Raw genomic sequence first — 121,896 nt, 5'->3', positions numbered from 1 at the left:
TCCATTGGCTAGTTACACAGGAGTTTGGGGGCAGGCTTCTACAAGGAGGAGTAGGTGAGTACTGCTGCGTCCTGAGTGCAGCGGGAAACACACAGCGCTGCCGATCCCTGGAGCCATCGCATAGTTTTATTAGCTGTCACAACTCTAATTGAATTGAACATTTATAGTACCGTGTACACAGAAATTAATTACCCAATCAATTTAGTCTACAGTATTTAGTGATCTATTCATGAAGCAGTGCAAAGTGTGGAGAAGTGAGCCAGCTGCTACGTATACTATTATAGAATGCACTTTATTGATGTTATTTAAACACTGGTTGCCGTGGGCAACTTTTCCACTTTTTTCACTGCTTCATGAATAGTCCTCTCAGTGACTGATTTCAGGGTTGTCCCCCTTCGCCCTGTGGGCCACTGGATATTTGCCTGTCTAGCCAACCTCCCAGCTGATCCAGTTGGTTAGGCAAGTCTGACTTTGTAACTTTGACAGGGAAGGTGGGCCTCTCTCAGCCCCGCAATACCTGCACCTATGGTAGCTATGTCCTTACTTCACATTCATTACACCATTTATATCATACCAGCAAACCAAAAAAGTAAGTGTTATAGTTCATTTATGTATGTCACAGCATGGGTGCTTACTCCTTCCACTTTATTTACCATGCATTGTTTTTTTATTATAGTTACTTTGCATACAACTGTGTCCTATCCTAGGGCTGTGAAAGCAAAATATCTCTGCCTAATTATACACCTACACACACAGCTAACATGCATAGAACAATGCTAGGTGGAACTGTATTACAGGAAAGCACATACAAGACAAATTCAACAAAAGGAAGAATCCTCTAGTAAGTGGTATTTACAGATTTGCTTATGTAACTGAATTGTTTAATGCAACCCTGTTCTCATTGGTCTAGCAGAGGTGTTTGTGTTACAGAAGCTATCTTGTCTATGACTCGTGTCCCAGTAAAATACCTCTGCCTTATTATACACATACATAGTGTAGCTAACAAGCACAGGACAAAGCTACAAATAATTGTGCTAAGTAAAAGTAGTAGGAGAGCCAAGCAGAGGGCGTATAGTTGCAAAAAAACAAAATTAACATTAAGGGGGAGATGTACTAAGCAGTGAAGAGAGTGGAGAAATTGCCCATGGCAACCAATCAGCTGTTTTGTATAATCCAGAGGACTGGAAAAGAGTGAATGTAGTCCCACTGCACGAAAGTGGAAGCAAGGAAGAGGCAAACAATTACAGACCAGTGAGTCTTACATCAATAGTAGGAAAATTGATGAAAACACTCTTAAAAGAAAGAGTTGAAGATTATCTCAAATCCAGCAATTTACAGGATCCCAAACAGCATGGATTCACCAGGGGGAGATCATATCAAACAAATCTTACTGACTTTTTAGACTGTGTGACTAAAGTGATGGATAAAGGTGGAGCCATGGATATAGCTTATCTAGACTTTAGTAAGGCTTTTGACACTGTTCCACATCACAGACTGCTAAATAAACTTGGAATTTTGGGATTAGATGCTAGGATTATTGAATGGATAAGATCTTGGTTGCAGGATAGAAAACAGAGAGTTGTGGTAAATGGAGTGCATTCACAGGAGGGAAATGGTACCAGTGGAGTACCCCAGGGATCTGTACTTGGACCAGTGCTTTTTAATATCTTTATTGGTGACATTGCAAATGGAATTAAAGGGAAAGTATGCCTTTTTGCAGATGACACAAAGGTATGCAACAGGGTAGACACATCGGGTGGGGTAAAACAAATGATTGAGGATCTAGGTAGACTAGAGGATTGGTCAAGAGTGTGGCAATTACATTTTAATGCAAAATCATGCACTTGGGTCTCAAAAATTCAAAGGCTAAATATACAGTTGCAAGAAAAAGTATATGAACCCTTTGGAATTTCCTGGATTTGTGCATAAATTGGTCATAAAAGTGTTCGGATCTTCATCTATGTCACAACAATAGACAAACACAGTCTGCTGAAACTAATACCACACAAACAATTATATGTTCTCATGTTTTTATTGAACACACCGTGTAAACATTCACAGTGCAGGGTGGACATGTATGTGAACCCTTGGATTTAATAACTGGTTGACCCTCCTTTGGCAGCAATAACCTCAACCAAACGTTTCCTATAGTTGCATATCAGACCTGCACAACGATCAGGGGGAATTTTGGACCATTCCTCTTTGCAAAACTATTTCAGTTCAGCAATATTCTTGGGTTGTCTGGTGTGAATCGCTCTCTTGAGGTCATACCACAGCATCTCAATCGCGTTGAGGTCAGGACTCTGACTGGGCCACTCCAGAAGGTGTATTTTCTTCTGTAGAAGCCATTCTGTTGTTGATCTACTTCTGTGCTTTGGGTCATTGTCCTATTGCATCACCCATCTTCTGTTGAACTTCAATTGGTGGACAGATGGCCTTAAGTTCTCCTGCAAAATGTCTTGATAAACTTGGGTATTCTTTTTTCCATCGATAATAGCAATCTGTCCAGGCCCTGAGGCAGCAAAGCAGCCCTAAACCATGATGCCCCCTCCACCATACTTCACAGTTGGGATGCGGTTTTGATGTTGGTGTGCTGTGCCTTTTTTTCTCCACACATAGTGTTGTGTGTTCCTTCCAAACAACTCAACTTTGGTTTCATCTGTCCACAGAATATTTTGCCAGTAGTGCTGTGGAACATTCAGGTGCTCTTTTGCAAACTTCAAACGTGCAGCAATGTGTTTTTTGGACAGCAGTGGCTTCCTCTGTGTTATCATCCCATGAACTCCAATCTTGTTCAGTGTTTTACGTATGGTAGATTAGTCAACAGAGATGTTAGCATGTGCCAGAGATTTCTGTAAGTCTTTAGCTGACACTCTAGGATTCTTCTTCACCTCATTGAGCATTCTGCGCTGTGCTCTTGTAGTCATCTTTACAGGATGCCCACTCCTAGGGAGAGTAGCAACAGTGCTGAACTTTCTCCATTTATAGACAATTTGTCTTACCGTGGACTTGTGAACATCAAGGCTTTTAGAGATACTTTTGTAACCCTTTCCAGCTTTTATGCAAGTCAACAATTCTTAATCGTAGGTCTTCTGAGAGCTCTTTTCTGCGAGGCATGGTTCACATCAGGCCATGCTTCTTGAGAATTGCAAACTCAAAACTGGTGTGTATTTTTTATAGGGCAGGGCAGCTTTAACTAACACCTCCAATCTCGTCTCATTGATTGGACTGCAGGATGGCTGACTCCTGAATCAGATTAGGTCTTGGAGAAGTCATGAGCCTAGGGGTTCACATACTTTGTCCACCCTGCGCTGTGAATGTTACATGGTGTGTTCAATAAAAACATAAGAACATATAATTGTTTGTGTGGTATTAGTTTAAGCAGACTGTGTTTGTCTATTGCTGTGACTTAGATGAAGATCAGAACCCATTTTATGACCAATTTATGCACAAATCCAGAAAATTCCAAAGGGTTCACATACTTTTTCTTGCAACTGTAGTATTAATGGCACTATACTGGAAACTACTGAGGAGGAAAGGGATCTAGGAGTCATTATTTCAGGTGACTTAAAGACAGGTAAGCAATGTAACAAAGCAATGAGGAAGGCAAGTCAGATGCTTGGCTGCATTGGGAGAGGAATCAGCAGCAGAAAGAAAGAAGTAATAATGCCACTGTATAGGTCATTGGTACGGCCTCATCTAGAATACTGTGTTCAATGCTGGAGGCCATATCTTCAAAAGGATATTAATACATTAGAGACTGTATAAAGAAGGGCAACTAAAATGGTACATGGCCTACATCACAAAACATACCCAGAAAGACTGAAAAAATCTCAATATATTGTTTGGAGCAGAGAAGGGGGGGGGGGGGGCACATGATAGAAACTTTCGAATATATCAAGTGTTTTAACAAAGTCCAGGAGAGAAACATTCTCCAAATGAAAAGAAGCAATAGGACACAAGGACATGCACTGAGACTGGAGGGGGGGAGGTTCAGGAGAAATTTGAGGAATAATTACTTCACAGAAAGGGTAGTGGACAAGTGGAATAGCCTTCCATCAGAGGTGGTAGAGGCTAGGACAGTAGATAAATGTAAACATGCATGGGATAGACATAAGGATATCCTTACAAAGAAATAAGGATCAAATAAGGTTTGAGATAAAAAAAATTGGTAAAAAAGGGGGCAGACTAGATGGGCCAAGTGGTTCTTATCTGCCGTCAAATTCTATGTTTCTATAATTTTAAAAGTATTCAATTCATCAGCTTAATCATAGAACAAAAATAGTGGGTTTTCTTTTATAATAGCGGGTAATTATCAAAGAATGATCTGTTACACGGGTGCTGGGCTTCTTGAAATAGCCAAGTGGTTCTTATCTGCCGTCAAATTCTATGTTTCTATAATTTTAAAAGTATTCAATTCATCAGCTTAATCATAGAACAAAAATAGTGGGTTTTCTTTTATAATAGCGGGTAATTATCAAAGAATGATCTGTTACACGGGTGCTGGGCTTCTTGAAATAGTCATATCTTATTTCACATAAATCCATAAACCCTTAAAATGGAACTTAGGGAGAAATGTAGTAAGCCGTGAAAAGAGTGGAGAAGTGATCCAATGGAGAAGTTGCCCATGGCAACCAATCAGCTGTTCTGTATAATTTTAAAATATGCAAATTATAAATGTTACGTCAATGCTGATTACTTGCCATGGGCAACTTCTCCCTTGCTCACATCTCCACTCTTTTTACTGCTTAGCCCATCTCCCACTATGGGGGTCATTCCGAGTTGTTCGCTCGCAAGCTGCTTTTAGTAGCTTTGCACACGCTAAGCCGCCGCCTACTGGGAGTGAATCTTAGCTTCTTAAAATTGCGACCGAAAGATTCGCAATATTGCGATAAGACATCTCTGTGCAGTTTCTGAGTAACTCGAGACTTACTCGGCATCTGCGATCAGTTCAGTGCTTGTCGTTCCTGGTTTGACGTCACAAACACACCCAGCGTTCGCCCAGACACTCCTCCGTTTCTCCAGCCACTCCTCCGTTTCTCCAGCCACTCCCGCATTTTTCCCAGAAACGGTAGCGTTTTTTCACACGCTCCCATAAAACGGCCAGTTTCCGCCCAGAAACACCCACTTCCTGTCAATCACATTACGATCACCAGAACGAGGAAAAAACCGTGAGTAAAATTCCTAACTACATAGCAAATTTACTTGGCGCAGTCGCAGTGCGAACATTGCGCATGCGCACTAAGCGGAAAATCGCTGCGATGCGAAGAAATTTACTGAGCGAACAACTCGGAATGACCCCCTATATGAGAACAAATGTGATTACTACTAATGATTCTCTAATGCTTTACCAGGACAATCTGTGTTATATTGGGTACACACTTAAACGATGGATCTGCCAACCGAGCTGCCTATTGGTAAAGCTGTTCACACGTCATACTTGCCTACTCTCCCGCAGCCCTGGAAGAGTGGGCACCCCTCCCGCACTCAGCCTACTTCCTATTATAGTGGGCAGAATGCGGAGATAAATGCAGTGTGCTGGTAGGGAGTGGAGCCTAATGTGATTTTATGGTAATTGCATCAATTTAGCCCCTCCATTTAAATATGCGCAAATTCCTTCCCCCAACACAGCCTACCTACTTCACCTCTCCTGGCTTCTTCTGGAGAGGCACTTTACAAAGTCTGTAAGTATGGCACACTTACCAATCTCCTGCTCAATATTTCTGGCCAGACATCGCATCAGCTGTTTGTTTCTGGAATGTACCTCTATTGGTGATATCATTCTTTACAGTTATATATACTAAATAAGTGACGGCTATGATTTTTACATGTTACACATACTGACATCTTGGTATGGATTTCATACCTTCCTTTCATTTGTACATGATACAATACAGTGCAACTGACGTTTGGATGCGGTCAGGATCCTACTGGTCAGAATGGTGACAAATTCAAAAGGTAAGTACTGGGGTAAGGGTTAAATTTAGGGTTAGGATTAAGCACTAGGGAAGTGGTTCTCAAACTGTGTGCCTAGTCACCTTGGGATGTCTTTGGGTACTTTCAGGGGTACCCTGCGGTGGTCCAGGACCAATTCAAATTTTCTCTAACGTCCTAGTGGATGCTGGGGACTCCGTCAGGACCATGGGGAATAGCGGGCTCCGCAGGAGACAGGGCACATCTAAAAAGCTTTTTAGGTCACATGGTGTGTACTGGCTCCTCCCCCCATGACCCTCCTCCAAGCCTCAGTTAGGTTTTTGTGCCCGTCCGAGAAGGGTGCAAACTGGATGGCTCTCTTAAGGAGCTGTTTAGTAAAGTTTTTTTTTAGGTTTCTAATCAGTGATTCCTGCTGGCGACAGGATCACTGCAACGAGGGACTTAGGGGAGAGACTTGCAACTCACCTGCGTGCAGGAGGATTGAAGTTTTAGGCTACTGGACACTGAGCTCCAGAGGGAGTCGGAACACAGGTCAGCCTGGGGTTCGTCCCGGAGCCGCGCCGCCGATCCCCCTTACAGACGCTGAAGAAAGACGGCGGAACGGAGGTCCGGAAACAGGCGGCAGAAGACTTCACAGTCTTCAGAGAGGTAGCGCACAGCACTGCAGCTGTGCGCCATTGTTGCTACACGGCTCACTGACACGGTCACGGAGGGTGCAGGGCGCTGCTGGGGGCGCCCTGGGCAGCAATATAAATACCTATTTGGCAAATAAATACATCACATATAGCCATTAAGGCTATATGTATGTATTTAACCCAGGCCAGTTTTCCTAATAACCGGGAGAAAAGCCCGCCGTGAAAGGGGCGGAGCTTATTCTCCTCAGCACTCAGCGCCATTTTCCTGACCAGCTCCGCTGGTGAGGAAGGCTCCCACTTTCCCCTGCACTACAGAAACAGGGTTAAAGAGAAGGGGGGCATAAATTGGCGATATAATTATATATTAAGAGCCCATATATAGAAACAACACCTTCTAGGGTTGTTATATACATTATGGCGCTTTTGGTGTGTGCTGGCAAACTCTCCCTCTGTCTCCCCAAAGGGCTAGTGGGTCCTGTCCTCTATCAGAGCATTCCCTGTATGTGTGTGCTGTAGGTCGGTACGTGTGTGTCGACATGTATGAGGAAAATGTTGGTGAGGAGACGGAGAAAATTGCCTGTAATGGTGATGTCACTCTCTAGGGAGTCGACACCAGAATGGATGGCTTACTTATGGAATTACGTGATAATGTCAACACGCTGCAAGCCGGTTGACGACATGAGACAGCCGGCGGACAAATTAGTATCGGTCCAGGCGTCTCAGACACCGTCAGGGGCTTGTAAAAACGCCCATTTACCTCAGTCGGTCGACAGACACTGACACGGACACTGACCCCAGGGTCGACGGTGAAGAAACAAACGTATTTTTCCTTTAGGGCCACAAGTTACATGTTAAGGGCAATGAAGGAGGTGTTACGTATTTCTGATACCACAAGTACCACAAATAAGGGTATTTTGTAGGGTGGGAATAAACTACTTGTAGTTTTGCCTGAATCAGATAAATTAAATGAAGTGTGTGATGATACGTGGGATTCCTCCGACAGAAAGTTATGGGCGGTATACCCTTTTTCCCGCCAGTAGTAAGGGCGAGTGGGAAAACACACCTTAGGGTGGACAAGGCGCTCACACGCTTATAAAAAACATGGCGTTACCGTTTCCAGATACGGCCGCCCTCAAGGAGCCAGCTGATAGGAAGCTGGAAAATATCATAACAGTATATACACACATACTGGTGTTATACTACGACCAGCAATCGCCTCAGCCTGGATGTGCAGCGCTGAGGGGGCTTGGTCGGATTTCCTGACTGAAAATTTTGATACCCTTGACAGGGACAGGATTTTATTGTCTATAGAGCATTTTAAGGATGCATTTCTATATATGTGTGATGCGCAGAGGCATATTTGCATTCTGGCATCAAGAGTAAATGTGATGTACATATCTGCCAGACGAAGACACGACAGTGGTCAGGTGAGGCAGATTCCAGACGGCATATGGAAGTATTGCCGTATAAAGGGGCGGTCCATTGGACCTGGTGGCCATGGCAACAGCTGAAAAATCCACCTTTTGTTACCCCGAGTCACATATTGGCAGAAAAGGACACAGTCTTTTCAGTCTCAGTCCTTTCGTCCCCATACGGGCAGGCGGGCGAAGGCCAGTCATATCTGCCCAGGGGGAGAGGAAAGGGAAGAAGACTGCAGCAAGCAGCTCATTCCCAGGAACAGAAGCTCCTCACGGCTTCTGCCAAGTCCGCAGCATAACGCTGGGGCCGTACAAGCGGACTCAGGTGCGGTAGGGGGTCATCTCAAGAGTTTCAGCAACACTCGCAAGGGAACTCCGGGATCCTACATGTAATATCCCAGGTGTACATTGGAAATTCGAGACGTCTCCCCCTCACACAATTCACAGGCTGTATTCCCAGCAGGTGATAATCAAAGTACCCTTCTTACAACAAGGAAGGGGGTAGTATTCCACACTATATTGTGGTACTGAAGCCAACCGGCTCGGTGAGATCTGAAATATTTGAACACTTACATACAAGCGTTCAAATCAAGATGGAGTCACTCGGAGCAGTGATAGCGAACCAGGAAGAAGGGGACGATATGATGTCACTGGATATCAGGGACGTTTACCTACAGGTCCAAATTTGCCCTTCTCACCAAGGGTACTTCAGGTTCCTGGTACAGAACTGTCACTATCAGTTCAGACGCTGCCGTTTGGATTGTCCACGGCGCCCCGGGTCTTTACCAAGGTAATGGCCGGAATGAGGATTTTTCTTAAAAGAAACATGGACGCTTTCCTGATAAGGGCAAGGTCCAGAGAACAGTTGGAGGTCGGAGTAGCACTATCTTAAGTAGTTCTACGACAGCACGAGTGGATTCTAAATATTCCAAAATCGCAGCTTTTTCCGACGACACGTCTACTGTTCCTAGGGAAGATTCTGGACACAGTCCAGAAAAACGTGTTTCTCCCAGTGGAGAAAACCAGGGAGTTATCCGAGCTAATCGGGATCCTCCTAAAACCAGGAAAAGTGTCAGTGCATCATTGCACAAGAGTCCTGGTAAAAATGGTGGCTTATTACGAAGCAATTCCATTCGGCAGATTTCCCGCAAGAACTCTTCAGTGGGATCTGCTGGACAAATGGTCCGGATCGCATCCTCAGATGCATCAGCGGATAACCCTATATCCAAGGAAAAGGGTGTCTCTCCTGTGGTGATTACAGAGTGCTCATCTTCTAGAGGGCCGCAGATTCGGCATTCAGGATTGGATGCCGGTGACCACGGAGGCCAGCCTGAGAGGCTGGGGAACAGTCACACAGGGAAAAAATTTCCAGGGAAGTGTGATTAAGTCTGGAGAATTTTCTCCGCATAAATAAGCTTAGAGCAAATTTATAATGCTCTAAACTTAGCTAGACCTCTGCTTCAAGGTCAGCCGGTATTGATCCAGTGGGATAACATCACGGCAGTCGCCCACGTAAACAGAAGGGCGGCACAAGAAGCAGGAGGGCAGTGAAAACTGCAAGGATTTTTCGCTAGGCGGAAAATCATGTGATAGCACTGTCAGCAGTGTTCTTTCCGGGAGTGGACGACTGGGAAGCAGACTTCCTCAGCAGGCATGACCTCCACCCGGGAGAGTGGAAACTTCATAGGGAAGTTTTTCAACATGATTGTGGACCGTTGGCAAAGACCAAAGGTGGACATGATGGCGTCCCGCCCGAACAAAAAACGGGACAGGTATTCCGCCAGGTCATGAGACCTTCAGGCGATAGCTGTGGATGTTCTGGTAACACCGTGGGTGTACCAGTCTGTGTATGTGTTCCCTCCTCTGTTTCTCATAACCAGGGTATTGAGAATTATAAGACATAGAGGAGTATGAACTATACTAGTGGCTCCGGATTGGCCAAGAGGGACTTGGTACCCGGAACTTCAAGAAATGCTCACAGAGGACTAAGGGCCTGGGGAGCTAAGAAGGGACTTGATTCAGCAAGTACCATGTCTATTCCAAGACTTACCGCGGCTGCGTTTGACGGCATGGCGGTTGAATGCCGGATCCTGAGGGGAAAAGGCATTCCATAAGAGGTCATACCTACCTTGGTCAAAGCCAGGAAGGAGGTGACCGCACAACGTCATCACCACATGTGGTGAAAATATGTTGCGTGGGTGAGGCCAGGAAGGCTCCACGACGGAAATTCAACTAGGTCGATTTCTACACTTCCTGAAAACAGGAGTGTTTTGGACCTCAAATTGGGGTTCATTAACATTTAAATTTCGGCCCTGTAGATTTTCTTCCAGAAAGAATTGACTTCAGTTCCTGAAGTCCAGATTGTAAAGGATGTATTGCATATACAGCTTTTTTGTGCCCCTAGGGGCACCGTGAGATCTCAACATAGTGTTGGGATTTCTTAAAATCATATTGGTTTGAACCGCTCAAATCTGTGGATTTGAAATATCTCACATGGAAAGTGACCATGCTGTTGACAAATATCTCACATGGGAAGTGACCATGTTGTTAGCCCTGGCCTCGGCCAGGCGATTGTCAGAATGGGCGGTTTTGTCTTACAAAAGCCCATATTAAAATTTTCCATTTGAACAGGACAGAACTGGGACTCGTCTCCAGTTTCTTCATAAAGGGGTGTCAGCGTTTTCACCTGAAACAACCTCTTGTGGTGCCTGCGGCTACTTGGGACTTGGAGGACTCCAAGTTACTAGACGTGGTCAGGGCCCTAAAAATATATATATATATATATAGTTAGGACGGCTGGAGTCAGAAAGTCTGACTTGCTGTTTATACTGTATACACCCAACAAGCTGGGTGCTCATGCTTCAAAGCAGTCTATTGCACGCTGGATTTGTAGTACAATTCAGCTTGCACATTCTGTGGCAGGCCTGCCACAGACGAAATATGTAGATGCCCATTCCACAAGGAAGGTGGGCTCATCCTGGGCGGCTGCCCGAGGAGTCTCGGCATTACAACTTTGCCGAGCAGCTACGTGGTCAGGGGAAAACACGTTTGTAAAATTTTACAAATTTTGATACTCTGGCTAAGGAGGACCTGGAGTTCTCTCATTCGGTGCTGCAGAGTCATCCGCACTCTCCCGCCCGTTTGGGAGCTTTGGTATAATCCCCATGGTCCTGACGGAGTCCCCAGCATCCACTAGGACGTTAGAGAAAATAAGAATTTACTTACCGATAATTCTATTTCTCGTAGTCCGTAGTGGATGCTGGGCGCCCATCCCAAGTGCGGATTGTCTGCAATGCTTGTACATAGTTATTGTTACAAAAATCGGGTTATTACTATTGTTGTGAGCCATCTTTTCGGAGGCTACTTCGTTTTGTTATCATACTGTTAACTGGGTTCAGATCACAAGTTGTACGGTGTGATTGGTGTGGCTGGTATGAGTCTTACCCGGGATTCAAGATCCTTCCTTATTGTGTACGCTCGTCCGGGCACAGTACCTAACTGAGGCTTGGAGGAGGGTCATGGGGGGAGGAGCCAGTACACACCATGTGACCTAAAAAGCTTTTTAGATGTGCCCTGTCTCCTGCGGAGCCCGCTATTCCCCATGGTCCTGACGGAGTCCCCAGCATCCACTACGGACTACGAGAAATAGAATTATCGGTAAGTAAATTCTTATTATTTACGGTCAATGTTGACTGTCTTGTGGCTTCCAACCATAATATATGTGGAAAAACAAGTGAATCCTGTTCCTCACCACATAATAACCTAGGGATGACATGAAGACACAATTGACTAAATATTTGTTTCTGAATTTCTCAGAAACTTTTGGCCTGCCGTGAAAAAAACTGTGATGCTCTAGGGCACTGACTCAAAAAAGTTTGGGAACCACTGCACTAGGGGAAGGCACTAGCACACACAGGGAGTTTCTGAGTAACCAGAAACCCCTCCTGACAGACCAATTTTTATTTTTCATCTAAAGGAGCTGCGGCCTGCAATTTATGCCCTGCCCCTCTGATGTTTGGCTCCACCCCCTTTCAAAGGGTTGTGTACTTATCATTGCTGTGTAACTGTCTTCGCAGCTACTGTAATCTACTCTGCCTCAGTCCCCTACACTCTCTGCTTCCTATCGCTCAGATCATTGTCTGATCCTCTTCCTGGAGGCACTTGTAAGTGCTTAATAGACTTAGGTACGTATATCTAGTTCCTCATGCAGTATAATGACTTTCCATTAAGCTTTAGTTTATGCTACTACTACATTACATATAGCTGAAGTCTCTCACACACATTTTATATGGGTAAAAAGATAATTCTGCAGGGATTTGTGTTCTGACATTACATGTCCTTGTGTATGAATAAACCAGTCCTCCATGTGTAAAGAACGGGATACACTGTGCAGTAATCGAGCCGGAACAGCCAATCATCAGCTGCCTGGTCTGATTATTGCAGTGTGTGCATGGAACCCGAACCCAATGATCATCCCAAACCAATCAGATTTGCTCTCGACATCTGTTCTCATGCGCATCATTCTTTGGTCCATATGAGCCATTATCAGGCTGCACATGTAGTGTGTACATGACTGTATGACCTCCTTGTTAGTTATAGAATCCCATCCCTCCTAACATGCTGCAGAGGAGGACGGTGGACATATTACTTATAATGCCGCAAGTTATTCTATGTATAGTATTCAGTCAGTAACATATAACAATTTTCCATATGGCTTTACCACACCACCAACAATGAAAAATTTGGGATCTGGACTTGTTCATGCTACAGTGGAGGTTAACTATATCCTCCATGGCTGTGCCTAGGATCTGTGAAAAACCTGGTGCTGCCATACGCAACAGTGACAGAGCAGCGATGCGTGGCTATACCACACAACATTGCAGAAGTCAGGACAAACAGCTTGCAGGACAGTCCATCAGACTTGTTACTTGCTTATTAAGTTGCAACTGCAAACCTTTATATATGGTATAGTCTTTTAGTTTGCTGAGACTAAAGGAAGCAGTGTTGCATTTAATTTCTTGGTATGTCAGCCTTTATAACAAATACATGCAGATTATGGGTGCCCAACATGCATAGTTTTATATGGCCATATTATTTTCTGCCACAAGGGGTCGCACCATATTCTATAAAGGTTATTCTTTATGACCTGAAATGTTGAATTAACAGCTAGAGGCCCTGATTCAGCTTCATACTTTGAAGTGGGAAAATCGCTGAACTCCGCATGCGCAAGGACTTAAATTGCGATGGCAGTCTAAGTGACGGGACGGGGGGGGGGGGGGGGGGCGATGTCAGGTCGGCATTGTGGCATTTTGTGGACGTCGATGCAGCGTTGGGGGGGAGGGCAGTCCAATACAATGGAGTCGTGTCCTGACCAATTGTGGGGCGGGCCACGGCGGTTGCATAATGTCACACTCAGCCGCTGTGACCCAAAGCATGTCGGCCTTGTGACTGCTTTCGCAGCTAGGCTGCGTAGGCAGCGGGCTACCCTAAAGATGCGAGCGCTTCACTGTTTAGCAAACCTTTTGCATTTTAGCTTGAGGGAAGGACCCGGCCTGCGGTTCGGCCTTGCCCTGTGCTGTGCGGCCCCCACATTCTAGTGGAAAGAGTTGTAGTTTAGTGAATTTTTTCGCAAAACTATAGCTCATGATGAATTAGGCCCAGAGTTCACTATTATACAGTATTCCACAGATACCAAACACAGATGACTGCTGCCTTCATATAAAATGCTACAATCGGTTAAACGTTTTAACTATGATACTTTTCCATTTAAATATGTAGATGTGAAAGAACGCATACCTTAACATATTTTCTCTTACGTCCTAGAGGATGCTGGGGACTCCGTAAGGACCATGGGGATAGACGGGCTCCGCAGGAGACATGGGCACTTTAAGAAAGACTTTAGGTCTGGGTGTGCACTGGCTCCTCCCTCTATGCCCCTCCTCCAGACCTCAGTTTACTACTGTGCCCAGAGGAGACTGGGTGCATTTCAGGGAGCTCTCCTGAGCTTCCTGACAGAAAGTATATTTGTCAGGTTTTTTATTTTCAGGGAGCCTGCTGGCAACAGACTCCCTGCATCGAGGGACTGAGGGGAGAGAAGCAGACCTACTTCTGTGAGTTGAAAGGCTCTGCTTCTTAGGCTCCTGGACACCATTAGCTCCAGAGGGATCGGTACGCAGGTCTCACCCTCGCCGTCCGTCCCAGAGCCGCGCCGCCGTCCTCCTCGCAGAGCCGGAAGATAGAAGCCGGGTGAGTATGAGAAGAAAAGAAGACTTCAGAGGTGGCAGAAGACTTCATGATCTTCACTGAGGTAACACACAGCAGTAACGCTGTGCGCCATTGCTCCCATACACCTCACACACGGCAGTCACTGTAAGGGTGCAGGGCGCAGGGGGGGCACCCTGGGCAGCATATGAACCTCTCTTTGGCAAAAATATATATGTATACAGCTGCCCACTCTATATATATATATATATATATATATATATATATATATATATATATGAGCCCCCGCCAATTTTTAGTGTATTTGAGCGGGACAGAAGCCCGCCGCCGAGGGGGCGGGGCTTCTCCCTCAGCACTCACCAGCGCCATTTTCTCCACAGCACAGCTGAGAGGAAGCTCCCCGGACTCTCCCCTGCTTATACCACAGTGAAATAGGGTTTTAAAGAAGAGGGGGGCACATAATTAGGCGCATATATACACAGCGCTACTGGGTAAACATATATTTATTGTGTTTTATCCTGGGTCATATAGCGCTGGGGTGTGTGCTGGCATACTCTGTCTCTCCAAAGGGCCTTGTGGGGGAACTGTCTTCAGATAAGAGGATTCCCTGAGTGTGTGGTATGTCGGTACGCGTGTGTCGACATGTCTGAGGTAGAAGGCTCTCCTAGAGAGGACGGGAAGCAAATGAATGTGGTGTCTCCGTCGACAACGCCGACACCTTACTGGATGGATATGTGGAATGTTTTAAGTGCTAATGTACATTTATTGCACAAAAGATTAGAGGTACAGTTAGGGAGTCAACCCATGTCTGTCCCTATGTCGCAGGGACCTTCGGGGTCTCAAAAGCGCCCACTATCCGAAATAATAGACACAGATACCGACACGGATTCTGACTTCAGTGTCGACTACGATGATGCAAAATTACAGCCAAAATTGGCTAAATGTATTCGATATATGATTATTGCAATAAAAGATGTTTTGCATATCACAGAGGAACCCCCTGTCCCTGACACGAGGGTACACATGTATAAGGGAAAGAAACCTGAGGCAACCTTTCCCCCTCACATGAGTTGAACGAATTATGTGAAGAAGCTTGGGCATCTCCAGACAAAAAACTGCAGATTCCCAAAAGGATTCTTATGGCGTATCCTTTCCCGCCAACGGACAGGATACGGTGGGAATCCTCCCCTAGGGTGGACAAAGCATTGACACGCTTATCCAAAAAGGTAGCGTTGCCATCCCAAGATACGGCTACCCTCAGGGATCCTGCTGACCGCAAGCAGGAGGTTACCTTGAAGTCCATTTGCACACATTCTGGTACCTTACTCAGACCGGCAATTGCATCGGCCTGGGTTTGTAGCGCTGTAGCAGCATGGACAGATACCTTATCAGCGGAAATTGAGACCCTAGATAAGGATATCATTTTATTGACCCTAGGGCATATAAAAGATGCTGTCTTATATATGAAAGATGCTCAAAGACGCTATGTCAATTTCTGTTAGACGAGTCCTATGGACCCGGCAATGGACAGGTGATGCCGACTCAAAGAGGCATATGGAGGTTTTACCTTACAGGGGTGAGGAATTGTTTGGGGAAGGTCTCTCGGACCTGGTCTCCACAGCTACAGCTGGTAAATTAAAAATTTTGCCTTATATTCCCTCACAGCCTAAGAAAGCACCACATTACCAAATGCAGTCCTTTTGATCACAAAGAAACAAGAAAGTACGAGGTGCGTCCTTTCTTGCCAGTGGTAAGGGCAGAGGGAAAAAGCTGCACAACACAGCTAGTTCCCAGGAACAGAAGTCCTCCCCGACCTCTGCAAAATCCACTACATGACGCGGGGGCTCCGTTAAAGGAGTCCGCCCCAGTGGGGGCACGTCTTCGAATTTTCAGCCACATCTGGGTTCACTCGCAGGTGGAACCCTGGGCAATAAAAATTGTTTCTCAGGGTTACAAGCTGGAATTCGAAGAGGTGCCTCCTCGCCGGTTTTTCAAATCGGCCCTGCCAGCTTCTCCCCAGGAAGGGGAGATAGTGTTAAATGCAATTCACAAATTGTATCTTCAACCGTTTGTAGTCCCGAAACCGGACGGTTCGGTCAGGCCCATATTAAATTTAAAATCCCTGAACCTATAATTGAAAAGGTTCAAGTTCAAGATGGAATCGCTAAGAGCGGTCATCGCCAGCCTGGAAGGGGGGGATTTTATGGTATCTCTGGACATAAAGGATGCATACCTTCATGTTCCCATTTATCCACCTCATCAGGCGTACCTGAGATTTGCGGTACAGGATGGTCATTACCAATTTCAGACGTTGCCGTTTGGGCTTTCCACGGCCCCGAGGATTTTCACCAAGGTAATGGCGGAAATGATGGTGCTCCTGCGCAAGCAAGGTGTCACAATTGTCCCGTACTTGGACGATCTCCTCATAAAAGCGAGATCAAGAGAGCAGTTACTGAACAGCGTATCACTTTCACTGAAGGTGTTATAGCAACACGGCTGGATTCTCAATATCCCGAAGTCGCAGTTGGTTCCTACGACTCGTCTGACTTTCTTGGGCATGATTCTGGATACAGACCAGAAAAGGGTTTATCTTCCGATAGAAAAAGCTCAGGAACTCATGACTCTAGTCAGGAACCTATTGAAACCAAAACAGGTGTCAGTGCATCACTGCACTCGAGTCCTGGGAAAGATGGTGGCATCATACGAGGCCATTCCCTTCGGCAGACTCCATGCGAGGACTTTCCAGTGGGACCTACTGGACAAGTGGTCCGGGTCACATCTAAAGATTCATCAGTTGATCTCCCTGTTCCCCAGAGCCAGGGTATCTCTCCTGTGGTGGCTGCAGAGTGCTCACCTTCTAGAAGGCCGCAGGTTCGGCATTCAGGACTGGATCCTGGTGACCACGGACGCGAGCCTCCGAGGTTGGGGAGCAGTCACACAGGGAAGAAACTTCCAAGGTCTTTGGTCAAGTCAAGAGACTTGTCTTCACATCAACATCCTGGAACTGAGGGCCATATACAACGCCCTACGTCAAGCGGAGACCTTACTGCGCGACCAACTAGTTCTGATCCAGTCAGACAACATCAACGCAGTGGCTCATGTAAACCGCCAAGGCGGAACAAGGAGCAGAGTAGCAATGGCGGAAGCCACCAGAATTCTTCGCTGGGCGGAAATTCATGTAAGCGCACTGGCAGCAGTGTTCATTCCGGGAGTGGACAACTGGGAAGCAGACTTCCTCAGCAGACATGACCTGCATCCAGGAGAGTGGGGACTTCATCCGGAAGTCTTCGCACAGATTGCAAGTCAGTGGGGACTACCCCAGATAGACATGATGGTGTCCCGCCTCAACAAAAAGCTACAGAGGTATTGCGCCAGATCAAAAGATCCTCAGGCGGTAGCTGTAGACGCCCTAGTGACACCGTGTGTGTTCCAGTCGGTCTATGTATTTTCTCCTCTTCCTCTCATACCCAAGGTGTTGAAAATAATAAAGAGAGGAGTGAGAACAATTCTCATTGTTCCAGATTGGCAACGAAGGACCTGGTATCCGGATCTGCAGGAAATGCTCACAGAAGATCCGTGGCCTCTTCCTGTAAGACAGGACCTGTTGCAACAGGGGCCCTGTCTGTTCCAAGACTTAATAATAATAATAATTTTATTTATATAGCGCTCTTTCTCCAACAGGAATCAAGGCGCTTTACAGACATCAAAAACAATACACATGATACAGAGGATTTAAGTAATACAGCAATAGATAAGCCACACAGACATAAAAGAAAACCTTAAGCACACAGAAAGCATAATGCAGGATTGGTGTAGGCATTTTGGGTAATAACTTCCAAGGGTTGTGTATACCACCCTCACAGGTACCAAGTGCGACAGCCATCTTGGGCGCTCAGCGTAGGATTACCCAGGGTGGAATAGTCTACCCCTAGAAGAGATGACACAAAATGGGGGTGATTTCAGAGTCCTACAGTTTAGAGTAGGGTTCCAACAAAACCACAAGGTCCATGTATTTTTCATCCCATCCACAAGTGTACCATATGAGGCAGCCATGTTGGGTGCACTTTGAAGGTTACACTGTGGGTGGTGAGCCATACAAGGGCCAAGTTCATATATGGGAAAACTGATGCTTATGTCGTAGTATGTACCCTGCATGTAGGGCACAATGGAAAGGTGTGCAATCAGTGGAGGTTAACATTACAGGAAAAACACATGGTGGGGTGGAAGCGAGCTATTGAAGGAAGAAAAAAAAAACCACACAATAGCAGGTAACTAGTGGCAGAAGTTTGACGGCTGCGTTTGACGGCATGGCGGTTGAACGCCGGATCCTAGCGGAAAAAGGTATTCCGGATGAGGTCATTCCTACGCTGATGAAGGCTAGGAAGGACGAGACTTCTAAACATTATCACTGTATATGGCGAAAATATGTTTATTGGTGTGAGGCCAGGAATGCTCCTACGGGAGAATTCCATCTGGGCCGTTTCCTTCACTTCCTACAAACTGGAGTGAATTTGGGCCTAAAATTAGGCTCCATTAAGGTTCAGATTTCGGCCTTATCCATTTTCTTTCAAAAAGAATTGGCTTCTCTCCCAGAAGTACAGACTTTTGTGAAGGGAGTGCTGCATATTCAGCCTCCTTTTGTACCTCCGGTGGCGCCTTGGGACCTTAACGTGGTGTTGAGTTTCCTTAAGTCGCATTGGTTTGAACCACTTAAAACGGTGGAGTTAAAATATCTCACTTGGAAGGTGGTCATGTTATTAGCCTTGGCTTCGGCTAGGCGAGTGTCGGAATTGGCGGCTTTGTCTCATAAAAGCCCCTATCTGGTTTTCCATATGGATAGAGCGGAATTGCGAACTCGTCCTCAATTCTTGCCTAAGGTGGTGTCATCTTTTCATATGAACCAACCTATTGTGGTGCCTGTGGCTTCACGTGACTTGGAGGATTCCGAGTCCCTTGATGTGGTCAGGGCTTTGAAAATTTACGTGGCCAGAACGTCTAGAGTCAGACAAACAGAAGCACTGTTTGTCCTGTATGCAGCCAACAAGGTTGGTGCCCTGCTTCAAAGCAGACTATTGCTCGCTGGATCTGTAACACGATTCAGCAGGCACATTCTACGGCAGGATTGCCGTTACCAAGATCGGTCAAGGCCCATTCCACTAGGAAGGTGGGCTCATCTTGGGCGGCTGCCCGAGGGGTCTCGGCACTACAGCTGTGCCGAGCTGCTACTTGGTCGGGTTCAAACACCTTTGCAAAGTTCTATAAGTTTGAGACCCTGGCTGAGGAGGACCTCCTGTTTGCTCAATCGGTGCTGCAGAGTCATCCGCACTCTCCCGCCCGTTTGGGAGCTTTTGTATAATCCCCATGGTCGTTACGGAGTCCCCAGCATCCTCTAGGACGTAAGAGAAAATAAGATTTTAAACCTACCGGTAAATCTTTTTCTCGTAATCCGTAGAGGATGCTGGGCGCCCGTCCCAAGTGCGGACTACTTCTGCAAGACTTGTATATAGTTTTGCTTACATAAGGGTTATGTTATAGTTTTCATCGGTCTTGGACTGATGCTATGTTGGTTTCATACTGTTAACTGGTTAGTATATCACAAGTTCTACGGTGTGATTGGGGTGGCTGGTATGAATCTTGCCCTTGGATTAACAAAAATCCTTTCTTCGTACTGTCCGTCTCCTCTTGGCACAGTTTATCTAACTGAGGTCTGGAGGAGGGGCATAGAGGGAGGAGCCAGTGCACACCCAGACCTAAAGTCTTTCTTAAAGTGCCCATGTCTCCTGCGGAGCCGGTCTATCCCCATGGTCCTTACGGAGTCCACAGCATCCTCTACGACAGGGGTGAGCAATTATTTCAGCTGGGGGGCCACTTGACACATTCCATCGAATATTCGAGGGCCGCACACAAAATATCCCCTCCCTCCCTGAGCACGCACAGGTACAAGGTATAACAAAAACACACACAGGTGTAGGTGGGTACAGGGGCCCTCATTCCGAGTTGGTCGTTCGCTGGCTAGTTTTAGCAGCCGTGCAAATGCATAGTCGCCGCCCACGGGGGAGTGTATTAAAATAGCATCCTGTGCAGCCGAGCGGCAGCAAACACATTTTGTGCAGAACAAGACCAGCCCTGTAGTTACTTATTCTGTGCGATGTTTGCTGCGACGAGTGACACAGTAATGACGTCAGACACCCGCCCTGCAAACGCCTGGCCACGCCTGCATTTTCCCAAACACTCGCAGAAAACGGTCAGTTGCCACCCAGAAACTCCCACTTCCTGTCAATCTTCTTGCGTCCGCCAGTGCGACGGAAAGCGTTGCTAGATCCTGTGCAAAAGCACGCCGGCCATTGTACCCGTACGGTACGACGCGAATGCGCATTGCGGTGCATGCACAGTTTAGCCCCGTTTTGCCTTGATCGCTGCGCTGCGAAAATCCGTAACTCGGACCCCCAGGGGTGTGTCACAAAGCGTCAGGGGGTGTTCACTGTCAAAAACGTCTGGAAGGTAGGGGTACAGGGTGCCATATACACTGAGGTAGGGGTACAGGGTGTCATATATATAGAGGCAGGGGGTACTGGGTATCAAACACGGGGGGGTACAAGGTGTGGAACACATACACAGGGGTAGGAGGGTACTGGGACACACACCAGGGGTGAGGGTGAGGGTGGTAGTGGGGGTCACTCTCACAGAGGTATTAGGTACAGTGAGTCACACACACGGGGGGGGGGGGGGGTTAGGTGGGTACAGGGCTCCCAGGGTGCTCACCTCTCTGCACCAATCCACTGAGTTGCAGGACGTCACATGCGGTAACCAGGTACAGGCCAGAAGATCAAGTGCTGTGCAGTCCATGGAGCCGCACCACCAGTAATTTTGGGTGTGATGCGGAACAGTGACTGAGAGGCCAAGGTCTGCTTCCTCCTCCCTGGAGGATGGAGGGTGTGGGGGACGCTGCCGCTGTTCCTCCATGATGCTCCATGATGCAGAGCCGGCCGAGGTGGTTAGCCAGGGTGCAGGAGACAGCCGGGCATCCAGCTGCCCAGATGATCCGCTGGCCGCATCCGCTTCTGCCCCTGCTTTGGCTCTGCCCCCGCACCGCCCAGCGCCTGACGTCGGAAAGGAAATCCCGGTCAGCAGCCCCTGTGACGTGACCGGGATTTCCTCAGCGGCGCCGGGGTCTTTGAGCTGCTGTAGCGCAATGACCAGCGGCTCAGCTAGTCGGGCCGCTTGTCATTGCGCACTGCTGGGGGACAGCGGGCCAGGCAGGATCGGTTCGCAGGCCGCATGTTGCCCACCCCTACTCTACGGACTACGATAAAAAGATTTACCGGTAGGTTTAAAATCTTATTTTAAGCTTTGTATGATCTATTGAATTTGCTATATCAAGGAACTTAAACTTTAATATGGACTTTAATAGCTGTGATCTTGTTACTATAGATAAGGAATAATAATAATTCTCTGACTGAACAAATTAGAGAATATAAAAATAGTTTTCGAATGAAGCAAAACCATTCAGCTTTTTGCTCAGGGATTACTTATGGGACCTTGAGGTCTATATAAGAGAATAAAGAGTGGCACAGAAAGTGATAGTCTAATGTGTTACATACCATGTCATTATTATAACAGTTATTCTTTATACAGAGTTAACATATTACACAGCACTTTGCAATAAGAGAATGTTAATTCACTTACACGTGTCTATATATATATATATATATATATATATATATTTTAGTTAAAGAGAAAAGCCTTTATCTCACGCTAGTAGTAGGTTGTAGAAAAGCTGCACCTCTCAGTTCTTCTGCTAGTAGGAACCGCACCAAATACACAGTAATGTAGATTACTGTACAAATTCAATCGTCTTAATTTACTAAAATGGGAGTTCTATTTAAGATGGGATGTTGCCCATAGCAACAAATCACATTCCAGGTATTATCTTCTAGAAGGTGCTAGATAAATGAGAAGTAGAATCTGATTGGTGGCTATGGGCAACATCCCATCTTAAATAGAACTCCCATCTTAGTAAATTTACCCCAGTATGTCCATACTGAGAAAAGAAAAAAAATAAACTGTGAATGTGAACTTATGTTGTCTGTGTGGTAAGTTAGTGCTTTCCTCTTCAGCCACAAAGGGTATTCAGTATGACGAATGGAGTGTCCAATGTGATCTTGAATTATACCCTCTCACTAGAAATCACCAAAAAAGAAGGCCCAACGGCCACTTGTTAGTAGATATCAGATTAGTTTTATTCTTGATAAAAATGTATACAATTATAAAATGGCTTACATTGCATTAAAGAGGTGTCATATTATCCATTGCCAATACAGGAGAGATGTTGGCGCTTCCTACCAGCACCTTTTCAGGGTGTGAGCTTAAATAACAGGGACCTCGTAAATGGTGAATGAATATGGCATTGGACACCCTACGCGTTTTGTCCCTTAAATGGAACTTCTTCAGGGTAATATCAAAATCACGTATGCAAAATAGATGGAGACAATATTTCACAGAAAATTCATAGGGTAGGAGTATAACGTTCTTTGGACCACTTGTATCTTCTGGTAAAATCACAATGTGGTCTGGGCAGAAAATAACATTGCCTGCACTGACTGCACACCCCTTGTATCGGTACAATAATTTCACAAGGTCTGGTCTGTCTCTTGAATGCACGCGGTCAAAGCCAGTTGCACAGGCCCTAATGGTTCCCACTGCTCTAGGGAGGCAAGACAGCCCTAGAAAAGGAGGACAGACTGCCGGGAACAGGGTGAGTATGGAGAGGGAAAATCAGCAGGGTGCAGTGTGGGACAGAGTATGGGGGGGGGGGGCAAACTAAGTTGACCTGGTATATGTGTGTGTATAGTGTACATACATACCTTTTTATATAATACAGTATATGTGGTTTGTAGGGATGTACTATAAAATCTGCTGTTACATTATAACGGAAATGACCTCTTGTACTCATTATTGGTGTTAATAACCACTGGCTTATGCGTGGAGATTTCCCAGATCCTGTATGCCATTTATATGAGGAAGTCGTGGATAGACAATGGTTTCCCGGAAGTACTGATTGCAGGAAGACCAATAAGATGCCATCTGATCAGATTGTCTGTCTGCTTGCTACTTTCCTCATTGGCTTTCTTGGAGCTGTGAGGACTTGTGCCCCATCTGCTGCTGAAGGTACAGCTGCATGCGACACGGAGGCAGCGCTGGCGTCCTACAGGGGAATAGAGAAATAGAGAGACTGTGATACACTAAGGGGCATATTTATCAAACCCGCTTTCCATGATTATTTTCACCACAATGTAGACTGATAATTATTGCGGCACTGCTGCCATTATTAATACACAGGCCATAATGCTCATAATGTGAAACGCTCCGTTAAGTACTGTATATGATGCCTCATTGATGTCTTGCAGAAAACTTAAGGTTATATTGATCACGGCATCCTCGTTTATCTGCAGCACAAAAAGGTGTCTACCAGGCGTAATACTAAAAGAGTTCCAGTATTTACAGCTATGTGTAAGATGATTGTAGCCACTTAAAGGGGGTGTACACGGTATGTACAGTGTCCCTTGAAACACTGATTGCTCCTTTTGACATGAGTTTGGCAGCAAAGGTCTGAAAAGTGGAGGCAGCTTCCAGTGCAGTAAAGAGCAGAATATAATTGCCTGTCAGTATCTGCTGGGACTGGATTCTTCCTCCCCTTCTCAGCTATCTCCCGCTGATTGCTGACAGAACCATTGATCGATGTTTCAAGCAAATTGTACTGTAAACCCCTTTCAGACAGGGGCCCAAAATGTATAAAACCTTAAAAAGTGATGCAGTGCAGACGGATAAAAAGTGATAAATGTCCAGCCAATCAGCTTCCTCGCTGCCACGTCACAGGCTGTGTTTGAAAAATGCCAGTTAGGAGCTGTTTTGCTGGTTATACAGTATATCACTCTTTATCCGTCCGTCTCCGTTTTATCACTTTTTAAGGCTTAACACATTTGGGCCAGGGTATTTTATATTTACAAGATCAGATTTAAAGTTAAATTGCAAGATTACAGCTATTAACATAAAGAAAAAAACATAACTTCACATATTTCAATATTTACTCATCAAAGACTCTTCTCTAGCAGTTATATTTGAGTATACTACAATTGTTTCACGTCATCACTATTGTATTGTGATATATTTTCTGTATCCAGTACTAGGCTGCGTGTATCACCAGACTTTTGACAAAATGGGCTAACGGCAGGATGTATCGTGTATCGCATGTTTTATACAATATATCACGCCCCTTATTGCATGTAACTTAGAATTGGTATCCGGACTCTAGGTCGACACCCAATGGTCGACACTAAAAATAGGTTGACACGGCCATAAGGTCGGCATGAACAAGGTTGACATGAAAAAAGGTTGACATAAGTTTTTCACTTTTTTTGGGGGGGGGGGGGGGGGGGCTTTTTCATACTTTACGGTGGACTACGAATGGGAATGGTAACCTGCCTGAAGCATCGCGAGGGGACACGGTGCACTAATTGGGGTTCCCGGTCACTTGACGGTGAAAACGACACCAAAAAATCATAAGACCTATCCACTGTCGACCAATGGGTGTTGACCTAATGGGTGTCAACCTAATTGGTGTCGACCTAGAGTCCCATACCCCTTAGTAACATAGTAACATAGTTAATGAGGTTGAAAAGAAGACAAGTTGTCCATCAAGTTTAACCTTTATTTTTGATCCTATACTCTTCTCTATTGCAGCATTTATCAATGCCATGCTTTATGCATGAACAATTCTAAATAATTACACTCGGGACACCTCTTCTAATAAGACCTGTACCTTGTGTTGTGAGGACTTCCTGGTTTATGACCCAGGAGACCTATTACATATACACGGCCTTTGGCTAGAGCATGCACAAGATGCATGGGGGATGGAGAGGGATCTTTCGGATCCCTCTCCATAGACCTTTGCAAAATAAGCCCACAGGCTTCTATAGACAACATCATCTATAGATAGCGTTGCCTTTCATACATAAGCTCCATGAAGTTTCGCCTTTCCGGAACTTGATAAATATGGGGAATGCGGCTGTTTATGAAGGTTTGGCTGCATTTTTGAGGATGGCAGGATGTAATGACGTCCGAGTTTGGTGGCTGTGCAGGATGCCGGTTAAACTCTGACTTTTTTTTTTTAAAGGGACAATCATGTACAAGGCATGGTTTAGCCTTGTACGTGACTGCCCCTTTAAAATAACATCCGAGATCAGCTGGCATACTGCACGGCCACCGAACTTGGTTTTCATTACCTCCCAGCCCAAATGTCTTAACATACTGTATGCATGTGATCTGTGAACTATATTCTAATTTATAATTAAAAGAACCAAAAAAGGCTCCATTTGTTTTTTTACATAGAGTACATTCCCTTGTCATGAAATCATTTATATAATGGGGCTTGTGTGTTCTCAGGTGTCACAACATAAGGCTGGAAGCTACCAGGGTTCAAAGGGGTTGATAGTGATTTCTTTTTCATCCACTAGGGGTCACTGGAGTACTCTTGGGATATGGACGGCTTTAGCAGAACAAAAGGCACTGAATATTTAAATTTAGTAACTCTCCTCCCCTCCATATTCCCAGAGTACCTCAGTGTTTTTTTCTGTGCTCACAGCAGCAACATGTGTTGTGTGGACCTCCCACACTTACTTTGAATATTTTATTTTTATTTTTGATTTTATCTAAACTTTATACACATCCCTTCCCCCCTTCCAAAAGGCGTGGGTCCGGGATAGTGGAAGCTGCTACAAGCAGCTGCTGGCGTGTCGGTCCTCACTACAGATCACCCTCACAGCCAAGAGCAGAACTACCTGCAGGAAAGGCTGGTCGGAGCTTGCAGAAGAAGCTCCGTCATAGCCCCTCACCACAGGCGTCCAGGTATGTTGGGGGACGGGGCGGTCAGCTCACGCCGCCGCCCCGCTGTGTGGGGAACAAGTTGCTGTGCGCACCAATGCTCCCTGATCACTGCCGCCCGCCGCCTCTGGTTTGTGTAATACAGCGTCCCGATCACAGAGCCGGCCGGCGCCGCTACAGCTCACAGAGCCGCCCGCCGCCGCTACAGCTCACAGCGCCGCCCGCTCCGGCTCCCCGGCACCTGCTCCCCGGCAACCGCTACGAGGTTCCACAGCGCCGCGTCCCGCCGCTATACACATCGCTCCCCGGCTCCCTGCACCAGATCTCCGGAATAACGGTACACGGAGCACAGGGGGGGAGGGGGGGACGAGTCTCCTCACAGCAGCGCGGCTGCAAAGGGGGGGAGATACCATAGGAAGGCTGCTGGCTTGTGGTAGAATTGCATAGGCTATTAAGGCTATGTTAACAGGGTTGTTTTGTTTTTAACGTGTTGGTTACAAGTTATAGACTATATATATGGCTTTTAACCTGAACTGTGATTTTTAGTGGAAGCATGCCATGGCGGCCATTTTTAACCATGCTTCCTGTTCAATCCTGTTTCTCTTTCAGTTTGGAAGATCCTGCCCTACAACACTACTCCACCGGATGGCGCAGGGGTGTTAGTGGGAATTTGGGATCAGATTTCATATAGTACTGGCCACGTGCACTGCACTTCGGCCATATATATATATTACACACCTTACTAACAATTTTACTGAGTCGTGCAAGTGTCTGTCTTTGTATATTGTATTGTCTGTCTGCATAATGAGTAAGGCACCAGCTAAAACTAAAAAGCAGTTTCACTGCAAGGTCTGTAACAGTGTTACCGGATGGATCTACCACATGTACAGTATGTTTTGTGAATTCAGCTACGAATACAATTTCTGCTCCGGTTTCAAAGCCGGTTTCATCCCCGGACCCTCCATGGGCTATGCTAACAAATGTAATGGCTGGGTTGCAATCAGAATTGTCCGCCGCTCGACAAGAGCAGGAAGCGGCAAGATCTGAGTCTCGGGTGAGACCTCCAGAACTACCGGAGGGTCTCAGCCTTTCCAAAGGTCCAAGTCCACTTTGGGTAGAAGGGATAAATTTCATTTGTCTTATGATTTACCAGTTTCTGCTATGCGGCTTTCTGACGATTCTATGCCAGGCCTCACTGCGCAAGATGAAGGTGAGGAGGGCGAATTAGACCAGCAGTCAGATAGTGAAGATTTTGACAGCCCAGGCATTGATAATCTCATGAGAGCGGTGCGTCAGTCTCTGAAGTTTACAGAAACTGAGGAGCCTCTGACAAATGAGGAAGTCGTATTTACTAAACGACAGAGATCTCCAATGTGTTTTCCTGTTTCGGAATCTCTTAATAAAATGTTAGTAGAAACACGGAAGAATCCGGATAAACGGTTTTCTATACCGCGCAGATTTAAGTCTAGTTACCCATTTCCAGAGTCTGTGACATCTACATGGGAGAATCCGCCAATGGTGTATTTGTCTGTGTCAAAACTTACAAAGAAATTAACCATACCAGTACCAACTGCTACTACGCTTAAAGACCCTTCAGACCGTAAAATAGAAGCTATGCTAAAGTCCATGTATATAGCAGCAGGAGTGTTGCTTAGACCTGGGTTGGTTGGCATTTGGGTTACTAAGGCGCTAATGGTATGGATAACAGAACTCAAGTCTGCCCTACATGACGATCACCTTATGCTTCTCGCTGATCAAATCTGTGAAGCTGCTGATTATCTCTGTACAGCTTTTACTGACGTTCGTCAGCTCAGTTCTCGCCTTTCATCGTCACTAGTTACAGCATGACGAGCACTCTGGCTGCGTTCTTGGCAAGCGGAGGCAGAGGACAAAAGAGGTATAGAGAAGTTGTTTGGTCCTGAATTGGACAAATGGATTTCTGAGGCCACGGGAGGAAAATCTGTTTTCCTACCATTGCCTCCAACGGTACCTAAACGGAAATACTGTGGGCCGGCGTTCAAATCCTTTAGACCTCAGCCCTTTCGAGGCCGTGGTAGAGGAACAGCCACGCCTGGTAGACGAGGTCGAGGACGTGGTTTCCAACAAACCAACACCAGTCGTCAAGACGCTAAGGTCACCAACAAGCCAGTGGCATGACGGGCTCCCAGCCCATCTCGGATCTCCAATTGTGGGAGCACGCCTTCAGACGTTCCATTTGGCGTGGTTCCAGACATCCACAGATGGGTGGATCCGCAATTTAGTGTTAAAAGGTTACAAAATAGAGTTCGACTGTCTCCCGCCACTATGGTTTTTCAAGACAGGACTGCCTGTGTCGGACGACAAGAGGGCGGTTCTGCAAATTGCCATTCAGTCTCTGCTGGATTCCGCAGTTTTGATTCCGGTCCCTGTACACCAACAAGGTCAGGGTTATTATTCCAGTCTGTTTGTGGTACCAAAGCCGGATGGCTCGGTCAGGCCAATATTGAACTTAAAGGGCATCAATCAGTAAATCACTTACTACAGATTCAAGATGGAATCTCTGTGGTCAGTAATTGCAGGTTTAGAGCCACAGGAATTCATGATTGCGCTGGATCTCAAGGATGCGTACTTACACATTCCGATTTGGCCACCTCATCAGAGGTTCTTGCGTTTTGCGATACGGCAGAACCATTACCAGTTTCAGGCTCTTCCATTTGGCCTCTCGTCAGCGCCTCGGGTATTCACCAAAGTGATGTCTGTGATGATAGCTCATCTCAGATCCCAGGGAGTGATAATAGTTCCGTACTTGGACAATCTGCTCATCAAAGCTCCGTCTCAACAGATGCTCCTCCAACATGCGTTGCTAACGTACAATGTACTAGTTCAGCAGGGTTGGATTGTCAACTTCAAGTAATCACATCTAATTCCGTTTCAACGACTTCAATTCCTAGGTATGATTCTCGATACGGTAAGTCAAAGAATTTACTTACCAGAACAGAAAGTACAGATTATTCGTCATCTGGTACAATTAGTGCTCAAGCCACGCACAGTCTCTGTACATTTGTGCATTCGCCTCTTAGGCACAATGGTGGTGGCTTTCGAAGCGCTTCAGTTCGGAAGATTTCACTCACGTCCTTTTCAACTGGATGTGCTCGCACAGTGGTCGGGCTCACATCTGCAGATTCACCAGAGGGTGAGGTTGTCTCCACGGGCCAGAGTATCTCTACTCTGGTGGCTCAAAGTACACAATCTAACCGCAGGAAAACGGTTCGGCGTCGGAAGTTGGATAATTCTAATGACAGATGCGAGTCTCAGAGGTTGGGGAGCTGTAGTTCAAAATTTGCAGCTCCAGGGTCTCTGGGCGGATCACGAAAGTTTGCTGTCTATAAATGTCCTGGAACTCCTGGCAATTTACAATGCACTACGACAAGCAGTGCACATGCTCCGGTCTCAGACTGTCCAGGTGCAGTCAGACAACGCGACGCCAGTCGCGTGCATCAACAAACAAAGAGGAACGAGAAGCCGCATGGCCATGCGGGAAGTAGCTCGAATCCTCAATTGGGCCGAGCATCACCAAGTGATATTGTCGGCAGTGTTCATTCCAGGAGTGGACAACTGGGAGGCAGATTATCTCAGCCGCTGGGATTTTCATCCAGGAGAATGGGCATTAAATCCAGAAGTGTTTCACATGTTGGTCCAGAGGTGGGGTTACCCACAAGTGGATCTGATGGCATCGTGCCACAATCCCCAAACGCCCCCAGTATGTGTCCAGAATGCGAGATCCAAAGGCAGTGGCGGTGGATGCTCTCACAATCGCGTGGCCGTACAGCCTCGTGTATCTGTTTCCACCGTTTCCGCTGCTCCCTCTGTTGCTAAAACGAATCAAGCGAGAGTCCGCCACAGTCATACTAGTGGCGCCTCATTGGCCTCGGAGAGCTTGGTTCTCGGATCTCCGCGGACTACTCGCAGACGATCCTTGGCCGCTCCCGCTACGTCCGGACCTGTTACAACAGGGTCCGTTCCTTTACCCCGATTTAGCGCGGCTGCGTTTGACGGGGTGGCTGTTGAGACCGCCCTCTTAAGAAGAGAGGGCATTCCAGAATCGGTTATACCAACCATGTTATGTGCTAGGAAGCCAGTTACGGCAGCTCATTATTACAGAATTTGGCATGCCTATATCGGTTGGTGTGAAGCTCGGAAGTTTCCGACATCATCTTTCAAGTTATCCCGTCTTTTGTTATTTCTACAGACAGGGTTAGATGGAGGACTGCGTTTATCTACACTAAAGGTGCAGGTATCTGCTTTGTCCATTTACTTTCAAAGATGATTGGCTCTATTGCTGTCTGTACACACCTTTCTGCAAGGTGTCCTCAGAGTACAGCCTCCATTCATTCCATCTACAGCGCCATGGGACTTGAATCTGGTTTTAGATTTCTTACAGTCTTCATATTTTGAACCCTTACAACAAGTGGATATTAAGTATCTCACTTGGAAAACGATTTTTCTCCTAGCCTTAGCTTCGGCAAGCATGTTTCAGATTTGGGTGCCTTGTCATACAAGTCAGCGTATTTGGTGTTTTTATGATGACAGAGCGGAACTTTGGACGAATCCCGATTTTCTGCCAAAGGTAGTGTCATCTTTTCACATCAATCAACCAATAGTAGTTCCGGTGTTAACAGAAGATTCTGGAACTTTGGATGTGGTATGCGCACTACGCGTTTATGTATCCCGAACGTCTACAGTTCGTAAGACGGATACGTTGTTTGTTCTCTATGATGCTACCAAGATGGGTTGGCCAGCTTCTAAGCAGACCTTATCCAGATGGATTAAACTGACCATATGTCAAAAAATATTGGAAAATAGGTGTTGCGCTGATTCACCGGTGGAGAAACTGCTATTAATACAATTCCTTTTCAGAAATATTTTAGTAGTAAAGCTGCTGCTGCTGCCCACATTAAGGGATGTTTTGCAACCCCCGTGATTATGATAGAAACAAAAAACAGACAGAGTGGGAGCGCTGCTAGGATTACTACAAATTTAGACTTACTTTAATCATATAATTGATACTCATTTAGCGGTATAGATAATCAATATACTTTTAATTGATGACATAAAAAACAAAAATAAGAAAAAAGAAAAAGAGGAAAAAATAAAATAAAGATAAAGAAAAAAATAATAAATACCAATAAATAAAACAATTAATAACACCAATATTAAAACTGATACTGAGATGGAATACCAGAGAAAAATATATACCAATGATAATTTAATCTAATTGGCTTGAAACATTTGTAAAACCTGTGCAAGCTAAATTAATATCGCACAATGTCCTCGCTTGGTAGTAAGATCCCTTGGAATAGTTCAGATGGTTAATAGTTGCTGGCCAGAAGGAAACATAGTTTCATTTTTCATGAAGATTTTAAAGATTGATATAATGTCATCCACATATGCCACAATGTGACAGTACGGATCCAGCTGAATGAAATAGCCTTTGAAAAGGATTCCTTAATACACAGTCTCTTATGTTAGAGTTACCTGGGTCCCACGGCACTGGTGCTGTACCTCTGTGATCCTCCTACTGGACCTGCCAGCGTGTTACAACAATGGAGGAGGGTGATTTTTCCGGTGTGGTCCGTGGTCCCGTTCTCTTCGCTGACGTCAGAACTGTGTACAGGTAATTCGGGTATTGTGCTCAGCGGCACTCCGGGGCTCCTTGGTTACGCGTTTCTCCGCCTTTAGACTCGGCGGCTTCCTCAGACCTCGTAGGAGCTGTCGGTATCATACATTTATGAAATGTACTACTTTACACACATTTATCTACAAAAGAAATTCTTTATCATGTTAGTAGTGATTGCTTAGTTGATTATAAATTCTTTGGGAAGTTGAAAATATAGCATTAGCGGTGTTTGTTCTATTAACATTTCATAAATGTATTTTTATCTTAATAAATCATTTTTATGTTTATTTTTATATTTATATATTATTTAACTTTTTATTCATTATGATTCAATTTTTTTCTATTTATTTTTCTATTTATTATTTAGTTATTATTTGATAATACAGAACTAAGGAATATCAGTGTAAGACATAAAACCCATTACGGTTGAGGCTGGTTACCAATATAATTATTTGATTTTCAAATGAATATGTGAAACAAACCATAAAGATGGCCACGATAAACCACACAGGGCCAACTTTATCACATGAAAGCTGAATGTAATTAATGAGATTTGAATGGTAAATGAACGGAAGCAGTCACGTGAAGGCGGCACTAGCAATGCAATGCTGAGACCGCTATAAAAGTCTGATACCGACAGCTCCTACGAGGTCTGAGGAAGCCGCCGAGTCTAAAGGCGGAGAAACGCGTAACCAAGGAGCCCCGGAGTGCCGCTGAGCACAATACCCGAATTACCTGTACACAGTTCTGACGTCAGCGAAGAGAACGGGACCACGGACCACACCGGAAAAATCACCCTCCTCCATTGTTGTAACACGCTGGCAGGTCCAGTAGGAGGATCACAGAGGTACAGCACCAGTGCCGTGGGACCCAGGTAACTCTAACATAAGAGACTGTGTATTAAGGAATCCTTTTCAAAGGCTATTTCATTCAGCTGGATCCGTACTGTCACATTGTGGCATATGTGGATGACATTATATCAATCTTTAAAATCTTCATGAAAAATGAAACTATGTTTCCTTCTGGCCAGCAACTATTAACCATCTGAACTATTCCAAGGGATCTTACTACCAAGCGAGGACATTGTGCGATATTAATTTAGCTTGCACAGGTTTTACAAATGTTTCAAGCCAATTAGATTAAATTATCATTGGTATATATTTTTCTCTGGTATTCCATCTCAGTATCAGTTTTAATATTGGTGTTATTAATTGTTTTATTTATTGGTATTTATTATTTTTTTCTTTATCTTTATTTTATTTTTTCCTCTTTTTCTTTTTTCTTATTTTTGTTTTTTATGTCATCAATTAAAAGTATATTGATTATCTATACCGCTAAATGAGTATCAATTATATGATTAAAGTAAGTCTAAATTTGTAGTAATCCTAGCAGCGCTCCCACTCTGTCTGTTTTTTGACCATATGTCAGGCTTACCTTCATGCTAGGTTACAGCCGCCTACATCTCATTCCACACGTTCTGTGGGAACTTCATGGGCAGCTGGTCGTGGGGCTTCTACGACGCAGCTTTGCCGTGCGGCTACATGGTCATCAGTGCATACGTTTGTGCGCTTTTACAAGTTTGATACGTTTGTGGCATCAGCATCTAGCTTTGGCCGCCTAGTGTTACAGGTGCCAAACAGCTCTCCCGCCCACGGGGGAAGCTTTGGTACGTCCCAAAAGTACTCCAGTGATCCCTAGTGGATGAAAAAGAAAATAGGATTTTGGTACTTACCAGGTAAATCCTTTTCTTTGAATCCATAGGGGGCACTGGACGCCCACCCAGAGCAGTTTTACCTGGTTTGTGGTAAGTTCAGGGGATCTTATGGTAACACATTCTCACCGACTGTTTCAAATTTTCAAGTTCTATTGGTTAGGGTGTCAACTGTTTAGTTGTCAGTAACGTTATGTGTCAACTTTTATTGTTGTCCGTTATGTTATATGTAATTCTCCATTGTCATCCTCTCTATCGCTCCTGTTCGGCTCAGTAAAAAAACACTGAGGTACTCTGGAAATATGGAGGGGAGGAGAGTTACTAAATTTAAATATTCAGTGCCTTTTGTTCTACTAAAGCCGTCCATATCCCAAGAGTACTCCAGTGCCCCCTATGGATTCAAAGAAAAGGATTTACCTGGTAAGTACCAAAATCCTATTTTCTCATTTGGCATAATTTGTTTGTCTTGTATGTGCAGCCTCATTGCCCTACAGAAAAGGTTTTTATGTGAGGTGGGCTAATTGGGCTATTTAACATCATAGGGTTAAAGTATAGGTAGATTAGAAAATCTTCAGTTCTCTATTTCAGTACACAATAATGCTTTTTCTGATGGTACTCAATGGTACCCAGTGCCCACCACCTTTTCCTCCAGAAACAGGAAGTTAGTCTACCATCATCGCTGGTACTGTACAGTATATATTAACAGTCCTGCCTGGAACTTGTATCACCAGCATGTGCCAGCTGCTTTATATACCTGGAGACACCTAGCTCCAGGCCCACCAGTTAGCTGTAGGCGAGTTTAGAGTAGGTACGGGCACCGTTTTCATATAAGAAAAACACTGATGCTATGGCAATTGACCAATTGTCAGGGCTGCCGTCCAATAATCTTTATACCTGTATGTCTCTTTGTGGATGGTAGAGAAGTCCCTATCTCCCGTTAGCTCTAAGTTGTCCTTCGCAGGCTTGCAGGTCCTCACCAATTCTCCCTTTTTCTGTATGAATGTTGTCCCTGTTGTGGTCTCACTGTCAAGCTTCACCTATGGATAGCAGTATAGAAGTTAGGCTTTATTTCCAGGGGAATATTTTTTTTTTTTGGTAGAATTGATATAATGAACAATCAGAGCTAATAATGATGGAATGAGGAACCAACTAGAAATAGGACTATACTGGACCTAGTAATGACAAATAATGTGGAGGTAATATCAAATATTAATGTTAGGGAGCCCTTGGGAAATAGCAATCATAATATGGTCTCATTCGAAATAAGTTTCCAAAAGCATCAATATAAGGGTTCAACTAAGACTTTTAATTTTAGAAAAGCAAAGTTTACTATGCTTAAGCATTCTCTAAAGAACAAAGGGGGTCTTTCAGATCTGATCGCTGCTGTGCGTTTAACACTGCGGGTGATGAGATCCAAACTGCGCATGCATCTGAGCTGCAATGCACAGGCGCGTCGGACGGCTACAACGGGCATCGGCGGTCAGCGACGGGATGGTGTGAAGGATCCATTTGCACAGACGTTCGCAAGGTGATTGACAGGAAGAGGCTGTTTGTGGGTGGCAACTGACCATTTTCAAGGAATGTCCGGAAAAACGCAGACGGGCTCAAGTGTTTTCAGGGAGGGTGTCTGACGTCAGCTCCGGCCACGATCAGCAGGATGAAATTGCACTGGAAGTGTAAGTCCTGGGCTGCGCAGAGACTGCACACTCTGATTTTGAGCAGCTCTGCTACACTTAAGAATGCACACTTGCACAGCAAAAATACACTCCCCCTGTAGGTGGCAACTATCTGATAGCAGGACAGCAAAAAACGCAGCCCAGCGATCAGATCTGAATGACCCCCATAGATTGGGATACATTGTTTAAAGGTAAGAGAACTGCAGAAATGTGCATACCTTTAAAATGTTGCTGGGCAAGTTTACACATACAGTAAGTTCACTCCCATGGGCAAAAAAGGCAAGAGTACCAAGTTTAAACCAATGTGGTTTAATAAGAAGGAAAGGATAGAAATGGATAAAAAGAGGCGAGCATTTAATGTGTTTAAATCAGATTGGAATGTGGAGTCCTTCCATTACTACAAAGAATGTAACAAAAAGTGCAAAAAGGGAATCAGAACTGCTAAAATAGAAACTGAAATGCAAATTGCAAAGGAAAGCACAGCAAATCCTAAAAACTTTTTTTTAAGACTATCAATGGAAAAAGGTTAAAAAAAGGTTAACATAGGACCCTTAAAAAGTGACTTAGGAGAATTGATTATTGAAAACTAGAAAAAGCAGAGAAATTAAACAAATTATTTTCATCAGTATTTACTAGCGAGAAAAAAATGGTGGGAATATTACATAATAACAGAAATGATAATGTCCCGTAACAAGATACTTGCTTGAGTGAGAATGAAGTCCGTGAGCGACTAAGTAAAATTAAGATTAATAAATCTCCGGAATTTGATGGATTACACCCAAGAGTTCTTATGGAGCTAAGCTCAGAATTAGCAAGGCTCTTATACTTAATCTTCAAAGATTCAATCACATCAGGCTAGGTACCAAGGGACTGGCGAATAGCAGATGTAGTGCCATTATTTAAAAAGGCAAGTAAGACATCCTGAAAATGATAGACCGGTAAGTTTGATATTTATAGTGTGGAAAATATTGGAAGGTATATTAAGGGATAGCATTCAGGAGTACATAGGGTGCTATAAGATCATTAGTAGGAGCCCGCATGGCTTTGTGAGGGATAGGTCATGTCAGACTAACTGAATTAGCTTCTATGGAGGAGTGAGAACTTAGACCTAGGAAACGCTGTGGATGTGGTCTTTTTAGATTTTGCTAAAGCTTTTGACACAGTGCCTCACACGAGGTTGATTTATAAATTATGAGAGCTTGGCCTACGACGCAACATTTGTACTTGGGTCAAAAATTGGTTGGAAAATAGGGAACAGAGAGTGGTGGTCAACTGAACATTTTCAAGCTGTGCTAAAGTATTAGGTGGTGTACCTCAAGGGTCTGTACTAGGGCAACTTCTGTTAAACATATTGATAAATGACATAGGAGACAGTTGAGAGCAAAGTGTCCATTTTTGCATATGACACTAAACTGTGTAAGATAATTAAATCAGATCAGGATGTAGACTCTGTACAGAACGACTTAATTAAACTGGAAGATTGGGCAGCTAAGTGGAGTATGAGGTTTATTATAGAGAAATGAAAAGTTATGCATTTTGAAACAACAACAAAAAAATATGCAATCTATAAAGTAAATGGGGCAAATGTAGGAAAATTGGTAATGGAGAAGGATTTGGGGGTGCTTACTGACAGTAGACTTAGTAGCAGTGCCCAATGTCAGGGTGCAGCAGCAAAGGCCAATAAGGTATTAGCTTGCATAAAATGGGGAATAGAGACAAGGAAAGCCAGTATAATCCTGCCACTGTATAAATCTTTGGTACGGCCGCATCTGGAATGTGGTGTACAGTTCTGGGCACCACACTATAAAAGAGACATAATGGAACTTGAAAAGGTTCTGAGAAGAGCTACAAAATTGATTAAGGGCTTAGAATCATTAGAAAGGCTAACTAGGTTAGAAATGCTTAAATTAGAAAAGAGGCGTCTAAGAGGAGACATGATTAATATTTATAAATTAAACATAGTACCATAGTAATTAAGGTTGAAAAGGAGCAATTTGCCCATCGTGTTCAACCTGTATTAAGTTGTGATGAATCTTCATACCCGTTGAGTAATGTTTTATGACTAGTTAACTACTATAGCCCCCGGATTAACCATTTTGATATTTTAAATATTATAACCTTGGATATAATTTTCATTCAGAAATGTATCCATTCCAATTCATTAAGTGACAATACATGGAACTATCAGGCGATTTGTTTATCAAGAGATCTGTACACGGGACCCACGGTCACCCCCTAAAGTTAGAGGAGAGAAAGTATCATACCCAGCGAAGGAAGAGTTTCTTCACAGTAAGGGCTGTAAAGATATAGAACTCTCTGCCAGAAAAGGTTGTAATAGCTGACTCAACTGATATGTTTAAAAAAGGGTTAGACAAAGTTGTAGCTGAAAAAGGCATCCAAGGATACAACCTTTAATAATAATGTATGGTAGTATCTAGGGCAATCATAGTAAATCCAGAGCATAGCAGCATATCAAATATAGGTTGAACTCAATGGACACATTGGGGCTAATTCTGACCTGATCGCTGCTGTGCGTTTCGTACAGTGGGCGATCAGGTGTGAACTGCGCATGCGCTGCTGTGTGCATGTGCATGCCAGAGATGTGATCGGCATCTCAGTCCAGCGATCGCCTCTGCCCGTTCGCTGAGTGGGAGGGGCAGGCCGGCGGCGTCCGGCCACCGGTTTGGAGGCACGGTCCGGGCAACGCAGGCGCGCCTGGGCCACGTGGGGGGAGGCGGGCCACGGCGGCTGCGTGACATCACACGCAGCCGCTGCGACCCAGGACGCGGTGAAAAGTCGCCTGCCAGTGCAGCAATGCTGCGCAGGTAGGGACTTACTCGTCGGGTGCAACAGCACCCGTGCAGCGGGGGGAGGGCCAGACATGCGGGGCGCATTTCTGGGTGGCTGATTCGTAGCAGTGCAAAATTTTGCACGGCTACTATCAGGTCTGAATTAGCCCCATTGTTTTTTTTTTCAACCTCAACAACTATGTTACTATAATATCTCTATGTAGTTTTGCATGCAGCGTTTTATAGCCTCACCAGAGGTCTCAGTGAGACACCATCCATGGGATCTCCGCACCGCAGTCGTGGTTGAACGCCCCAGTCCTTGAACACACTTCTACTGTGGGTGGTACCATCAAACCTGGCATTTAGTGGTCGGAGGACTGACCGTGGTCGCCTGACTGGCTCCAAGGACTGTGGCTCAGGTGGCAGAAATGACAACTAAAACAATAAATATGATGAGCACATACGTGAATATATTGATGGGTAGATGTATTAGCTGGTTCCAAACAAGACAAGTTATGTTGTAGTAGAAACAATTTTTTTCTTTTTATTGAATTCAAAATAAGGAAAAAGAACCATGAAAAAGGGAACATGAATATGTAAGGGTAATTATGAAGACCAGGAAATACTGTAAGGGGAAACTATGGCATTATCATCAAGTTGTCCTGTGCTGTAATAACACAATTATAGGAGAATGTCCATCTGCCACATTGGATGGAAGATGTCGTGTAGACCACGGAATATCGCTGACAACAGCTCATTATTTTCTATTTCACTACAGAAGCTGACAGGGTGTGATATACGGCTTCTCGCACACATTACATTTACCCCTTGATATTACTTACTAGTGAGATTTTAACTTCATGACTAAATATAAATGTACAATAATAAGGGTTAGAAGTCTATATATTAATAATCGTGGCAGGTACCCCAATTAATAACAGTCTGCCTCGTGATAGATATTCCCATTCTCTATGAAAATATCCCTGCTATGTACTAAAAGCAACTCACAGGGACAGCGGTAGCATTAACCGTTGTCCCTACGACTTACACATCTGGAACATGAGAGGAGACTTACACATTTGTGAAAGACTCTCCCTGAGAACATGATGCTAAGCAGGTGCACAGTGTCATATTCCGGAGCCAGTCAGAGGCTGTAGGACAGGGATTGCAAGACAAGCAGATTTAAAAAGGGAAAATTGGAGGAGAAGAAGATTAGAGAGTATGAAGTCGCAGTTGAGAAGCTGTCTAGCATCCAGGGTGAGGTGCAGTCTGACGCGTGGAAATGGTGCATGGGTAATAACAGCAGAATTTAAACAATTATACAATGAATGAAGGGTGAGGTCAAGTAAATGAAGGAGTTAACGATGAGTTAGGGCCAGTTTATCAGAAATCCAATTGTACGTGCCAAATTGGATATGACGTACTTTGTACACTGGAGATATTTTTTTTGCTTCTAATTACCCAAGAAGAGTTTGGAGGCTAGGCTATGAATGAAGGGTGTGTGCTTGGTAGTGTAACATTAACCAGTAAGAAACTATGGCTGACAATAGAAGAAAGTAATAAGAAATTGACCTTAATTTTTAAAGCAGCAAAATACAAGAGGAACGCAGATATTTAGGCAAGGATTGTGGTTGTGTACAAGGTAGATATAATACACAGCATGATAAGGAGCAAAAATTCAGGTGGCAATATCAGGTATGATAATGTCAAAGGAAATATGAGGGTACGATATGCACTTATATTCTCCCACCTTGACTACTTCTCCTTCCTGTTCTCCTATGTCAATTCTCTCCACTGGAAGTTATCCTTTACACTGTTGAAAGGCTAATTCTCATCTCTTGATGCATGACATCTGCAACCTGCTTCACTGACTACCTATCCCCTTCAGAATCCCGTTGAAACTGTTCACCCTTACATATAAATCACTTTTCCCCCAACCACATCTCCAGCCTTATCTCGGTCCACACTCACTCCCACCCTCTCAGCTCATACTCCAAATGCAGTCTCCCATCTACTCCGGTCACTTCCTCCAAATTATCCTGTGCAGCTCACCCCTCCTGTAGAGTGCACTCCCTCACCAAGTACACCTTTTGGCGTCTAATAAATAAAAGATCATTAAAAGGAAAAAGGATATGCATCTTAGTGTAAAATAACGGTGTATGTAAAGTAATAGACCATAATATGAAGCTAATGTAAGAATGATTAGAACAGTCCACAAAGATCAGAACATACTTAATAATGAGAGTTGACTGTCAATGTATTTCTTCCTTATAAGATATATATACAAATAAATAATATTACCTTTGTGACTGTATTCCCATCTACTTGTCCTCCCCGCTCCCTATCCATGGAAGTAAGCTCCTCCTTTAAATGGGCTGGCTCAGGTCGAGGGTGCAGCAAAGGATCCCAGCCAGGGAACGTCTCTCTCTGAACAGTCTGAAAGTCATTGCTGATGGCCAAGAAAACAATGCAATGTGTGCTCAGATAATCCTCAGCATAGCCTGTCCTTTGCACATACTCCACCTATTCTCACCTGCAATGTGGGTTTACTGCCAGGTTGTCAGTGGGCGGTGGAGCTGGTCTGTTTGGCTCTATGGGGTAGCAGATGGAGAAATCACTTTGATACTTGGTTGTCAGCTTCACTGGTGGGCGTTTGATGACCTTTTTCGGAGCAGGTTGCATGGTTTCTTTTACTTTTTCCAAAGGCAGAGGATGGAAAGTAGACTTGGTTGTTGTCGTCATATAATGTTCACCTAGACAAAAGAGTTGTTCCTGGATGTAAATGAACTTGTTCATTGTATGGAGAGGGTGAGTGGGAGTGCAGAACTCAGTCATTTACATGATTTACACATCATATTTTAGGAGAAAGTGAGGGCTCTGCATCTTCACAATTTTCTGTACTTGTATTAGAACTTGTGGTAGGAGTTGGACTGGATGCTACATGCAGAAAGCTTGGAGACTTCATTAGGTTTCTCTGCATAGAGGCACTAAGAAGACCGTATAGAGGAGTGTTACTAGGCACTAGACAGGAGGGCTATGAGGTGATGCATTATGAGAAAAGAATTAAATGGATTCTTGTATTAGGAGTGGCATAAATGGACAGAGTCTGATAATAACTGGAAAATGAAAGCAGGTGGTAGTGGAACAACGGTTAAATCCAGTAATATGTGTAACAGGTAACTTAAGGTGGGTACACACTGATAGATATATCTGCCGATCAATTGATCGGCAGATATATCTATGGAGGGATCGGGCAGTGTGTTGAGCATACACACTGCCCGATCCGTCGGGGACTGATGTCATGAACTGGGCGGGCGTATACACATGCCCGCCCAGTTCAGCTGTCAATCACCGCCGGCTGCCGCAGCATGTGTATGGGTGGTCGGCCAACCGCACGTACACACACAGTGAAGCGACAATATATCGGTAGATATATTGGCCGTCGGCTGTGCTGCGGGGCTGACGTGATATGTCTGTGAATTACGGAGTTCACAGACATATCGCCCGTACACACTGGCCGATGGACCCGCGATATATCGTCCGTTCAAGAGAACGGCCGATATATTGGCCAGTGTGTACCCACCTTTAGCTAGGACTGGTAATAGGAAATGGGTAACTGGGACTAGTAATGCATAGCAGGTAACCAGGCTGGGACCAGTAATGCATAGCAAGTAACCAGGCTGGGACCAGTAATGCATAGCAAGTAACCAGGCTGGGACCGCTAATGCATAGCGAGTAACTAGGCTTAAACCGGTAATGCGTAGTGTGTAACTGGGCTGGAACTGGTAATGCATAGCAGGTAACTGGGCTGGAACTGGTAAAGTGTAGTAGGTAACCAGGATGGAACCGGTAATGCATAGCAAGGACACCGCACTAGAAGGCATAGAGTTTTGCTAAACCAGTAAGGTGTCTGTATAAGCCTTCCCTAAATAACAAGCTGTTTATTGCCCCAATAATGTGATTCTTGCTTGGGAACCATTCATATCTTACAGTTGTGTTCCCGGTGTCTACACCCCAACCACCTCAATGTCTGGTACTGTTCGTAAATCTGTGGTACCTTTATGGTAGGCTTAGTAGCTACGTCTGATCTCCACTTACATAGAAACATAGAATTTGACGGCAGATAAGAACCACTTGGCCCATCTAGTCTGCCCCTTTTTTTTTTTATCCTTTAGGTAATCTCAACCCTTTTGAAACCTTAATTCGTTGTAAGGATATTCATATGCCTATCCCAAGCATGTTTAAATTTCTCTACAGTCTTAGCCTCTACCATATCTGATGGGAGGCTATTCCACTTATCCACTACCCTTTCTGTGAAGTAATTTTTCCTTATATTTCCCCTGAACCTGCCTCCCTCCAGTTTCAGTGTATGTCCTCGAGTTCCATGTACTTCTCTTCCTTTGAAGAATGTTTCCCTCCTGAACTTTGTTAAAACCCTTGATATATATGAAAGTTTCTATCATGTCTCCCCTTTCCCTTCTTTCCTCCATACTATACATGTTAAGATCTTTTAGCCTTTCCGGATAAGTTTTGTGATGTAGGCCATGCACCATTTTAGTTGCCCTTCTTTGTAAACTCTCTAATGTATTTATATCCTTCTGGAGATATGGTCTCCAGAACTGGACACAGTATTCTAGATGAGGCCGTACCAATGACCTACACAGTGGCATTATTACTTCTTTTTTCCTGCTACTGATTCCTCTCGCTACGCAACCAAGCATCTGACTTGCCTTTCTCATTTCTTTGTTGCATCGCTTTCCTGCCTTTAAGTCACTTGAAATAGTGACTCCTAAATCCCTTTCCTCCTCAGTAGTTTCCATTATAGTACCCTTGATACTATATTTAGCCTTTGGATTTTTGAGACCCCAGTGCATGATTTTGCATTTTTTAGCATTAAACTGTAGTTGCCATGTTCTTGATCATTTCTCAAGCCTAGCTAGGTCATCAATCATTTATTTTACCCCTTCCGTTGTGTCTACCCTATACGACTTTACCTTCAATAGTCAGGTGATCTTTAGATGCTCTCACTGGCTCCACTCTCTTTATCTTCTTCTCTACAAAATGGTCCTGGGTCGTTGTTCTCATGTCACACACATCACCGGGGAATAGGAGAGCTCCTGGGATGACAGGTAGATGAGAATGACCTTCAAAATAACTGTGTTCTGGCTATAGAGATATATCTGCATATCCTGTATTCTTTCAGTGAACATTGATATGCATGACTGTGTTTGCTACAGTACCAAAGAATAATACAAAATGCAAGTCAATCTAATATTGTGTCATTCAGTACTAGCTTTATTAGATACCCAATACCCATCACTTTTGAACATTTTACTGCATTGTGTGACCTCTACCGTACAGCTGTATTAACTTGCTGGCAGATGAATTTAATGGACATAATATCGTTCTCTAATAGGGAAATAAGAACACATGCCTTGGGAGTTCCCCAGATCTAATTCTTGTACAGGTGCATATCGCAAAGAGGTGATGTGAGGAAAAGACCTGGCCTGGATTATGTTTATACCTTCTCATTAAAGGGAATACTGCAGGTAATACCACCTGGACATTGTACAAATAATGGGAGGATTCAGTTGTTATACAATGCAGCTACCACTAGGTAGTGCAAAACGAAGCAATTCAATTATTACTCTGTTTAGACGCCTGGTAGCAGTGGGGTTGACATTTTTTTTTCTTGCAGCCTTCAGAGGTGCGAGGAGAAATGTGCGCAAAGTTGGCACTTTGGTTGTCCGCATGACAGTTTGGACACCCAAACAAGGACTTTAGATGGGTTTAGCCATTTTACAAGACTAAACCCTGTCTGTTTGGGCGTGACAGGCACGATATCCATGTGCGTCCAACAAGAATTCTGACAGTTGTTTGACCGTCTCAAAAGTCCTGTTTAGACAGGATTATTAGACGCCCAAAACAATTGAATTCCCCATGAATTTGGTTTAAGTTGTTATTTAGGGGCCGATTTATCACCATCCGCATCTCAGGATGCAGGGTGTCTGTGATAAAATTGACCAAACTCTCAATGCGATTATTGTATACATCGCATAGATGTATCAATAATCGCATGCAGGGACAGAGTTTGCGAGAAAGCTCTATCTTTGCAAAAGCCCTCCGCAGCATTATCAGAGTATTTTTCGCCTGGGGCAGAGAAAGCTGTGCAAAAGTAGGGATATTGCAATGATCCCTGTGATTACGCCAGCTGAAGCTGCTGTAATTACTGTATCAGAGTGGTCAGGTTTTTTTGTAAATTTGTCCAGATCGCATTTCCCATTATAAGTATGGAAATGCGATCTGATTACTAAAAAAAATGCGAATTAAAGGGTTTGGAGCAGTCTTTCACAAAAACTGCTCCAAAAGCCATTTAATACGTGAGTGAAACTAAAATAATGTGAAAACGGTGTGAACGACAGAAATCATCCAACAAAACGTAGTCTGTGCCCAGAGCCGGCCATAACCAATATGATGCCCTAGGCAAGATTTTGGCTTGTGCCCCCTAGCACCACCGCTGGTTCCGCCTCTGACCTTGCACCTCTTTCCCAGCACCATCACTCCTCACCTATAGCAGTCCTTATTTTTATGTTTGTATGCCCTATATTTTAAATAGGAACAGTTCGCACATTTGGCACACAGCCCAAAAAGGGGTGTGTTTTTGCTGGCAAGGGGCATGGCCACACAATAGTAACCCCAAATCCAATTACGCCACACAGTACTGCCACTTTATTCACATTTGATCATGTGATAGTGTCCATAATTCATATTACATCCCACAGCAGTATCACTTTACCTTATAAACGTTACTCCTCACAGTAGAGCCCCTTATTCACATTACATCACACTGAATTGCTCCTTATTCACATTACACCACACTCTATTGCTCTTTATTCACATTAGACGACACAGTAGTGCCCTTTCTATATGCAATGCCACATAGTAGAGCACCTTATACACATAATGCCACACATTAGTAATTAATTTATACACCTAATTCCACACAGTAATGCCCCTTACACATGAGACACCTTATTAATGCCCTTATAAACATAATGCGCCTTACACATTATGACAACCTTTATTAATGCCCTTTTACACATAATGTCCCTTACACATATGCCGCACATTATTAATGCCCTTATACACATAATGACACACATAGTGCCCCCTACACATTTGCTGCACATTATTAGTGCCCCTATACACATAATGACACACATAGTGCCCCTTACACATATTCCGAACACTACTGCACAACCAACCCACTCACATGCACACAGCACTCACACTACCACTAACACTGTGACATCTGCCTCTGCTTGGATACAGATGTGTCCTCATAAATCTTTCCTCAATGCTAACGTCGGGCATACCTTTTTTTATGAAAATGCATCTTATTTGCATTGATATGTGGCTAGGATGCACAAGCAGCTTCTGCTGATTAAAATGATATGCAGCATGCCTATATACTGCGTGAGACTGTGGCTGTATCTGCATATGAAATGCTACACACAGAATATAGGCATGCTGCATACCATTTTAATCAGCAGAAGCTGTTGATGCCCCTAGGCATATCAAATGCCCTAGGCAATTGCCTAGTTTGCCTATGCCTATGGCTGGCTCTGTCTGTGCCATTTCCCTAGAGATCGTCATATGCGCAGTAGACTCTGGCACAGTTCGCTAGCAAGGGGGGCAGGGAGTATACGGGGGCTGCACATGGGCTCTCACTCTCTTGATCCACCCCCAATTATTTTACAATGCAAAAAGGCTGCCCACTGTAATTATTAGTGACATTACTTTCTACAGCCACTTTAACAGCATTTCTGATAATTTATCTAATTTTGAAGGAAATCACTATTAACAGTTTAAACACTGACCCCCATATATGTACAAAAAACATAGATATGTATTCTGGTCAAGCCCATTGTACCTGTGTCACATTTTCATGTAGGGGTGTGTGTGTGTGTGTGTGTATATATATATATATATATATATGCGACAGCCCTCACTGACTGACTGACTGACTCATCACTAATTCTCATACTTCCTGAAATGTTAGGAAGCTGAAATTGAAGGTATTCTTCAGGTGGGAAATAGGAAAACTACGGATTTAGAATTTTAATATACCTCCCCAATAGGGATGAAAAGTGGGTCAACGGGGTTGACATAATGACATAATCACCGAAGCGTGGCTTGCGTTGTGTGAACGAAAACGCCCAAACGGACAATCGGATCAAAATTTGGATTGCACCTCCAGTGTGTAGAATTTAAGAAACTACAAAAATGGTCCTGTCACTTTTTACCGTATCTGCTACGGTTGTACCTCGGGTAACGCCAAGAACTATGGATTAACATTTATTTACAGATCATCCAGAAAGTATTCACAGCGCTTCACTTTTTCCACATTTTGTTATGGTACAGCCTTATTCCAAATGGAATAAATTGATTTTTTCCCTCATATTTCTACACACAACACCTCATAATGACAACGTGAAAAAAGTTTTTTCTAGATTTTTTGCAAATCTATTAAAAATGAAAAACGAAGAAATCACATGTACATAAGTATTCACAGCCTTTGCCATGAAGCTCAAATTTGAGCTCAGGTGCATCCTGTTTCCACTGATCATCTTTGAGATGCTCCTACAGTTTAATTGGAGTCCACCTGTGGTAAATTCAGTTGATTGGACATAATTTGGGATGGCACACACCTGTCTATATAAGGTCCCACACTTGACAGTGCATGTCTGAACACAAACCAAACATGAAGTCAAAGGAATTGTCTGTAGACAACAGGATTGTCTTGAGGCATAAATCCTGGATGAAAACCTGCTCCTTGACCTCAGACTGGAGCCACGGTTCATCATTCAGCAGGACAACGACCCTAAGCACACAGCCCAGATATCAGAGGAGTGGCTTCGGGACAACTCTGTGAAAGTCCTTGAGTGGCCCAGCCAGAGCCCAGACTTGAATCCGATTGAACATGTCTGGAGAGATATGAAAATGGCCGTGCACCGACGCTTCCCACCTAACCTGATGGAGCATATATATATATATATATATATATATATATATATATATATACAAATAAACCCGCACTCTCATCTTCTTAATAGCAACAGCGGGGTGCACCCAGTGGAGGATACATTAAATTAATGAGTCCACAAATATAATAGCGATCCCTGAACAGGGAGATGCACTCTCCTGAAAAAAAATCAGTCCAATCCAAATAATATCGTCTTTAATATCCAATGTACTAGCTCAGTTAGTCAACGTTTCGATTCCAATGTAGAATCTTTGTCAAGACGAGCATATTAGTGACATCCAAATGTATATCTACATCATTAAAGTTAGTTCAAAGCCCTCAGAGACAACAAATACACTATTGATGTAGTGGCTGTAATTTCACACAAATGGGGCCAATTTGACACCTATCGGTGTATCCATTCCAACAATACTTTATACCCCACAGGTCGGCTTGTACACATCAGAGCATCAGGACAGCCCTGTCCTGATGCTCTGATGTGTACAAGCCGACCTGTGGGGTATAAAGTATTGTTGGAATGGATACACCGATAGGTGTCAAATTGGCCCCATTTGTGTGAAATTACAGCCACTACATCAATAGTGTATTTGTTGTCTCTGAGGGCTTTGAACTAACTTTAATGATATACATATACATTTGGATGTCACTAATATGCTCGTCTTGACAAAGATTCTACATTGGAATCGAAACGTTGACTAACTGAGCTAGTACATTGGATTTTAAAGACGATATTATTTGGATTGGACTGATTTTTTTTGAGGAGAGTGCATCTCCCTGTTCAGGGATCGCTATTATATATATATATATATATATATATATATATATATCTATCTATCCACTATGTGGACCGGCACTCCACTAAATAATGAACTTGCTGCTCCGGTGCCCCCAATATCAGGTAGCTTGTAGACAATCAAGAAAAAACTGCGGCACTCGGAGACTTAAAGCAAAAAACGGTGTATTAAATATGACACATGAACTCCAACGTTTCGGGGCCGGCACGCCCCTTCGTCAAGGCTATACAGCATTGCTGTATAGCCTTGACGAAGGGGCGTGCCGGCCCCGAAACGTTGGAGTTCATGTGTCATATTTAATACACCGTTTTTTGCTTTAAGTCTCCGAGTGTCGCAGTTTTTCCTTGATTTTATATATATATATATATATATATATATATATATATATATACATACACATGCACACTTTTCCTATTTGTGCATACATTACACTGCAATGCCTCCTATTCATGTCTTCAACATTTTTCTATTTACGGAAGTGGCAGACTCCCTGGTGACCAGTACTTTTTCTGCTTCTCGCAAATTCAACACATTTCATGATTCTTTTACAAATATAGAAAACAAATCTGTTTTGCGATAAAGAATTCTTGATATAATATCAGTGTACAGTATATACAGTTATTATACAAAAAAAACCCCTTAAAGATGAAAACTAAAATACATTTATAATCATAAATGCCCCCTTGCACCCCTGCATATTTTTTGGATATTTCTATTTATTTCTTTTTGAGGGGAGTGAGGGATAAAATTTTGGTACCTGCAAGAGCCGGCAATTCTCCATATTGTGGTTGGCGCTCTGTGTACCACTGTCTGTAAAGCTCCCTGTTGGTTGTACTGTGGTGAGTCCCTGATGGAGGCAAAGGGCGCAGGTTGTCCGGAGGCCTTGTAGGCTTAATTCTTTCTGCATCTTTAGGAGGATAGTCCAGCCCATAAACAGTCTGGTTAAGCAGCGGCTTCTCTGGGCCCAGGTAATAACTCTCCTGTATATAGAGTACGAAGGAGACTTCTGATCAGACTTAATATTGCAATGGATAGTTTATGGACATATAATGGAAGCCTCAAATGAATAGAGCATCTTACATTATTTGAGTCATATATAGGGGGGAATTAAATTTGCTGCGGTAATTAACCACAGGTTAATTGATCCCTCGGACTATCCAATTAGCCCTGAAGCCGACAGTCATCTGAGATTTTTTTCACCTGCCTGAAAAATAGATAATTTTTCAAGCATAAGAAAACGTGGGATGATTGACTTTGGAGAGAAAAAAAAAATCATGAAAAAAAAAAAAAAAAGTGAAAAACTCCCACTTTTCATACCAGAAAAATTATCAGGGCTAATTTGATTCCCCCCAGTGTGTATCTGTGTCAGATACAGCACAGTTATATTCATAGACTTATTGAGAAATAGACACTAATAAATGACAATTGTGACTAAATAAATAGGCTGTTCACAATCTGTAAAGCCTTGTATGTGAAATTAAGCAAGAGGATACGTATTACAAATATTTTATATCTTAGGAGCAAAGATTATAATAGGAGTGGGACTGCAACAACAACTATAAACTATATTAGACCATATGCATAAAAAGTAATTACACACTTATCACAAGACACAAATTAAGATAAATCACCTGTAAATAAATACGTAAAAATATAAGTGACAGCATATGATAAATATTCTTAAAATAATGCATAAAATTAGTGGTAAACCACTATCAAAGCGACACTTGCACCTCTTAGGATTACTAAGGGCCTGATTTGGTACTGTACGTAAACCCCAGCATGGGAGGTATGTATTAGAGTACAATTATTCAGCGACTTTTAGGTGCAGAAAATTGCTGCAATTTTATCACGATTTTGGCAGATAAATAATGAGATGTGGAGGAGAAGAAGACTCTTTTGTGGGCGCACTCTTTACTTTACATAAATATAGAAAATAGTCAAAGTAGATAAAAATACAAATTTTAATAATTCAACAAAATATTTACTACACAATTAAGACAATTAGTGGTTCATCAAGAAGATAAATATGGTCAAATAATTAACAAAATATTTGAAATAGCACCATGTGCTGATATGAAATGAAGAAACTGGATTTTGGCTGACGGAAGAAAATTCTAGACGTTATATATTCAGTGGTATATTGTGCTAATAAGCCAATTACTGTTAAGCATTCCCCTGTAATATAGTCTGGATACTGGTAGTACTTAAGAGTAGTATGACACTGTCTGGTCTCCTGCCAGAGAAGATAAGAGCGGAGGGGGCGGAGGGGGGACAGGCAAAGAGTGGAAGTTGGAGAGCAGTGTGAATCTGCTGTCAGTGTTAGACACTATATGGGCTCAATCAATGATCTCTACTACACTGAGTATTCCTCAATGGTCACCCACTTGGGTTAGTACTCAAGTGGGTGACCATTGAGGAATACTCAGTGTAGTAGAGCTCATTGATTGAGCCCATATAGTGTCTAACACTGACAGCAGATCCACACTGCTCTCCAACTTCCACTCTTTGCCTGTCCCCCCTCCGCCCCCTCCGCTCTTATCTTCTCTGGCAGGAGACCAGACAGTGTCATACTACTCTTAAGTACTACCAGTATCCAGACTATATTACAGGGGAATGCTTAACAGTAATTGGCTTATTAGCACAATATACCACTGAATATATAACGTCTAGAATTTTCTTCCGTCAGCCAAAATCCATTTTTTTCATTTCATATCAGCACATGGTGCTATTTCAAATATTTTGTTAATTATTTGACCATATTTATCTTCTTGATGAACCACTAATTGTCTTAATTGTGTAGTAAATATTTTGTTGAATTATTAAAATTTGTATTTTTATCTACTTTGACTATTTTCTATATTTATGTAAAGTAAAGAGTGCGCCCACAAAAGAGTCTTCTTCTCCTCCACATTGTCTACGTTCCCCTACTGACTCAGGGTACACCACCAAATAATATCAGAATTAGAAAACAGCGTTTTCTTGCAATTACCTGATTTTGGTCTAGAAAATTAACTTTCTATACTCAATATCTCCTGTGCGGTATTCCCTCCCCTCATTTTAAATAATGAGATGTAATAGCCTTCGATTTGCTAAAAAGACCCGAAAATTTAAGACAAGCACTAGTGTTGGAGAAATTGAGGGAAGAGCATTACCAGCCAGGACTGGTGTTTCTATAGCAAGGTGGACACACAGGGTGGCGTGCCGGTCAGTATCTAGCTTTATTCCCTTGGTAGGTCACTATCATGAAAAAAAGGACATGGACTGAAGAGGACCATCCCCGTGGATCTAAGCAGTGGCATCACCATAGGTCCGGGACCCAGGGACTCATGGCAGTAAAACCACGCACCCTGATGTGTGATGTTTTGGGGGGGTGTCATGCCCCGTTCTTGTCATAATGAGGACTGGCCCAGCGCTACAGGAGCTGCTGGGCAGACCCCAACCTCTCTAAGCAGATGATATAATGCACGCATACGCAAGGCCTACCATCGCACTACAGCGATCTGCTATTTTGGTGTCACCGCCTTATATGGTGTCACTCAGGGGCAGATTTATTAAGCTCGGTGAAGTGATAAAGTGGAAGGTGATAAAGAACCAGCCAGTCAGCTCCTGACTGTCATTTTTCAAACCCAGCCTGTGACATGGTAGTTAGGATCTGATTGGCTGGTCCTTTATCACCTTCCACTTTATCACTTCACCAAGCTTAATAAATCTGCCCCTCAGTGCGGTCCACATCACCCATTCCCTCCTGGTGATGCCACTGGATCTAAGTGTTTAAAACGTGGACAACTAGGGATGTGTGAAGAGGTCTTTATTAAATACGTTTAAATTCTGAGTATGTACTATCATAATATATATAAAAATTCCATACATTTTTACATGTGCAACTGCCAGTGTGCCCCAGCAGCCATTAAAACTGGGCATGACAGGTCTTACCGCGCACACACTACTACATGTGCATGGGAAGAGCCAGCCCCTAGCTCATACTTGCCTACTCTAATGGAGCGTCCGGGAGGTTCCCAAATCTCAGGTAGTTCTCCCAGACACCCAAAAGAGTAGTCAAAGAATGCCTGTGGCCGCCTGGTACCGCCCACTTCCCAGTCAACATGGCATTGTGTAGCAGGGGACAGGGCCAAGATAACGTGATTGTGCCACCATGCCCCCACACCACCCACATCTGCTCCTGTGCCACCCTCCCCCTTGCTACACTGTGTATGCTCCAGTCCAGAAGTCAGCAAGTAAGCCCTAGTTCTATCAGCAGAGGGATAACTTTTCCTAGGAAGGAGCAACAGCTTTCTCCCGAGATTCAGAAAATACAGTCCGGTACCAACCAGCTTATTGGCATTTTGGTTGGGAGTCTAATGCTATGTTCCCCCAGCTATAGTCAGCGCCATAACAGGGCATTACAGTGCCCTGTACTGGCCATGCCCCTTGAATGTATGACTACATGCCAAGGGGGTGGGGTTACTATTTACTGGGAAGAACAGCACTGCCCAGGCCATTCTCAGGATGCTCCGGGGGGCTGTACAGCTTGTAGTGTGCATGAAGGTTCCAGGCGTCACTACAGCAGCAATACTGGCTCAGTGTGCAGCTTCAGGCATCCTGCTAGCCAGATGAGGGAACCATGAGTCCCTGCATTGTGTGCGTTCTTTAACATACAGTGCCAGGTGAGATAGCAGCATTTACAGTTATCTTGCTGGCCAGAGGCAAATCTGTGAGTTATAAAGTCACAGGGTTTTGTATCTGACAACTTGTGTTTTGAGCATCTGAAATGTCAGGACAGCGACTTGTGGACAGACAAGATTTGTTTCTAGTGGCTTTGCATCCATTCGCATCCTCTTACATCCTGAGACTTGCACCTCACTGGAAATTTACTGGAATCAGGACAGTTTTTCCAAATCAGAGAGTTTTACATTCCCTCTTTCTGTTGTACACAGTTATGCATATACCTACCGTATGTGTAATATTTGTAATTCAGGCTGATAAACACTTACAGGAGGAATACATGGCTTAGGCCTTCCTTCAAGTGACCTTGGTATGAATTCAGTCCTCTGTGTGGTAGCCATGTTCATGGGAGGCAGGTGACGTAGTAACGGAGTGTGGGGGGGCCTTTTACTGCTCCTAGGAGCCGCATCTACAGTAGGTGGAGAATACAAGACTGCAGGTGAACACAACAGCAAAAGCTAACATTGTAAAAGTTGCATCATGCTGATTGTTTTTAAAGAAAATATAAAATATTGTATAATCCATAATCTGTTAAGGATTAAGGATCTAATTCATCTTGGATTGCTATTAAGACAGAAATTGCGATTTTCTCAATCCGGCTTCTGCTAAAAATCGCATGTGAAGAGCCGCCCAGAAAGGCAAAAGACACCCACCGATGCATTTGCAAAATTGCAATGCATATGCAGAAATCGCGTACCATCAACAATTCCGGTTGACCCAGGGCTACTCAGAATAATAAGAATGCGGTCACACCGGCGCCATGTTTTTAGTCGCAATTCATTGCAAATGACGTCAGATTCCCCTCCCTGAAAACGGCCATGATCCGCCCCCGTTGTTTTCCAACCACTTCCCACAAACGCCATGTTAACACCCACGAACAGTCACTTCCTGTCAATCAAACTGAAATCGCAATTTAGCCCACGTGCAATGCGTTTGCAGTAGAGATGAGCGGGTTCGGTTTCTTTGAATCCGAACCCGCACGAACTTCACTTTTTTTTTCACGGGTCCGAGCGACTCGGATCTTCCCGCCTTGCTCGGTTAACCCGAGCGCGCCCGAATGTCATCATGACGCTGTCGGATTCTCGCGAGACTCGGATTCTATATAAGGAGCCGCGCGTCGCCGCCATTTTCACACGTGCATTGAGATTGATAGGGAGAGGACGTGGCTGGCGTCCTCTCCATTAGAATAGATTAGAAGAGAGAGAGAGAGAGAGAGATTGTGCAGACAGAGTTTACCACAGTGACCAGTGCAGTTGTTGTTAAGTTAACTTTTATTTAATATATCCGTTCTCTGCTATATCCGTTCTCTGCCTGAAAAAAACGATACACAGCAGTCACACAGTGTGACTCAGTCTGTGTGCACTCAGCTCAGCCCAGTGTGCTGCACATCAATGTATAAAAGCTTATAATAATTGTGGGGGAGACTGGGGAGCACTGCAGGTTGTTATAGCAGGAGCCAGGAGTACATAATATTATATTAATTTAAAATTAAACAGTGCACACTTTTGCTGCAGGAGTGCCACTGCCAGTGTGACTAGTGGTGACCAGTGCCTGACCACCAGTATAGTAGTATATTGTTGTATACTATCTCTTTATCAACCAGTCTATATTAGCAGCAGACACAGTACAGTGCGGTAGTTCACGGCTGTGGCTACCTCTGTGTCGGCAGTCGGCACTCGGCAGGCAGTCCGTCCATCCATAATTGTATAATTATATACCACCTAACCGTGGTATTTTTTTTTCTTTCTTTATACCGTCGTCATAGTCATACTAGTTGTTACGAGTATACTACTATCTCTTTATCAACCAGTGTACAGTGCGGTAGTTCACGGCTGTGGCTACCTCTGTGTCGGCAGTCGGCAGGCAGTCCGTCCATCCATAATTGTATTATTATAATATATACCACCTAACCGTGGTTTTTTTTTCATTCTTTATACCGTCATAGTGTCATACTAGTTGTTACGAGTATACTACTATCTCTTTATCAACCAGTGTACAGTGCGGTAGTTCACGGCTGTGGCTACCTCTGTGTCGGCAGTCGGCAGGCAGTCCGTCCATCCATAATTGTATTATAATATATACCACCTAACCGTGTTTTTTTTTTCATTCTTTATACCGTCATAGTGTCATACTAGTTGTTACGAGTATACTACTATCTCTTTATCAACCAGTGTACAGTGCGGTAGTTCACGGCTGTGGCTACCTCTGTGTCGGCAGTCGGCAGGCAGTCCGTCCATCCATAATTGTATTATAATATATACCACCTAACCGTGGTTTTTTTTTCATTCTTTATACCGTCATAGTCAGTCATACTAGTTGTTACGAGTATACTACTATCTCTTTATCAACCAGTGTACAGTGCGGTAGTTCACGGCTGTGGCTACCTCTGTGTCGGCACTCGGCAGGCAGTCCGTCCATCCATAATTGTATTATAATATATACCACCTAACCGTGGTTTTTTTTTCATTCTTTATACCGTCATAGTGTCATACTAGTTGTTACGAGTATACTACTATCTCTTTATCAACCAGTGTACAGTGCGGTAGTTCACGGCTGTGGCTACCTCTGTGTCGGCAGTCGGCAGGCAGTCCGTCCATCCATAATTGTATTATAATATATACCACCTAACCGTGGTTTTTTTTTCATTCTTTATACCGTCATAGTGTCATACTAGTTGTTACGAGTATACTACTATCTCTTTATCAACCAGTGTACAGTGCGGTAGTTCACGGCTGTGGCTACCTCTGTGTCGGCAGTCGGCAGGCAGTCCGTCCATCCATAATTGTATTATAATATATACCACCTAACCGTGGTTTTTTTTTCATTCTTTATACCGTCATAGTCAGTCATACTAGTTGTTACGAGTATACTACTATCTCTTTATCAACCAGTGTACAGTGCGGTAGTTCACGGCTGTGGCTACCTCTGTGTCGGAACTCGGCAGGCAGTCCGTCCATCCATAATTGTATTACAATATATACCACCTAACCGTGGTTTTTTTTTCATTCTTTATACCGTCATAGTCAGTCATACTAGTTGTTACGAGTATACTACTATCTCTTTATCAACCAGTGTACAGTGCGGTAGTTCACGGCTGTGGCTACCTCTGTGTCGGAACTCGGCAGGCAGTCCGTCCATCCATAATTGTATTACAATATATACCACCTAACCGTGGTTTTTTTTTCATTCTTTATACCGTCATAGTCAGTCATACTAGTTGTTACGAGTATACTACTATCTCTTTATCAACCAGTGTACAGTGCGGTAGTTCACGGCTGTGGCTACCTCTGTGTCGGAACTCGGCAGGCAGTCCGTCCATCCATAATTGTATTATTATAATATATACCACCTAACCGTGGTTTTTTTTTCATTCTTTATACCGTCATAGTGTCATACTAGTTGTTACGAGTATACTACTATCTCTTTATCAACCAGTGTACAGTGCGGTAGTTCACGGCTGTGGCTACCTCTGTGTCGGCAGTCGGCAGGCAGTCCGTCCATCCATAATTGTATTATAATATATACCACCTAACCGTGGTTTTTTTTTCATTCTTTATACCGTCATAGTCAGTCATACTAGTTGTTACGAGTATACTACTATCTCTTTATCAACCAGTGTACAGTGCGGTAGTTCACGGCTGTGGCTACCTCTGTGTCGGAACTCGGCAGGCAGTCCGTCCATCCATAATTGTATTACAATATATAACACCTAACCGTGGTTTTTTTTTCATTCTTTATACCGTCATAGTCAGTCATACTAGTTGTTACGAGTATACTACTATCTCTTTATCAACCAGTGTACAGTGCGGTAGTTCACGGCTGTGGCTACCTCTGTGTCGGAACTCGGCAGGCAGTCCGTCCATCCATAATTGTATTATTATAATATATACCACCTAACCGTGGTTTTTTTTTCATTCTTTATACCGTCATAGTGTCATACTAGTTGTTACGAGTATACTACTATCTCTTTATCAACCAGTGTACAGTGCGGTAGTTCACGGCTGTGGCTACCTCTGTGTCGGCAGTCGGCAGGCAGTCCGTCCATCCATAATTGTATTATAATATATACCACCTAACCGTGGTTTTTTTTTCATTCTTTATACCGTCATAGTCAGTCATACTAGTTGTTACGAGTATACTACTATCTCTTTATCAACCAGTGTACAGTGCGGTAGTTCACGGCTGTGGCTACCTCTGTGTCGGAACTCGGCAGGCAGTCCGTCCATCCATAATTGTATTACAATATATACCACCTAACCGTGGTTTTTTTTTCATTCTTTATACCGTCATAGTCAGTCATACTAGTTGTTACGAGTATACTACTATCTCTTTATCAACCAGTGTACAGTGCGGTAGTTCACGGCTGTGGCTACCTCTGTGTCGGCACTCGGCAGGCAGTCCGTCCATCCATAATTGTATTACAATATATACCACCTAACCGTGGTTTTTTTATACCACCTAACCGTGGCAGTCCGTCCATAATTGTATACTAGTATCCAATCCATCCATCTCCATTGTTTACCTGAGGTGCCTTTTAGTTCTGCCTATAAAATATGGAGAACAAAAAAGTTGAGGTTCCAAAATTAGGGAAAGATCAAGATCCACTTCCACCTCGTGCTGAAGCTGCTGCCACTAGTCATGGCCGAGACGATGAAATGCCAGCAACGTCGTCTGCCAAGGCCGATGCCCAATGTCATAGTACAGAGCATGTCAAATCCAAAACACCAAATATCAGAAAAAAAAGGACTCCAAAACCTAAAATAAAATTGTCGGAGGAGAAGCGTAAACTTGCCAATATGCCATTTACCACACGGAGTGGCAAGGAACGGCTGAGGCCCTGGCCTATGTTCATGGCTAGTGGTTCAGCTTCACATGAGGATGGAAGCACTCAGCCTCTCGCTAGAAAACTGAAAAGACTCAAGCTGGCAAAAGCACCGCAAAGAACTGTGCGTTCTTTGAAATCCCAAATCCACAAGGAGAGTCCAATTGTGTCGGTTGCGATGCCTGACCTTCCCAACACTGGACGTGAAGAGCATGCGCCTTCCACTATTTGCATGCCCCCTGCAAGTGCTGGAAGGAGCACCCGCAGTCCAGTTCCTGATAGTCAGATTGAAGATGTCAGTGTTGAAGTACACCAGGATGAGGAGGATATGGGTGTTGCTGGCGCTGGGGAGGAAATTGACCAGAAGGATTCTGATGGTGAGGTGGTTTGTTTAAGTCAGGCACCCGGGGAGACACCTGTTGTCCGTGGGAGGAATATGGCCGTTGACATGCCAGGTGAAAATACCAAAAAAATCAGCTCTTCGGTGTGGAGGTATTTCACCAGAAATGCGGACAACAGGTGTCAAGCCGTGTGTTCCCTTTGTCAAGCTGTAATAAGTAGGGGTAAGGACGTTAACCACCTCGGAACATCCTCCCTTATACGTCACCTGCAGCGCATTCATAATAAGTCAGTGACAAGTTCAAAAACTTTGGGTGACAGCGGAAGCAGTCCACTGACCAGTAAATCCCTTCCTCTTGTAACCAAGCTCACGCAAACCACCCCACCAACTCCCTCAGTGTCAATTTCCTCCTTCCCCAGGAATGCCAATAGTCCTGCAGGCCATGTCACTGGCAAGTCTGACGAGTCCTCTCCTGCCTGGGATTCCTCCGATGCATCCTTGCGTGTAACGCCTACTGCTGCTGGCGCTGCTGTTGTTGCCGCTGGGAGTCGATGGTCATCCCAGAGGGGAAGTCGTAAGCCCACTTGTACTACTTCCAGTAAGCAATTGACTGTTCAACAGTCCTTTGCGAGGAAGATGAAATATCACAGCAGTCATCCTACTGCAAAGCGGATAACTGAGGCCTTGGCATCCTGGGTGGTGAGAAACGTGGTTCCGGTATCCATCATTACTGCAGAGCCAACTAGAGACTTGTTGGAGGTACTGTGTCCCCGGTACCAAATACCATCTAGGTTCCATTTCTCTAGGCAGGCGATACCGAAAATGTACACAGACCTCAGAAAAAGAGTCACCAGTGTCCTAAAAAATGCAGCTGTACCCAATGTCCACTTAACCACGGACATGTGGACAAGTGGAGCAGGGCAGGGTCAGGACTATATGACTGTGACAGCCCACTGGGTAGATGTATTGACTCCCGCCGCAAGAACAGCAGCGGCGGCACCAGTAGCAGCATCTCGCAAACGCCAACTCTTTCCTAGGCAGGCTACGCTTTGTATCACCGCTTTCCAGAATACGCACACAGCTGAAAACCTCTTACGGCAACTGAGGAAGATCATCGCGGAATGGCTTACCCCAATTGGACTCTCCTGTGGATTTGTGGCATCGGACAACGCCAGCAATATTGTGTGTGCATTAAATATGGGCAAATTCCAGCACGTCCCATGTTTTGCACATACCTTGAATTTGGTGGTGCAGAATTTTTTAAAAAACGACAGGGGCGTGCAAGAGATGCTGTCGGTGGCCAGAAAAATTGCGGGACACTTTCGGCGTACAGGCACCACGTACAGAAGACTGGAGCACCACCAAAAACTACTGAACCTGCCCTGCCATCATCTGAAGCAAGAAGTGGTAACGAGGTGGAATTCAACCCTCTATATGCTTCAGAGGTTGGAGGAGCAGCAAAAGGCCATTCAAGCCTATACAATTGAGCACGATATAGGAGATGGAATGCACCTGTCTCAAGTGCAGTGGAGAATGATTTCAACGTTGTGCAAGGTTCTGATGCCCTTTGAACTTGCCACACGTGAAGTCAGTTCAGACACTGCCAGCCTGAGTCAGGTCATTCCCCTCATCAGGCTTTTGCAGAAGAAGCTGGAGGCATTGAAGAAGGAGCTAACACGGAGCGATTCCGCTAGGCATGTGGGACTTGTGGATGCAGCCCTTAATTCGCTTAACAAGGATTCACGGGTGGTCAATCTGTTGAAATCAGAGCACTACATTTTGGCCACCGTGCTCGATCCTAGATTTAAAGCCTACCTTGGATCTCTCTTTCCGGCAGACACAGGTCTGCTGGGGTTGAAAGACCTGCTGGTGACAAAATTGTCAAGTCAAGCGGAACGCGACCTGTCAACATCTCCTCCTTCACATTCTCCCGCAACTGGGGGTGCGAGGAAAAGGCTCAGAATTCCGAGCCCACCCGCTGGCGGTGATGCAGGGCAGTCTGGAGCGACTGCTGATGCTGACATCTGGTCCGGACTGAAGGACCTGACAACGATTACGGACATGTCGTCTACTGTCACTGCATATGATTCTCTCAACATTGATAGAATGGTGGAGGATTATATGAGTGACCGCATCCAAGTAGGCACGTCACACAGTCCGTACTTATACTGGCAGGAAAAAGAGGCAATTTGGAGGCCCTTGCACAAACTGGCTTTATTCTACCTAAGTTGCCCTCCCACAAGTGTGTACTCCGAAAGAGTGTTTAGTGCCGCCGCTCACCTTGTCAGCAATCGGCGTACGAGGTTACATCCAGAAAATGTGGAGAAGATGATGTTCATTAAAATGAATTATAATCAATTCCTCCGCAGAGACATTGACCAGCAGCAATTGCCTCCACAAAGTACACAGGGAGCTGAGATGGTGGATTCCAGTGGGGACGAATTGATAATCTGTGAGGAGGGGGATGTACACGGTGATATATCGGAGGGTGAAGATGAGGTGGACATCTTGCCTCTGTAGAGCCAGTTTGTGCAAGGAGAGATTAATTGCTTCTTTTTTGGGGGGGGGTCCAAACCAACCCGTCATATCAGTCACAGTCGTGTGGCAGACCCTGTCACTGAAATGATGGGTTGGTTAAAGTGTGCATGTCCTGTTTTGTTTATACAACATAAGGGTGGGTGGGAGGGCCCAAGGATAATTCCATCTTGCACCTCTTTTTTCTTTTCTTTTTCTTTGCATCATGTGCTGATTGGGGAGGGTTTTTTGGAAGGGACATCCTGCGTGACACTGCAGTGCCACTCCTAGATGGGCCCGGTGTTTGTGTCGGCCACTAGGGTCGCTAATCTTACTCACACAGCTACCTCATTGCGCCTCTTTTTTTCTTTGCGTCATGTGCTGTTTGGGGAGGGTTTTTTGGAAGGGACATCCTGCGTGACACTGCAGTGCCACTCCTAGATGGGCCCGGTGTTTGTGTCGGCCACTAGGGTCGCTAATCTTACTCACACAGTCAGCTACCTCATTGCGCCTCTTTTTTTCTTTGCGTCATGTGCTGTTTGGGGAGGGTTTTTTGGAAGGGCCATCCTGCGTGACACTGCAGTGCCACTCCTAGATGGGCCCGGTGTTTGTGTCGGCCACTAGGGTCGCTAATCTTACTCACACAGCTACCTCATTGCGCCTCTTTTTTTCTTTGCGTCATGTGCTGTTTGGGGAGGGTTTTTTGGAAGGGCCATCCTGCGTGACACTGCAGTGCCACTCCTAGATGGGCCCGGTGTTTGTGTCGGCCACTAGGGTCGCTAATCTTACTCACACAGCTACCTCATTGCGCCTCTTTTTTTCTTTGCGTCATGTGCTGTTTGGGGAGGGTTTTTTGGAAGGGACATCCTGCGTGACACTGCAGTGCCACTCCTAGATGGGCCCGGTGTTTGTGTCGGCCACTAGGGTCGCTTATCTTACTCACACAGCGACCTCGGTGCAAATTTTAGGACTAAAAATAATATTGTGAGGTGTGAGGTATTCAGAATAGACTGAAAATGAGTGTAAATTATGGTTTTTGAGGTTAATAATACTTTGGGATCAAAATGACCCCCAAATTCTATGATTTAAGCTGTTTTTTAGTGTTTTTGGAAAAAAACACCCGAATCCAAAACACACCCGAATCCGACAAAAATAATTCGGTAAGGTTTTGCCAAAACGCGTTCGAACCCAAAACACGGCCGCGGAACCGAACCCAAAACCAAAACACAAAACCCGAAAAATTTCAGGCGCTCATCTCTAGTTTGCAGTGCATGCGCAGTCTGCCAATAATCACCTGATTTGCAATTTTGCAACTAAAGCTGAATAAGGCCCTATGTCAGCTTCCAAAATCTACTGACAACAATATTAAAAACAGAAAAAGATTTTTTTAATATGTCTCTGTCCACCCAAACCTGATTTCTTCCTTTTCTGGAGGTGAACTATTTCTAAAGGCATCTATCACGCATTTTCTGTCGGCACTTGTGGGAAAACGACCTCTTACACTAACAGATCACTGGGCAGGGCGGGGATTTCAGTCCAAAAAATATAATTTTGCAGCAATATTCTGCAGTCCTGACTTTTCCTCACTTATACGATTAGGCTACAACTTAGAATGTTTCTGCAGGCTGACTCGCACTGATGGGAAGGTGGTGTCAGGTTGCAGATTCTCTCACATCCTCAGGAGGGCAGTGATATTTTGGGAATAGCTGGAACAATCTCCTTTTTAAAAAAAAACAAACATATCTATATATATCTCTATATATATTTGTTAAAAAAGCTATAACAAAACAACTCTTTACACAATGGGTGTCAGCAAGGAAAGGCTCTAATAATCACTTTATCTTGGCTATGAGGCACCCTAAAGGGACTCCCCCTGTTAAGTGCGAATTGCTTTCATGTACAGACAAGGAAATGCTCCGACTGCCTTCGGCTTATGTTGTTCTCATGATCCAGTGATGACCTGCAAACTCACTAGTCTCTCTCTCTTCTGGGTAAGTAAAACGTGTTCCTCTAGGTTAACAAGGGTATGACTTTGCAGTGATTTGCGCTTCATTTCCTCAAATTAACTTAATCAGGGGTCGCTAAGTGCCCAGGCTCATACATGTTTGCAGTGGTAGACATTGCCCGGCACTCCAGCAGCTGTGGAACTACACATCCCAGCATTCCCTGCCACAGTTTTGCTGTTAGGGCATTTTAAAACTGCGGCCGGGTATGTTGTAGAGATGAGCGCCTGAAATTTTTCGGGTTTTGTGTTTTGGTTTTGGGTTCGGTTCCGCGGCCGTGTTTTGGGTTCGAACGCGTTTTGGCAAAACCTCACCGAATTTTTTTTGTCGGATTCGGGTGTGTTTTGGATTCGGGTGTTTTTTTCAAAAAACACTAAAAAACAGCATAAATCATAGAATGTGGGGGTCATTTTGATCCCAAAGTATTATTAACCTCAAAAACCATAATTTACACTCATTTTCAGTCTATTCTGAATACCTCACACCTCACAATATTATTTTTAGTCCTAAAATTTGCACCGAGGTCGCTGTGTGAGTAAGATAAGCGACCCTAGTGGCCGACACAAACACCGGGCCCATCTAGGAGTGGCACTGCAGTGTCACGCAGGATGTCCCTTCCAAAAAACCCTCCCCAAACAGCACATGACGCAAAGAAAAAAAGAGGCGCAATGAGGTAGCTGTGTGAGTAAGATTAGCGACCCTAGTGGCCGACACAAACACCGGGCCCATCTAGGAGTGGCACTGCAGTGTCACGCAGGATGTCCCTTCCAAAAAACCCTCCCCAAACAGCACATGACGCAAAGAAAAAAAGAGGCGCAATGAGGTAGCTGACTGTGTGAGTAAGATTAGCGACCCTAGTGGCCGACACAAACACCGGGCCCATCTAGGAGTGGCACTGCAGTGTCACGCAGGATGTCCCTTCCAAAAAACCCTCCCCAATCAGCACATGATGCAAAGAAAAAGAAAAGAAAAAAGAGGTGCAAGATGGAATTGTCCTTGGGCCCTCCCACCCACCCTTATGTTGTATAAACAAAACAGGACATGCACACTTTAACCAACCCATCATTTCAGTGACAGGGTCTGCCACACGACTGTGACTGATATGACGGGTTGGTTTGGACCCCCCCCAAAAAAGAAGCAATTAATCTCTCCTTGCACAAACTGGCTCTACAGAGGCAAGATGTCCACCTCATCTTCACCCTCCGATATATCACCGTGTACATCCCCCTCCTCACAGATTATCAATTCGTCCCCACTGGAATCCACCATCTCAGCTCCCTGTGTACTTTGTGGAGGCAATTGCTGCTGGTCAATGTCTCCGCGGAGGAATTGATTATAATTCATTTTAATGAACATCATCTTCTCCACATTTTCTGGATGTAACCTCGTACGCCGATTGCTGACAAGGTGAGCGGCGGCACTAAACACTCTTTCGGAGTACACACTTGTGGGAGGGCAACTTAGGTAGAATAAAGCCAGTTTGTGCAAGGGCCTCCAAATTGCCTCTTTTTCCTGCCAGTATAAGTACGGACTGTGTGACGTGCCTACTTGGATGCGGTCACTCATATAATCCTCCACCATTCTATCAATGTTGAGAGAATCATATGCAGTGACAGTAGACGACATGTCCGTAATCGTTGTCAGGTCCTTCAGTCCGGACCAGATGTCAGCATCAGCAGTCGCTCCAGACTGCCCTGCATCACCGCCAGCGGGTGGGCTCGGAATTCTGAGCCTTTTCCTCGCACCCCCAGTTGCGGGAGAATGTGAAGGAGGAGATGTTGACAGGTCGCGTTCCGCTTGACTTGACAATTTTGTCACCAGCAGGTCTTTCAACCCCAGCAGACCTGTGTCTGCCGGAAAGAGAGATCCAAGGTAGGCTTTAAATCTAGGATCGAGCACGGTGGCCAAAATGTAGTGCTCTGATTTCAACAGATTGACCACCCGTGAATCCTTGTTAAGCGAATTAAGGGCTGCATCCACAAGTCCCACATGCCTAGCGGAATCGCTCCCTTTTAGCTCCTTCTTCAATGCCTCCAGCTTCTTCTGCAAAAGCCTGATGAGGGGAATGACCTGACTCAGGCTGGCAGTGTCTGAACTGACTTCACGTGTGGCAAGTTCAAAGGGCATTAGAACCTTGCACAACGTTGAAATCATTCTCCACTGCACTTGAGACAGGTGCATTCCACCTACTATATCGTGCTCAATTGTATAGGCTTGAATGGCCTTTTGCTGCTCCTCCAACCTCTGAAGCATATAGAGGGTTGAATTCCACCTCGTTACCACTTCTTGCTTCAGATGATGGCAGGGCAGGTTCAGTAGTTTTTGGTGGTGCTCCAGTCTTCTGTACGTGGTGCCTGTACGCCGAAAGTGTCCCGCAATTTTTCTGGCCACCGACAGCATCTCTTGCACGCCCCTGTCGTTTTTTAAAAAATTCTGCACCACCAAATTCAAGGTATGTGCAAAACATGGGACGTGCTGGAATTTGCCCATATTTAATGCACACACAATATTGCTGGCGTTGTCCGATGCCACAAATCCACAGGAGAGTCCAATTGGGGTAAGCCATTCCGCGATGATCTTCCTCAGTTGCCGTAAGAGGTTTTCAGCTGTGTGCGTATTCTGGAAAGCGGTGATACAAAGCGTAGCCTGCCTAGGAAAGAGTTGGCGTTTGCGAGATGCTGCTACTGGTGCCGCCGCTGCTGTTCTTGCGGCGGGAGTCCATACATCTACCCAGTGGGCTGTCACAGTCATATAGTCCTGACCCTGCCCTGCTCCACTTGTCCACATGTCCGTGGTTAAGTGGACATTGGGTACAACTGCATTTTTTAGGACACTGGTGAGTCTTTTTCTGACGTCCGTGTACATTCTCGGTATCGCCTGCCTAGAGAAGTGGAACCTAGATGGTATTTGGTAACGGGGGCACACTGCCTCAATAAATTGTCTAGTTCCCTGTGAACTAACGGCGGATACCGGACGCACGTCTAACACCAACATAGTTGTCAAGGACTCAGTTATCCGCTTTGCAGTAGGATGACTGCTGTGATATTTCATCTTCCTCGCAAAGGACTGTTGAACAGTCAATTGCTTACTGGAAGTAGTACAAGTGGGCTTACGACTTCCCCTCTGGGATGACCATCGACTCCCAGCGGCAACAACAGCAGCGCCAGCAGCAGTAGGCGTTACACGCAAGGATGCATCGGAGGAATCCCAGGCAGGAGAGGACTCGTCAGAATTGCCAGTGACATGGCCTGCAGGACTATTGGCATTCCTGGGGAAGGAGGAAATTGACACTGAAGGAGTTGGTGGGGTGGTTTGCGTGAGCTTGGTTACAAGAGGAAGGGATTTACTGGTCAGTGGACTGCTTCCGCTGTCACCCAAAGTTTTTGAACTTGTCACTGACTTATTATGAATGCTCTGCAGGTGACGTATAAGGGAGGATGTTCCGAGGTGGTTAACGTCCTTACCCCTACTTATTACAGCTTGACAAAGGGAACACACGGCTTGACACCTGTTGTCCGCATTTCTGGTGAAATACCTCCACACCGAAGAGCTGATTTTTTTGGTATTTTCACCTGGCATGTCAACGGCCATATTCCTCCCACGGACAACAGGTGTCTCCCCGGGTGCCTGACTTAAACAAACCACCTCACCATCAGAATCCTCCTGGTCAATTTCCTCCCCAGCGCCAGCAACACCCATATCCTCCTCATCCTGGTGTACTTCAACACTGACATCTTCAATCTGACTATCAGGAACTGGACTGCGGGTGCTCCTTCCAGCACTTGCAGGGGGCGTGCAAATGGTGGAAGGCGCATGCTCTTCACGTCCAGTGTTGGGAAGGTCAGGCATCGCAACCGACACAATTGGACTCTCCTTGTGGATTTGGGATTTCGAAGAATGCACAGTTCTTTGCTGTGCTGCTTTTGCCAGCTTGAGTCTTTTCATTTTTCTAGCGAGAGGCTGAGTGCTTCCATCCTCATGTGAAGCTGAACCACTAGCCATGAACATAGGCCAGGGCCTCAGCCGTTCCTTGCCACTCCGTGTGGTAAATGGCATATTGGCAAGTTTACGCTTCTCCTCCGACAATTTTATTTTAGGTTTTGGAGTCCTTTTTTTACTGATATTTGGTGTTTTGGATTTGACATGCTCTGTACTATGACATTGGGCATCGGCCTTGGCAGACGACGTTGCTGGCATTTCATCGTCTCGGCCATGACTAGTGGCAGCAGCTTCAGCACGAGGTGGAAGTGGATCTTGATCTTTCCCTAATTTTGGAACCTCAACATTTTTGTTCTCCATATTTTAATAGGCACAACTAAAAGGCACCTCAGGTAAACAATGGAGATGGATGGATTGGATACTAGTATACAATTATGGACGGGCTGCCGAGTGCCGACACAGAGGTAGCCACAGCCGTGAACTACCGCACTGTACTGTGTCTGCTGCTAATATATAGACTGGTTGATAAAGAGATAGTATACTCGTAACTAGTATGTATGTATAAAGAAAGAAAAAAAAACCACGGTTAGGTGGTATATACAATTATGGACGGGCTGCCGAGTGCCGACACAGAGGTAGCCACAGCCGTGAACTACCGCACTGTACTGTGTCTGCTGCTAATATATAGACTGGTTGATAAAGAGATAGTATACTCGTAACTAGTATGTATGTATAAAGAAAGAAAAAAAAACCACGGTTAGGTGGTATATACAATTATGGACGGGCTGCCGAGTGCCGACACAGAGGTAGCCACAGCCGTGAACTACCGCACTGTACTGTGTCTGCTGCTAATATAGACTGGTTGATAAAGAGATAGTATACTCGTAACTAGTATGTATGTATAAAGAAAGAAAAAAAAACCACGGTTAGGTGGTATATACAATTATGGACGGGCTGCCGAGTGCCGACACAGAGGTAGCCACAGCCGTGAACTACCGCACTGTACTGTGTCTGCTGCTAATATATAGACTGGTTGATAAAGAGATAGTATACTCGTAACTAGTATGTATGTATAAAGAAAGAAAAAAAAAACACGGTTAGGTGGTATATACAATTATGGACGGGCTGCCGAGTGCCGACACAGAGGTAGCCACAGCCGTGAACTACCGCACTGTACTGTGTCTGCTGCTAATATATAGACTGGTTGATAAAGAGATAGTATACTCGTAACTAGTATGTATGTATAAAGAAAGAAAAAAAAACCACGGTTAGGTGGTATATACAATTATGGACGGGCTGCCGAGTGCCGACACAGAGGTAGCCACAGCCGTGAACTACCGCACTGTACTGTGTCTGCTGCTAATATATAGACTGGTTGATAAAGAGATAGTATACTCGTAACTAGTATGTATGTATAAAGAAAGAAAAAAAAACCACGGTTAGGTGGTATATACAATTATGGACGGGCTGCCGAGTGCCGACACAGAGGTAGCCACAGCCGTGAACTACCGCACTGTACTGTGTCTGCTGCTAATATATAGACTGGTTGATAAAGAGATAGTATACTCGTAACTAGTATGTATGTATAAAGAAAGAAAAAAAAACCACGGTTAGGTGGTATATACAATTATGGACGGGCTGCCGAGTGCCGACACAGAGGTAGCCACAGCCGTGAACTACCGCACTGTACTGTGTCTGCTGCTAATATAGACTGGTTGATAAAGAGATAGTATACTCGTAACTAGTATGTATGTATAAAGAAAGAAAAAAAAAACACGGTTAGGTGGTATATACAATTATGGACGGGCTGCCGAGTGCCGACACAGAGGTAGCCACAGCCGTGAACTACCGCACTGTACTGTGTCTGCTGCTAATATAGACTGGTTGATAAAGAGATAGTATACTACTAATATTATATATACTGGTGGTCAGGTCACTGGTCACTAGTCACACTGGCAGTGGCACTCCTGCAGCAAAAGTGTGCACTGTTTAATTTTAATATAATATTATGTACTCCTGGCTCCTGCTATAACCTATAACTGGCACTGCAGTAGTGCTCCCCAGTCTCCCCCACAATTATAAGCTGTGTGAGCTGAGCAGTCAGACAGATATATAATATATATAGATGATGCAGCACACTGGCCTGAGCCTGAGCAGTGCACACAGATATGGTATGTGACTGACTGAGTCACTGTGTGTATCGCTTTTTTCAGGCAGAGAACGGATATATTAAATAAACTGCACTGTGTGTCTGGTGGTCACTCACTATATAATATATTATGTACTCCTGGCTCCTGCTATAACCTATAACTGGCACTGCAGTAGTGCTCCCCAGTCTCCCCCACAATTATAAGCTGTGTGAGCTGAGCAGTCAGACAGATATATATAATATTATATATAGATAATAGATGATGCAGCACACTGGCCTGAGCCTGAGCAGTGCACACAGATATGGTATGTGACTGAGTCACTGTGTGCTGTGTATCGCTTTTTTCAGGCAGAGAACGGATTATAAATAAAACTGGTGGTCACTATCAGCAAAACTCTGCACTGTACTGAGTACTCCTAATGCTCCCCAAAATTAGTAAATCAAGTGTCTCTCTAATCTATTCTAAACGGAGAGGACGCCAGCCACGTCCTCTCCCTATCAATCTCAATGCACGTGTGAAAATGGCGGCGACGCGCGGCTCCTTATATAGAATCCGAGTCTCGCGATAGAATCCGAGCCTCGCGAGAATCCGACAGCGTCATGATGACGTTCGGGCGCGCTCGGGTTAACCGAGCAAGGCGGGAAGATCCGAGTCGCTCGGACCCGTGAAAAAAAACATGAAGTTCTGGCGGGTTCGGATTCAGAGAAACCGAACCCGCTCATCTCTAGTATGTTGGGATGTGTAGTTCCACAACCGCTGGAGTGCCACACGCTACCTGCTCTGGCCTGCCTGCATGGATGTATCAAAGTAGCTCCTGTACATACAAATCAGCTATCACAGGTAAAAACACAGGGAGTGATCAGTGAACTTGATCACTTCCCTCCTATATAAATACAACAGCGCCTTTTTCTACTTGCTACCACATATGACAATACATTTGACAATGCAAAGTACAGTAGTTTCTGTTCTACTGTTCTAATGGCATAAAATGTGACGCTCAAAGGGGGTCATTCCGACCCGTTCGCACGCAGCGGTTTGTCGCTGCAGTGCGAACGGGTCTGGAATGCGCATGCGTGGCAGGCGCACTGCACACGCGCTTCGTTGCCCGGCGACAGAGGTCGCCGGGTTACGTCGCGTCCTACGAAGAAAGCGGTCGCAGAGCCGACCGCAAGAAGATTAACAGAAAGAAGGCGTTCCTGGGCGTATCCGGACCGTTGGCTGCCGTTTTCGCGGAGTGGTAAGGAAAACGCAGGCGTGTCCAGGAGAACGGAGGGTGGATGTCTGACATCAAAGTATGTCCAGGGCTGGTCTTGTTTTGTGTGAATTTTTTTTAGCTTAGCAGGGCTGCACAAGCGATCGCAGCCCTGCTAAGCTAAAATACACTCCCCCAAAAAGCTGGCTGCGATCAACTCGGAATGACCACCCAAGTGCTTTCCAGTCCAACCTGTGCACAACCAACATCATTAATGAGACAGAAGAGATAGATAAGCGAGGCTGCATAAATCCGGAATTCCCGGTTACATGAAAACTGCTAGAAGTCAGTAATACAGGTCATCACTCACTTCTTGGGGCGTTGAACGTGGCCTTATAGTGGGAGACAAAACAGTTGCCATCAGTCACTCTGCGCCGAACATGATGCTGTCTTGTGCATCCCTTGTGGTGTTTGTGTTTCCTGTAACAAATATACACACACTACTAAATGACTGTGCCCCCAACATGCTCATGCCCCAACCCAGGGCTGCCAAGATAAATCCTGGGCCCCGGTACACTCTACTGTCTCACACTGGTTATCTGGAACTAATCAGATTTATCAAGCCTTGGAGAGTGATAATTAGCACTGTGATAAAGTACCAACCAATCAGCTCCTAACTGTCATTTTTCAAACACAGCCTTTGACATAGAAGTTAGGAGATGATTAGGTTGGTACTTTATCACCGTGCTATTTATTACTCTCCAAGGCTTGATAAATAGGGGCACAGGTATCAGAAAGAACAGAAAACTGAAGATGAGTATTACACAGTCCTTGTAGAGTCATGTCCTATACAGGTGTATAATAGGGATATATGGATAATACAAACATGTCTGTGTTTTTTCTGTGTACAGCGGCAGTCAGTATCTCCTGTCCCAATATACTTATTTGACATGTATAATAACTTCTGATTGAGATACAGTATAACTTCCCATAGATGAACTTACCTTGCATTACATTTTATTACCTACATATTCACACACAGTATTGTAACCATTGTGAATTTATGCAGTTTGGCATGAGTCCATTGATACTTTAAATTGTTACCACTCTGTATATAAATAATAATAATAATAATAATTATTATTATTATTATTATTATTATTATAATAATACAGGTTGAGTATCCCTTATCCAAAATGCTTGGGACCAGAAGTATTTTGGATATCGGATTTTTCCGTATTTTGGAATAATTGCATACCATAATGAGATATCATGGCGATGGGACCTAAGTCTAAGCACAGGATGCATTTATGTTACACATACACATTATACACACAGCCTGAAGGTCATTTTAGCCAATATTTTTAATAACTTTGTGCATTAAACAAAGTTTGTGTACATTGAGCCATCAGAAAACAAAGGTTTCACTATCTCACTCCCACTCAAAAAAGTCCGTATTTCGGAATATTCCGTATTTCGGAATATTTGGATATGGGATACTTAACTGTAATAATAATAATAATAATAATAATAATAATAATAATAATAATAATAATGTTATAAATGACAAGGAAACAACACTGTTTTAGATCTAATCCAAATATGCTCCATTTAAACAAGGTACTTTTTCCAACTTGTATGAAAAGCAGAACATTTGTCACATCAAATCTGTACTGTCTTACTCACTACTATCCTGCAAAGTCATTGTGTGCAAACAAAGGATATTCAGCTACAAAATACAACTACATTTAAAATGTACACATCTGGTCGCTCACCCACAGTCGCAGAGCTCACAGATACAAGAAACTGATGGGGGATCCATGTTCTAAAGTGCACTTATTGTCAACGCAGGATCCCTGTTTTTGTTTCCATGGTCCCCCTAGACTTCCCCTCCCCTTTCTATTTAGAATATGAAAAGCCTGTATTACCAAAGGAGATTGAGTCAGCTCATTGTGTGTCTGGGAGCCCGTGGTTTGTGTACCTGACAACCTCATAGCAAACAGTGACACAGTGTGTACAGTGGTGCACAGCCTGACACAGGTCACAGGCACAAAGAAAGGGAAGGGACAGGGATGACCAGCAGCGACTCAATCTTATTATATTACTTTGTTGGAAATAAATATATTTATGTTAGCAAAGGATAGTACTGTGCAGAGCTGCTTAACTATAATACAAAGAAAAGTCTAAGAATTGAGATCTGTTAAAGATAAACTTTATGTTCTTTGAATATCATGGCATGCCAATATTTTATATTCCAATAGTTATTTTGCTCAAATACATGTAATAGCCTTGAGTTACATTTTTCTAACAATCCTGTATAGGGCCGGATGTAATGAAGTCACAGTTGGCTGGAAGTGCGGGTTCCCGGCTGAACTCAGACGTTTTTTTTAAAACGGCAATCATATACAAGATTGCCGCTTTAAAAAAAATGTCAGAGTTCGGCTGGGAACCGGCTACAGCCAACTGGGACTTAATTACATCTAGCCCATAGTATTTAATAGCACTTACAATGTATGTGTGTCAGCACGGGCTGACTGGGAACTTGGCCTGGAATAATTTGTGAAAATGGGCTTACATGGGGGGTCATTCCAACCCGATCGCACGCTGCGCTTCATTTGCAGCCGTGCGACTTGGTCGGAACTGCGCATGCATGGCAGCCACATTGCGCAGGCGCGCCGTTGCCCGGCGACAGCTGTCGCCCGGCAGCGACGTCGCTAGCAAAGAAAGCGGTCGCAGCGGCGACCGCATGAAGACTGACAGGAGGAAGGCAGATCCGGGCAGCAACTCACCATTCTCGGGGAGTGGCGAGTCCAACGCAGGCGTGTCCAGGAGTTTGGAGGTCGGTTGTCTGACGTCAATTCCGGGACCTGCATCGCTGGATTGATCGCACAGGGTAAGTAACTCTTACCCTGGTCTTCTTTTACAGGAAATTTTTTTTGCATAGCAGGGCTGCACAAGCGTTCGCAGCCCTGCTATGCAGCAATACACTCCCCCATAGGCGGCGTCTAGTTGATCGCACGAGCAGCAAAAAGTTGCTACGTGCGATCAACTCGTAATGACCCCCATGGGCGGGACAAAATAAATTGTAGGTGTGGTAAATGGAAAAGTAAGTAGAGTTAGCACAACAATTGTAGGCAGAACAATGGCAGACATTTTAAGAACTATGGAGGAGTTGTACCAACCGGCTCAAGAGAAAAAATGGAGAAGTTGCCCAGAGCAACCAATCTGATTCTAGCTATAATTTATCTACTACAGTCTGTACAGATTAGAAGTTGATTGGTTGCTATGAGCAACCTCTCTACTATTTCTATTAAGAAAGCTCGAAACATCTCCGAATATATACAAAGAAGGCAGCATCATAAGGACTAATATATATATATATATATATATATATATAGTGGAAAGTCGGCGGCACTCAAAGAAATACGGCAAACACACATAAGTGCTGTTCAACGTTTCGAGGAATTTATTACCTCGTCATCAGGATACAAAAACACAGACATAAACTTACATTTATAGACCTGCACCTCACCACGTGTAGTCGGCCGGCTCCGGAAGCTGGAAGACGACGCCCACCGATGACGACATCATTCTAACCCCCGTTGCCATAGCAGCCGCAATAAACAAAAAACTGTGACACATAAAAATGACATCATACGGTTACATTCCCATAACAGAGACAGGTGTGCTCTAACAGTTCCATTTCATAAATAACCTTAAATCTTAGCATAAATTATAACCAAGACTAACAAGGTAAAGCTGATAAAAAGGATAAAAATTCCTTAATTCAATAACCTGAATATGTATCAACTGGAATTAATCCGTTACATATAACATCCCAATGTTTATACATTCTAAAAAATATCAAAAGAATATTAAATCGACTAATTAAAGGAAACAGTGCAATCCCAAGCTTTCATTAAGTCCCTTAGGAGATAAAGTATTCAATCTATGTATCCACATAGATTCACAGCGTAGCAGGGCTAGTGATCTATCCCCGCCACGGTTTCTAGAGGGAACGTGATCAATAATCATGTATCTAAGAGTCGACAAGTTGTGTCCTGCTTTCACAAAATGTCTAGATACAGGTTGATCACTGTATCCCTTCTCAAGGGCATTCCTAATAGATAATCTATGGGTGGCCATACGTTCTCGCAGGGTTCTATCAGTTTTCCCTACGTAACTGAGACCACATGGACATGTAATCATATACACTATGAACTTAGTAGTACATGTTAATCGGTGCTTAATGAGGTATTTTTTGCCACTATATGGGTGTCTAAAACTGTCACCAGCTACCATATATCGACAGGTGGTGCAGTTTAAACATTTAAAGCACCCATTTTTTCGTGACAAAAAATGTGTTTCCGGGGTTACCTCTCTAGTTATATCAGTTCTGACAACCCAATCATGAATATTCTTACCCCTGGTATAGCAAGGCATTATTCTTTTATCTGCAAGATTAAGATTTTTATCTGTACCCACTATGGGCCATAGTTTTTTTGTTATTAATCTGATGTCATTACTTTTATCATTATAATGATTAACCCAGGGTAGATACGTAGTATTGGCCTTTTTATTCCTAGGGTTTAACAATTGTTCTCTCGGAATAGCCATTACCTTGTCTTTAGACACTGATAATGATTGCTCGTCATACCCCCTAGTGATGAATTTTTGAATCATCAGGTCAATGTTGTTATTAGCCATCTCATCATCACTACAAATGCGTCTAGCACGTAAAAACTGGGAATACGGTAATCCGTATTTAAGGGGTTTAGGGTGAAAGCTTGCTGCATGAAGCAGGGTGTTGCGGTCTGTCTGTTTGCTGAAAAGATTAGTTGAAATTACCCCATCCTTTAATTCAATAAGAACATCCAAGAAATGTATTGTTTTATAATCAATGGAGTATGTAAATTTAATGGGACTGTCTGACAGATTGTGTTCCGATATGAGGGTAGTTAAAGCTTCATCTGATCCCGTCCATATCAGAAACACATCATCTATGTATCTAGCATAGAATAATATCTTCTCCTTGATGTTAATTCTATTGAAAAAAATATCTTGTTCAGCTTTAAACATATACGCATTGGCGTACGACGGGGCCACATTCGACCCCATCGCACACCCAGACGTCTGGAGAAAAAAATTGCCATCATGAAAAAAATAATTTTTTGTTAGAACCAATTCAAGTAGTTCCAAAACAAAATTAATGTCGGGGCCAACATATAGCGGATTAGATGTAATTAAATCCCTTACTGCTTTGATGCCCTCAGTGTTGGGGATAACAGTGTAAAGATTGGAGACATCAATACTGCATAAGACACAATTACTTGGAATGTCCCCCACAGCATGTAATTTTTTCAAAAAAGCCGTCGTATCCTGGATATATAATGGGTGACCCATAACGCAAGGCTGTAATAAGCAGTCCAGATACACTGAAATGGGTTGGAACAGGGACCCCCTCGCAGATATAATAGGTCTGCCAGGAGGGTCCCTGTGCCCCTTGTGTATCTTGGGCAGCGTATATAACAGTGGTACAACCGGTTTTTTACACAGTAATGCTTTTCCAAGTTCAGAAGAAATAATCTCCCTGTCTACCGCTTCATGTAAGCAATTCTCCAGAGCCTGACTAAAAATCTCTGTCGGATCATGTGATAGACGCCTATACACAGCACTGTTAGCTAACTGTCGATCAATTTCATTTCTATATGCCTCAATATTCTGTATAACTATAGCCCCGCCTTTATCTGCGGGGCGTATAGTTATATCCCTATATGAGGATAAATCTTTTAGTGCTTGGAATTCACCAGAAGTTAAATTATTATACACATTGCAGTTAAGTCTAGTGGCATTCAACTTATCCCCTTCATGGTTTAACATACGAGAAAAAGTCTTAATAGAGGTATTATTAGTAGGTGGATCAAAAGTAGACTTTCTTTGAAGGCGTTTAACAGCTGCTGGTACATCTGTGGACGCAGAAGAATCTGCTAGCTGCGCCTTACTGCCTTTAAAGTGTTCATGCAATCTAAGTTGTCTAGTTAGACGATATTTCTCCACTTCCCATTTAAAACCATCAAAGTGGGTACTAGGCACAAAAGAAAGACCACGACTTAATACCTTAAGTTCAAGCTCAGTCAGTGTCCGTGAGGACAGATTAATTACTGTCTCTTGCGGCGGGCAAGGGGTGGGCGTCCTGGTTTTCGACCTCTTGTTTTGCCCCCCTCTCCTCGTGAACCTCCTCTGTCGGCCACTTGATTGCGGGTGCGTACAGCTAAAGGGATAAATGGTCGTCCTGGAATATGTTCAGAATCACTGATGATATCACGTCCCTGTGAGGAATCGGAATCCGTTGTCTGTCTGTATGGAGCTCTGAACTGTCTTTTGTTGTTCTCACGGCGGCCACCTCCCACCCAATTGTACACCTGATTATACTCATAGTCCGATGTAACTTTAATGAGTTTTGATTTCTTAAATTGTATCAGGTTACGTTTGTAGATTAGAAGCTGTTTTTCAAGTTTATCCAGCCAATTAATGTCTTTATCGGCTGTAAGAGTAGTCCGGTGTGCAGTTTCAAATTTACTGATGGATTCTCTGGTAACAGTCAGCTCCCTGCCCGCCTCCTCAATGACGAGCAGCATCAGGTCATAGCTGCATTTATTTAAAACTGCTATCCATCTTTTGCAAAACGCAACATTGTGGCGTCCAATGGTTGGACAGTTTCTAATGCGAAAACCGCGGGGTATCATTTTCTCTTTGTAATAATCACTTAATGTTACTGCATGGTAATGGTAATCCAATTCACGCTGTTTAAGTTTAGACCATTCTTTGTATAAATGTTCATTAGACTTATATTCAGGTTCATGGCGCATGCTGTCCTTACTTAGCATAGATTCTGCCTCAGAGTCAGAGAAAGACAACGCCAAACCTTGTGTAATCCTTGCAAGATTAGAGATTTCACACATTGTTCCCTCTGTCATGCTGTGACCTTCAGCCATGGTGTTAATAAAAACAACAATATGGGGTATGCACCCCACTAACCAAATGCCGATGCACGAGCTTCACACAGGATGCGTAATATACAGATGGGTGCTAGAGCCTAAGATAGGTACGTACTTATTCACAGTACCTTCCAATGCAGAGTCCAAGTAGGCAGCACTCCCAATGTTAAACTCACAAGATGATGGTGCCTTCCGTAGGAGTCCCCAGCACGGGGTATTCCAATTTGTAGTGGAAAGTCGGCGGCACTCAAAGAAATACGGCAAACACACATAAGTGCTGTTCAACGTTTCGAGGAATTTATTACCTCGTCATCAGGATACAAAAACACAGACATAAACTTACATTTATAGACCTGCACCTCACCACGTGTAGTCGGCCGGCTCCGGAAGCTGGAAGACGACGCCCACCGATGACGACATCATTCTAACCCCCGTTGCCATAGCAGCCGCAATAAACAAAAAACTGTGACACATAAAAATGACATCATACGGTTACATTCCCATAACAGAGACAGGTGTGCTCTAACAGTTCCATTTCATAAATAACCTTAAATCTTAGCATAAATTATAACCAAGACTAACAAGGTAAAGCTGATAAAAAGGATAAAAATTCCTTAATTCAATAACCTGAATATGTATCAACTGGAATTAATCCGTTACATATAACATCCCAATGTTTATACATTCTAAAAAATATCAAAAGAATATTAAATCGACTAATTAAAGGAAACAGTGCAATCCCAAGCTTTCATTAAGTCCCTTAGGAGATAAAGTATTCAATCTATGTATCCACATAGATTCACAGCGTAGCAGGGCTAGTGATCTATCCCCGCCACGGTTTCTAGAGGGAACGTGATCAATAATCATGTATCTAAGAGTCGACAAGTTGTGTCCTGCTTTCACAAAATGTCTAGATACAGGTTGATCACTGTATCCCTTCTCAAGGGCATTCCTAATAGATAATCTATGGGTGGCCATACGTTCTCGCAGGGTTCTATCAGTTTTCCCTACGTAACTGAGACCACATGGACATGTAATCATATACACTATGAACTTAGTAGTACATGTTAATCGGTGCTTAATGAGGTATTTTTTGCCACTATATGGGTGTCTAAAACTGTCACCAGCTACCATATATCGACAGGTGGTGCAGTTTAAACATTTAAAGCACCCATTTTTTCGTGACAAAAAATGTGTTTCCGGGGTTACCTCTCTAGTTATATCAGTTCTGACAACCCAATCATGAATATTCTTACCCCTGGTATAGCAAGGCATTATTCTTTTATCTGCAAGATTAAGATTTTTATCTGTACCCACTATGGGCCATAGTTTTTTTGTTATTAATCTGATGTCATTACTTTTATCATTATAATGATTAACCCAGGGTAGATACGTAGTATTGGCCTTTTTATTCCTAGGGTTTAACAATTGTTCTCTCGGAATAGCCATTACCTTGTCTTTAGACACTGATAATGATTGCTCGTCATACCCCCTAGTGATGAATTTTTGAATCATCAGGTCAATGTTGTTATTAGCCATCTCATCATCACTACAAATGCGTCTAGCACGTAAAAACTGGGAATACGGTAATCCGTATTTAAGGGGTTTAGGGTGAAAGCTTGCTGCATGAAGCAGGGTGTTGCGGTCTGTCTGTTTGCTGAAAAGAGGGGGTCCCTGTTCCAACCCATTTCAGTGTATCTGGACTGCTTATTACAGCCTTGCGTTATGGGTCACCCATTATATATCCAGGATACGACGGCTTTTTTGAAAAAATTACATGCTGTGGGGGACATTCCAAGTAATTGTGTCTTATGCAGTATTGATGTCTCCAATCTTTACACTGTTATCCCCAACACTGAGGGCATCAAAGCAGTAAGGGATTTAATTACATCTAATCCGCTATATGTTGGCCCCGACATTAATTTTGTTTTGGAACTACTTGAATTGGTTCTAACAAAAAATTATTTTTTTCATGATGGCAATTTTTTTCTCCAGACGTCTGGGTGTGCGATGGGGTCGAATGTGGCCCCGTCGTACGCCAATGCGTATATGTTTAAAGCTGAACAAGATATTTTTTTCAATAGAATTAACATCAAGGAGAAGATATTATTCTATGCTAGATACATAGATGATGTGTTTCTGATATGGACGGGATCAGATGAAGCTTTAACTACCCTCATATCGGAACACAATCTGTCAGACAGTCCCATTAAATTTACATACTCCATTGATTATAAAACAATACATTTCTTGGATGTTCTTATTGAATTAAAGGATGGGGTAATTTCAACTAATCTTTTCAGCAAACAGACAGACCGCAACACCCTGCTTCATGCAGCAAGCTTTCACCCTAAACCCCTTAAATACGGATTACCGTATTCCCAGTTTTTACGTGCTAGACGCATTTGTAGTGATGATGAGATGGCTAATAACAACATTGACCTGATGATTCAAAAATTCATCACTAGGGGGTATGACGAGCAATCATTATCAGTGTCTAAAGACAAGGTAATGGCTATTCCGAGAGAACAATTGTTAAACCCTAGGAATAAAAAGGCCAATACTACGTATCTACCCTGGGTTAATCATTATAATGATAAAAGTAATGACATCAGATTAATAACAAAAAAACTATGGCCCATAGTGGGTACAGATAAAAATCTTAATCTTGCAGATAAAAGAATAATGCCTTGCTATACCAGGGGTAAGAATATTCATGATTGGGTTGTCAGAACTGATATAACTAGAGAGGTAACCCCGGAAACACATTTTTTGTCACGAAAAAATGGGTGCTTTAAATGTTTAAACTGCACCACCTGTCGATATATGGTAGCTGGTGACAGTTTTAGACACCCATATAGTGGCAAAAAATACCTCATTAAGCACCGATTAACATGTACTACTAAGTTCATAGTGTATATGATTACATGTCCATGTGGTCTCAGTTACGTAGGGAAAACTGATAGAACCCTGCGAGAACGTATGGCCACCCATAGATTATCTATTAGGAATGCCCTTGAGAAGGGATACAGTGATCAACCTGTATCTAGACATTTTGTGAAAGCAGGACACAACTTGTCGACTCTTAGATACATGATTATTGATCACGTTCCCTCTAGAAACCGTGGCGGGGATAGATCACTAGCCCTGCTACGCTGTGAATCTATGTGGATACATAGATTGAATACTTTATCTCCTAAGGGACTTAATGAAAGCTTGGGATTGCACTGTTTCCTTTAATTAGTCGATTTAATATTCTTTTGATATTTTTTAGAATGTATAAACATTGGGATGTTATATGTAACGGATTAATTCCAGTTGATACATATTCAGGTTATTGAATTAAGGAATTTTTATCCTTTTTATCAGCTTTACCTTGTTAGTCTTGGTTATAATTTATGCTAAGATTTAAGGTTATTTATGAAATGGAACTGTTAGAGCACACCTGTCTCTGTTATGGGAATGTAACCGTATGATGTCATTTTTATGTGTCACAGTTTTTTGTTTATTGCGGCTGCTATGGCAACGGGGGTTAGAATGATGTCGTCATCGGTGGGCGTCGTCTTCCAGCTTCCGGAGCCGGCCGACTACACGTGGTGAGGTGCAGGTCTATAAATGTAAGTTTATGTCTGTGTTTTTGTATCCTGATGACGAGGTAATAAATTCCTCGAAACGTTGAACAGCACTTATGTGTGTTTGCCGTATTTCTTTGAGTGCCGCCGACTTTCCACTACAAATTGGAATACCCCGTGCTGGGGACTCCTACGGAAGGCACCATCATCTTGTGAGTTTAACATTGGGAGTGCTGCCTACTTGGACTCTGCATTGGAAGGTACTGTGAATAAGTACGTACCTATCTTAGGCTCTAGCACCCATCTGTATATTACGCATCCTGTGTGAAGCTCGTGCATCGGCATTTGGTTAGTGGGGTGCATACCCCATATTGTTGTTTTTATTAACACCATGTCTGAAGGTCACAGCATGACAGAGGGAACAATGTGTGAAATCTCTAATCTTGCAAGGATTACACAAGGTTTGGCGTTGTCTTTCTCTGACTCTGAGGCAGAATCTATGCTAAGTAAGGACAGCATGCGCCATGAACCTGAATATAAGTCTAATGAACATTTATACAAAGAATGGTCTAAACTTAAACAGCGTGAATTGGATTACCATTACCATGCAGTAACATTAAGTGATTATTACAAAGAGAAAATGATACCCCGCGGTTTTCGCATTAGAAACTGTCCAACCATTGGACGCCACAATGTTGCGTTTTGCAAAAGATGGATAGCAGTTTTAAATAAATGCAGCTATGACCTGATGCTGCTCGTCATTGAGGAGGCGGGCAGGGAGCTGACTGTTACCAGAGAATCCATCAGTAAATTTGAAACTGCACACCGGACTACTCTTACAGCCGATAAAGACATTAATTGGCTGGATAAACTTGAAAAACAGCTTCTAATCTACAAACGTAACCTGATACAATTTAAGAAATCAAAACTCATTAAAGTTACATCGGACTATGAGTATAATCAGGTGTACAATTGGGTGGGAGGTGGCCGCCGTGAGAACAACAAAAGACAGTTCAGAGCTCCATACAGACAGACAACGGATTCCGATTCCTCACAGGGACGTGATATCATCAGTGATTCTGAACATATTCCAGGATGACCATTTATCCCTTTAGCTGTACGCACCCGCAATCAAGTGGCCGACAGAGGAGGTTCACGAGGAGAGGGGGGCAAAACAAGAGGTCGAAAACCAGGACGCCCACCCCTTGCCCGCCGCAAGAGACAGTAATTAATCTGTCCTCACGGACACTGACTGAGCTTGAACTTAAGGTATTAAGTCGTGGTCTTTCTTTTGTGCCTAGTACCCACTTTGATGGTTTTAAATGGGAAGTGGAGAAATATCGTCTAACTAGACAACTTAGATTGCATGAACACTTTAAAGGCAGTAAGGCGCAGCTAGCAGATTCTTCTGCGTCCACAGATGTACCAGCAGCTGTTAAACGCCTTCAAAGAAAGTCTACTTTTGATCCACCTACTAATAATACCTCTATTAAGACTTTTTCTCGTATGTTAAACCATGAAGGGGATAAGTTGAATGCCACTAGACTTAACTGCAATGTGTATAATAATTTAACTTCTGGTGAATTCCAAGCACTAAAAGATTTATCCTCATATAGGGATATAACTATACGCCCCGCAGATAAAGGCGGGGCTATAGTTATACAGAATATTGAGGCATATAGAAATGAAATTGATCGACAGTTAGCTAACAGTGCTGTGTATAGGCGTCTATCACATGATCCGACAGAGATTTTTAGTCAGGCTCTGGAGAATTGCTTACATGAAGCGGTAGACAGGGAGATTATTTCTTCTGAACTTGGAAAAGCATTACTGTGTAAAAAACCGGTTGTACCACTGTTATATACGCTGCCCAAGATACACAAGGGGCACAGGGACCCTCCTGGCAGACCTATTATATCTGCGAGGGGGTCCCTGTTCCAACCCATTTCAGTGTATCTGGACTGCTTATTACAGCCTTGCGTTATGGGTCACCCATTATATATCCAGGATACGACGGCTTTTTTGAAAAAATTACATGCTGTGGGGGACATTCCAAGTAATTGTGTCTTATGCAGTATTGATGTCTCCAATCTTTACACTGTTATCCCCAACACTGAGGGCATCAAAGCAGTAAGGGATTTAATTACATCTAATCCGCTATATGTTGGCCCCGACATTAATTTTGTTTTGGAACTACTTGAATTGGTTCTAACAAAAAATTATTTTTTTCATGATGGCAATTTTTTTCTCCAGACGTCTGGGTGTGCGATGGGGTCGAATGTGGCCCCGTCGTACGCCAATGCGTATATGTTTAAAGCTGAACAAGATATTTTTTTCAATAGAATTAACATCAAGGAGAAGATATTATTCTATGCTAGATACATAGATGATGTGTTTCTGATATGGACGGGATCAGATGAAGCTTTAACTACCCTCATATCGGAACACAATCTGTCAGACAGTCCCATTAAATTTACATACTCCATTGATTATAAAACAATACATTTCTTGGATGTTCTTATTGAATTAAAGGATGGGGTAATTTCAACTAATCTTTTCAGCAAACAGACAGACCGCAACACCCTGCTTCATGCAGCAAGCTTTCACCCTAAACCCCTTAAATACGGATTACCGTATTCCCAGTTTTTACGTGCTAGACGCATTTGTAGTGATGATGAGATGGCTAATAACAACATTGACCTGATGATTCAAAAATTCATCACTAGGGGGTATGACGAGCAATCATTATCAGTGTCTAAAGACAAGGTAATGGCTATTCCGAGAGAACAATTGTTAAACCCTAGGAATAAAAAGGCCAATACTACGTATCTACCCTGGGTTAATCATTATAATGATAAAAGTAATGACATCAGATTAATAACAAAAAAACTATGGCCCATAGTGGGTACAGATAAAAATCTTAATCTTGCAGATAAAAGAATAATGCCTTGCTATACCAGGGGTAAGAATATTCATGATTGGGTTGTCAGAACTAATATAACTAGAGAGGTAACCCCGGAAACACATTTTTTGTCACGAAAAAATGGGTGCTTTAAATGTTTAAACTGCACCACCTGTCGATATATGGTAGCTGGTGACAGTTTTAGACACCCATATAGTGGCAAAAAATACCTCATTAAGCACCGATTAACATGTACTACTAAGTTCATAGTGTATATGATTACATGTCCATGTGGTCTCAGTTACGTAGGGAAAACTGATAGAACCCTGCGAGAACGTATGGCCACCCATAGATTATCTATTAGGAATGCCCTTGAGAAGGGATACAGTGATCAACCTGTATCTAGACATTTTGTGAAAGCAGGACACAACTTGTCGACTCTTAGATACATGATTATTGATCACGTTCCCTCTAGAAACCGTGGCGGGGATAGATCACTAGCCCTGCTACGCTGTGAATCTATGTGGATACATAGATTGAATACTTTATCTCCTAAGGGACTTAATGAAAGCTTGGGATTGCACTGTTTCCTTTAATTAGTCGATTTAATATTCTTTTGATATTTTTTAGAATGTATAAACATTGGGATGTTATATGTAACGGATTAATTCCAGTTGATACATATTCAGGTTATTGAATTAAGGAATTTTTATCCTTTTTATCAGCTTTACCTTGTTAGTCTTGGTTATAATTTATGCTAAGATTTAAGGTTATTTATGAAATGGAACTGTTAGAGCACACCTGTCTCTGTTATGGGAATGTAACCGTATGATGTCATTTTTATGTGTCACAGTTTTTTGTTTATTGCGGCTGCTATGGCAACGGGGGTTAGAATGATGTCGTCATCGGTGGGCGTCGTCTTCCAGCTTCCGGAGCCGGCCGACTACACGTGGTGAGGTGCAGGTCTATAAATGTAAGTTTATGTCTGTGTTTTTGTATCCTGATGACGAGGTAATAAATTCCTCGAAACGTTGAACAGCACTTATGTGTGTTTGCCGTATTTCTTTGAGTGCCGCCGACTTTCCACTACAAATTGGAATACCCCGTGCTGGGGACTCCTACGGAAGGCACCATCATCTTGTGAGTTTAACATTGGGAGTGCTGCCTACTTGGACTCTATATATATATATATATATATATACAACAATAGAAGAATTGGCGCCAGGGGGTCGCATCAACTCCCACTATTCCAACCCCTAATTGGTTAATACTTTAAAAAATAATAATAACATGTTCCATCATAAAACATTTATTAAAAACATATTCAAATTAATACAGAGGAGATATATTATTCCACACTTTAAGATGTATGACTCTTAGCGCTGAATACAAATGTTGAAGGATCACAACAATCTCCTCCTTCTCCTTATAGTTGGTTCGGAGATAGCTTCACAACACAGACAACCCAATGCATTTCGTCTTATACAAAAGACTTCATCAGGGGTATCTCTACAATTGTAACCCCTGATGAAGTCTTTTGTATAAGATGAAACGCGTTGGGTTGTCTGTGTTGTGAAGCTATCTCCGAACCAACTATAAGGAAAAGGAGGAGATTGTTGTGATCCTTCAACATTTGTATTCAGCGCTAAGAGTCATACATCTTAAAGTGTGGAATAATATATCTCCTCTGTATTAATTTGAATATGTTTTTAATAAATGTTTTATGATGGAACATGTTATTATTTTTTTAAAAAGTATTAACCAATTAGGGGTTGGAATAGTGGGAGTTGATGCGACCCCCTGGCGCCAATTCTTCTATTGTTGTATATTCCTTATTTCCAGTCCCTTCTAACAGGGGACTTAGTTGAATCAGGCTGCCTATACCAAATAGTTTACGTACGTATTTATTCAGGGTGACAGGTTTTACAAATTAGCGCAAAGGGAGAGTATTTGTTTGGTATGTATATATATATATATATATATATATATATATATATATAGCGTATAAGACCGGCACTCACCTCTCACAGTATATTCGCTCCGGTGCCCTCTGAAAAAAATCAATATTCCAAATACATCGTACAAGCAGCGGCACTCGGAGACTTTCACAAGTGAAAAAATTGCTGTGTAAATTTATTCCATATTACAATATGTTCAGGCCTGAACATATTGTAATATGGAATAAATTTACACAGCAATTTTTTCACTTGTGAAAGTCTCCGAGTGCCGCTGCTTGTACGATGTATTTGGTATATATATATACACTGTGTATATATATATATATATATATATTCATAAGGTTTGTGTCTGGACATAGCAAATTTTTTGAGAAATATACTTCTAGGGAGTAGATATGTATAAAAAGATGTTTTCTGCACTATGATAATAAAAGCAGCTCACAATAAAACAATGGTATGACAATAAAGCAATTGAGCGCTAACGTACTGTGTCAACTGTGGAAAAAAAAATGGTTTAAACAGCATTGTGTTTACAGCCCTTTTAGGGGTTTTGTTTGTGGGAAAACGAGTTGTCCAGATCCTAACTGTCCCTACCTACCAGTTGTCGCGGGATTCCTCAGCCTCTGTGTTAAAATGATTGTCCGCGTCCCCTCAGGTTATTGCACTATACCGCCGTTGCGTCCAGCGGGGAAGCACATACCTCCCAACATTACCCTCTCCAGGAGGGACAAAATGCTCTGTTTCTGGAGTTTTCGCTTAAATTATGATTGTCTGCACCTGTGTAGAATAGGTTAATGGATAAGAAAGGTGTTTCAGCACAGGTGATGGCAATCATAAATTAAGAGGCAAGTCCAGGAGCAGAGCAATCTGTCCCTCCTGGAGAGGCTCATGTTGGGAGGTATGGAAGCAAGAGGGCCAGAGGTTGGCGTCACTCTGCAGCGTCAGGTCTGCCGTGCAGCAGCATCTGAGTGTCGTCAGTATTCCACGTGTCCATCAATGTGTTTTGTGCTGCTAAGCACTTTTTCAAGGTTGACTTTAGTTCACAATATTCAGAGGGCGTGGTCTGGCTGACACGTCTTCTCCCTGGGGTGAGCTTCTCCTGCCTGTCCTGTGGTCCAAGTCCTGGTGTGCGGTCGGAGGTAAGCGAAAGCCAGCTGACAGCAGCACGGTGTGCAGGACCGGCATTTGCAGCAGCATGAACAGATGGAGTTTGCACCCATGGGTTCAGTATAAAGGGGGTCATTCTGACCCAATCGCACGCTGCAGTTTATCGCAGCGCAGCAATCGGGTCAGAACTGCGCATGCACCGAAGGCCGTCGCTGAGCTACGATCACCTCTGTCTGATTGACAGACCGAGGCGGTCGCTGGGCGAGGGCGGAATGGCGTCATTTGGCCACCATTTCGTGGGCGCGGTCTAGCCAACGCAGGCATGGCCGGACCGTGTGGGGGGCGGACCGCAGTGGCTGCGTGATGTCACACGCAGCCGCTGCAGGCTGGGTAGCGACGAGTAGCCCCCGGCAAGCACGCTAAAGCTGGGTTGCCAGGAACTACTCCTAAAGTGCAAAAGCATCACCGTTGTGCGGCACTGACATGCGGGGCGGGATATCCCTGTGCTGGGCGTCCCCCCGCATGTCTATTGTCATAATCGTAGCTCGGCTAAATTTTGCAGGGCTACGATCAGCTCGGAATGACTCCCAAAATCATGTGGTAATAAGCCCACAATGCATTGTATTTCGGTACGAGTTTCAGCTCACCATTGTCTATATGTTTTTAAAAGAAACTTATTAAAACTCTTTCATGCATCATAGAGCGCTCCTTTAATTTCTCTTTTTGCACAGATATCCATTGTCCTGAGGATTCCAGGATTAGAGAGGAGTAGTGGATCCAAATATATATACTCTGATCCTCGTGCTTTTTCATAAACTGGATTGATGAGTATTAACTCTTTATTGGACTGAGGATTCAGTGTTTTATACTGAATGCTTAACGGGTGTCAAAGTCGAAAAATATTGCAGAACACACATCACGTACAAACTACACACACATGTCCACTGCGCATGCACTTGTTCTGTCGTGCGTGCACATATCCGCAGTTTGCATATGGTCGCTCCCGCGGTCCTGCGCATCGGTGCGTGGTATGGGTATTTACGGCAGAGTTTGTGTACGCATGGAGTGCCATCAAAACACATTACATATTTAATCCAAATAGTGCACAATGTACACATAGTCTCCTTGCACCACATCAGAAAGTTATAGCTGTTTAAATGGTTGCAGAACAAAGGGATTCACCTTTACAGGATAAGAGGGGACAGACTAAGGTTATAAGGTGGTGTTTGGTATCCAGCTGTAGGGTATTTTAAGGGTAACATTCCGGTGTTGGTCTGCGGAAGATTGCATGTTCCTGCGGATAGTTATGTGCAGAAGCAGAATATAGATATAAACTGTATTTACTGTATATTATGTATGCGGCAGGAATCCAGAGGAGACCACCCACAAGAGCAGTTGAGAAAGACATCGCCTACCTTTTCAAATCAACCTATGACCTCTCCTGTACTGTAAAAGTGCATTCCTGTGTCCAATGGACAAAGGGATTACAGTATCCATTGTATTGCTTTTGGAAGAATTGTATAAATAAAGCCTGCTGCAGCCTGGCCACACACAAGACTCACAAAGTTATCTATCAGATGACCGGGGACTGGCCGGGTAGCGCAAGCGATTCCAATCACGTATGTACATTGACTGTAGCCATTATTCTGTTATATTGTCTTGTATTGTAGTGTATGATTTGTATTGTAAACCCCCTTTCAGAAATAATCCACTGTGGTGTCGGAACCCAGCGGTAAAATCACAATTGGTGTGGTGTATTTCTTTCCCTGCTAAGGTTTAAAGTGTAATAGCATCACACTGCATTGCTGCATAAGGTTTAAAGTGTAATAGCATTGCATTGCATTACTGTAAAGGTTTAAAGTGTATCTCTGGGTGTGCGCGCGCTGTGTGTACTTTGTACCCCCAGCGCGGCGTTTGTATGCAAAGTCCGTACAGTGATACGGGACTCTGTACGCTAATAGCGTAAAAGGTGCGTAGAGTGTGAATTAAGTATAGCGGCCGCAGCGGCTGATGGTTTAAAGTGTATTTAAGGTATGTTTAAGGTATAGCTTTCATTCCTGTAAAGATAATCAGCTTTATCAATTGAGGGCATCGTCCGGTTTTCCACATATCCACAGCCTAAGTAAACAACAAAATGGTAGTACTTTCCAATGAGCGCAGTAAGGAGTAGAGTGCTGCCCAGGTCCAAAAACAAAAGAGACAAACACAAATCTCCAGCAGTAATGTAGAAGAAAAAAGTGATATTGGACCCCTGGCGCACTATAATCGTGGATGCTACTTCTTACTCCTATAACTGAATAATGGAGCCAACATGTGCTGATTATCACACAACACTAACAATATTTATTAAAACACAATCCCCAGCTGGGAATGGACAATAATGTAATAAAACAAATAGGTAATAAAACAAATATACAGAAATGCGGTGAATGGATGGGAACCAAGTGCTTTCATAAAGCTAGCTTTAAAGAGATAGCTGGGGTCCTAGGCTGAATTCAAACTTTGAGAAAGGCCAATACAAGACCGAAATGCGTTAATTGGATGAGGACAGACGTGGTGGTTATTCGGGAACCGGTGACTGTAAGCTGATACGCCTGCTGCGGTGGTGCTGGGCAATTCAGCCTAGGACCCCAGCTATCTCTTTAAAGCTAGCCCACCGCGGCTATGTATTATGGTGAGAGACTTTCCTCAATTTAAGAAGGACTCTGAGCACGGAAAGCACTTTATGAAAGCACTTGGTTCCCATCCATTCACCGCATTTCTGTATATTTGTTTTATTACCTATTTGTTTTATTACATTATTGTCCATTCCCAGCTGGGGATTGTGTTTTAATAAATATTGTTAGTGTTGTGTGATAATCAGCACATGTTGGCTCCATTATTCAGTTATAGGAGTAAGAAGTAGCATCCACGATTATAGTGCGCCAGGGGTCCAATATCACTTTTTTCTTCTACATATCCACAGCCTAACAGGTCACAGCAGACTTAACCTATCAGCAAAAGGGTGGACAGGTATCCTACGTATCCTTTTCTTGGTCGGTGGATGCACTGAGAAACCCTATTTATTTGCTGATTAGACGACGTCTGCTCTGTATGGTTTGTAGGGATGCTGGTAGAATTCATAAGGTAAACAGAAAAAAAGCTATTTAAAATCTGTGAATTTATTTTTTGGCGCCAAATGCGTACACAACAAAAGCGTACACCCATACTCTTTGTACACCCGCTCACATTGTTGCCACAGGACTGATTGCTAGATTCATAATATAAATATTAAGGAAGTAAGTGTAAAACACAAACACAGTCTGGCCTAGTTATAAGGGTTTATACAGAAAAGAAACTGTGTGGCGTGTTAAGTGAGCGATTATAGTCAATATTGCTCACATTTATGGAAATTGTTGTTTTATAGAGTTGTTTTATTGCGTCCGCACATAAGTACACATGGTACGGAACGTGAGGACAGCGTACACAAAACGTGCACGTGGGGCAAGGCCGCACACGTGGCATAAAGGTACGCACGGTTGCGTAATTATGCAAGCTTGCGAAGCGCTGTGTGCGCATAATAAAACCACACGATAGTTCGTTTAGTTTAAAGGTGGGACAGTAGCCACGCTACAATAGCACAAAATTGCCCAGTTTCCAAAGTTTAGTATAAAACTCTTATTTACTGTATTGCCTCTGGGAGTAAAGCTGCTTGTCTGAATGAATGATAATTTTCTGTACAGATAAACCAAAGTGTATTTGAGTGAGCGAACGTAGGAGCGAGTGGAAATTTGAACCCCGGAATTCAGAATCTCGTCGTGTGGTACATCAAGTGAGTGGAGACTTGGTGGCATGAGGCGGCTGACTCACATTAGTATAAGGTTTAATACGTAAGTCATGAGGAGACTTACAGGAGCGTGCTAGGGAATTGTGAATTGTGTTGTGACCCATATAGTTTTTTTTTTAATATACGCTCCGGCTGAGGTTTCGCAGCCTGAAAATCGATTCCAGTGGTCGTACGGCAGATAAGTAACAAGTACCTATACGCTGTGCGATTGGCCCGCGCGTTTGTAGGTGCGATATATAGCGCAACGTGATATCCTTTTTACGAGCTTTTGCATAAAATCGTGGTATCATCAGCGCTGTATAGAGCATACGCAAGCGTGATTTGTGTATAATAAAGTGCATAGGGAGTTTTCGCTGGTCTCTCTCAGGAAAATCTCCAACGGCCGATACTTTACTGGAAAGGGTAAGTTATTCCTAAAAACTTTCAGTAAATATAGGTCACATAGGGCCCTAAGTTGGGTACATTGCCTTCGCTATCGACAGTGTATGGTAGTACTGGCCAACGTGGGCGGTGAGCGGGTGAAGAACGCTCTGAGAACTTTCACCGTTACCTTATATTGAGTATTTTGGTGTTTGTGGGAAAAGGCCCACAATTATGGGAGCCAGTTGCTCAAGTAAGGGACGTTTTGTAACCAGGGTTCAGGTTGAAGAGCCGCTGCCCATGGGGTCAGCGAAGTTTGAAGGAAAAAGTATTGAAGACTTTTTGTATGAATGGGAACGTGTGACTGACAAAGATAGGGAACCATTCCCTAAGGTGGGCAGCTTTGAACCAGAGGTACTGCAGAATGTAAGCAGTAAAATATGTCTTCTAAAATACAGAAAACAAAGGATTAGACATAATGATTGTTTAAAATTATGGCAACAGGAGGGGGATATGCAAAGAGAACAAATTCGCAAAACAGGTTCAAAACCTAGCGGGAATGAGAACACAAACACACCAGTGTCGACACAGGTCGAAGGGGAAGAGATGGCTACAGTCAATGGTATATCCGTAAACGATAGTAGTATGCAAAAACAATGTATTAACCCTAATTTTTGCAAGATGTATCCTGTTTTGAAGTCTTTTCCAGGTTATAGGTCACAGGAAGATGAAGGATCCAGCCAAATCGCAGCTCTCCTCCAAGCAGTCACTTTGCAGGACAATCAGGTGGGGCCTGTCCAACCAGGTAGTGCAGTAACAATATTCCCCAATGAAAGAACTGGTGAGGTCACAGCTACCGGTAAGTGTGAGACAGTTCATTGCACAGAGACAACAACACCAACACCACACAGTAAACAGATTAGGAACGGAATGGTAGGATTATACCCTGTTTTGGAAATAGTAACTCCCAATAGGGGAACCGATAGTCAGGGAGTAGTCCTCACCAGGAATAATGCAATGTATTGCCCGTGGCCCAGAGATGAGCTGCGATCAATCATTTCAGAATTCCCCGACCCTCAGAAGCATTTAGCCAGATGTCAGAAATTTATCAGAGATCTGGGTAATGCGTATGAACCGACAAACCAACATTGGCGGATATTTTTGAATGCGTGCCTACCCCCTAATATTGACACCCAAAAATGTATCACTGATTGTAGATTAGAGTCGGATAGTCTTATGACTGACAAACACAATTAGGAGAATTTAGAGCAAATTAACAGGCAACTAGAGTTGTATTTCCCCACAACTGTTAAGTGGAGAAGAATTTTCTCCATAAAGCAGAGGGAAAATGAAATGACATCTGAATATTTCCATCGGGCCCTGCAAATAATGGATAGATACATTGGGGTATCAGATACAGGGAACGATGCGAATTATAGGGAAGTGGCTGTCTCTGTGCTAATGGACGGACTCGATAAGACAGTGAGGGACAGAGCACAAACATCTTTGCCTAATTGGAGAGGGGTCACAGTAGCTTGCCTTAGAGAGTGCGCAATTGTACACCCCAAGAATATTGTTAGGCGTAGAAAACAAAAGGAGGAGAGGCTGAGGATTGAAAGTATACAGGCCCTTACACCAAAGTCTCATCAGCCTAAACCCCAGACCCCTGCTGTTTGGAAAAGACCGAGAATATGTTACAGTTGTAAAAAGGAAGGGCATTTTGCCAGAGATTGTAGGTATAGTAGAACACATAGCCAATATAGACCCCTAGACAGAGAAAACAAGCCACGTTATTAAACACATAGACGGGATCAAGGGACATATAGTTGGAATCACAATACAGTATAGAAAAACACAGATTCGGTTAATGGGAAGAACAGAATAAATGCAACTTTACCCTTTTGACAGAACTCACTAGGGTTAGGAGGAGGCCTCTAAACTTCTGCTTCTCTCTCTAGCAGAAGTGACCTCTAAGTAACTTAACAGGAGTTTTGTTAGAGATGGTAAACATAATGAGTGCTCCCACCCAGGAAGCACAAAATATGTTAGATACCCACGAAGACTAATGTTGCATTTCACTGTTTTAGATGCATGTCCATCACAGGTAGAGGAAATTATCTCAAAGGTACCAGGTTCCCTATGAACTTAGAATGTACAAGACACTGGTTTGATGGCTGGGATAGTCCCAGTAGAGATATAACACACATAGATTTTTTTTAGGGGAACAGACCGATTAGGGAATCATTCTCCATAGTGCCCAATCCAGATGTCAAACTTTGTAAAACCTTCTTTGCCTCTACAAACTTATCTGTTACTAAACTCTGTGATTTGTCTTCAAAGTTTCCTCTTCATCTCTTACGTTCACCGACAGGATTACAGTTCAAACGTCACATGCCTACTCGGTCTTTTCAGAGTCCTGCCCAAAGCCAGTATATCTCACCAGCATAGGGACACCAGTATCAGTGTGCCTGGTCATGCACAAAGGGTGGAGAATGGGAATACTGGTGAAGGGAGACTGTGCATAGATACCGATATACATGATGGTGTGACAGTCTGATGCTGAACGCAAATCTGCCAAATTTTCTTTTTATTATTTCCCCTCTCTTTTCACTTTCCACAGATGGTTTACTTCACACAACTGATAATACACAACAGTTAAACACAATTGAAATGCAAAATTTGTGTTCTCTCCAGGAAAAGGCGGTCTGGAGGTCAAAGGGGTATGACCAGGAGTCCTCAGGACTCTGGACAGGTGGACACGGTAAGCCAGTGCCCCCCAGAGCATATCTTCCAAGCTTAGCTGAGGCGGCACACGGTCTGACTCATCTGGGTAAAGAGGGTATGTGTAAGCTGGTGAGAGCCTACTGGTGCGCGCCAGGATTCTCTTCTCATGCGGGTAAGAGAGCAATGACATGTCTTACTTGCTTGAGGAAGAATATTGGAAAGTCAATACCAACAGAGCCATCCCATATCCCTCCGACAGACGGCCCTTTTCAGGTAATACAAATTGATTTCATACAGTTACCACCCTGTAGGAATTTAAAATATGTGTTAGTCTGTATTGATGTATTTTCCAATTGGGTAGAAGCATTCCCTGCTGCCACAAATACTGCTACGTTCACTGCAAAGAAAATCGTGCAGGAATTTGTGTGTAGATATGGTATCCCTAGAATAATTGAAAGCGATAGGGGTACCCATTTTACAGGTGAAGTCTTTCAGGTAATGTGCAAACTGATGGGAATTAATAGCAAGCTGCATACTCCGTACCGACCACAGGCGAGTGCGAAGGTGGTGAGAATGAACAGCACTATTAAGAACAAGCTGAGCAAAGTGATGGCTGAGACTGGATTGTTGTGGCCAGAAGTTTTGCCACTAGTATTGTACAGCATCAGAACCACTCCCAGGTCCCCCCGTAACCTATCACCCTTTGAGATTCTTTTTGGCCGACAACCTCATGTAATGATAGACCCCCAGGATGATTTGAAATGCAATAACGAAGTGACTGTGAAATATTTGGTTAGGATGAGCCAGCAGCTGAGGAATCAGAATAGAAATCTAAAGCTGGTGACTCCTGACCTACCGAACAGTAATTGTCATGACATTGAATCTGGGGATTATGTAATGATTCGAAATTTTCTACGCTCAGGTTGCCTCAGTGACAGGTGGGAAGGACCGTACCAAGTCTTGCTAACCAGAACGACAGCATTAAAGGTTGCCGAAAGAGAGACTTGGGTCCACTCGTCCCACTGTAAGAAGGTCGCTGACCCGGAGAGAACCCGTGACAAAGAGCAGAGTGTAGAGAACATCGTATCACTGGAGTGTCTGTTCCGGGAAGGTTGAGAGGCAGTACTGTTGAGACGGCACCTGAGCGCGGAGAACAACAAGACCAGAGGCGGTTGTCGCACCAGTTTTTTTATTTTCTCCATCCCCCACTACCCTCCTTCTCTTTCTCCCCCTTCTTGTTTCCCTTCTCTTCCCTTAACAAGATGGACTTACCCCAAGAGACTGCGTTCCAGGTTTTCCTGTTAATCCTGTTGTTGGCCAGGACAGTCTGTTTCGGTGAGGGTCCCAGAGAGGTCGAGAAAGGATCTGGAATGGGTTCTGATGGCGAGGATGGATTTGTAGAATCTCAAGAGCAACATATCACTTGAGCAAAGGCGAGTATCAGAAAGCGATCTGGTAGTCAGGGAGCTCGGAGGCACTGTGAAGGGTTATTGTCTGTGGAAAATTGCATTTGTAGGAATTGTGAGAACATAGTAAAGGATGGGTGCATCCAGAGATGTCAGTCCAGCCTTAATATCAACATGGACCGTCATCCATTGAGTGATTACCACTCACTAGTGGGTAAGGTCTTAAACCAGGCAGAATGCTGGGTGTGCTCACAAGTACCTCAAGGTCAGAGCAAGTCAGGATTAGTACCGTACCCTTTAGCACATAGGTCTTCAACCTGTGGCCCTCCAGCTGCTGCGGAACTACACATCCCAGCATGCCCTGCCTCAGTTTTACCATGCCTTAATAGCAAAACTGTGGCAGGGCATGGTGGGATGTGTAGTTCCGCAGCAGCTGGAGGGCCACAGGTTGAAGACCCATGCTTTAGCAATAGATGAGGTACTCGAATTACGGGGTGGGAGACCGGTGGACAAGAAATTCAATATTTCTAGGCCCCCTAGTTTGAAGCTCCACCAGTATCATGTAGATAGATCCTTATTATGTTTCAATATTTCCAATTACCGAAAACCGGGAAATTGGGAAGTGACGTGGAATAACCAGACAATGGCCTTTTCGCACAGAGCTGATAGGATACCCATAGACTCTGAACTTGTACGCCAAATAGCCAACAGTGTAAGGTATTTCTGGTATAGGTATACTCGAGGAAGCAAGACCATGTGGGTTGGAGAAGTATCACCAGGGTACTGTGCTCATATCATCCAGCCTGATACTTGTACTGAGCAGATGGGAGAACTAGGGATTGGGTTTTTCACTTGGAAAGTTTGTAATATGGTAATGTCATATTCTGTCCCCTATGTTCTCCCCGATGATGCCTATTTCATATGTGGGAGGAAGGCGTACAAGTGGCTTGCCCCGAGCTCAGAGGGATTGTGTTATATTGGAAGAGTGTTGCCAGAGGTCATGACCATAACCCATGATAAGATGAAAGATGTTCACCGCAGTACTCAGGCTCCTTATACTCATACTCACTATGAACACATCGTCAAGAGACACCTCATAGAGAGGACAGAGCACGTAGCCTCTGATTTGATCCACGAATCCACCGGGATTCAATTCCTTCTCGCATTAGACATCATCCGTACTGCCAGAGGAATTATAAATTATAGGTATATCCATGCGAACTTGATAGATAATATCACTGAGATGTATGATGACACCTTCAGGTATACGGGAAGGGAGTTACAAGCTTACAAGGAACTGATTCAGCACAGGGTGGTCCTAAATTATATCACAGCCGTGACGGGTGGGTACTGTGTCACTTTGGCAACTCAATATGGTGTGAAGTGCTGTACGTATATTACAAACAACACTGACGACCCCACGGAGATTATCGATCAAAAGATGGACGATATCTTGCAGTTGAAGTGGGAGTTCCGGTGGAGACCCAACTTTACCCTTTCGGCTGTGGGTAATGAGCTGACCGGCTGGGTCTCATGGTTGAACCCACAAAATTGGTTCTCAGGATTAGGAGAGTGGGCTCAAAATGTTATTATGAGTGTAGGGAAGTTTCTCCTTTGTATCCTGGGAGTCGTCATAATTATTGGCTTGATATTTAGGTGTGTTCGAATTCTGACGTGGCGCAAGCACGGCACAAATTTGATGAGTCTAAGGAGCGAGGGCGCTGTTATAGCAGCAGATTTAATTTACGACCCATCCATAGAGACAGTGTTATTATAAGGATTGCAAATGAATTCCATGGCCTGTTTCTTTCACCCGTTTTTCCTTTGTCTCCCCCTCTGCCCAGATACACCCATCCGGAAAAGACATCAGCCCTACCCAAGAATGTTTATGTAGATGTTATGTGAATGTATTTTAGATATGTGTCTTCTCTTCATCTCTACAACCTTCAGTTAATGACACACATAGTCGATAGGTGATATCCACATATACTAGCACTCACATATGTTCCCCCTCCATGTATCATCAACTAAATGTGCACCCCATTTGTTGGAACAAGAAGCCGAAAAGAGCTCGGTAGTGTTTGTCGGCCCACTTACAGACCCTTAATACGGGATAAGAAGGATTTAATGTATACTTCGCAATACCTCGAAGCTTATCTAAAACATATACGGCACGATGATACATGCCCCAAATCACAATTGGTGTGGTGTATTTCTTTCCCTGCTAAGGTTTAAAGTGTAATAGCATCACACTGCATTGCTGCATAAGGTTTAAAGTGTAATAGCATTGCATTGCATTACTGTAAAGGTTTAAAGTGTATCTCTGGGTGTGCGCGCACTGTGTGTACTTTGTACTCCCAGCGCGGCGTTTGTATGCAAAGTCCGTACAGTGATACGGGACTCTGTACGCTAATAGCGTAAAAGGTGCGTAGAGTGTGAATTAAGTATAGCGGCCGCAGCGGCTGATGGTTTAAAGTGTATTTAAGGTATGTTTAAGGTATAGCTTTCATTCCTGTAAAGGTAATCAGCTTTATCACGGGTAATAGAAGTGCACTGTGTGTTTTTTTCTGTATTTGAATTTAGATATTTATACCTAAAACTTTATTGTGCCATTAGAGAAAAAAACGGAACTTCCTGTCTGGAAGTGAGCTAAAAAGAGCGGGGACCGCATGTTATTTAAAAAATTATTTTTAATAAGAAATTGAATAATAGGTGCCACTATGTATTATTTAAGAATAGATAAGTGTGAGATATAAAAGATATGAGTGTAAAAAAAGCAAAATAAGTGTTTATAGAAATGCATTTAATTCAATGTCATTGCTGTGTCCCAGAGGATGTAGTGTTTTCAATTCGACGATCTATTTGCTTTCATTTTTCTTTAGTTCTGATACGAAATCTCCTCCTCGCCACTTCCTTCTGATTTTTCTGTATTGGTAAGAATGTTAGTCCCGATGGATTTTTATTGTGGCTTTTCAGGAAATGATTAGATAGACAAGTTGCCAAGTATACTACTCCCTCTGTATCACATGTGAGGTGAGATGGTCTTGGATAATATAGGGGTATGTTCAACTGAAGTCGGATCCATTCCGACATTCATTTGTCGGAATGGATCCGACCAGGGCTATTCAATGTCATCTCAATTCGACTTTAAAAAAAGTTGAATTGAGATGCGGGTGCTGAGACGGGGGGAGAGCAGCGGGCAGATGGGGGAGAGCATTGCTCTCCCCCGTCTGCCCGCGGCTCCCCCCCTTCTTTCCACCTTCTCCTCCTCTCCCCCGTCTCTGCTCCCGCATCTCAATTCGACTTTTTTTAAAGTCGAATTGAAATGGTCGAAAAGGGGGCCAAAACCTGTCGGTTTTGGCACTATTTTCGACAGAAGCAAGCGGATCGGCAGCTATTCCACCGATCCACGTGCTTTTCGACAAGTCGAATTCCTCGACTTGTCGAATACCTTGGGGTTAGATTAAATAGGTCGGAACCCCTTCCGACCTAAAAAAGTCGAAAACTGCCGTCTTTTCGACAGACAGCAGCTTTCGGCTTCAATTGAATATACCCCATAGTCTTTTCCAGTCATATATGACTTGAATTTAGTTATTGGTTTTGTAGATTTGTCCTTCTCATTTCTACACGCTTTACATGTGATACAGAGGGAGTAGTATACTTGGCAACTTGTCCATGCGGACTTCAATACAAAAAGAAAGGCCAAAATTAGGTTTGCTGAACATGTTTATAATGTAAAAAGAGGACTGAATACACATAGCCTATCTTATCATTTCCTGGAGCGCCACAATAAAAATCCATCGGGACTAACATTCTTACCCATACAGAAAATCAAAAGGATTAGCGAGGAGGAGAATTAGTATTAGAACAAAAGAAAAATTAAAGCAAATGTATCTTCGAATTGAAAACACTACAACCTCTGGGACACAACATTGACATTGAAATAAATATATTTTTATAAACACTAATTTTTAATTTTTTACACTCATATCTTTTATATTTCACACTTAACTATTCTTAAATAATGCGTAGTGGCACCTGTTATTCAATTTCTTATAAAAAATAATTTTTTTAAATAACATGCGGTTCCCACTATTTTTAGCTCACTTCCAGACATGAAGTTCTGTTTTTTCCCTAATGGGACAATAAAGTTTTAGGTATAAATATCTGAATATTGTGAACCAAAGTCAACCTTGAAAAAGTGCTTAAAAGCACGAAATGCGTTGGTGGACAAGTGGAATACCGAGGACACTCAGACGCTGCCGCACGGCAGACCCGGCACTTGCAAGTGACACCAAACTCTGGCTCTCCCGCTTCCCCGCTGGATGCAGCGGTGGTGTTGGGCAATAACACAGAGAGGACGCGGCCACCATTCTAACACAGAGGCTGGGGAATCCCACGACAACTGGTAGGTAGGGACAGTTAGGATCTGGACATCTCGGTTTCCCACAAACAAAACCCCTAAAAGGGATGTAAACACAATGCTGTTTTAACCATTTTTTTTCCACAGGTGCCACAGTACATTAGCGGTCAATTGTTTTATTGTCATACTTCCACGGACTGTTTATGAACTTGTTTTTTTCTGAATTTTTGTTTGTTTGTCTGTTCCTTCCAGAATCACGCAAAAAATTACTGTATGAATTTGGATCACCTTTTCACTACTGTATAGTTTAGTGACCTAGAAAGAAACTGAGGTATGTATGATCCCCATTTGACATCAGGGACAGGAGCAATAAATGAAAAAACAGATGCTTGACACTGAAAGTTGGTGTTCTGATCATGCTTCCGCAGAACTAGATTCCTCCCAAGCTATGCAACGGAACCCGACTTAAAGCCACTGCTCTGCAGGGGAACCTACAGTACAGTTTGAACTAGCAGAGATTCTAAGGGGATGTGGTGCAGGTGTGACTGTGTTTATACCATGTATACCCCTTATCCCCTACAATTTTCCTTTTTCAATTCAAGCGCCTGTAGTTTCCTGTAAACATCTTTGCGTTATGGCGGTCAACAAGTTATTATTATTATTATTACATTTTATTTATAAGGCGCCACATGTGTTTCGCAGCGCCGTACAAAGGGCAGTACAGGGAGACAAAACATAGCATTACAGTAAATAAATAACAGAAATAGAGTACAGGTAAAATAGAGCACCACACGTTATCAAGACATAATACAGCTAAGATGTAAGTATTGATGGAGTGCTCATCGTACTACTAGAGGCTGATGGCCATAGATAGAGATGAGCCTTTACTAGCAGGATAAAGATGGTCATTGAGTAGGGGAGAGCTGCGAGTGAAATGTGTCAAGACGAGGGCTTAGATAACAAGAGGAAAGAGGGCCCTGCTCTGAAGAGCTAACAATCTAGTGGGGAGGGGCGACAGACAGATGACAAGAGGTGCAGGCAAGTGGGAGGTAGCCTGATGGCAGTATGCAAGCAAAGCTGAGATGTTCACGGCATGAGGCAGGGGGATGGAGGCGCAGCTTCAGCACTGGGTTATGCATCGGGAGGGTATGCTTTGATGAATAGGTGGGTTTTTAGTGCCCGTTTGAAGCTTTGCAAGGTTGGGGAGAGTCTAATGGAGCGGGGGAGTGCGTTCCACTGAAGGGGTGCAGCACGGGCAAAATCTTGAACTCGTGCATGGGAAGCAGTGACCAGGGCGGTGGAGAGGCGACGGTCATTGGTCGACGGTAGGGGGCGGGAGGGAGTATGAAGGGAAAGGAGGTTGGAGATGTAGGGAGCAGTGGAATTAGAGATGGCCTTGTATGTGAGGGTGAGGAGTTTGAAGAGGATTCTGTAGGGGAATGGGAGCCAGTGTAGATTTTGTCGAAGGGGAGTGGCAGATGTGGTGTGGCGGGAGAGGAAGATAAGCCTAGCTGCGGAGTTCAGGACAGATTGGAGGGGAGCAAGCAAGGCCAGTGAGGAGAATATTGCAGTAGTCAAGTCGTGAGATGACCAGTGAGTGGATGATGAGTTTAGTTGCACTCTGGGAGAGATATGGCCTGATACGAGCAATGTTGCGTAGCTGGAAACGACAGGATTGTGCCAGAGCTTGGATGTGGGGTGCAAAGGAGAGGGAGGAGTCAAGAGTGACGCCCAAGCAGCGGAGTTGGGGAACGGGGGAGATGGTGGTGTTGTCAACAATGATAGAGATATTGGTCGGGGGGTGTTGCTCTGGACGGGGGGAAGATGATGAGTTCAGTTTTGTCCATGTTGAGCTTCAGAGAACGTTCAGACATCCAGGAGGAGATTGCGGAGAGGCAGCTGGAAACCTGAGAGAGGACAGAGGGGGACAGATCAGGAGTGGAGAGGTAGAGTTGTGTGTCATCAGCATAGAGGTGGTATTGAAGGCCAAATGAGTTAATGAGTGCACCCAGGGAAGAGGTGTACAGGGAGAACAGAAGAGGTCCAAGGACAGAACCCTGAGGGACACCAACAGGAAGGATGGAAGGGTGTGAGGTGGTGCTGGAGGCAGACACAGAGAAGGAGCGGTTAGTGAGATAAGAAGAAAACCAGTCAAGGACAGTGCTAGAGAGGCCAGCGTTTTGGAGTGTGCGGAGGAGGAGAGGATGATCTACGGTGTCAAAGGTAGCAGAGAGGTCCAGAAGGATAAGCAGAGAGAAGTGGCCCCTGGATTTGGCCGAAAGCAGGTAATTGGTGACTTTCACCTGGGCAGTCTCAGTTGAGTGGAGTGGGTGAAAGCCAGATTGTAGTGGATTGAGGCAGGGGCAAACACTGGCTGCAGGCATAGATCTCAGTACCAGCTGCTTCTTCCATGGGCAGCTTTATATCTTTTTGTGTTAATCCCTGAAGGAAAAACTGCAAATATTGTCACAAAGACATTTTGTGATCAATGTGTACAATATAACATATACATCACAATATTAGATGGCACTACTGCCTTTGTAAAATTAGTTCCGCTGAGCAATAACAGATATCCACGTGAGCAAAGCAGCAGGCAAACGCTAGTATCCAATATAAGGAGCAGTTCACCTGGTCCCGACGGAATTCACCCAAGGGTTCTCCTGGAGCAACACTCCGAATTAGCAAGACCACTATATTTGATTTTCATTGACTCACTTACATCAGGCATGGTTCCCAAAGACTGGCATATAGCGGAAGTAGTGAAAATATTTAAAAAGGGAAGTAAATCTGAACCGGGTAATTATAGACCAGTAAGTCTTACATCTATAGTGGGGAAAGTACTGGAGGATATTTTAAGAGATAGTATACAGAGGTTTCTTGAAGCCAATAAGGTTATTAATAGGAAACAACATGGATTTGTGAAGGATAGATCATGTCAAACTAACTCAATAGGCTTTTATGAAACAGTTAATGTGAACCTAGATCAGGGTAAAGAGGTGCATGTAATCTTTTTAGACTTTGCTAAAGCTTTCAATACAGTACCTCACATGAGACTTATCTGTAAATTAAGAGAACTTGGGCTAGGGAGCACAATATGCACTTGGGTTAGAAATTTGTTGGATAAAAGAGAGCAGCGAGTGGTGGTAAATTGAACTTTTTCAAAATGGATTGAAGTACTAAGTGGTGTGCCACAAGGGTCTGTACTTGGACCACTACTGTTCAACATCTTCATAAATGATCTAGAGGTAGGCCTAGAGAGCATGGTGTCATTTTTTGCAGTTGGTACCAATCTGTGTAAGGTTATAAATTTGCAGGGGGATGCTGACCCTCTTCAGAACGACTTATTTAAACTGGAAGCATGGGCTGCAAAATGGAGAATGAGGTTCAATATAGACAAATGTAAGGAAACATACCACTTACACACTAAATGGGGAAAAACTACAGGATTCTGTATTGGAAAAAGATCTAGGTGTTCATATAGATAACAAACTGAGCAGTAGTACTCAAAGTAGGAATGCAGCAAAAAAAAGCAAACAAGGTATTAGCATGCATAACATGGGGAATTGATGCAAGGGATGAGAGTGTTATACTCCCACTATATAAATCACTAGTGAGGCCACATCTCAAATACTGTGCACAATTATGAGCACCATACTATAAAAAGGATATCCTGGAACTAGAAAAGGTTCAAAGACAGGCGACCAAATTGATTAAGTGGATGGAGACGCTAGAATACGAGGAAAGGCTTGTTAGGCTTGGCATGTTTACACTGGGGGAAAAAACAGATTAAGAGGGGACATGATTAACATTTACAAATACATAAGGGGACAATACACAGAGCTAGTGGGGGACTTGTTTTTGGTAACATCAACACAAAGGACATGCGGACACCCGCATAGGTTAGAGGAGAGGAGATTTCGCACCCTGAGACGGAAAGGTTTCTTCACAGTAAGGACAATACATATTTGGAATTCCCTGCCTGATAGTGTAGTAATGGCGGACTCGATCTTACTTTTAAGAATGTGCTATATAAATTCCTAACGGATAAGGATATACAGGGTTATGGGGTGTAAATCGTGCACTAACGGAAAAATAAATAAAAAAAGACGAATGGACATAACGGCTAAACATTCACCACAGTTAATATTAGTTTTAAAATATTACAGTATAGGAGATCACTAACAGGTTAAACTCGATGGACAAATTGTATTTTTTCAACCTCAGAAACTATGTTACTAATGTAAAATACGGGGAATATCCCAGAGTCTGATATACAATAGAGGGAGCATTCTAAAATCCGGTATACAATTCAGGGAGCATTTCAGCAACCAATATATAATACAGCGAGCATCCTAGGTACTCCTGGCCACAGCTGTAGCAGGGCACTACCGCGCCCTTTGCTGACCAGTGCCAAGATGATGTGGTTCTGCCGCCCTTATAACTGCCCCCCACATGGACGGGTGTAGTACGGGTGACCGGCGGTCTCCTGACCGCCGGTCACCTTACCGACGCCGGGATCCCGGCAGCATACCGACGCCGGGATCCCGGCGGGGAGGGGCGAGTGCAGCAAGCCCCTTGCGGGCTCGCTGCGCTCGCCACGCTGCGCTCGCCACGCTGCGGGCTCGGTGGCGACCTGCGGTCGCCACGGGTTCTATTCCCACTCTATGGGTGTCGTGGACACCCACGAGTGGAAATAGTCCCTGTTGGTCGGCATGCCGACCATCGGGATAGTGAGCCGTCGGGCTCACGGAGGAGGTCATGTGACTATCGGTCAGCCGACCGGCGGTCACATGACTACCACCCCACATGGACAATACTCCAATACAGTAAATAGACATTTAACAACTACTATGCTTAATATGAACAAATTATGTATGTATGTATGTATGTACAGTATGTATGTATGTATGGTATACAGGGGGTCATTCCGACCCGATTGCTCGCTGCAATTTATCGCAGCGCAGTGATCGGGTCGGATCTGCTCATGCGCCAGCGCCGCAGTGCGCCGGCGCATGCTGGGCGGCCGAAGGCCGTTGTATTGTAGCAATTGCCTCTCCTGATTGACAGGCAGAGGCGGTCGCTGGGTGGGAGGGGGCTATACGGCGGCGTTAAGCCGCCGTTTATGAGGCGCGGTCTGGCCAACGCAGGCGTGGCCGGACCGTTGGGGGGGCGGGCCGTGGTGGCTGCGTGACATCACACGCAGCCGCTGCGACCCAAGCAGCGAGAGGTTCTCCCGGCCAGCCGCAGGAGCTGTGCTGGCCGGGAGTTACTCTAGAAATGAAAAATAATTGCCGCTGTGCGATGCTTTCGCATTTCTGCGGGTGGGGGGGGGGGGGCGGCACTGACATGCGGGGCGGACTAGCCCAGTGCTGGGCGTCCCCCCTGCATGTCTGAGTACCTGATCGTAGCTGTGCTAAATTTAGCACAGCTACAATCAACTTGGAATGACCCCCATAGTCAGGATACCGGTGGTCGGGATCTTGGCAGTGAAAATACCAACGCCAGAATCACGAGCACTGCTCGGAATGTCATCACCGACTATGATTACAATTGCTGTGCCGGAATCCCGTCTGATTGGATCTTGAACAAACGTTTGCCGGCCCGTTGGAGAGGTAAGCCGCTGAGGAAAGGGAAGTTTGGTTTAGGCTGTAGGGAGGGGTGGTTAGGTTTAGGACACTGCACACAGGCCCTCACTCTGATCCTACATCGAGGCATGCAAGTTCTCTTGGCAGTCCTGTACCTACAGGATACTTGTGCTGCAGTTTCTAAGAAAGTTAAAGTGGCCCTGTACAAACTTTAATCACTCTGCCATTTCTAAAAACATACATTCTCTTCCAATCTGACTTCTGCAATTTTACATTTCAAATATTGTTCCTAATCTGTAATCAAAAAGTGGGTACTAGTGGTTCTCATTGCTTTATGCCCGATGCACTGTAAAAATCTGGATCATGTTGTTCCTTTAAAAATTTAAATTTTTATACAAAGATTTAGAAATAAAGTAGATAAGGGGAAATTAATCTCTAATCTGACTAAATCGAAATTCAAAATCTAAGCAAAATTACATTTTGCTGTTGTCAAACGGTAATCAGCCTCAGTCTTGTTTTTACAGTCAGTAATCACCTCCTCCTGCCAAAATGCAATTATATTTGGCTAGTGACATTTAGGTTTGTATAACCATATAGCAAAAACATTTTATGAATCTCAAAATAGACATAAACAGCTTCTGTTACAGTATGTTCTGTTGATTATGTTCCTGTTGTCAAGGTTGCCATGACAACCCATACTGTATACATTCTACGTGGGTTGACATCTTATTAGGTCTACACTACAGGAGGCTTCTCTGTCTGGTGAAGACACTTTGTTGTCTATTCTACACCAGGATATTTTCATCCCTCTGACTGCTGCAACAATTTACATTATTTTTTAATTTTTTAATTGAAATAAACATAACAGCTTCCCCGCAGCACAATCAGTGGTGTCTTATGTGCGCAAAACGTAAAAGTGTTTAGCGTCTAGAGAGCCTTACCGCTCCAGTGCTGACACACAGCCATAATTGCTCTCACAAACGCTGGGTGCAGCATTTATGTACCTCAGGGGTGTATTTTCCTATTGGCCAGGATAGCACTTGCCAGGGGCGCCGGCCAAGGAGGGGGCGCTGCCCGGCTGTGCCACCCGGGCCAGGGAGTAGAATGACATAGTAGTTCTTACTAGAGATGTGCACCGGAAATTTTTCGGGTTTTGTGTTTTGGTTTTGGGTTCGGTTCCGCGGCCGTGTTTTGGGTTCGAACGCGTTTTGGCAAAACCTCACCGAATTTTTTTTGTCGGATTCGGGTGTTTTTTTCAAAAAACCCTAAAAAACAGCTTAAATCATTGAATTTGGGGGTCATTTTGATCCCATAGTATTATTAACCTCAATAACCAGAATTTACACTCATTTTCAGTCTATTCTGAACACCTCACACCTCACAATATTATTTTTAGTCCTAAAATTTGCACCGAGGTCGCTGGATGACTAAGCTCAGCGACCCAAGTGGCCGACACAAACACATGGCCCATCTAGGAGTGGCACTGCAGTGTCACGCAGGATGGCCCTTCCAAAAAACACTCCCCAAACAGCACATGACGCAAAGAAAAAAAGAGGCGCAATGAGGTAGCTGTGTGACTAAGCTCAGCGACCCAAGTGGCCGACACAAACACCTGGCCCATCTAGGAGTGGCACTGCAGTGTCACGCAGGATGGCCCTTCCAAAAAACACTCCCCAAACAGCACATGACGCAAAGAAAAAAAGAGGCGCAATGAGGTAGCTGTGTGACTAAGCTCAGCGACCCAAGTGGCCGACACAAACACCTGGCCCATCTAGGAGTGGCACTGCAGTGTCACGCAGGATGGCCCTTCCAAAAAACACTCCCCAAACAGCACATGATGCAAAGAAAAAAAGAGGCGCAATGAGGTAGCTGTGTGACTAAGCTCGGCGACCCAAGTGGCCGACACAAACACCTGGCCCATCTAGCAGTGGCACTGCAGTGTCAGACAGGATGGCACTTCAAAAAATAGTCCCCAAACAGCACATGATGCAAAGAAAAATGAAAGAAAAAAGAGGTGCAAGATGGAATTGTCCTTGGGCCCTCCCACCCACCCTTATGTTGTATAAACAGGACATGCACACTTTAACCAACCCATCATTTCAGTGACAGGGTCTGCCACACGACTGTGACTGAAATGATGGGTTGGTTTGGACCCCCACCAAAAAAGAAGCAATTAATCTCTCCTTGCACAAACTGGCTCTACAGAGGCAAGATGTCCACCTCATCATCATCCTCCGATTCATCACCGTGTACATCCCCCTCCTCACAGATTATCAATTCGTCCCCACTGGAATCCACCATCACAGCTCCCTGTGTACTTTCTGGAGGCAATTGCTGCTGGTCAATGTCTCCACGGAGGAATTGATTATAATTCATTTTAATGAACATCATCTTCTCCACATTTTCTGGAAGTAACCACGTACGCCGATTGCTGACAAGGTGAGCGGCGGCACTAAACACTCTTTCGGAGTACACACTTGTGGGAGGGCAACTTAGGTAGAATAAAGCCAGTTTGCGCAAGGGCCTCCAAATTGCCTCTTTTTCCTGCCAGTATACGTACGGACTGTCTGACGTGCCTACTTGGATGCGGTCACTCATATAATCCTCCACCATTCTTTCAATGGTGAGAGAATCATATGCAGTGACAGTAGACGACATGTCAGTAATCGTTGGCAGGTCCTTCAGTCCGGACCAGATGTCAGCATCAGCAGTCGCTCCAGACTGCCCTGCATCACCGCCAGCGGGTGGGCTCGGAATTCGTAGCCTTTTCCTCGCACCCCCAGTTGCGGGAGAATGTGAAGGAGGAGATGTTGACAGGTCGTGTTCCGCTTGACTTGACAATTTTCTCACCAGCAGTTCTTTGAACCCCTGCAGACTTGTGTCTGCCGGAAAGAGAGATCCAACGTAGGTTTTAAATCTAGGATCGAGCACGGTGGCCAAAATGTAGTGCTCTGATTTCAACAGATTGACCACCCGTGAATCCTGGTTAAGCGAATGAAGGGCTCCATCCACAAGTCCCACATGCCTAGCGGAATCACTCTGTTTTAGCTCCTCCTTCAATGCCTGCAGCTTCTTCTGCAAAAGCCTGATGAGGGGAATGACCTGACTCAGGCTGGCAGTGTCTGAACTGACTTCACGTGTGGCAAGTTCAAAAGGTTGCAGAACCTTGCACAACGTTGAAATCATTCTCCACTGTGCTTGAGACAGGTGCATTCCACCTCCTATATCGTGGTCAGATGTATAGGCTTGAATGGCCTTTTGCTGCTCCTCCATCCTCTGAAGCATATAGAGGGTTGAATTCCACATCGTTACCACTTCTTGCTTCAGATGATGGCAGGGCAGGTTCAGGCGTTTTTGGTGTTGCTCCAGTCTTCTGTACGTGGTGCCTGTACGCCGAAAGTGTCCCGCAATTCTTCTGGCCACCGACAGCATCTCTTGCACGCCCCTGTCATTTTTTAAATAATTCTGCACCACCAAATTCAAGGTATGTGCAAAACATGGGACGTGCTGGAATTTGCCCAGATATAATGCACGCACAATATTGCTGGCGTTGTCCGATGCCACAAATCCACAGGAGAGTCCAATTGGGGTAAGCCATTCTGCGATGATCTTCCTCAGTTGCCGTAAGAGGTTTTCAGCTGTGTGCGTATTCTGGAAAGCGGTGATACAAAGCGTAGCCTGCCTAGAAAAGAGTTGGCGTTTGCGAGATGCTGCTACTGGTGCCGCCGCTGCTGTTCTTGCGGCGGGAGTCAATACATCTACCCAGTGGGCTGTCACAGTCATATAGTCCTGAGTCTGCCCTGTTCCACTTGTCCACATGTCCGTGGTTAAGTGGACATTGGGTACAACTGCATTTTTTAGGACACTGGTGAGTCTTTTTCTGAGGTCTGTGTACATTTTCGGTATCGCCTGCCTAGAGAAATGGAACCTAGATGGTATTTGGTACCGGGGACACAGTACCTTAATCAAGTCTATAGTTGGCTCTGAAGTAACGATGGATACCGGAACCACGTTTCTCACCGCCCAGGATGCCAAGGCCTCAGTTATCCGCTTTGCAGCAGGATGACTGCTGTGATATTTCATCTTCCTCGCAAAGGACTGTTGGACAGTCAATTGCTTGGTGAAAGTAGTAAAAGTGGTCTTACGACTTCCCCTCTGGGATGACCATCGACTCCCAGCAGCAACAACAGCAGCGCCAGCAGCAGTAGGCGTTACACTCAAGGATGCATCGGAGGAATCCCAGGCAGGAGAGGACTCGTCAGAATTGCCAGTGACATGGCCTGCAGGACTATTGGCATTCCTGGGGAAGGAGGAAATTGACACTGAGGGAGTTGGTGGGGTGGTTTGCGTGAGCTTGGTTACAAGAGGAAGGGATTTACTGGTCAGTGGACTGCTTCCGCTGTCGCCCAAAGTTTTTGAACTTGTCACTGACTTATGATGAATGCGCTGCAGGTGACGTATAAGGGAGGGTGTTCCGAGGTGGTTAACGTCCTTACCCCTACTTATTACAGCTTGACAAAGGCAACACACGGCTTGACACCTGTTGTCCGCATTTCTGTTGAAATACTTCCACACCGAAGAGCTGATTTTTTTGGTATTTTCACCAGGCATGTCAATGGCCATATTCCTCCCACGGACAACAGGTGTCTCCTCGGGTGCCTGACTTAAACAAACCACCTCACCATCAGAATCCTCCTTGTCAATTTCCTCCCCAGCGCCAGCAACACCCATATCCTCCTCATCCTGGTGTACTTCAACACTGACATCTTCAATCTGACTATCAGGAACTGGACTGAGGGTGCTCCTTCCAGCACTTGCAGGGGGCGTGCAAATGGTGGAAGGCGCATGCTCTTCACGTCCAGTGTTGGGAAGGTCAGGCATCGCAACCGACACAATTGGACTCTCCTTGTGGATTTGTAATTTCGAAGAACGCACAGTTCTTTGCTGTGCTTTTGCCAGCTTAAGTCTTTTCATTTTTCTAGCGAGAGGCTGAGTGCTTCCATCCTCATGTGAAGCTGAACCACTAGCCATGAACATAGGCCAGGGCCTCAGCCGTTCCTTGCCACTCCGTGTGGTAAATGGCATATTGGCAAGTTTACGCTTCTCCTCCGACGATTTTAATTTAGATTTTTGAGTCCTTTTTTTACTGATCTTTTGTGTTTTGGATTTTACATGCTCTGTACTATGACATTGGGCATCGGCCTTGTCAGACGACGTTGATGGGATTTCATCGTCTCGGCCATGACTAGTGGCAGCAGCTTCAGCACGAGGTGGAAGTGGATCTTGATCTTTCCCTATTTTTGGAACCTCAACATTTTTGTTCTCCATATTTTAATAGGCACAACTAAAAGGCACCTCAGGTAAACAATGGAGATGGATGGATACTAGTATACTTATGGATGACGAGTGACTGACGACACAGAGGTAGCTACAGCCGTGGCCTACCGTACTGCGTCTGCTAGTATAGATAATATAATAAATATATTACTACTGTAGGTATATAATATAATGACGGACCTGGTGGACACTGTCAGCAGACTCCTAAACTACTAGTATGAAGAAGATAGAGAAAAAAAACCCACCACAGGTAGGTAGGTATACAATTATGGACGAGCACTGACGACACAGAGATAGCCACAGCCGTGGACTACCATACTGCGTCTGCTAGTATAGATAATATAATAAATATATTACTACTGTAGGTATATAATATAATGACGGACCTGGTGGACACTGTCAGCAGACTCCTAAACTACTAGTATGAAGAAGATAGAAAAAAAACCCCCACCACAGGTAGGTAGGTATACAATTATGGACGAGCACTGACGACACAGAGATAGCCACAGCCGTGGCCTACCGTACTGCGTCTGCTAGTATAGATAATATAATAAATATATTACTACTGTAGGTATATAATATAATGACGGACCTGGTGGACACTGTCAGCAGACTCCTAAACTACTAGTATGAAGAAGATAGAAAAAAAAAACCCACCACAGGTAGGTAGGTATACAATTATGGACGAGCACTGACGACACAGAGATAGCCACAGCCGTGGCCTACCGTACTGCGTCTGCTAGTATAGATAATATACTAAATATATTACTACTGTAGGTATATAATATAATGACGGACCTGGTGGACACTGTCAGCAGACTCCTAAACTACTAGTATGAAGAATATAGAAAAAAAACCCCACCACAGGTAGGTAGGTATACAATTATGGACGAGCACTGACGACACAGAGATAGCCACAGCCGTGGACTACCGTACTGCGTCTGCTAGTATAGATAATATAATAAATATATTACTACTGTAGGTATATAATATAATGATGGACCTGGTGGACACTGTCAGCAGACTCCTAAACTACTAGTATGAAGAAGATAGAAAAAAAAAAAACCACCACAGGTAGGTAGGTATACAATTATGGACGAGCACTGACGACACAGAGGTAGGTACAGCCGTGGCCTACCGTACTGCGTCTGCTAGTATAGATAATATAATAAATATATTACTACTGTAGGTATATAATATAATGACGGACCTGGTGGACACTGTCAGCAGACTCCTAAACTACTAGTATGAAGAAGATAGAAAAAAAAACCCCACCACAGGTAGGTAGGTATACAATTATGGACGAGCACTGACGACACAGAGATAGCCACAGCCGTGGACTACCGTACTGCGTCTGCTAGTATAGATAATATAATAAATATATTACTACTGTAGGTATATAATATAATGATGGACCTGGTGGACACTGTCAGCAGACTCCTAAACTACTAGTATGAAGAAGATAGAAAAAAAAACCCCACCACAGGTAGGTAGGTATACAATTATGGACGAGCACTGACGACACAGAGATAGCCACAGCCGTGGACTACCGTACTGCGTCTGCTAATATAGAGATGATAAAGATGATAGAGATGAAAAAAAAATATAACACTACTGTAGGTAAATATTTATATAATATAATGAATGACGGACCTGCTGGACACTGTCAGCAGAATGCGTTTATAGAATAAAAAAAACAAAACACCACAGGAGTGTTTAACTTTTTCAGGCAGACAATATACTGGTGGTCACTGGCAGCAAAAGTGTGCACTGTACTCCTGCTATAACTGCTCCCCAGTCTCCCCCACAATTAAGTTGTGTTAGCAGTGAGCACTCAGCACAGTCAGATATACATAGATGATATATCATTCAGCACACTGAGGCTGAGCACAGATATGGTATGTATCGTTTTTTTCAGGCAGAGAACGGATTATAATAAAACTGGTGGTCAGTGTCACTATCAGCAAAACTCTGCACTGTACTGAGTACTCCTAACAACTGCTCCCCAAAATTAGTAGTAAATCAAATGTCACTCGTCTCTCTAAACGGAGAGGACGCCAGCCACGTCCTCTCCCTATCAATCTCAATGCACGTGTGAAAATGGCGGCGACGCGCGGCTCCTTATATAGAATCCGAGTCTCGCGAGAATCCGACAGCGGGATGATGACGTTCGGGCGCGCTCGGGTTAGCCGAGCAAGGCGGGAGGATCCGAGTCTGCTCGGACCCGTGCAAAAAAGGCTGAAGTTCGGGGGGGTTCGGATTCCGAGGAACCGAACCCGCTCATCTCTAGTTCTTACTACATTCCTTAGCAATGCTCATCCAGTGCCGGACTCTCAGAAGCGTATTGCGCTCTGACACTCTCTGTGGCTACAGTCACAATGATGGTGAATATAGCCGGGTAGCGGGGCACTTCCGGGTATGGGGAGGGGCGAGGCACTTCCTCTTCGTCACCGCTCCCCTTCTCATTGGTCCCACACGGTCTGTCACCAAACACCAGCCACTACAATCAGCACCAGTCAGCAGTGCAGTATGAGCATACCTGTACATTTTCTGCGGCACCGTATCTGCACTGCATGGTCTACCCTGGCAGTCTGGATCACAGCTTACAAAGAGCTCTGTATGGAGAAGTATCTAGAGCAGTGACTGTCTGTCCAGCTGTGTTGAGACTACAAGTCCCAGCACACCTTGTCAACTGGATTTGCTGAGACATGTAGTGCCATCACACCTAGAGAGGGTTTTTTAACTGTATGCATGTGTGCATACAGTATATTCCCTCGGTGTTCCTGTCCACACCCTCCTTGTAATTACCCCTCAGTGTTCCTGCCCGCACCATCCCTGTAACTGCCCCCTCAGTGACCCTGCCCATACACTCCTGTAATTTCCTCTGTGTCCCTGCCCGCACCCTTCCCATAATTCCCCCTCAGTGTCCCTGCCCACACCCTTCCCATAATTCCCCCTTAAAATCCCTGCCCGCACTCTTCCCATAATTCCCTGTCAGTGTCCCTGACCTCAGCCTATCTGTAAAGCCCCCCATCTGTGTCCCAGGGTGGGGGAGGTAGGGGGTGCTGGTTCCTTACTTTGCCAGGGGCGCTCAGACCCCTAGATACACCCCTGATGTACCTGTGTAAATAGTCAGTAACTGTTGCACTATGAATAAGAAATGCTGACACTTTTAGTATCTCTGCAGTAGATAAACCACCTCTGCAAAAGGTAAATTCACATTTCAATTGATTTCTTACATTTCCTTATCCCTGCCAACAACAACATGCAAAGAAAAAAAAACTGCTTCCGGCATTTGCTCTGTTCCTAATCATTAATCTGTAATTGCAAAACTGTTTAGCTTATGTCATTATATCCATCTAAATAATCATGCTAAAACACATTAACTTTAATGTATTTTATTATAGTTTCTTCAATGTGAATGTCTTTTTTTTTGTAATAGTCTGAGTGTTTTATCCAAAACCACTGAAAAAGAAATAAAAAATGTAAGTCTAGTTTTTTTTTATATATAGTACATCTCTATAAAGTTTTTGTTAGTATTTTTTGTGAATTAAAGCATTACTAGAATGTTGGAAATTGTGCATATTGGCATCAATGCATTACAGATGTGGTGAGTAACAACTTGTGTGGCATTACTGCCTAGCTGCATAGGCAGATGGCGGACCGCCATGTTTTGGGTCACAGTGGCTGCGTGTGATGTCATGCAGATGTCGTGGCCCACCCTGTAAATGGTCCGGATACGCCTGCGTTGTCCGGACTGTGCCCCCCAAACGGTGCGTCGATGCCCACAAAATATGGTGTCGATGCCCTGTTACCGCCCCCCGCTGCCAGCACTACGATTGGAATGGTAATCGAAGCATGGCAAGTGAAGCGAGCCATGTGAGAGGACACGGTGCACTAATTGGGGTTCCCGGTCACTCTACGAAGAAAATGAACAAAAAACAACAACTCATGTCGACTTTTTGACCTGTCGACCTAGCTCATGTCGACCTTCCAATCCTGTCGACCTAGTGACTGTCGACCTAAACATTGTCGATCTAGACACTGTCGATCTAATGATCCACACCCCTCCCAACATGCAGCAGGTTTCATAGTTGTTGATGATAATGGACAGATTTAAAGAACAATAGGTAGAATGTGATTTCAGGACCTGTGTGACTTTATATTCGTCACCTATTCTGGCAACTGTTGCTCTTCATACTCAGAAGAATATCTAAACAGAAGTCTGATCAGAGACTTCAAAAACAAAACAAAACAATCAATGATTCTGACTTTGTACTAACAAAGGGCCTAATTCAGACCTGATTGTAGATGTGCTACATTTAGCACATCTACGATCAGCTTCCCTGACATGGGGGGGGGACGCCCAGCACAGGGCTAGTCAGCCCGCATGTCACGCCCGACCCCCTGCACAAGTACAACAGCATCTCACAGCGGCGATGCTTTTGTACTTTAGGAGTAGCTCCCTGCCAGCGCAGCTGTCGCTGTGAGGGTCGCAGTGGCTGCGTGTGATGTCACGCAGCTGCCGCGGCCCGCCTCCCCAACGGTCAGCCCCCTCCCGCCCAGCGAACGCCTCTACCTTTCAATAAGGCAGAGGCGATCGCAGGGCTGAGACGGCCTTCGACTGTCTGGCATGCGCCAGCGCACTGCGGCGCATGCGCAGTTCAGACCTGATCGCCTGCTATGCAAAAACGCACAGCACAGATCAGGTCTGAATTAGGCCCAATGACGGCAGTGACAGACTTCGGACAAAGGTCAGTCTTTAGTTTGCACATAAATAAAGTAGCTGGAGGCCTTTCTTTGAATTATTGGCCCTCATTCCGAGTTGATCGCTCGCAAGGCGAATTTAGCAGAGTTGCTCACGCTAAGCCTACGCCTACTGGGAGTGTATCTTAGCTTCTTAAAATTGCGACCGATGTATTCGCAATATTGCGATTACAAACTACTTAGCAGTTTCAGAGTAGCTTCAGACTTACTCGGCATCTGCGTTCAGTTCAGTGCTTGTCGTTCCTGGTTTGACGTCATAAACACACCCAGCGTTCGCCCAGACACTCCCCCGTTTCTCCGGCCACTCCTGCGTTTTTTCCGGAAACGGTAGCGTTTTTATCCACACGCCCCGAAAACGCTGTGATTCCGCCCAGTAACACCCATTTCCTGTCAATCACACTACGTTCGCCAGAGCGAAGAAAAAGCCGTGAGTAAAAATACTATCTTCATTGTAAAATTACTTGGCGCAGTCGCAGTGCGAATATTGCGCATGCGTACTAAGCGGAATTTCACTGCGATGCGAAGAAAATTACCGAGCGATCAACTCGGAATGAGGGCCATTGTCTTTGTCTATCAGTTCTAATTACAATAAGGATTTTCAATTGAATTAACAAATTAAATTTTTTAGAATAGCTCCATTTATTAAACGTAACATGAAATGTTCTGAAGAGTGTATTTTGTTAGGTTCATTTGCAAAGTGAGGCATGTTTCAATCCATGGATCAATAGTAAGTTTTAGAATGCAACTCCATTTCATTGAATGCACAATCCAGCAATTTTTATCTATTTGTCATGCTAGGAAGACATCTGTTCATATAACTGGTTTATACTGTATTTACACAGTTATAGAAATAGAATTTTTTTTTAACACCATATATTTTTTTTTAATCTCTATTATACAATTTCTCTGAAACGCAGGCCATGGCAATGTGGAATAGTAAAGTTGTGCTCAGTGTAATGGTATATACTGTTGCACACTCTGCCACACCAAGGGGCAGATGTATTAACCTGGAGAAGGCATAAGGAAGTGATAAACCAGTGATATGTGTAAGGTGATAAAGGCACCAGCCAATCAGCTCCAATATGTAAATTAACAGTTAGGATCTGATTGGCTGGTGCCTTTATCACCTTATCACTGGTTTATCACTTAATTATGCCTTCTCCAGGTTAACACATCTGCCCCCAAGTTAAAGCATGCCTAAACTTTCATTGTCAAGTCATGTTCAAATAATTAATGGCTACTACAGTATATCTCAATGTTGACCCAGTGGTGGAACTAGCGGCGTTGCAGCTGGTGCATTGCATTGGGGCCCGCTGCAGTGAAAGGGCACACAACCGCCGGCATTACAATGAGTCACACTAACTTACTGTATACCACCGCCAGCGCTGCGCCCACCGCCAGTGCCCCAGTCTGTACAAACAATGGGCAGCCACTGCCGGAAAGGCATAGTCCGTGAGTATTTGGGTTCTGTCCACAGCAGGAGGAGAGGCCACGCTCCCCTCTCATCCCCTCTGCTCTCAAGGGCCTCCTCCCCCCAGACTTAGTGGAGCTGCTGAGTAACGCGAATAGCCTGGCTGGAGGGGGAGGCTGGGCCCCTCTCCTCTCAGCTCCTTCCCCCAGACTTAGTGCTAATGACAAGGACGGCCCGGACAGAGGGGGAGGATGAGACACTCTCTCAGCTCCTCCATTGATCAGTCAGTGTTGATCTGTGAGGGGGAGGGGTGCTGTAAGGGGATCAGTCAGTGTTGCGCTGTGAGAGGTAGGTGAGCTGTGATGGGCAGTGTGCTTTGAGGGGATCTGTCAGTGTTGGGCTGTGATGGGTAGGTGAGCTGTGATGGGGCAGTGTGCTGTGAGGGGATCAGTCAGTGTTGCACTGTGAGTGGGAGGTAAAATCTAAGGTGATCAGTCAGTGTTGCACTGTGAGGAGGAGGTGAGATCTAAGGTGATCAGTCAGTGTTGCACTGTGAGGGGGAGGTGAGCTGTGATGGAATCAGTCAGTGTTGCGCTGTGAGGGGTAGGTGAGCTGTGATGGGGCAGTGTGTTGTGAACGGATCAGTCAGTGTTTCACTATGATGGGGAGGTGAAATGTGAGGGGATCAGTCAGTTTTGTGCTAAGGGGATCAGTCGGTGTTTTACTGTGAGGGGGAGGTGAGCTGTTGTGAAATCAGTCAGTGTTACACTGTAAGAGGTAGGAGAGCTGTGATGGGAACAGTCGGTGTTGTGATGTGAGGGGTAGGTGAGCTGTAATGGGGCAATGTGCTGTGAGGAGATCTGTCAGTGTTGCGCTGTGAGGGGGATCAGTCAGTGTTGCACTGTGAGGGGGAGTTGAGCTGTGAGGGAATCAGTCAGTGTTGCACTGTGAGGGGTAGGTGAGCTGTGATAGGGCAGTGTGTTGTGAGGGGATCAGTCAGTGTTGCACTATGAGGGGGAGGTGAGCTGTGAGGGGATCAGTCAGTTTTGTGCTAAGGGGATCAGTCGGTGTTGTACTGTGAGGGGGAGGTGAGCTGTGATGGGATCAGTCAGTGTTACACTGTAAGAGGTAGGAGAGCTGTGATGGGATCAGTCAGTGTTGTGCTGTGAGGGGTAGGTGAGCTGTAATGGGGCAGTGTGCTGTGAGGGGATCTGTCAGTGTTGTGCTGTGAGGGGGATCAGTCAGTGTTGCTCTGTGAGGGCGAAGTGAGCTGTGAGGGGATCAGTTAGGGTTGCACGGTGAGGGGTAGGTAAGCTGTGAGTGCATCAGTCATTGTACAGTGAAGGTGAGGTGCGCTGTGAGGGTGAGGTGCAATATGACAGGGCAGTGTGCTTTGAGGGGATCAGTCAGTGTTGTGCTGTAAGGGGGTTGTGCGCTGTTAGGGGATCAGTCAGTGTTACACTGTGAAGAGAGGTGAGATGTGAGAGGATTAGTCAGTGTTGCACTGGGAACGGTAGGTGATCTATGAGGGGATTAGTCAGTGTCGCACTGTGAGAGGTAAGCTGTAGGTGAGCTGTGACGGTGCAATGTGCTGTGATGGGATTAGTCAGTGTTGCACTGTGAAGGGGAAGTGAGCTGTGAGAGGATTAGTCATTGTTGCACTGTGACCTCCCTTTCTTGCCATAGACATTGCTACCTACTAAAAATTATTACTCCTCTGCAATGATAGACTGCCACATATACATTTAATTATAAAAAATTAGGAATGACGCTGTCTATCCTGCTGAAGGCATGTGACTAATCAAACAGAGCAGCTGTGATGAACTCCCTTAATAAAGCAAGGTGGGAGTGTTGTTTGACTGTCAGTCAAGAAAGGGGAGGAGTCATCTTTGGTATAAAAAGAGTGTCTGGGGTAGGGGGGAGGTTATTTTGATGACCAATGCTGGAAAACCTGGCCAGTGACTAGAGAGAAGATCTCACTTAGTAATAGGGCTGTTTTGGAGCTTCTGGAGGAGATGGGACATTTGTTGGTGCCTTGCATGAACACCAACTGTATGACGGATACTGGTCTGCAGTCATCCTGACAAAATAAACCATGGTGCACAGGTCCAGAATTATTGTTCGCTTCCACTACACAGCTTTATTTTCATACTTATTTTATTTATCCATACACTTGCAGTGCTGTTTATTTTTTTCTAGTATTTTTTTCACTGTACATGTGTTTCAAAATTGAAATATTAAAGAATGGAGTTTAGTCACAATTACAAAATAGTTAAAATTTGGGATGGCAGTGTATAATCACTAGGTGGTGCAGAAGAGTTGCATCATGCCAAGGGCAGGGTTAACTATTAGATCTGCTGGTACTTCATCTTAATTTAGTGGTGGACCCAATGAGTTCAACTGTCACTGCTGTTGCCATCTCTGTTCGTCATGTGGGGATCGTCAACAGTCATTTGTGTTGTCATCTCTGTTCCTCATGTGGTGATTGTCAACAGTCATTTGTGTTGCCATCTCTGTTCCTCATGTGGTGATTGTCAACAGTCATTTGTGTTGCCATCTCTGTTCCTCATGTGGTGATCATCAACTGTCATCTGTGCTGCCATCTCTGTTCCTCGTGTGGTGATCGTCAACTGTCATTTGTGTTGCCATCTCTGTTCCTCATGTGGTGATCATCAACTGTCATTTGTGTTGCCATCTCTGTTTCTCATGTGGTGATCATCAACCATCATTTGTGTTGCCATCTCTGTTCCTCATGTGGTGATCGTCAACTGTCATTTGTGTTGCCATCTCTGTTTCTCATGTGGTGATCGTCAACTGTCATTTGTGTTGCCATCTCTGTTCCTCATGTGGTGATCATCAACTGTCATTTGTGTTGCCATCTCTGTTTCTCATGTGGTGATCATCAACCATCATTTGTGTTGCCATCTCTGTTCCTCATGTGGTGATCGTCAACTGTCATTTGTGTTGCCATCTCTGTTTCTCATGTGGTGATCGTCAACTGTCATTTGTGTTGCCATCTCTGTTCCTCATGTGGTGATCATCAACTGTCATTTGTGTTGCCATCTCTGTTTCTCATGTGGTGATCATCAACTGTAATTTGTGTTGCCATCTCTGTTTCTCATATGGTGATCGTCAACTGTCATTTGTGTTGCCATCTCTGTTCCTCATGTGGTGATCATCAACTGTCATTTGTGTTGCCATCTCTGTTCCTCATGTGGTGATCATCAACTGTCATTTGTGTTGCCATCTCTGTTTCTCATGTGGTGATCATCAACTGTAATTTGTGTTGCCATCTCTGTTTCTCATATGGTGATCGTCAACTGTCATTTGTGTTGCCATCTCTGTTCCTCATGTGGTGATCATCAACTGTCATTTGTGTTGCCATCTTTGTTCCTCATGTGGTGATCATCAACTGTCATTTGTGTTGCCATCTCTGTTTCTCATGTCATTGTCAACTGTAATTTGTGTTGCCATCTTTGTTCCTCATGTGGTGATCATCAACTGTCATTTGTGTTGCCATCTCTGTTTCTCATGTGGTGATCATCAACTGTCATTTGTGTTACCATCTCAGTTTCTCATGTGGTGATTATCAACTGTCATTTGTGTTGCCATCTCTGTTTCTCATGTGGTGATCATCAACTGTCATTTGTGTGGCCATCTCAGTTTCTCATGTGGTGATTATCAACTGTCATTTGTGTTGCCATCTCTGTTCCTCATGTGGTGATCATCAACTGTCATTTGTGTTGCCATCTCTGTTCCTCATGTGGTGATCATCAACTGTCATTTGTGTTGCCATCTCTGTTTCTCATGTGGTGATCATCAACTGTAATTTGTGTTGCCATCTCTGTTTCTCATGTGGTGATTGTCAACTGTCATTTGTGTTGCCATCTCTGTTCCTCATGTGGTGATCATCAACTGTCATTTGTGTTGCCATCTATGTTTCTCATGTGGTGATCATCAACTGTCATTTGTGTTGCCATCTCAGTTTCTCATGTGGTGATTATCAATGTCATTTGTGTTGCCATCTCTGTTCCTCATGTGGTGATCATCAACTGTCATTTGTGTTGCCATCTTTGTTCCTCATGTGGTGATCATCAACTGTCATTTGTGGCACCATCTCTGTTTCTCATGTCATTGTCAACTGTAATTTGTGTTGCCATCTTTGTTCCTCATGAGGTGATCATCAACTGTCATTTGTGTTGCCATCTCTGTTCCTCGTGTTGTGATCATCAGCTGTCATTTGTGTTGCCATCTCTGTTTCTCATGTGGTGATCATCAACTGTCATTTGTGTTGCCATCTATGTTTCTCATGTGGTGATCATCAACTGTCATTTGTGTTGCCATCTCATTTTCTCATGTGGTGATTATCAACTGTCATTTGTGTTGCCATCTCTGTTCCTCATGTGGTGATCGTCAACTGTAATTTGTGTTGCCATCTTTGTTCCTCATGTGGTGATCATCAACTGTCACTTGTGTTGCCATCGCTGTTCCTCATGTGGTGATCATCAACTGTCATTTGTGTTGCCATCTTTGTTCCTCATGTGGTGATCATCAAGTGTCATTTGTGTTGCCATCTCTGTTTTTTATGTGGTGATCATCAACTGTCATTTGTGTGGCCATCTCAGTTTCTCATGTGGTGATTATCAACTGTCATTTGTGTTGCCATCTCTGTTCCTCATGTGGTGATCATCAACTGTCATTTGTGTTGCCATCTTTGTTCCTCATGTGGTGATCATCAACTGTCCTTTGTGTTGCCATCTCAGTTTCTCATGTGGTGATTATCAACTGTCATTTGTGTTGCCATCTCTGTTCCTCATGTGGTGATCATCAACTGTCATTTGTGTTGCCATCTCTGTTTCTCATGTGGTGATCATCAACTGTCATTTGTGTTGCCATCTCTGTTTCTCATGTGGTGATCGTCAACTGTCATTTGTGTTGCAATCTCTGTTCCTCATGTGGTGATCATCAACTGTCATTTGTGTTGCCATCTCTGTTCCTCATGTGGTGATCATCAACTGTCATTTGTGTTGCCATCTTTGTTCCTCATGTGGTGATCATCAACTGTCATTTGTGTAGCCATCTCTGTTTCTCATGTGGTGATCATCTACTGTCATTTGTGTCGCCATCTCTGTTTCTCATGTCATTGTCAACTGTAATTTGTGTTGCCATCTCTGTTCCTGATGTGGTGATCATCAACTGTCATTTGTGTTGCCATCTCTGTTCCTCGTGTTGTGATCATCAACTGCCATTTGTGTTGCCATCTCTGTTTCTCATGTGGTGATCATCAACTGTCATTTGTGTTGCCATCTCAGATTCTAATGTGGTGATTATCAACTGTCATTTGTGTTGCCATCTCAGTTTCTCATGTGGTGATTATCAACTGTCATTTGTGTTGCCATCTCTGTTTCTCATGTGGTGATTGTCAACTGTCATTTGTGTTGCCATCTCTGTTCCTCATGTGGAGTTCATCAACTGTCATTTGTGTTGCCATCTCTGTTCCTCATGTGGTGATCATCAACTGTAATTTGTGTTGCCATATTTGTTCCTCATGTGGTGATCATCAACTGTCATTTGTGTTGCCATCTCTGTTTCTCATGTCATTGTCAACTGTAATTTGTGTTGCCATCTTTGTTCCTCATGTGGTGATCATGAACTGTCATTTGTGTTGCCATCTCAGTTTCTCATGTGGTGATTATCAACTGTCATTTGTGTTGCCATCTCTTTCTCATGTGGTGATTATCAACTGTCATTTGTGTTGCCATCTCTGTTTCTCATGTCATTGTCAACTGTCATTTGTGTTGCCATCTCTGTTCCTCATGTGGTGATCATCAACTGTAATTTGTGTTGCCATCTTTGTTCCTCATGTGGTGATCATCAACTGTCATTTGTGTTGCCATCTCTGTTTCTCATGTCATTGTCAACTGTCATTTGTGTTGCCATCTTTGTTCCTCATGTGGTGATCATCAACTGTCATTTGTGTTGCCATCTCTGTTCCTCGTGTTGTGATCATCAACTGTCATTTGTGTTGCCATCTCTGTTTCTCATCTGGTGATCATGAACTGTCATTTGTGTTGCCATCTCAGTTTCTCATGTGGTGATTATCAACTGTCATTTGTGTTGCCATCTCTGTTCCT

General features: G+C 44.1%; 1 protein-coding gene across 2 annotated transcripts; it reads right to left on the bottom strand.

Moving 5' to 3' along the window:
- Nucleotides 1-22,424: 22,424 nt before the first annotated feature.
- Nucleotides 22,425-71,331, bottom strand: LOC134966499 (stabilizer of axonemal microtubules 1-like). 2 transcript variants are annotated; one of them, XM_063943281.1, is made up of 10 exons: nt 71,222-71,331; nt 69,817-69,926; nt 52,756-52,895; nt 48,519-48,741; nt 42,916-43,038; nt 40,455-40,674; nt 40,223-40,370; nt 38,174-38,356; nt 34,351-34,493; nt 22,425-23,414 (listed from the first exon to the last, which is right to left on the bottom strand). In XM_063943281.1, exons 1-10 carry the CDS (start codon nt 71,266-71,268, stop codon nt 23,327-23,329), a joined length of 1,425 nt encoding a protein of 474 aa, XP_063799351.1. In that variant the 5' UTR covers nt 71,269-71,331; the 3' UTR covers nt 22,425-23,326. The 2 variants fall into 2 exon arrangements, with proteins under 2 accessions (XP_063799351.1, XP_063799352.1); XM_063943282.1 differs by having other exon boundaries at nt 71,226-71,276.
- Between the last annotated feature and the right edge of the window lie 50,565 nt (nt 71,332-121,896).

This window comes from Pseudophryne corroboree, chromosome 10 (genome assembly GCF_028390025.1).
Source record: "Pseudophryne corroboree isolate aPseCor3 chromosome 10, aPseCor3.hap2, whole genome shotgun sequence".
Taxonomy (NCBI): Eukaryota; Metazoa; Chordata; class Amphibia; order Anura; family Myobatrachidae; genus Pseudophryne; species Pseudophryne corroboree.
The sequence above is the reverse complement of the archived record's forward strand: the minus strand, read 5'-3'. Positions and strand labels throughout refer to the sequence as shown.

What these genes read in the sequence shown, in the direction of transcription:
- LOC134966499 (XM_063943281.1), bottom strand. Translation starts at nt 71,268, where the DNA reads ATGGATCCCCCATCAGTTTCTTGTATCTGTGAGCTCTGCGACTGTGG. An exon ending in TGTGAGCTCTGCGACTGTGG is followed by an intron (nt 69,927 to 71,221) that starts GTGAGCGACCAG and finishes TATTTGTTACAG; the next exon opens with GAAACACAAACACCACAAGG. An exon ending in AGATCACCTGACTATTGAAG is followed by an intron (nt 40,675 to 42,915) that starts GTAAAGTCGTAT and finishes TCTTTTGTCTAG; the next exon opens with GTGAACATTATATGACGACA.